This window comes from Bufo bufo, chromosome 6 (genome assembly GCF_905171765.1).
Source record: "Bufo bufo chromosome 6, aBufBuf1.1, whole genome shotgun sequence".
NCBI classification, from domain to species: domain Eukaryota; kingdom Metazoa; phylum Chordata; class Amphibia; order Anura; family Bufonidae; genus Bufo; species Bufo bufo.
Window position 1 is genome coordinate 359,617,395 of NC_053394.1, and position 122,929 is coordinate 359,740,323.

The 122,929-nt window shown below is 44.9% G+C and overlaps 4 protein-coding genes across 5 annotated transcripts; 1 reads left to right on the plus strand and 3 right to left on the minus strand.

The window, feature by feature from the left end:
* Positions 1-31,775: 31,775 nt before the first annotated feature.
* On the minus strand, positions 31,776-67,855 carry GGA3 (golgi associated, gamma adaptin ear containing, ARF binding protein 3). Its single transcript, XM_040435673.1, has 17 exons — positions 67,721-67,855; positions 66,299-66,383; positions 64,048-64,123; positions 62,932-63,030; positions 62,673-62,796; positions 61,899-62,002; positions 61,736-61,816; positions 60,630-60,767; positions 59,616-59,697; positions 58,070-58,186; positions 48,916-49,170; positions 48,588-48,655; positions 47,688-47,938; positions 47,357-47,577; positions 46,713-46,882; positions 46,374-46,484; positions 31,776-34,082 (listed from the first exon to the last, which is right to left on the minus strand). Exons 1-17 carry the CDS (start codon positions 67,758-67,760, stop codon positions 33,972-33,974), a joined length of 2,133 nt encoding a protein of 710 aa, XP_040291607.1. The 5' UTR covers positions 67,761-67,855; the 3' UTR covers positions 31,776-33,971.
* Positions 67,784-74,307, plus strand: MRPS7 (mitochondrial ribosomal protein S7). The gene is made up of 5 exons (XM_040435682.1): positions 67,784-67,936; positions 70,318-70,509; positions 71,487-71,550; positions 73,705-73,872; positions 73,961-74,307. The coding sequence occupies exons 1-5, from the start codon at positions 67,881-67,883 to the stop codon at positions 74,180-74,182; spliced, it is 702 nt and encodes a 233-aa protein (XP_040291616.1). The 5' UTR covers positions 67,784-67,880; the 3' UTR covers positions 74,183-74,307.
* A 1,403-nt stretch (positions 74,308-75,710) lies between these two features.
* On the minus strand, positions 75,711-94,369 carry MIF4GD (MIF4G domain containing). Of its 2 annotated transcripts, none has more exons than XM_040435687.1 (6): positions 94,254-94,365; positions 85,545-85,651; positions 85,139-85,248; positions 82,318-82,473; positions 82,101-82,193; positions 75,711-77,144 (listed from the first exon to the last, which is right to left on the minus strand). In XM_040435687.1, the coding sequence occupies exons 2-6, from the start codon at positions 85,612-85,614 to the stop codon at positions 76,917-76,919; spliced, it is 657 nt and encodes a 218-aa protein (XP_040291621.1). In that variant the 5' UTR covers positions 85,615-85,651; positions 94,254-94,365; the 3' UTR covers positions 75,711-76,916. The 2 variants fall into 2 exon arrangements, with proteins under 2 accessions (XP_040291621.1, XP_040291620.1); XM_040435686.1 differs by having other exon boundaries at positions 75,739-77,144; positions 94,239-94,369.
* An 11,477-nt stretch (positions 94,370-105,846) lies between these two features.
* SLC25A19 (solute carrier family 25 member 19) lies at positions 105,847-113,307 on the minus strand. The gene is made up of 8 exons (XM_040435680.1): positions 113,091-113,307; positions 112,855-112,996; positions 111,063-111,209; positions 110,790-110,960; positions 109,863-110,046; positions 108,985-109,115; positions 106,424-106,631; positions 105,847-106,376 (listed from the first exon to the last, which is right to left on the minus strand). The coding sequence occupies exons 2-7, from the start codon at positions 112,981-112,983 to the stop codon at positions 106,431-106,433; spliced, it is 963 nt and encodes a 320-aa protein (XP_040291614.1). The 5' UTR covers positions 112,984-112,996; positions 113,091-113,307; the 3' UTR covers positions 105,847-106,376; positions 106,424-106,430.
* Between the last annotated feature and the right edge of the window lie 9,622 nt (positions 113,308-122,929).

Below are 122,929 nucleotides of genomic sequence, written 5' to 3' on the forward strand. Positions count from 1 at the left end.
TGATATCACAATGTATAGTAATCAAATGATAGTATCCAGGATTACATTATGATGTCATAATGTATCCGGGATTCCATTATGATGTCACAATGTATAGTCTGCAGATAATAGTATCCAGGATTCCATTACGATGTCACAATGTATTGTCAGCATATAATAGTATCCAGGGTTCCATTATGATGTCACAATGTATGGTCAGCAGATAATAGTATTTAGGATTCCATTATGATGTCACAATGTATTGTCAGCAGGTGATAGTATCCAGGATTCCATTATGATGTCACAATGTAAGGTGACCAGATGATAGTATCCAGGATTCTATTATGATGTCACAATGTATGGTAAGCAGGTGATAGTATCTAGGATAACAGTATGATATCACAATGTATAGTAATTAGATGATAGTATCTAGGATTACATTATGATGTCATAATGTATCCGGGATTCCATTATGATATCACAATGTATATTAATTAGATGATAGTATCTAGGATTACATTATAATGTCATAATGTATCCGGGATTCCATTATGATGTCACAATGTATGGTCTGCAGATAATAGTATTCAGTATTCCATTATGATGTCACAAGGAATGGTCAGCAGAAAATAGTATCCAGGATTCCATTATGATGTCACAATGTATTGTCAGCAGATAATAGTATCCAGTATTCCATTATGATGTCACAATGTATTGTCAGCAGATAATAGGATCCCGGATTCCATTATGATGTCACAATGTATGGTCTGCAGATAATAGTATTCAGTATTCCATTATGATGTCACAAGGAATGGTCAGCAGAAAATAGTATCCAGGATTCCATTATGATGTCACAATGTATGGTCAGCAGATAATAGGATCCCGGATTCCATTATGATGTCACAATGTATGGTCAGCAGGTGATAGTATTCAGGAATCCATTATAATGTCACAATGTAAGGTGAGCAGATGTATGGTCAGTAGATGATTGTATCCAGGGTTCTATTATGATGTCAAAATGAATCGTCAGCAGGTGATAGTATCTAGAATTACATTATGATGTCACAATGTATGGTCAGCAAATAATAGTATCCAGGGTTCCATTATGATGTCACAAGGAATGGTCAGCAGAAAATAGTATCCAGGATTCCATTATGATGTCACAATGTATTGTCAGCAGATAATAGTATCCAGTATTCCATTAAGATGTCACAATGTATGGTCAGCAGATAATAGGATCCCGGATTCCATTATGATGTCACAATGTATGGTCAGCAGTTGATAGTATTCAGGAATCCATTATAATGTCACAATGTAAGGTGAGCAGATGTATGGTCAGTAGATGATTGTATCCAGGGTTCTATTATGATGTCAAAATGAATCGTCAGCAGGTGATAGTGTTCAGGATTCCATTATGACGTCATAATGTATGGTCAGCAGGTGATAGTATCTAGAATTACATTATGATGTCACAATGTATGGTCAGCAAATAATAGTATCCAGGGTTCCATTATGATGTCACAATGGATGGTCAGCAGATAATAGTGTTCAGGATTCCATTATGACGTCATAATGTATGGTCAGCAGGTGATAGTATCTAGGATTACATTATGATGTCACAATGTATAGTAATCACATGATAGTATCCAGGATTCCATTATGATGTCACAATGTATAGCAATAAGATAATAGTATCCAGGATTCCATTCTGATGTCACAATGTATGGTCAGCAGATAATAGTATCCAGGATTCCATTATGATGTCACAATGTATGGTCAGCAGATAATAGGATCCCGGATTCCATTATGATGTCACAATGTATGGTCAGCAGGTGATAGTATCCAGGAATCCATTATGATGTCACAATGTAAGGTGAGCAGATGATAGTATCCAGGATTCTATTATGATGTCACAATGTATGGTCAGCAGGTGATAGAATCCAGGATTCCATTATGATGTCACAATGTATGTTCATTAGATAATAGTCTCCAGGATTCCATTATGATGTCACAATGTATTGTCAGCATTTAATACTATCCAGGGTTCCATTATGATGTCACAATGGATAGTCAGCAGATAATAGTATTCAAGATTCCATTATGATGTCACAATGTATGATCAGCAGGTGATAGTATCCAGGGTTCCATTATGATGTCACAATGTATGGTCCGCAGATAATAGTATCCAGGATTCTATTATGATGTCACAATGTATGGTCTTCAGATGATGGTATCTAGCATTCCATTGTGATGTTGCAATGTATGGTCAGTACATAATACTATCCAGGATTCCGTTATGATGTCACAATGTATGGTAAGCAGATGATAGTATTCAGGATTCTATTATGATGTCACAATGTATGGTCAGCAGGTGATAGTATCTAGGATTACATTATGATATCACAATGTATAGTAATCAGATGATAGTATCTAGGATTACATTATGATGTCATAATGTTTCCGGGATTCCATTATGATGTCACAATGTATGGTCTGCAGATAATAGTATCCAGAATTCCATTATGATGTCACAATGTATTGTCAGCAGATAATATTATCCAGGGTTCCATTATGATGTCACAATGTATGGTCTTCAGTTTATGGTATCTAGCATTCCATTGTGATGTCGCAATGTATGGTCAGTACATAATACTATCCAGGATTCCGTTATGATGTCACAATGTATGGTAAGCAGATGATAGTATTCAGGATTCCATTATGATGTCACAATGTAAGTTGAGCAGATGATAGTATCCAGGATTCCATTATGATGTCACAATGTATGGTCCGCAGATAATAGTATCCAGGATTCCATTATGATGTCACAATGTATGGTCTTCAGATGATGGTATCTAGCATTCCATTGTGATGTCGCAATGTATGGTCAGTACATAATACTATCCAGGATTCCGTTATGATGTCACAATGTATGGTAAGCAGATGATAGTATTCAGGATTCCATTATGATGTCACAATGTATGGTCCGCAGATAATAGTATCCAGGATTCCATTATGATGTCACAATGTATGGTCAGCAGGTGATAGTATCCAGGATTCCATTATGATGTCACAATGTAAGGTGAGCAGATGATAGTATCCAGGATTCCATTATGATGTCACAAATGTATGGTCAGCAGATAATAGTATTCAGGATTCCATTATGATGTCACAATGTATGGTCCGCAGATAATAGTATCCAGGATTCCATTATGATGTCACAATGTATGGTCAGCAGGTGATAGTATCCAGGATTCCATTATGATGTCACAATGTAAGGTGAGCAGATAATAGTATCCAGGATTCCATTATGATGTCACAATGTATAGTAACAAGATGAAAGTATCCAGGATTCCATTATGATGTCACAATGTATTGTCAGCATTTAATAGTATCCAGGGTTCCATTATGATGTCACAATGGATGGCCAGCAGATAATAGTATTCAGGATTCCATTATGATGTCACAATATATGGTCAGCAGGTAATAGTATCCAGGATTCCATTATGATGTCACAATGTAAGGTGAGCAGATAATACTATCCAGGATTCCAAGATGATGTCACAATGTATAGTAATAAGATGATAGTATCCTTGATTCCATTATGATGTCACAATGTATGGTCAGCAGATGATGGTATCCAGGGTTCTATTATGATGTCACAATGTATGGTCAGCAGAAAATAGTATTGAGGATTCCATTATGATGTCACAATGTATTGTCAGCAGATAATAGTATCCAGGGTTCTATTATGAGGTCACAATGGATGGTCAGCAGATATTAGTATTCAGGATTCCATTATGATGTCACAATGTATGGTCAGCAGGTGATAGTATCTAGGATTAAATTATGATATCACAATGTATAGTAATCAGATGATAGTATCTAGGATTCCATTATCATGTCATAATGTTTCCGGGATTCCATTATGATGTCACAATGTATGGTCTGCAGATAATAGTATCCAGAATTCCCTTATGATGTCACAATGTATTGTCAGCAGATAATATTATCCAGGGTTCCATTATGATGTCACAATTTATGGTCAGCAGATAATAGTGTTCAGGATTACATTATGAAGTCACAATGTATTGTCAGCATATAATAGTATCCAGGGTTTCATTATGATGTCACAATTTATGGTCAGCAGATGATAGTATCCAGGATTCCATTATGATGTCACAATGTATGGCCTTCAGATGATAGTATCCAGGATTCCATTGTGATGTCACAATGTATGGTCAGTACATAATACTATCCAGGATTCCGTTATGATGTCACAATGTATGGTCCGCAGATAATAGTATCCAGGATTCCATTATGATGTCACAATGTATGGTCAGCAGGTGATAGTATTCAAGATTCCTTTATGATGTCACAATGTAAGGTGAGCAGATGATAGTATCCAGGATTCCATTATGATGTCACAATGTATGGTCAGCAGATAATAGTATTCAGGATTCCATTATGATGTCACAATGTATGGTCAGCAGATAATAGTATCCAGGATTCCATTATGATGTCACAATGTATAGTAACAAGATGATAGTATCCAGGATTCCATTATGATGTCACAATGTATTGTCAGCATTTAATAGTATCCAGGGTTCCATTATGATGTCACAATGGATGGCCAGCAGATAATAGTATTCAGGATTCCATTATGATGTCACAATATATGGTCAGCAGGTGATAGTATCCATGATTCCATTATGATGTCACAATGTAAGGTGAGCAGATAATACTATCCAGGATTCCATTATGATGTCACAATGTATAGTATTAAGATGATAGTATCCTTGATTCCATAATGATGTCACAATGTATGGTCAGCAGATTATGGTATCCAGGGTTCTATTATGATGTCACAATGTATGGTCAGCAGGTAATAGCATACAGGATTCCATTATCATATCACAATGTATTGTCAGCAGATAATAGTATTCAGGGTTCTATTATCATGACACAATGTATTGTCAGCAGGTGATAGTATCCAGGATTCCATTATGATGTCACAATGTATGGTCAGCAGGTGATAGTATCTAGGATTCCATTATGATGTCACAACGTATTGTCAGCATATAATAGTATCCAGGGTTCTATTATGATGTCACAATGGATGGTCAGCAGATAATAGTATTCAGGATTCCATTATGATGTCACAATGTATGATCAGCAGGTGATAGTATCCAGGGTTCCATTATGATGTCACAATGTATGGTCACCAGATAATAGTATCCAGGATTCCATTATGATGTCACAATGTATAGTAATACGATGATAGTATCCAGGATTCCATTATGATGTCACAATGTACGGTCAGCAGATGATGGTATCCAGGATTCCATTGTGATATCACAATGTATTGTCAGCATATAATAGTATCCAGGGTTCTATTATGATGTCACAATGGATGGTCAGCAGATAATAGTATTCAGGATTCCATTATGATGTCACAATGTATGATCAGCAGGTAATAGTATCCAGGGTACCATTATGATGTCACAATGTATGGTCACCAGTTAATAGTATCCAGGATTCTATTATGATGTCACAATGTATAGTAATAAGATGATAGTATCCAGGATTCCATTATGATGTCACAATGTACGGTCAGCAGCTGATGGTATCCAGTATTCCATTGTGATGTCACAATGTATGGTCAGTAGATAATACTATCCAGGATTCCGTTATGATGTCACAATGTATGATAAGCAGATGATAGTTTTCTGGTTTCCATTATGATGTCACAATGTATGGTCAGCAATTGATAGTATCTAGGATTACATTATGATATCACAATGTATAGTAATCAGATGATAGTTTTCAGGATTACATGATGATGTCATAATGTATCCGGGATTCCATTATGATGTCACAATATATGGTCTGCAGATAATAGTATCCAGGATTCCATTACGATGTCACAATATATTGTCAGCATATAATAGTATCCAGGGTTCCATTATGATGTCACAATGTATGGTCAGCAGATACTAGTATTTAGGATTCCATTATGATGTCACAATGTATTGACAGCAGGTGATAGTATCCAGGATTCCATTATGATGTCACAATGTACGGTCAGCAGATGATGGTTTCCAGGATTCCATTGTGATGTCACAATGTATGGTCAGTAGATAATACTATCCAGGATTCCGTTATGATGTCACAATGTATGGTAAGCAGATGATAGTTTTCTGGTTTCCATTATGATGTCACAATGTATAGTCAGCAGTTGATAGTATCCAGGATTCTATTATGATGTCACAATGTATGGTAAGCAGATAATAGTATTCAGGATTCCATTATGAAGTCACAATGTATGGTCAGCAGGTGACAGTATCTAGGAATACATTATGATATCACAATGTATAGTAATTAGATGATAGTATCTAGGATTACATTATGATGTCATAATGTATCCGGGATTCCATTATGATATCACAATGTATAGAAATTAGATGATAGTATCTAGGATTACATTATAATGTCATAATGTATCCGGGATTCCATTATGATGTCACAATGTATGGTCTGCAGATAATAGTATTCAGTATTCCATTATAATGTCACAAGGAATGGTCAGCAGAAAATAGTATCCAGGATTCCATTATGATGTCACAATGTATTGTCAGCAGATAATAGTATCCAGTATTCCATTATGATGTCACAATGTATGGTCAGCAGATAATAGGATCCCGGATTCCATTATGATGTCACAATGTATGGTCAGCAGGTGATAGTATTCAGGAATCTATTATAATGTCACAATGTAAGGTGAGCAGATGATAGTATCTAAGATTCCATTATGATGTTAGAATGTATGGTCAGCAGATGATTGTATCCAGGGTTCTATTATGATGTCAAAATGAATCGTCAGCAGGTGATAGTATCTAGAATTACATTATGATGTCACAATGTATGGTCAGCAGATAATAGTATCCAGGGATCCATTATGATGTCACAGTGTATTTTCAGCATATAATAGTATCCAGGGTTCCATTATGATGTCACAATGGATGGTCAGCAGATAATAGTGTTCAGGATTCCATTATGACGTCATAATGTATGGTCAGCAGGTGATAGTATCTAGGATTACATTATGATGTCACAATGTATAGTAATCAGATGATAGTATCCAGGATTCCATTATGATGTCACAATGTATGGTCAGCAGGTGATAGTATCCAGGATTCCATTATGATGTCACAATGTAAGGTGAGCAGATAATAGTATCCAGGATTCCATTATGATGTCAAAATGTATTGTCAGCAGATAATATTATCCAGGGTTCCCTTATGATGTCACAATGTATGGTCTTCAGATGATGGTATCTAGCATTCCATTGTAATGTCACAATGTATGGTCAGTACATAATACTATCCAGGATTCCGTTATGATGTCACAATGAATGGTAAGCAGATGATAGTATTCAGGATTCAATTATGATGTCACAATGTAAGTTGAGCAGATGATAGTATCCAGGATTCCATTATGATGTCACAATGTATGGTCTTCAGATGATGGTATCTAGCATTCCATTGTGATGTCGCAATGTATGGTCAGTACATAATACTATCCAGGATTCCGTTATGATGTCACAATGTATGGTAAGCAGATCATAGTATTCAGGATTCCATTATGATGTCACAATGTATGGTCAGCAGGTGATAGTATCTAGGATTCCATTATGATTTCATAATGTTTCCGGGATTCCATTATGATGTCACAATGTATGGTCTGCAGATAATAGTATCCAGAATTCCATTATGATGTCACAATGTATTGTCAGCAGATAATATTATCCAGGGTTCCATTATGATGTCACAATGGATGGTTAGCAGATAATAGTATTCAGGATTACATTATGAAGTCACAATGTATTGTCAGCATATAATAGTATCCAAAGTTTCATTATGATGTCACAATTTATGGTCAGCAGATAATAGTATCCAGGATTCCATTATGATGTCACAATGTATAGTAATAAGATGATAGCATACAGGATTCCATTATGATGTCACAATGTATGGTCTTCAGATGATGGTATCTAGCATTCCATTTTGATTTCACAATGTATGGTCAGTACATAATACTATCCTGGATTCCGTTATGATGTCACAATGTATGGTAAGCAGATGATAGTATTTAGGATTCCATTATGATGTCACAATGTATGGTCCGCAGATAATAGTATCTAGGATTCCATTATGATGTCACAATGTATGGTCAGCAGATAATAGTATCCAGGATTCCATTATGATGTCACAATGTATAGTAACAAGATGATAGTATCCAGGATTCCATTATGATGTCACAATGTATTGTCAGCATTCAATAGTATCCAGGGTTTCATTATGATATCACAATGGATGGCCAGCAGATAATAATATTCAGGATTCCATTATGATGTCACAATATATGGTCAGCAGGTGATAGTATCCAGGATTCCTTTATGATGTCACAATGTAAGGTGAGCAGATAATACTTTCCAGGATTCCATTATGATGTCACAATGTATAGTAATAAGATGATAGTATACTTGATTCCATTATGATGTCACAATGTATGGTCAGCAGATGATGATATCCAGGGTTCTATTATGATGTCACAATGTGTGGTCAGCAGAAAATAGTATTGAGGATTCCATTATGATGTCATAATGTATTGTCAGCAGATAATAGTATCCAGGGTTCTATTATGATGTCACAATGTATGGTCAGCAGGTAATAGCATACAGGATTCCATTATGATATCACAATGTATGGTCAGCAGATAATAGTATCCAGGGTTCTATTATAATGTCACAATGTATTGTCAGCAGGTGATAGTATCCAGGATTCCATTATGATGTCACAATGTATGGTCAGCAGGTGCAAGTATGTAGGATTCCATTATGATGTCAAAATGTATTGTCAGCATATAATAGTATCCAGGGTTCTATTATGATGTCACAATGGATGGTCAGCAGATAATAGTATTCAGGATTCCATTATGATGTCACAATGTATGATCAGCAGGTGATAGTATCCAGGGTTCCATTATGATGTCACAATGTATGGTCACCAGTTAATATTATCTAGGATTCCATTATGATGTCACAATGTATAGCAATAAGATGATAGTATCCAGGATTCCATTATGATGTCACAATGTACGGTCAGCAGATAATGGTATCCAGGATTCCATTGTAATCTCACAATGTATGGTTACCAGTTAATAGTATCCAGGATTCTATTATGATGTCACAATGTATAGTAATAAGATGATAGTATCCAGGATTCCATTATGATGTCACAATGTACGGTCAGCAGATGATGGTGTCCAGGATTCCATTGTGATGTCACAATGTATGGTCAGTAGATAATACTATCCAGGATTCCGTTATGATGTCACAATGTATGGTAAGCAGATGATAGTTTTCTGGTTTCCATAATGATGTCACAATGTATGGTCAGCAGTTGATACTATCTAGGATTAGTTTATGATATCACAATGTATAGTAATCAGATGATAGTATCCAGGATTCCATTATGCTGTCATAATGTATCCGGGAATCCATTATGATGTCACAATGTATAGTCTGCAGATAATAGTATCCAGGATTCCATTACGATGTCACAATGTATTGTCAGCATATAATAGTATCCAGGGTTCCATTATGATGTCACAATGTATGGTCAGCAGATAATAGTATTTAGGATTCCATTATGATGTCACAATGTATTGTCAGCAGGTGATAGTATCCAGGATTCCATTATGATGTCACAATGTAAGTTGACCAGATGATAGTATCCAGGATTCTATTATGATGTCACAATGTATGGTAAGCAGATAATAGTATTCAGGATTCCATTATGAAGTCACAATTTATGGTCAGCAGGTGATAGTATCTAGGATAACATTATGATATCACAATGTATAGTAATTAGATGATAGTATCTAGGATTACATTATGATGTCATAATGTATCCGGGATTCCATTATGATATCACAATGTATATTAATTAGATGATAGTATCTAGGATTACATTATAATGTCATAATGTATCCGGGATTCCATTATGATGTCACAATGTATGGTCTGCAGATAATAGTATTCAGTATTCCATTATGATGTCACAAGGAATGGTCAGCAGAAAATAGTATCCAGGATTCCATTATGATGTCACAATGTATTGTCAGCAGATAATAGTATCCAGTATTCCATTATGATGTCACAATGTATGGTCAGCAGATAATAGGATCCCGGATTCCATTATGATGTCACAATGTATGGTCAGCAGGTGATAGTTTTTAGGATTACATTATGATGTCACAATGTATAGTAATCACATGATAGTATCCAGGATTCCATTATGATGTCATAATGTATAGCAATAAGATAATAGTATCCAGGATTCCATTCTGATGTCACAATGTATGGTCAGCAGATAATAGTATCCAGGATTCCATTATGATGTCACAATGTATGGTCAGCAGATAATAGTATCCAGGATTCCATTATGATGTCACAATGTATAGTAACAAGATGATAGTATCCAGGATTCCATTATGATGTCACAATGTATTGTCAGCATTCAATAGTATCCAGGGTTTCATTATGATGTCACAATGGATGGCCAGCAGATAATAATATTCAGGATTCCATTATGATGTCACAATATATGGTCAGCAGGTGATAGTATCCAGGATTCCTTTATGATGTCACAATGTAAGGTGAGCAGATAATACTTTCCAGGATTCCATTATGATGTCACAATGTATAGTAATAAGATGATAGTATCCTTGATTCCATTATGATGTCACAATGTATGGTCAGCAGATGATGATATCCAGGATTCCATTATGATGTCACAATGTATTGTCAGCAGATAATAGTATCCAGTATTCCATTATGATGTCACAATGTATGGTCAGCAGATAATAGGATCCCGGATTCCATTATGATGTCACAATGTATGGTCAGCAGGTGATAGTTTTTAGGATTACATTATGATGTCACAATGTATAGTAATCACATGATAGTATCCAGGATTCCATTATGATGTCATAATGTATAGCAATAAGATAATAGTATCCAGGATTCCATTCTGATGTCACAATGTATGGTCAGCAGATAATAGTATCCAGGATTCCATTATGATGTCACAATGTATGGTCAGCAGATAATAGGATCCCGGATTCCATTATGATGTCACAATGTATGGTCAGCAGGTGATAGTATCCAGGATTCTATTATGATGTCACAATGTATTGTCAGCAGGTGATAGTATCCAGGATTCCATTATGATGTCACAATGTATGTTCATTAGATAATAGTATCCAGGATTCCATTATGATGTCACAATGTATTGTCAGCTTTTAATACTATCCAGGGTTCCATTATGATGTCACAATGGATAGTCAGCAGATAAGAGTATTCAAGATTCCATTATGATGTCACAATGTATGATCAGCAGGTGATAGTATCCAGGGTTCCATTATGATGTCACAATGTATGGTCCACAGATAATAGTATCCAGGATTCTATTATGATGTCACAATGTATGGTCTTCAGATGATGGTATCTAGCATTCATTGTGATGTCGCAATGTATGGTCAGTACATAATACTATCCAGGATTCCGTTATGATGTCACAATGTATGGTAAGCAGATGATAGTATTCAGGATTCCATTATGATGTCACAATGTATGGTCAGCAGGTGATAGTATCTAGGATTACATTATGATGTCATAATGTTTACGGGATTCCATTATGATGTCACAATGTATGGTCTGCAGATAATAGTATCCAGAATTCCATTATGATGTCACAATGTATTGTCAGCAGATAATATTATCCAGGGTTCCATTATGATGTCACAATGGATGGTTAGCAGATAATAGTATTCAGGATTACATTATGAAGTCACAATGTATTGTCATCATATAATAGTATCCAAAGTTTCATTATGATGTCACAATTTATGGTCAGCAGATAATAGTATCCAGGATTCCATTATGATGTCACAATGTATAGTAATAAGATGATAGCATACAGGATTCTATTATGATGTCACAATGTATGGTCTTCAGATGATGGTATCTAGCATTCCATTTTGATTTCACAATGTATGGTCAGTACATAATACTATCCTGGATTCCGTTATGATGTCACAATGTATGGTAAGCAGATGATAATATTTAGGATTCCATTATGATGTCACAATGTATGGTCCGCAGATAATAGTATCCAGGATTCCATTATGATGTCACAATGTATGGTCAGCAGATAATAGTATCCAGGATTCCATTATGATGTCACAATGTATAGTAACAAGATAATAGTATCCAGGATTCCATTATGATGTCACAATGTATTGTCAGCATTTAATAGTATCCAGGGTTTCATTATGATATCACAATGGATGGCCAGCAGATAATAATATTCTGGATTCCATTATGATGTCACAATATATGGTCAGCAGGTGATAGTATCCAGGATTCCTTTATGATGTCACAATGTAAGGTGAGCAGATAATAATTTCCAGGATTCCATTATGATGTCACAATGTATAGTAATAAGATGATAGTATCCTTGATTCCATTATGATGTCACAATGTATGGTCAGCAGATGATGATATCCAGGGTTCTATTATGATGTCACAATGTGTGGTCAGCAGAAAATAGTATTGAGGATTCCATTATGATGTCACAATGTATTGTCAGCAGATAATAGTATCCAGGGTTCTATTATGATGTCACAATGTATGGTCAGCAGGTAATAGCATACAGGATTCCATTATGATATCACAATGTATGGTCAGCAGATAATAGTATCCAGGGTTCTATTATGATGTCACAATGTATTGTCAGCAGGTGATAGTATCCAGGATTCCATTATGATGTCACAATGTATGGTCAGCAGGTGATAGTATGTAGGATTCCATTATGATGTCACAATGTATTGTCAGCATATAATAGTATCCAGGGTTCTATTATGATGTCACAATGGATGGTCAGCAGATAATAGTATTCAGGATTCCATTATGATGTCACAATGTATGATCAGCAGGTGATAGTATCCAGGGTTCCATTATGATGTCACAATGTATGGTCACCAGTTAATATTATCTAGGATTCCATTATGATGTCACAATGTATAGCAATAAGATGATAGTATCCAGGATTCCATTATGATGTCACAATGTACGGTCAGCAGATGATGGTATCCAGGATTCCATTGTAATGTCACAATGTATGGTCACCAGTTAATAGTATCCAGGATTCTATTATGATGTCACAATGTATAGTAATAAGATGATAGTATCCAGGATTCCATTATGATGTCACAATGTACGGTCAGCAGATGATGGTGTCCAGGATTCCATTGTGATGTCACAATGTATGGTCAGTAGATAATACTATCCAGGATTCCGTTATGATGTCACAATGTATGGTAAGCAGATGATAGTTTTCTGGTTTCCATTATGATGTCACAATGTATGGTCAGCAGTTGATACTATCTAGGATTACTTTATGATATCACAATGTATAGTAATCAGATGATAGTATCCAGGATTCCATTATGCTGTCATAATGTATCCGGGATTCCATTATGATGTCACAATGTATAGTCTGCAGATAATAGTATCCAGGATTCCATTACGATGTCACAATGTATTGTCAGCATATAATAGTATCCAGGGTTCCATTATGATGTCACAATGTATGGTCAGCAGATAATAGTATTTAGGATTCCATTATGATGTCACAATGTATTGTCAGCAGGTGATAGTATCCAGGATTCCATTATGATGTCACAATGTAAGTTGACCAGATGATAGTATCCAGGATTCTATTATGATGTCACAATGTATGGTAAGCAGATAATAGTATTCAGGATTCCATTATGAAGTCACAATGTATGGTCAGCAGGTGATAGTATCTAGGATAACATTATGATATCACAATGTATAGTAATTAGATGATAGTATCTAGGATTCCATTATGATGTCATAATGTATCCGGGATTCCATTATGATATCACAATGTATATTAATTAGATGATAGTATCTAGGATAACATTATGATATCACAATGTATAGTAATTAGATGAGAGTATCTAGGATTACATTATGATGTCATAATGTATCCAGGATTCCATTATGATGTCACAATGTATTGTCAGCAGATAATAGTATCCAGTATTCCATTATGATGTCACAATGTATGGTCAGCAGAAAATAGGATCCCGGATTCCATTATGATGTCACAATGTATGGTCAGCAGGTGATAGTTTTTAGGATTACATTATGATGTCACAATGTATAGTAATCACATGATAGTATCCAGGATTCCATTATGATGTCACAATGTATAGCAATAAGATAATAGTATCCAGGATTCCATTCTGATGTCACAATGTATGGTCAGCAGATAATAGTATCCAGGATTCCATTATGATGTCACAATGTATGGTCAGCAGATAATAGGATCCCGGATTCTATTATGATGTCACAATGTATGGTCAGCAGGTGATAGTATCCAGGAATCCATTATGATGTCACAATGTAAGGTGAGCAGATGATAGTATCTAAGATTCCATTATGATGTCACAATGTATGGTCAGCAGATAATAGTATCCAAGATTCCATTATGATTTCACAATGTATGGTCAGCAGATGATGGTATCTAGGATTCCATTGTGATGTCACAATGTATGGTCAGTAGATAATACTATTCAGGATTCCGTTATGATGTCACAATATATGGTAAGAAGATGATAGTATTCAGGATTCCATTATAATGTCACAATGTAAGTTGAGCAGATGATAGTATTCAGGATTCCATTATGATGTCACAATGTATGGTCAGCAGGTGATAGTATCTAGGATTAAATTATGATATCACAATGTATAGTAATCAGATGATAGTATCTAGGATTACATTATGATGTCATAATGTTTCCGGGATTCCATTATGATGTTACAATGTATGGTCTGCAGATAATAGTATCCAGAATTCCATTATGATGTCACAATGTATTGTCAGCAGATAATATTATCCAGGGTTCCATTATGATGTCACAATTTATGGTCAGCAGATAATAGTATCCAGGATTCCATTATGATGTCACAATGTATAGTAACAAGATGATAGTATCCAGGATTCCATTATGATGTCACAATGTATTGTCAGCATTTAATAGTATCCAGGGTTCCATTATGATGTCACAATGGATGGCCAGCAGATAATAGTATTCAGGATTCCATTATGATGTCACAATATATGGTCAGTTGGTGATAGTATCTAGGATTCCATTATGATGTCACAATGTAAGGTGAGCAGATGATAGTATCCAGGATTCCATTATGATGTCACAATGTATGGTCAGCAGATAATAGTATTCAGGATTCCATTATGATGTCACAATGTATGGTCAGCAGATAATAGTATCCAGGGTTCCATTATGATGTCACAATGTATAGTAACAAGATGATAGTATCCAGGATTCCATTATGATGTCACAATGTATTGTCAGCATTTAATAGTATCCAGGGTTCCATTATGATGTCACAATGGATGGCCAGCAGATAATAGTATTCAGGATTCCATTATGATGTCACAATATATGGTCAGCAGGTGATAGTATCCAGGATTCCATTATGATGTCACAATGTAAGGTGAGCAGATAATACTTTCCAGGATTCCATTATGATGTCACAATGTATGGTCTTTAGATGATGGTATCTAGCATTCCATTGTGATGTCGCAATGTATGGTCAGTACATAATACTATCCAGGATTCCGTTATGATGTCACAATGTATGGTAAGCAGATGATAGTATTCAGGATTCCATTATGATGTCACAATGTATGGTCCGCAGATAATAGTATCCAGGATTCCATTATGATGTCACAATGTATGGTCAGCAGGTGATAGTATCCAGGATTCCATTATGATGTCACATTGTAAGGTGAGCAGATGATAGTATCCAGGATTCCATTATGATGTCACAAATGTATGGTCAGCAGATAATAGTATTCAGGATTCCATTATGATGTCACAATGTATGGTCCGCAGATAATAGGATCCAGGATTCCATTATGATGTCACAATGTATGGTCAGCAGGTGATAGTATCCAGGATTCCATTATGATGTCACAATGTAAGGGGAGCAGATAATAGTATCCAGGATTCCATTATGATGTCACAATGTATAGTAACAAAATGATAGTATCCAGGATTTCATTATGATGTCACAATGTATTGTCAGCATTTAATAGTATCCAGGGTTCTATTATGATGTCACAATGGATAGCCAGCAGATAATAGTATTCAGGATTCCATTATGATGTCACAATATATGGTCAGCAGGTGATAGTATCCAGGATTCCATTATGATGTCACAATGTAAGGTGAGCAGATAATACTATCCAGGATTCCATTATGATGTCACAATGTATAGTAATAAGATGATAGTATCCTTGATTCCATTATGATGTCACATTGTATGGTCAGCAGATGATGGTATCCAGGGTTCTATTATGATGTCACAATGTATGGTCAGCAGAAAATAGTATTGAGGATTCCATTATTATGTCACAATGTATTGTCAGCAGATAATAGTATCCAGGGTTCTATTATGATGTCACAATGTATGGTCAGCAGATAATAGCATACAGGATTCCATTATGATATCATAATGTATGGTCAGCAGATAATAGTATCCAGGGTTCTATTATGAGGTCACAATGGATGTTCAGCAGATATTAGTATTCAGGATTCCATTATGATGTCACAATGTATGGTCAGCAGGTGATAGTATCCAGGATTCCATTATGATGTCACAATGTATTGTCAGCATATAATAGTATCCAGGGTTCTATTATGATGTCACAATGGATGGTCAGCAGATAATAGTATTCAGGATTCCATTATGATGTCACAATGTATGATCAGCAGGTGATAGTATCCAGGGTTCCATTATGATGTCACAATGTATGGTCAGCAGATAATAGTATCCAGGATTCCATTATGATGTCACAATGTATGGTCAGCAGATGATGGTATCTAGGATTCCATTGTGATGTCACAATGTATGGTCAGTAGATAATACTATTCAGGATTCCGTTATGATGTCACAATATATGGTAAGAAGATGATAGTATTCAGGATTCCATTATAATATCACAATGTAAGTTGAGCAGATGATAGTATTCAGGATTCCATTATGATGTCACAATGTATGGTCAGCAGGTGATAGTATCTAGGATTAAATTATGATATCACAATGTATATTAATCAGATGATAGTATCTAGGATTACATTATGATGTCATAATGTTTCCGGGATTTCATTATGATGTTACAATGTATGGTCTGCAGATATTAGTATCCAGAATTCCATTATGATGTCACAATGTATTGTCAGCAGATAATATTATCCAGGGTTCCATTATGATGTCACAATTTATGGTCAGCAGATAATAGTATCCAGGATTCCATTATGATGTCACAATGTATAGTAATAAGATGATAGTATCCAGGATTCCATTATGATGTCACAATGTATGGTCTTCAGATGATGGTATCTAGCATTCCATTGGGATGTCACAATGTATGGTCAGTACATAATACTATCCAGGATTCCGTTATGATGTCACAATGTATGGTAAGCAGATGATAGTATTCAGGATTCCATTATGATGTCACAATGTATGGTCCACAGATAATAGTATCCAGGATTCCATTATGATGTCACAATGTATGGTCAGCAGGTAATAGTATCCAGGATTGCATTATGATGTCACAATGTAAGGTGAGCAGATGATAGTATCCAGGATTCCATTATGATGTCACAATGTATGGTCAGCAGATAATAGTATTCAGGATTCCATTATGATGTCACAATGTATGGTCAGCAGATAATAGTATCCAGGATTCCATTATGATGTCACAATGTATAGTAACAAGATGATAGTATCCAGGATGCCATTATGATGTCACAATGTATTGTCAGCATTTAATAGTATCCAGGGTTCCATTATGATGTCACAATGGATGGCCAGCAGATAATAGTATTCAGGATTCCATTATGATGTCACAATATATGGTCAGCAGGTGATAGTATCCAGGATTCCATTATGATGTCACAATGTAAGGTGAGCAGATGATAGTATCCAGGATTCCATTATGATGTCACAATGTATGGTCAGCAGATAATATTATTCAGGATTCCATTATGATGTCACAATGTATGGTCAGCAGATAATAGTATCCATGGTTCCATTATGATGTCACAATGTATAGTAACAAGATGATAGTATCCAGGATTCCATTATGATGTCACAATGTATTGTCAGCATTTAATAGTATCCAGGATTCCATTGTGATGTCACAATGTATGGTCACCAGTTAATAGTATTCAGTATTCTATTATGATGTCACAATGTATAGTAATAAGATGATAGTATTCAGGATTCCATTATGATGTCACAATATATGGTCAGCAGGTGATAGTATCCAGAATTCCATTATGATGTCACAATGTAAGGTGAGCAGATAATACTTTCCAGGATTCCATTATGATGTCACAATGTATAGTAATAAGATGATAGTATCCTTGATTCCATTATGATGTCACAATGTATGGTCAGCAGATGATGGTATCCAGGGTTCTATTATGATGTCACAATGTATGGTCAGCAGAAAATAGTATTGAGGATTCCATTATGATGTCACAATGTATTGTCAGCAGATAATAGTATCCAGGGTTCTATTATGATGTCACAATGTATGGTCAGCAGGTAATAGCATACAGGATTCCATTATGATATCACAATGTATGGTCAGCAGATAATAGTATCCAGGGTTCTATTATGATGTCACAATGTGTTATCAGCAGGTGATAGTATCCAGGATTCCATTATGATGTCACAATGTATGGTCAGCAGGTGATAGTATCTAGGATTCCATTATGATTTCACAATGTATGGTCACCAGATAATAGTATCCAGGATTCCATTATGATGTCACAATGTATAGTAATAAGATGATAGTACCCAGGATTCCATTATGATGTCACAATGTACGGTCAGCAGATGATGGTATCCAGGATTCCATTGTGATGTCACAATGTATTGTCAGCATATAATAGTATCCAGGGTTCCATTATGATGTCACAATGTATGGTCAGCAGATTCTAGTATTTGGGATTTCATTATGATGTCACAATGTATTGACAGCAGGTGATAGTATCCAGGATTCCATTATGATGTCACAATGTACGGTCAGCAGATGATGGTATCCAGGATTCCATTGTGATGTCACAATGTATGGTCAGTAGATAATACTATCCAGGATTCCGTTATGATGTCACAATGTATGGTAAGCAGATGATAGTTTTCTGGTTTCTATTATGATGTCACAATGTATGGTCAGCAGTTGATAGTATCTATGATTACATTATGATATCACAATGTATAGTAATCAGATGATAGTATCCAGGATTACATTATTATGTCATAATGTATTTGGGATTCCATTATGATGTCACAATATATGGTCTGCAGATAATAGTATCCAGGATTCCATTACGATGTCACAATGTATTGTCAGCATATAATAGTATCCAGGGTTCCATTATGATGTCACAATGTATGGTCAGCAGATACTAGTATTTAGGATTCCATTATGATGTCACAATGTATTGACAGCAGGTGATAGTATCCAGGATTCCATTATGATGTCACAATGTAAGGTGACCAGATGATAGTATCCAGGATTCTATTATGATGTCACAATGTATGGTAAGCAGATAATAGTATTCAGGATTCCATTATGAAGTCACAATGTATGGTCAGCAGGTGATAGTATCTAGGATTACATTATGATATCACAATGTATAGTAATTAGATGATAGTATCTAGGATTACATTATGATGTCATAATGTATCCGGGATTCCATTATGATATCACAATGTATAGTAATTAGATGATAGTATCTAGGATTACATTATAATGTCATAATGTATCCGGGATTCCATTATGATGTCACAATGTATGGTCTGCAGATAATAGTATTCAGTATTCCATTATGATGTCACAAGGAATGGTCAGCAGAAAATAGTATCCAGGATTCCATTATGATGTCACAATGTATTGTCAGCAGATAATAGTATCCAGTATTCCATTATGATGTCACAATGTATGGTCAGCAGATAATAGGATCCCGGATTCTATTATGATGTCACAATGTATGGTCAGCAGGTGATAGTATTCAGGAATCCATTATAATGTCACAATGTAAGGTGAGCAGATGATAGTATCTAAGATTCCATTATGATGTTAGAATGTATGGTCAGCAGATGATTGTATCCAGGGTTCTATTATGATGTCAAAATGAATCGTCAGCAGGTGATAGTATCTAGAATTACATTATGATGTCACAATGTATGGTCAGCAGATAATAGTATCCAGGGATCCATTATGATGTCACAGTGTATTGTCAGCATATAATAGTATCCAGGGTTCCATTATGATGTCACAATGTATGGTCACCAGTTAATAGTATCCAGGATTCTATTATGATGTCACAATGTATAGCAATAAGATAATAGTATCCAGGATTCCATTCTGATGTCACAATGTATGGTCAGCAGATAATAGTATCCAGGATTCCATTATGATGTCACAATGTATGATCAGCAGATAATAGGATCCCGGATTCCATTATGATGTCACAATGTATGGTCAGCAGGTGATAGTATCCAGGAATCCATTATGATGTCACAATGTAAGGTGAGCAGATGATAGTATCTAAGATTCCATTATGATGTCACAATGTATGGTCAGCAGATAATAGTATCCAGGATTCTATTATGATGTCACAATGTAAGGTCAGCAGGTGATAGTATCCAGGATTCCATTATGATGTCACAATGTATGTTCATTAGATAATAGTATCCAGGATTCCATTATGATGTCACAATGTATTGTCAGCATTTAATACTATCCAGGGTTCCATTATGATGTCACAATGGATAGTCAGCAGATAATAGTATTCAGGATTCCATTATGATGTCACAATGTATGTTCAGCAGATAATAGTATTCAGGATTCCATTATGATGTCACAATGTATGGTCAGCAGATAATTGTATCCAGGATTCTATTATGATGTCGCAATGTATAGTAATAAGATGATAGTATCCAGGATTCCATTATGATGTCACAATGTATGGTCAGCAGATGATGGTATCTAGGATTCCATTGTGATGTCACAATGTATGATCAGTAGATAATACTATCCAGGATTCCGTTATGATGTCACGATGTATGGTAAGCAGATGATAGTATTCAGGATTCCATTATGATGTCCCAATGTAATTTGAGCATATGATAGTATCCAGGATTCCATTATGATGTCACAATGTATGGTCCGCAAACAATAGTATCCAGGATTCCATTATGATGTCAGAATGTATGGTCAGCAGGTGATAGTATCCAGGATTCCATTATGATGTCACAATGTAAGGTAAGCAGATGATAGTATCCAGGATTCCATTATGATGTCACATTGTATGGTCAGCAGATAATAGTATTCAGGATTCCATTATGATGTCACAATGTATGGTCAGCAGTTGATAGTATCTAGGATTACATTATGATGTCACAATGTTCAGGGGTACTCAACTAGTTTTATTAAAGGTCTACATACCTGGGTCTGCAGTCAGGTGAAGGTTCGAGCTGAACACCAACAGTAAAGATGCCATGCGATCATGTGATCCATGCGCGTGGGGCGCTCTGCCGTTATAGTGGAGTGCCCCGGGTAAGTCCCAGAATTAGTAATGGCCACATTAGTGCCCCAGTAAGAATAATGCCCCCAGTAAGAATAATGTCCCCATTAGTGCCCCCAGTAAGAGTAATGCCCCCATTACCTGGCTGCGGTGAACATTCGCTGCTTACTGCAAGCTCAGGACCGGTGCTCCAACGTGATGACGTCTTGTAGGTCCTGTCCTGAGCTTCTAGTCAGCAGGGAGTGTTCTCCACAGCGTAAGCAAATTGAGGTGGATGTACCGTAATATATATATTTTTTTTACTAGCACAAGTAGCGGTGGAGGTAAATGCTGTACTAATGGGCGTGCCATGATGGAAGCGCTCATTAGTAAGGGTACTTTCACACTTGCAGCAGAACGGATCCGACAGGCTTCTCTCCCTGTCAGTTCCATCTTGCCACTACTTCGCCGTGCCGCTGCACTGTGCCCATCGACTATAATGGGGATGGGGCAGAGCTACGGCTCAGCACGGTGAGAGGCCGCCAGACTAAAAGTACTACTTGTCCGACTTTTTCGTCTGGCGGCCTCACGCCGTGCACTGCCATGCTGCGCCGTAGCTCCACTCCCGCTATAGTCAATGGGGAGTGGCAGTCCGGCGATATAGCGGCAGGACGGATCTGACAGGGTGAACAGCCTGTCGGATCCGTCCTGCCGCAAGTGTGAAAGTACCTTAACAGTCCTTACAGGAAAATTCTGGCACCGGCAAGGGAACTAAAATACCAGCCTTGCTGGTGAACTACTGGCCGGGTGGCAACCCAAGCCACAGAACAGACATATGATAGTTTTGTTCCGCATCCAATTCCCATTATTGGGGGATTGGATGCGGACCCCTTAATTACAATGGGGCCACAAGAGATGCAGACAGCACACTGTGTGCTGTCTGCATCTTTTTCCGCTCCATTGAAACTAAGGGGTCTGCATCCAATGCCCCAATAATGGGAATTGGATGCGGAACAAAACTATCATGGTTTGATGGGGCTTAATCACTTTATTTAATCAGGTTACCTAAAGAAGATGGCCCAGGAGAGATGGGAACACGACACTGACTGGAGTCCTTTCCTGCAGTCAGTGACGTGTTCCCGCCTCTCAGTAGCCCTCCCTCTCCACACCCCCCTTCTTTCCCAAATGTGACATTTATTTCATTGGTGGCAGTGGTGATGTCCCTCCCCTCTCCAGCAGCACGTAAGTGTCCTTTGGAGCTTGAAGCTCCCTTATGTGCTGCCGATGCTGCAGGGGAGGAGGGACCTGTGAGCGCACTGAGGGAGAAAGCTCCCTCCACCTGCAGGTGCCGGATGAAATCGCTGGTGCCTGCATGTGGAGGGAGCCGTCTCTTTTTTTAAAATATTTATTTTATTTTAGAAACCACAAATTAGTACATAATCCAATATTGATCAAGTCAGTATACATAACACAACAATTATAAACATCATTATAGCTAACTTGTACCGATCAATATAAGTTTACACCCAATATAATAATAATTATGCTAATACCCACCCCCCTTCCCCCCCCCATATTGGCTGCCGTCCAATCCATTCCATCAGCTATAGAACAACTTTAAATATAACTAAGTGGTCTTGCGTGGCACCCCCTAATTTCTTGCAATATCCTCATATACTCTAATTTGTTGAAGGTATAAACTCCACTCGCTTACCGAGGGCGGGGAGACAGAGCCCCAATACTTAATCAACATAGCTTTGGCAACCATCAAACCCCTCATCCATTCCTCTCACTGCGCCCCTGGGAAGGAGGAAGTGCGCCGGTAAGCTCCTCCTCCTGCACGTACCAGAGTGTGCAGGAGAGGAGGAGCGCTACATGTCTCACTGCGCTCAGCGCTCTGGGAGTGGGACAGGAGGAAGTGCGCCGGTAAGCTCCTCCTCCTGCACGGTACAGTGTGCAGGAGAGGAGGAGCGCTCTAAAGGATGGCCGGGGTCCGGACAACTGGCGGCCGCGGTCCGTATTTGGACCGCGGTCCGCCAGTTGAGTACCCCTGTGCTAGATGGTACTAGACGCATAATAGATCTTATGTAGCAAGGGCAAATCAAGCGCCTTCTCTCCTCCTGTCTCTGGACGTGAAGAAGGCGTTCGATCGAGTATATTGGGGGTACTTGGAGGCAGTACTTTCGAAGTTTGGAATACTGGGACGATTTGCCAAAGCTATATGAGCACTGTACTCAAAACCCTCAGCTAAAGTCTTTATAAATGGAATGTTATCCAACCAGTTCCCAATTAATAACGGAACAAGACAGGGGTGCCCACTCTCTCCTATTATTTTTGCACTAATAATTGAACCTTTAGCGGAATGTATAAGGGCTCATTCACAGGTTACGGGTATAAAAATTGGCGATACAAATCACAAGTTTGGACTGTTTGCCGATGATATTATATTGGCAACTTACCAACCCAACAGTGTCCCTACCCATTGTGATGCAAATCTTAGTCATTCAGTTCAGTTTCCTTTTATAGTTTGAACGTAGCCAAATGCCAGGTCCTTAATCTTGGCCTGAAAGATTCAGACCCTACTTCATTGAAAGCAAATTTTCCTTTTAAATGGAACTCCGAATATATTACATATTTAGGAATCCAACTAACCCCATCAACCGCCAATCTCCTACCAGAAAACCTAAGAACTCTAAAGGAAAAAATAAAAAATGACCTGAATAAAATGAACAAAACATGAAATCTTGTGGATGGGAAGATCTCAGCCCTAAAAATGTTTTATTATTTCACAAATCCTTTATGTATTTCGCAACTTGCCAATCTCTATCCCTATAACACATTTAAAAGAAATACAAAGATCACTACTTAATTACATATGGCAGGATAAAAGACAGAGAGTCCAAGCAGATATACTCTATTTGCCTATTTCAAAGGGGGGTTTGGGTTGTCCATCCATTATTAGATACTATAGGGCTTGTATTTTTGAACAATTGAGATTTATGGGTGTGACTGACCCTCAGGTATTCTTCTACTCGAGATCCCTACAGAAGAACCCCTGTGCTCCTGAGGTTCCCCTTACAATCCAAGCTGCACTTGAAATATGGACCTTAATGTCAACTAAATTGAGCTTTATCAACATCTCCCTTTCCGAAATCCCTTTGGCGGTCGTGGGGAAATGCTTCTCAGATTTGAACATTCATAATTGGACTGACCTGGGAATCAAAAAACTGGGAGACCTTTTTACTAATGATACTTTGAACTCTTTTAAGAACTTATGCCTGAGATTCAAAATTCCTCAGAGGGAATTCTTTAAAGGGAACTCGTCACCGGGATTTTGTGTATAGAGCTGAGGACGTGGGTTGCTAGATGGCCACTAGCACATCCGCAATACCCAGTCCCCATAGCTCTGTGTGCTTTTATTGTGTAAAAAAAACGATTTGATACATATGCAAATTAACCTGAGATGAGTCCTGCACGTGAGATGAGTCAGGGACAGGACACATCTCAGGTTAATTTGCATATGTATCAAATCGTTTTTTTGACACAATAAAAGCACAGAGAGCTATGGGGACTGGGTATTGCGGATGTGCTAGCGGCCATCTAGCAACCCATGTCCTCAGGTCTATACCCAAAATCCAGACGACAGGTTCCCTTTAAAGAGGACCATTCACTCCTGACACGCCTGTTTTAATAGCTTCATGCATGTAATAATTCTGGAGCATCTATTCTTATGTATGTATGTTGTGCCATTCCTTTATTATTTCTACTAGACGTTATGATTTAATTGCTATTAGCCTTCAGTAAGGGTACAGAAAGGAGGTAACCAGTTGGGGGGGTGTACCTGCACAGTCTGAAAATGGCAGCACTGATTGGATAGAGTCAGTCTGTGCAGGTACACCCCCCCCAAATGGTTACCTCCCCTCTGTACCATTACTGAACACTCTCCCTACCACTGTCCCTGCCTTTGTCCCTTTCTCAGCCTCAGATCTGCACCCACACCTCCATAAGCCTCCTATCAGATCTCCCACCCTACATCAGCCTGAGATTTGACTCCCACCATCTTCCCAGCCTCAGATCAGATGCTCCCCAGCCTTAGATCAGACCCTCCATTAGCCTCAGATCACCCCTATCAGACCCCCCAGCATCCAGACCTCAGATCAGACGTTTAAAAAAATAAATAAATAAACAAACTTACCCTTCCTGGTCTTCTTCCCGCAGCGCTGTACTGTGACCTGACAGCGCACAGTGTCAGGTCATAGTGTGCATCTACGTGCACTACGTCCTGACACTGTACGTGTTAGGACACAGCGTGGGGCCGGAAGTAGACCAGGGAAGGTGAGTACAGCCAGTGAAGTACTGTTCTTATCTTTACTGTGCCTCCCACATGCTAATGACCTCTTCCATAATGGAAGCAGTCATTAGCATTTCTCGCTCGTATCATTGGGGGACAGAGAAGACCATGGGTATAGCGGTTGCCACTAGGAGGTGACACTAAGCAAAAAAGTGTTAGCTCCTCCTCTCAGCAATATTCCTCCTGCAGACACTGAGCTAATCAGTTTTAGCTTAGTGTCTGTAGGAGGCAGACATATTTTTCTGCAGGTCTGCCAAAGCTTTTTCCTTTTTTATTTTTCAGGTTCGGGCTGCAGGTGGGCTCTCGCCACCTGTTTTTTACCCACACTTGAGGGGGGAGACCAGTGGGTCCTCAAGCCCACTGCTTGTTCCCCACCACTGGAAGACAAGGAGGAACAGTGGATCTTAAATCCACTGGTACCCGCCAGCTACATTGTCACCTTATCTGCTACTTCTGGAAGTCCCCACTGTTACCAGTGTAGCCGCTCTCCCCAAGGGGCAGCACACTGAGGAAGGGTACACTGCTGGAATCAGGGTGGGCAGAAACCGTCTGGGTAAGTATATTACCTACCTTTCCCTGTGTTTGAGCCCCCCCTTCTCCTGTGTTCTCTAACTGAACAAAGAAATATAAGTTTTCTCAAAACCTGTAGCGGGTGACTCTGGGCATCGGTACGCCCGTTCCCGGCCTTCTTTGTTCCCCGTTGGCACTCCCGCTCCCTACCTGCGTTGCTGTCCCAACCAGAAGTTCTTCCGGTCAGCCCCGCCTGCACAGGAGGCCCCGACTCTGCGGCCTACTAGGCCGCATCTTCCAGAGTGTTTGAGGGAGGCGGGAACTATACTTTCAGAGCGTGAAAATTTTGTGACCATATCTTCGCCCCACCAGCTCCGCCCCTACCTACTGCTTAACCCTTTCCTTACTTCAGAACTCTGTGGCTGGGGAAAATTATTCCTGGGCTCTATGCTGAGTGGTTAGGGTACTGGTCATTAGTGCAGACGGCCGTGGGTTCCAATCCCCTAGTTCTGTTTTGATAGGATTGAGACTGTATGTAAAAAAAAATAAAAAATAAGTGTGTGTGTGTGTATATATATATATATATATATTTATTTATTAATTAACCCTTGGAGCTATCTGGTCCTAGTTCCCACCGCAATTCTGTAGGCAGAGTTTATTTGCCACTAAAGCTGGATACATACGTCCTGTAGCACTACCCTCCTTCCATAGGTGGAGTAGTTACACTACCACTGGATTCCGTAAGTGGCCACATTACCTTCCTTCGTTCGTCGGAATATGTGCATTTACCACATGTACATCGTGTAGCATTACCCTCCTTTCATAGACAGAGTAATGGCACTACCACTGGATACTGTACAGCCTGTAGCATTACCCTTCTTCCTTAGGCGGAGTACTTGCACTCACTGGATACTGTACAGCCTGTAGCATTATCCTCCTTTCATTGACAGAGTAAGGGCACTACCACTGGGTACTGTACATACTGTAGCATTATCCTCCTTTCATACGCAGAGTACTTGCACTATCACTGGATACTGTACAGCTGGTAGCATTATCCTCCTTTCATAGACAGAGTAATGGCACTACCACTGGGTACTGTACATCCTGTAGTATTATGTCAGGGTGGGGACTATTTCTAGTCCCTCAAATAGAGAAAGGGGATGAGACGACCTGTTCATCCCAGACACGGATGAACAGGAGTCTCACTGGCCTAGCTGCCAGGGAAGGGACAGACAGTGCACAGCTACTGGATCGGCAGATAAGAGCCCTGAACAACACGCACTTACCTGCCGCTGCAACCACGACGACTGGACCCCATGCAGATATACTGGAACCCGTTCATCTCACAGGACACAGCACAAAACACAAACACGGAATCCAGCAAACCAGACACTGCCTGGACCCCCATGCGGATAGGATGCATGGCGGCCCCAGCAGAGCTGCACACTGACTAGTGGTTCCCCCCTGGGGAACCCTGAGACCCCCTTCTGGAGGCACAGACAAACAAGGGGATGTCTAGCAACCATAGTGGGCATTACACCATACATACCAGACATAGAACACCAAACTAGAAATAACAAATCCCCAAAACAAACCCACACCAAACATAACAACAGGTAAGGTAGGGAACAAGGAGGAGAACAAAGGGAGACATTGCTAAAGACCTTGATGTTCCACAAATAGGCCCACATGGATAGGTGACACATCCAGAGAGGAGCAAAGCTCCTACAAATACAAAGGCAGACATACAACTGACCTCACGCTCACAACTCCAACATAAGAAGAGCCATGAGGCCACACCCAGCTCCACCTTGCACACACCTTAACCCCGTACACACTAAAATGGGAAGGAACACCAGACTAAAAGGGGAAGTGACCACACATGCTAAAGCAACACTACCACCAGACCATGACACAGCCGTGACACATTACCCTCCTTCCATAGGTGGAGTAGTTGCACTACCACTGGATCCTGTACTTCCGCTAGCATTGCCCTCCTTCCGTAGTAGGAGTATTTGCACTGTACATTCTGTAGCATTAATATAGGTTATTGCATTACCCTCCTTCCTAGGCGGAGTAATTACATTTCCACCGGATACCATATGTCCTGTCGCATTACCCCCTCCACAGGTGGAGCAATTGCACTAATACTGGATATCATCCGTCCTGTCGGATTTCCCCCTTCTATAGGTGGATTAGTTACAACACAATTGCATACTGTAGATCCTCTAGCCTTACCCTCCTTCCATTGGTGGAGTAGTTGCACAACCAGTAGTACTTGCACTACCAGTGGACCCAGTACATCTTGTCGGGTTCCCCTCTTTCCGTAGGTGGAGTAATTCCACTACCACTGGAAACTGTCCATCCTATTGCAATATCCGTCTTTCTCAGGTGGAGTAATGGCTTGAACATTGACTACTGCGTCTACTCTCACTTCTTCCTTGTCGCATTGCATCCCGTTCCATGGGAGGCCTATTTGCTAGACACGGTACCTACAATCGCCTTATCCCCCTTCATAGGTGGTCTTTTGGCACTACTGGATACTGTGACTACTTAACTCTATCCCCTTCCTCAGGTAGTGATTGTATGGATTGATGTCGGGCGCCTACGTGGCAGCCTCTGTCTTCCAGGTACGCCTATGGCTTACTGATGGGGTGTCTGGCTCTCATGCAGTATCCTAGGGTTTGAAACCCACTAATGAACAAGATATAAAAGTCCTTGGAATTTTGTAACTGGATGTTGGCACACCACATACCTTTACTCGTGCCTTGAGTCCCTGTGAGGAGCATTCTCATTTTGTTGATTGTTATTGGCACACTGAGTGTCCACACTCCTTCAGTAGCTGGAACATCTGCACTGATTGCCAGTTTTTCTTCCTTCTCAGGTGGAGTATTGCGCTAGCACCAGTTCATGGTGGCTACTGCTGTTTGACCTCATTTGCTGGTGGAGTCTCTCCTCTGGCTCTAGAGGCCATAGTTACTGGTATGCCCCCCCCCCCCCCCCCCCTATAAGGCAGTCTTTGCGCTCATAGACATTATGGCTACTCCTGTTAGTGGCTACTACTGTGTGACCCCTTCCCAGGGGGAGTGTTTGCGTTCATCCTTCAAATGGCGACAGTCACTGCGTTCTGGCTTACATGACGCATTGGCGGGGGGCACTGCATCTATAGTTTTTACCACATCCCCTTCCTCCATGTGGAATATCGGCCCTAGAATTTTGTGCAGTATCTACAAAGCATTCCTCCTTCTAGGGGTGCAACCTTCACGCGAGTTGTAGTTGTGCCTACATTTCCTTCTCCCACAGGTGGCACTGTGCTCATGTTCTGCCATCACTGAGTGCGATAGATGCACCAGGCATTGTATGTATGGTGTTCCTGATGCGCTGGCTAACAGGTACATTTATTCCTTATGGCGCTAGTCAACTGCCATACCATGGCATGCTGCAGCTTATGGGTTTGCTCACTTCTAAAGGGCATTAGTATGGTTTTCTGTACCTGGTATAACCTACCGATTTCTATAGCGCTGGCTTAGCGCCTTGTTCCCTTTACATGTAGTGCATTGCCTCTGCTACAGGGACAGCATCAGCGTTACCTCCTTGTGGAGTTTGGGTATGCACTTATTCAGTTTGCATATGTGAGTTGTCTGCATTGCTCCTCCACCCGGGTAGAGCGGTCGTACTGTCCTTGTTGTCACCCCTAAGTGCTGGTTCTCTACTAAGCCGCACCAGCCTCTTCTACTCCTCCCCTTCCGCAGGGCGAGTAATTGCACTTCACCCAGATACTGTTTCTGCCTGCTCGGCCAGTTTCTATAGCCATTGGGTTCTTGTATGCCCCCTTTTTGCTGTGGAGTGTCTGCTCGGGTGGTATTGGTTCTGTTACCATTTTTTTTCTGGGACTTTGTGGCATTCGGCATCCACATTCCTTTCTGGCGCAGTATTTATACCATCTCTGGTTCTTGTCTGGTTGTTTTGTGCATTCCTCTGATAACCCCACTCTCTTCTTCTTTAGGCGACGTTGTTCTGCAGTGGCGGTCGATAGTGTCGGATGGGTTTACACAACCTTCATATTTTTGTCCCTTTGGCCTAGGTGTTTTTTTCTTCAGCTGCTGGTTAGGTCTGCCAGTTCAGGCAGCCTTCACTGTAGAATCACACAGCTTCTCTCCTCTCTTGTTATGGAATTTAAGGTTCTCTACGTGCCTCTGCTTACTACATTGTCATTCTCCTTGGGGAACACTCTTATGAAGCAAACCCCTTGGCCGTAGGTCTAAAGGGGACGTTTTTGATCCCGGAGGACACTATTTTCCTACCAGGTTACTCCCAAATTTTTTTGTGGGTTTTGGGTCGGTTCCACTGCCTTGTTCCCATTGGGTTTCTTTACTTCCTCAATAATTTTTTCTTGTAGGCCATTGTCATGCCTGACATCCAGGTTCTCTAGCCCTGACTTGTTCGCCATGGTTCCACTGGAGTGTTCTTCTCTTCTGCAGCCTGGTATGGAGTTGGGGTTTTTGACTTCTGGCACCCCTACTTCTTCCCCCATGGGGGCCAAGCTTGTCACATCTGCAGTTCTCTGGCCCTTGATATCCAGACGCCATTTTTCCTTCTCAGGCCATGTGACTGTTGATGACTCTAGTTTTTTTTTTCTGGGGTTCTGATCCTTTGGTATCACCTTCCTTAGAAGTCTTCTGGGCTGCGGCTATGTTTCTCTCTCCTGTATCTTCCGCAGTCGCTCCGTTTGTTCTGGTGATTGACTTGCCTTCATTCTTGTCCATCTTGTGGATATTCTGTGTGCTCTCCACTTCTTCTGAAGTCTCCTAAGTCGTGACTTATATTCTCTGGGCTGTTCTTTCTTCTGCCCAGCCAGAGCCTCTGTGTATTCAGCCGCTCTCAGGCTGCCCTTTCTGGGAATGGTTTTTTCTGTCTCTTTTAAGGGTTCTTGGGGTGTCCTTTCCCTGCATTTCTGAGCAGGGCCTTATGACCAGCCTTGGATTCATTCTGTTTTTGTTCCCTCCCCTTGGTTTTGGCTAAAATCCCTGATGGAACTCACTGACCGAACACTGACTGTGTGAATAAAGCCTTAGTTGGATTAGTTTTGCCCCAGTGAGTGAAAACTTTGTACACCTCTACAGTGACCAGTCCCTTTATAACAATACAACCAATAGAAATGACAACTGGAGAACAAACAAGACGAAGGCTTTATTAAACATGCTAAAGTTAAACCAACAGTCACACTTTAGATTTGTACTTGGTGACATGTTCACACAACAAACATTACAGTACTTTTCAGTCTTACAACGGTTGGACTTCCAGAATTCACAGTCGGGAGCCTTGAGAAGACTTGGAGACGTCCATCTGCTTGATCCTCTACAGTAGAATTGTCCGGATAAAAATGAGTTTGCAAAATACAAGATTGCATTTCCTTTTCCTAAAAGACGACCTCAATGTTTTATTCCTTTATGGCACAGCACAGGGGGACTGGTTTCTCTCTTGAGAAATGGGTGTTGAAACAAATGTGACAGATGTCTCCTGGTCTCTAAATTGCCTTCATAAAATAAACTTCTAGGTCCCAAGGAAGAAAATACACTACTTACAAAGGAGTTTAAATCTGCATTTGTGACCTCACCCTGATACATTTCTTATATGGAGTGTTGACTACCACTGAATTTTGGTCAGTGCTTTATCGGTCTTTAACATAGAACAGAAGCAGTCTCCCCAGATATGAGACAGGTGGAGTGGTGAACATTATCTTAAGACATTGGGGGTTTACTATTGGTCTACACCAGTTTTCTGGCGTAGAAAAGTTGCAAATTTTGTCACAAGTGGCAGTTTGTGACTTTTTAGCTTTTTCCAACACCCTCGCCACTTTTCCAAAAAGTGAGCGGGACCTCCATACCCTGTCTCATTTAACATGTGCTCCAGAAATCTGCTGCACATTACACAAGGGATCTACGCCAGCTCCTGCCTACAGTAGATTCCAGTTTCTGGTGCAGATACAGCAGAAAAATGCAACAAATTTATTAACAGGCATGCGTCTCTTAATAAATCTGTCAGATCTCCTTCCAGCGGAGTTTTTAGTTTTAACGCTGGCCTCTTTATCTTAGGTATCACCTATGAAAAAGACAAGGCACAGTAGCACAACTTAAAATATAATTATATTTATTGAAGTCTCAATTAAAATACATAAATTGCATAAAATCAAGGGAGAGAAAATACACTGAAATTATTCCAAGTGTGGTAGGTATATGTCTATTGCTATTGTTACTCAGTTATACAATTCATGATACTTCTTCGACCAGTGTTCTATGCAATCCTTTGGTTTTTCACCATGGTTATTGATTCTTTATGTATGTGCCACTTGCTGTAGCACATTTTTTTTCTATATGCAATAGCGGTTAGATGGTATGCATTTTTGCACAATTACTGCATGCACTTAGTATTTTTACTATGACTTTCTAGCCCCATGACTCACTATAATGTACTATAATGGTAATTCTTGCGCAGTCATTTTATTTGATACCTGTACCACCTTGATGTTTGTCATTTCAGTGCATGTACTTCCCCTTGATTTTATGTATTTTAATTGAGAATTCAATAAATATATCTTGAGTTGTAGCAGCGTGCCTTGTTTCTTTGATAGGTGATATATACATTCAAGTCATTCTTATAAGTTTAATAAGAGCTTAGCTATAATGAGGGTTTATGAGTTCAGGAGATCAGAGATAAGGCTTCACATGAGCTGACGGAACTTAGGAGGGACAGTCTAGAAACAGACTGATTTATTTTAACTACATGTACTACATAAACTTCTGAAAATTTTTCAATAAAGACCAAATGAAAAAAATTATTTTTAGCCCAAAATGAGTAAAATGCAATCGTAAAAAAAAGTTGCCCCGAAGGTGTCCCTAACCTTTAAAGAAACCGTTTCAGGACTTAAAGGAACACTTTAAGCTAAAGCCAATCTTTAGCTCGTTTCTATGGCTGTTCATGTCGTATGTTTTTGAAGATGTACTATGAGCTGACTATTAAAGTAGGAGAGGTGGATCTAAATTTGATTTTGACATTTAATGATGCAGACTTGTTTCTATAATAAATAAGCATAATACTGTATACAGAAATAACAGGTCCATCTGAAAGTCTGGTCCCAAGTCTCTAGATAAGGTTTATACTGGGTGTCAGTGTAATGACGAGAGCAGCAAGAAGAGCCCTAATGGGTGATGAGAGTAAAGTGCTGAGAGGGTCCCTGTTACTTGCTGCCTCCGAGTCTAGTTATTCCACTGCCAGTGCCTATGGGTTCTGTAAACCACCTGAACTCAGAAGCAAGGTCACCGCACATTCAGTATCACAGTCTGAATTAGAAAATAGAAATCTCGGGTCATAGTTTTCCCCATTGATCAGTGTCCGGGAACTGGTCCACTTCCCCCACCTCAGTGCTGGATTCCTCTCCGAGTGCAAAGGACAGTTTATACCTAAGCCGCACTTTATCCTGCAGGAAGACATACAAGATGAAAGGTTTATATCTGACCAGTGTCCTTCACATACAAAATGAAAGGTTTATATCTGACCACAGTGTCCTCCACATACAAGATGAAAGGTTTATATCTGACCAGTGTCCTTCACATAGAAGATGAAAGGTTTCTATCTGACCACAGTGTCCTTCACATAGAAGATAAAAGGTTTCTATCTGACCACAGTGTCCTCCACATACACGATGGAAGGTTTCTATCTGACCACAGTGTCCTCCACATACACAATGAAAGGTTTCTATCTGACCACAGTGTCCTCCACACACAAGATGAAAGGTTTATATCTGACCAGTGTCCTTCACATAGAAGATGAAAGGTTTCTATCTGACCACAGTGTCCTTCACATAGAAGATAAAAGGTTTCTATCTGACCACAGTGTCCTCCACATACACGATGGAAGGTTTCTATCTGACCACAGTGTCCTCCACACACACAATGAAAGGTTTCTATCTGACCACAGTGTCCTCCACACACAAGATGAAAGGTTTATATCTGACCAGTGTCCTTCACAGTCATCAGAATTCTGGACATGTCTTCACAATGTTGCAGCTTCTTCACTGACATGTACGAGTGGCACATAAATGAGATGCAGTACCAGGCATGGGACACTTATGCCTATGCTGCATTTGGATAAACAATGAAAGTGCCATGGTTCTTTCATTTTGATGATTGGCTGGAACTCAACCAGTCACACTACTCTTAAGGATAGGCTATCAATTAAAAAGCCATGTTTAGACTCCTATTACATACACCCTGCCTACAAACAATCGCAGGTTCACTTTGCATTGTTTGAAATAAAAATATTACAATATTATGTTATTTATGCCACTTGGGCATATGATAATGCTGAGGCCAGTCATTGCCTGCAGCGGCGCAAGTAACCCCATCTGAAGCCTGGCTGCAAAAAGCCTGGGACCAGATCTCCAAATGCACACAGGACTGGATAGACAGAGACCAAGTGAGTTTGATTCCTGTATTAGGTCAAACATGGTAGGGCTAACAAAAAATCGAGGGAATCCTGGAAAACCCCTTAAGGAGTTAAATCCACAAATCCTAAGGGACCTTGTTCCGTATATAAGTACAAAACAATGGACTCTATTGGACACAGGTGGAGGAGTGCGACATCTATTGTCTGCCACTTACAAGGCTGCTTTAACACCTCTCTCAAGGCAGTTTAATCACACCTTATAGCTTCAGTCATGCAATCAACATCTTACCTCATGTTGATTATGATAAACAGATTATGCTGACTAAAGCATGAGTTACCAGTATTTAATACTGGAGATTTCTTGTACAAGTCGCTCTAATTGTGAAAGCCAGTCAGATGATTAGCAAAATGTCTTCAAGTGAAAATACAAGGAGTCCAGTTGTTCTGACTTATTACTAATGATATAATTGACACTTATGTACCTCCTTTTGATAACTGTAAAGCCTCATTGACACAAGTATTCTGCATTATATTTTTCTGTGCTTAGGATCCACTCCTGGTTTTGTCTTAATTTTTTATATTTTTTTCCCATCACATTATACACTGTTCATTTCGAGGGGTTACGACCACCCTGTGAACCAGCAGCGGTGGTCATGCTTGCACACTACAGGAAAAAGTGCCAGCCTCTCTTTTGGCCAGGAAAGTGAAAGTGTACATAGGCACACGTGCAGCAGCTCCCAGTGACCATAACCCCGGGAAACGAGCCGTGTATAATGTGATGGAAAAATGAATCCAGCCAGCAAAGGAGGCAATATGGACACTCACAATACATTAGTAATTGTCTTGTAGAAAGTTTGTCTACATGATAAATACATAATGAGAACCCCTTCAAGAAAAGAATGAAAAACTAGAATTTTGTACTTACCGTAAAATCTGTTTCTCTTCCGTTCATTGGGGGACACAGGCATTGACCATGGGTATAGCTGTTTCCGCTAGAAGGCGGACCCTGCTAGAAGGCGGACCCTAAGCACACAAAGTATAAGCTCCTCCCTCTTCAGCTATATCCCTTCGTGCAGGGACCAAGCTAATCAGTTTACTGCAAAAGCAGTAGGAGAAGCCATACATAAGCAAATCACATTATGTGCAAACCCAAAATCACACAGGCTCGAAAAGGCCCATAAACAAAAAACTGGGTGTGAGCCGTGTCCCCCAATGAACAGAATAGAGAAAGATTTTACGGTAAGTACAAAAATCTAGTTTTCTCATCCGTCTCATTGGGGGCACACAGGCATTGACCATGTGACATTCCAGAGCAGTCCCTGGTGGGCTTAACTTTAACCCCCCTGCCAATCAGAGAACCTATGTCTGCAAAACTCTACACCCCAAAGAAGCGTCAGAAGATGCAAAGGTGTGCACCCTGTAAAACTTAGAAAAAATATGCAAAGGCGACCAGATCGCCGCCCTGCACACCTGAAGGGCCGAAGCCCCGTGATGCACTTCCCAAAAGGCCCCCACTGCCCGAGCCGAATGAGCAGTCACCCGATCCTTAACACGGTACGCTTCCACAATAGCCAAACAAATCCATCGGGAAATGGAGGTCTTTGACGCTGCCAGCCCTTGTCTCGGCCCCTCTGGAATTACGAACAGGGAATCCGTCCGCCTGAAAGTAAAGTTTGTGACAGGATTTGAACTCACAGGTTCTGCATAATAGCCCAGAACTTTAACCACTACACTATATAGCTGCATGCACCAGATCCAGAGTATGGAGCGACTGTTCTCGAGGATGAGACAGGTCCGGACAAAATTAAGGAAGAATAACCTCCTCATTTAGATCGAATGTCAACACCACCTTCGGCAAGAAGGACTGCACAGGGCAAAGGATCACCTTATCCTGATGGAGGATCAGGAAAGGCGAACGACATGACAGAGCCACGAGTTCCAACACTCTGCGGATAGAAGTAATTGCAACCAAAAAAGCTACCTTATAAGAAAGGAAGCACAGCGACACCTGCTGCAAAGGCTGAAACGGAGTAGATTGCAGAACGTTGAGCACTAGATCCCAAGGATCCAATGGAGGACGGAAGGGGGGCGCAGCATGCGCAACCCCCTGCGGAAAAATCCGAACCTCCGAAAGCAAAGCTAAATTTTGCTGAAAAAGAATGGAGAGAGCAGACACTTGCCCTTTGAGGGAGCTGAGAGCCAGCCCCAAGTCCATGCCCGACTGCAGGAAAGCCAAAAGTCGCGGCAAAGAAAAAAGAACGGGAAACAGCTGTCTCCGCTTGCAGTAGGACTTCCAAGTCCGGTGGTTGATTCTGGACGACGACGACTTCCTGGCACGAATCATAGTCTGGGCCACTGCATCTGAAAAACCCAGAGCCTTCAGTACGGCGTCTTCAACCACCATGCCGTTAAATGTAGCGACCCTTGTGGCACGAATTTAGTAAAGGAAGGATGGGAGAATTTATCAAGCCGGGCCGCACCACGTCCCTACAGGACATTTTTAATAAACTACAGTTAGGATGTCCGACCCCCATTCAATGTTTGGACTTTACACACACATGTAATAGATTATGGAAAACAATATCTATGCCGTTGCCAGACGCGTCTTGGGTAGAAAACTTAACGTTGTTACCTGCTCCTCCAAAAAAGGCACTCTCTGTGGTTTACACGAACATGTTTAACGCGCAAAGTGTCTCTAAACCACATTATCTGTTACAATGGGAGAAAGAACTGGGAAAGAGTTTTACTGAGGCGGAATCAAACTATATTTTATCTAACGCTAATGGCTTTTCTAGGTGTATAGATGGTATAAAACCCCCCTTTTATTTTCACTCAATTGGTGTCTCACCCACTGATAGGTGCTGGAGGTGTCTAAAAGAGAAAGGCTCTATGCTCCATATTTGGTGGACGTGCCCTCCGATTTCAAAATTTTTGAAAGATGTTGAAAAATCCATAAATGCCATCTGTTCGCTGTCTATCACCCTTACCCCAGTACTAATACTTCTATGGCTGCCGCTTCAGACCTTTACGCCTTTCAAGCCGGACCTACCTACTCATATGACAGCAGCAGCTAAAATCCTCATCCCTACTAAATGGAGAGATACCTCACCTTCTACTTTGGAAATGTGGGTAGACAGGATGCAACAGTTAAACAGAATGGAGGAATTGGCAGCATGGGAAAATAAGAATAGATTGGGATACCTTAAAGTTTGGCTTCCATGGAGAGAATCCCAAAAACGTTCAGGAGAACAAGAAGTAGACACATAGCGGTTCAAGTGATAGGCGCGGGGTATAGAGGTGTTCCATAGGAGATGGGATCCAGGGATTAGATTTAGGCCACACAAATCATATGTAGGACACTAATTGTTTATCCGCCTGTCCAGGGCCGGCCTTTGGGGTGTGCGGGCTGTGCGGCCGCACAGGGCGCCATAGCAACAGGGGCTCTGGGCGGCCGACAGCTCGCAATGTAATATGCGGCAGGCGAGGCGGCACTTGTGTTCTCCCTCGGGGCGCCCCCTCCATCTCCCCCTCCCCTGTCTGACCTGCCTGCTGCCCTCGCCGCTGCCAATAAGAAGAGAGACGGGAGGAGGAGGGGAGGGGCTGTGGCCACTGCGCCACCAATGAAGATAACTGACCTGAAATACAAATACAGGAGGCGGGTGCCGGAATCAAATAGCCGGCACCCGACCTCTATAACAGGGAGCTGCGATCAGCGGCAGTTGAGTTAACCCTTCAGGTGCGGTACCTGAGGGGTTAACTGCCGCTGATCGCAGCTCCCTTTCACAGAGGTCGGGTGCCGGCTATTTGATTCCGGCACCCGCCTCCTGTATTTGTATAAGAAACGTTGGTGGCACAGTGCGCCCCCCCCTAGTATAAGAAAGTTGGTGGCACAGTGCGCCCCCCCTAGTATAAGAAACGTTGGTGGCACAGTGCGCCCCCCCTCCCCAGTATAAGAAACGTTGGTGGCACAGTGCGCCTCCCCCCCCCCCCTAGTATAAGAAACATTGGTGGCTCAGTGGGAAGTGCCAATGAGGGTTAAAAAATAATAAAAAAAATTAACTCACCTCCTCCAGTTGATCGCGTAGCTGGCAGTCTCCTGTACTTTCTTCAGGACCTGTGGTGACGTCACTGAGCTCATCACATGATCCATTACCATGGTAATGTATCATGTGATGAGCACAGTGATGTCACCACAGGTCCTTTGACAGGTAATGAAGAAAGAACAGAAGACGATCAATTGGAGGAGGTGAGTTAATTATTTTTTTAACCCTCATTGGCACTGCCCACTGCGCCACCAATGTTTATTATATTGAGGGGGGGCGCACTGCACCACCAATGTTTATTATATTGAGGGGGGGCGCACTGCGCCACCAATGTTTATTATACTGGGGTGTTGGGGGGGCGCACTGCACCACCAATGTTTATTATATTGAGGGGGGGCGCACTGCGCCACCAATGTTTATTATACTGGGGTGTTGGGGGGGCGCACTGCACCACCAATGTTTATTATATTGAGGGGGGGCGCACTGCGCCACCAATGTTTATTATACTGGGGTGTTGGGGGGGCGCACTGCGCCACCAATGTTTATTATACTGGGGTGTTGGGAGGTCGCACTGCGCCACCAATGTTTATTTTATTGAGGGGGGGCGCCCTGCGCCACCAATGTTTATTATACTGGGGTGTTGGGGGGGCGCACTGAGCCACCACTGTTTATTATACAGGGGTGTTGAGGGGGGGCGCACTGCGCCACCAATGTTTATTATATTGGGGGGGCACACTGCGCCACCAATGTTTATTTTATTGAGGGGGGGCGCCCTGCGCCACCAATGTTTATTATACTGGGGTGTTGGGGGGGGCGCACTGAGCCACCACTGTTTATTATACAGGGGTGTTGGGGGGGGCGCACTGCACCACCAATGTTTATTATATTGAGGGGGGGGTGCACTGCACCACCAATGTTTATTATACTGGGGTGTTGGGGGGGCGCACTGCGCCACCAATGTTTATTATACTGGGGTGTTGGGGGGGCGCACTGAGCCACCACTGTTTATTATACAGGGGTGTTGGGGGGGGGGCGCACTGCGCCACCAATGTTTATTATATTGGGGGGGCGCACTGCGCCAATGTTTATTATATTGGGGGGGCGCACTGCGCACAATGACGGGTTAGGGAAATTTCACAGCAGAGTGCGCATGCGCTGGGAGCCTCGCCGGCGGTTAGGGTAGGGAAAAATTATGGGCCAGTGCACAGGTGCGGTGATCGGATGGATGTTCTCAGCTGGACACCGGCCGACACTGCGCATGCGCTGGGAGCCTCACCAGCGGTTAGGGTAGGGAAAAAGCACTGGCCCGTACGTAATTTTTCCCTTCCCTAACCACTGGCGAGGCTCCTGGCGCAGTGTTGGCCGGTGTCCAGCTGAGAACATCCATCTGATCACTGCGCCTGCGCACTGGCCCATAGTTTTTTCCTATCCTAACCGCCGGCGAGGCTCCTGGCGCATGCGCACTCTGCTGTGAAACTTCCCTAACCTGATGTTGTGCGCCTGCGCGGCGCTGCACACCTCCTCACGTCATGTCCGGTGCGACCGGAAGTGACGAAGGTAGGGAAATCTCACGAAGTAGGGAAGTATAACATTACACCGGCCTTTGGGGTGTGTGGGCTGGTAACTACTTGGTTGGATAGTCAGCCAGCCTATGCCATGATGCCAGCAGCAAGCAGTGTTTTTTTTTTTTTTGGGGGGGGGGCGCCACAAGGTTAGCTCGCACAGGGCGCCTGAACACCTAAGGCCGGCCCTGCGCCTGTCAATAGCAAAACTTCAAAATCTAGAGATTTAAATATAGACTCCAATTTTGTTTTCCTTTTATTTCTTATCATTTATATTGGTTCACAACCGATGTTTGTTTCCCTTTGTTTTTGGAATACAGCACTCAAGACGTGTTAAACACTCTTCCTGAAATGCATCATACTCAATATTCATATGTCTGAATGTATGCACACTGTACATCTCATGTATCGTAAAATTATGCTGCATTTCCTTTATTACAATAAAAAGAGAATACAGAAAAAAAAAAATGTAGCGACCCTAAATTCGGGTGTAAGATTGGCCCCTGCGACAGCAAGTCCTCCCGAAGAGGAAGACGCCAAGGTTCATCGGCGAGAAGTGCAACTAGGGATGCGTGCCACACCCTGCGTGGCCACGAGAATGACGGGCAGTCCCTCGGACCTGATCTTCCTGAGAAGCCGCGGAAGAGGCGGGGACACGTAAGGAAACGTGAAACGACTCCACAGGATCACCAGTGCATCGCATGCCAGGGCCCTGGGGTCCCTGGACCGTGCGACGAAGTCCTCGAATTTGTTGTTGAAGCGTGAGGCCATGAGAGCCACATCCGGCTGACTGCACCTCTCGCAGATATCCTAAAAGACCTGCGGGTGAAGAGCCCACTCGCAGGGATCAAGACGCTCCCGGCTGAGAAAGTCAGCGATCCAGTTGTCTATGCCTGGAATGTGAATCGTCAACAGTGCCGAAACATGTTTCTGCGCCCAGCTGAGAATCAGCGCCGTCTCCTCCATAACTGTCAGGATCCGGGTGCCGCCCTGGTGATTGATGTATGCCACCACCGTGGAGTTGTCGAACTGCACCCGCACCGGACAACCCCTGAGATGGTCGGCCCAGTGTTGCAGAGAGAGCCGAATTGCCCTCAACTCCAGAACATTGATTGGAAGGGAGCGCTCCTCACATGACCATACCCCCTGGACCGAGAGTTTTTGCAACACTCCCCCCTCCAACCGCTGAGGCTTGTGTCAGTTGTTCACACCTCCAACGCAGAGGAAGAAACGAACGCTCCGATGTCAACATCGTAGAGGCCATCCACCATCTGAGGGCCGGGCGCACTGGGGCAAGGAGACACATTGGTCGATCCAAGGAGAGTCTGTGGAGCGACCCCAGCTGGACAGAATGGCTCGCTGAAGCGCTCTGGTATGGAACTGAGCATAGGGAACTGCTTCGAAGGCAGAAACCATGTGCCCCAGAGCCCACATGTGGCAACGAATGGGAACCGGAGCTGGCCGCAACAATGAGCGAATCTGAAGATGGAGAGCGGATAGTTTTTCCGGAGGCAAGAACACCTTGGCCTGACAAGTGTCCAGTACCATGCCCAGATAAGTCAATCGCTGCGATGGATAAAGACAAGACTTCTGTCTGTTCACGATCCATCCGAAGCGCTCCAGGGTTTCCAGGACTATGCTCAGGCTGTCTGACGTCCCTTGGAACGACGGACCCTTCACCAGGATGTCGTCTAAGTAAGGCATCGCCACGATCCACCTGGCATGGAGCAGGGCCATGACTGCCGCCAGAACCTTCTTAAAGACCCTGGAAGCCGTGGCCAGGCCGAACGGGAGGGCTACAAATTGGTAGTAAAATGGACCCACTGCGAACCGGAGAAACCTCTGATGACTGACGCATATGGGCACGTGAAGATAAGCGTCCTTGATGTCTATCGAGGACAGGTACTCCCCCAGTTCCATGGACGCAATGACCTCAGTGACTGAGGAAACGGTTGAGCACCTTGAGGTCTAGAACGGGACGGACTGTCCCCTCTTTTTTGGGAACCACAAAGAGATTGGAGTAAAACCCCTGAAAACGGTCTTGTGCAGGAACCGGAACAATCACACCTTGCTGCAGCAGCGTGCGAATTGCCATAAAAAAAGAATTTGCGGCTGCGGGAGATGCCGGAGGAGACGACCGAAAAAAACGGGACGGAGGAGAGGATTTGAAATCCAGTTGTAGCCCTAGTGCAATGACCTCCCTCACCCATGCATCTGAGACATGAGCCAGCCAAAAATGCCGAAACACATGAAGCCGGCCGCCCACCCAAACGGAGGGCGCCGGGAGCTGCCCGTCATGCAGCGGAGCTCTTAGGGTTAAAGGACTTGGAGCCCTGTTGACGGGAATGCGAGGAAGGCCGCGGCTTAAAGGAAGGCTTGCGCTTCTGGCCTGCGGCCGACTTATCGGACGCTCCCTTGGGGCCAGATTCCGCTTTTTTTACTTAGACCGCCTCCTGTTCTGTGGTAAATGGGTGCTCTTACCACCTGTAGCGTCCGAAACGTCTGCCGCCGGTAAAGGGGAGGGCCGTCAGGGTCCGCTTTTGAAGCATTATCTGCCGCCCAGCAGGAGAGCCATAGGGTATGGCGAATAGCCACCAATAGGGCTGATGAGCGAGCCATAAACCTGTCTGCGTCCAAATATGCTTCACAAATATATGCACTGGCATGCGAGAGCTGCAGGGCCACATCTGCAAGTTCCCCCGAGGGGACTCCCGAGTCGAAACCCTGACGTAAATTACTTGCCCACTCTCCCATAGCCTTGCTCACCCATGTAGAGGCAAACACCGGCTGCAGCGCTGTGCCCACTGCTTCAAAGGCAGATTTTGCAAACGCTTCCAGCTTCTTATCTTTGATATCAGAAAAAGAAGCCTCATTGCCATTGGCAAGGTAGTATGTTTAGCCAAGCGGGAAACTGGCGGGTCCACTAGCGTATTGGCAACATGCAATGTTTATGAGGTAAATTCCCCTCCTTGGAGAGAGAGGAATCAAACTCCTGGTGGCTGGGGAAACACTTCTGCGAATGGCGGGACTTCTTAAAAGAAACACCCGCGCTGGCAGGTGACGGAGCTGGATCCTCAACCTGCAACGTCTCAATAACTGCCGTAATTAAATTGTCCACCATGGAGAATAGTTTGGGCGACTGACCCTCCGTTGAGACAACATCCTCATCTGACCCTCTCTCCTGAGAATATGCATCTTCAGCTGAAGACACGTTGAAGTGAGACTCTCTAGTAGGAGGAGGAGAGTCCGAGGAAACGGGAGACACAGACACCCTTTGGGGGGGGATGTTCTGGCCCGTTTTGTGGGACGGCTGCGATGGGCATGCCCCATGATCTCCAGAGTCGGACCGGTCAGAGGACTGCCTCGAAGTCTTCTGCCCCCCTAGCTCCAGCCGGATCATCACCTTCGGTGTGCGGCCCCTTGGTGAGGGACACTACACCGGAACAGAAGGGACTTTCGCTGGGGGGGCCGTGGTGATGCAATTGCTGGTGGGAGACAGAGGTTTTTACGGGAACCTCTGGTTCTCCTTTTATTCCGGAGAGCGGGAACGAGCAGGGGGTTTGGGTGACCCCCGGTCTCCCGTCTTCTGCCGACAAACACCCAATATATCCACAATAGCTTTGTTGGTATTGGAGACCTCCTATACCACCCTAAACAGGGAACGCGCCCATTCTGGTTCTTCCGTAGGTTGGGCAGCGGGAAGCAATGGGTCTGGAGCCGAGCCACTTGATGGCGGCGCAGCACACAAAGCAGAGGGAGTCTGACTGAGGGAATGGAAATTTTGCGCGACATGATGCGCAGGCAAAATGACACACCAAAGGGACCGCCTACTTTGGGACCTGGGTTCAGACATAATGACACCCCTGTCACCCCAATGAGGCAAATGGGAAGGTTAGGCCCTGCCAGAAGGGACAAACAACACTTACCCAGCCTGTGTCCAAGCAGCCAACACCATCAGCGTCCCGCCAGGTGCTTTAAATCCTGGAAGTGGGCAGAGCCCACTCTCCCTCTGCCGCTGGTGTGTGGGCGGGGCAAACAAGCCCCACCCCAAAAAATGATGCAGGATCTCAGCCCCTGTCAGGCCACGCCCCCTCACTCTCAGGCCTCCCCTGCAGCAGTAGGCCGCACAGAAGCCGGGGCCTCAATTAATAATGGCCCTGGTAATTGGTAAATTGAGGCCCTAGTGGCCCTGTGGAAGCGGCGATGAGGACGACTACGCCGGACCAAGGAAGCACCACTCCTGCGACCACACTGCAGGAGCAGCCCCCTGAGCCCTGCACCAGGTACCATTTAAACATTTACCGGGCTCCCATTAGCGCCCATAGTACAGGGCAACCACATGGGGACCATCACATGGGGGGAGGAGAGGGTAGTGGAGGGGGGGCATTGTGGGCAGTCTCCTACTCACCTGTCCTAAGTCTTCTGCCCCCCCTGGCTCCAGCCGGATCACTACCTTCGGTGTGCGGCCCCTTGGTGAGGGACGCTACACCGGAAACAGGGGGGACTTTTGCTGGGGCGGCCGTGGTGATGCGATTGCTGGCGGGAGACAGAGGTTTTTACAGGGACCTCAGGTCTTCCTTTTATTCTAGAGAGCCGGAACGAGCAGGGGGTTTGGGTGACCCCCTGGTATCCCGTCTCCTGGGTGGGAGTGCAGGCAATTTTTACCCGGACTGCCTGAAGCTTGACGCTAGAAAAAAAGAGAGACAAATTTAGTAAATCAGCAGACCTGCAACGCAGGAAGGTCTGCCTCCTACAGACACTAAGCTAAAACTGATTAGCTTGGTCCCTGCAGGATGGGATATAGCTGAAGAGGGAGGAGCTTACACTTTGTGTGCTTAGGGTCGCCTCCTAGCGGCAACAGCTATACCCATGGTCAAGGCCTATGTCCCCCAATGAGACGGATGAGAAAATCTGGTTTCAGGAGGAAACCGGACAACACATGCAATCTACCTGTAATAAAGAATATATTGTTACTTACCTCACAGATCAAGCACTGCTGCTCTGGTTCTCCTGGTGCAGCGCTTTTTACTTAGCTGCAGCGGTGATATTACATCAAATACATGTGACTGCTGCAGCCAATCGCAACCGAAGAGGCCAGTGATTGGTTGATGTTTTCAATGTGAAATCAGCACTGCAGCCGGGTAAACAAAGCCCTGTCGGGAAACTGAAACAAAAGCACAGAATCTCGCGGGTAAGGCCAGTTTCCGATTTGGAGATCCGGCAGAGTATCTCAAAACTGGACCAAAACAGTTCCGGATGCATCCATTCCGTTAGGATGCGGTTGTGTTACATCGAAAAGGAACAAACAGGATCCGGCACTAAAATCACTGTAAGTCAATCTGAAAAAAAAAAAACGATCTGTCATCATTAACTTACATTGATTTTGTTGCCGGATACGGTTTGTTCCATTTCGCAGACCAGACACACAACCGCAGCTTGCAGCAGCTTTGTGTCTGGTCAGAAAACGCTGCAAAACAGAATGGAATGCATCCTGATCAGTTTTGTCCCCATTGACAATGAATGGGGGCAAAACGGAACCGTCATGGCTATTTTAAAGATAATAAAACCGGATCCGTTCATGATGGATGCATGCGGTTGTAACAGAAGCGTTTTTGCAGATCCATGAAGGATCCGCAAAAAACACTAGTGTGAGAGTAGCCTTAAAAAAAAAAAAAAAAGAAAAAAAAAAAAAAAACGCTCTATTTATAATGCACTTACCTTCAGAGGGTTTGCCAGTAGCATGACTTGTGTAATAGATGCTGGGGGCAGGATAGGATTGAACGCTGCCAAGTCTGTCCCGGATGCCGGCTGCAACTTCACCTTCATTGTCTAAGTTCAAAAGTTTAAGAAGTTCTTTAATTACACCCCTCCTTTCCCTATAATTCATTCGCTGAAATCTGGTTTTTGACCTTTCATTTAACAGTGTTGCAATCTTAATACTTTATAATAATATAGATGCATTACACAAGTACATGAATGACGGTAATGGCAGTGTTAGTCGCTCTCTGACCTTGTTCTATTTTTTTCTATGTGCACAATGTAACTGCACTTGCTCACCTTCGGAACCGCTGCCTGAAAGAGAATATTTCGGATTGGCAGTGGGGCGGTATTAATCATCGAGATGATGACCACCAGGACATCGGGACGATCTGGAGGGCAATCCTTAGCAAAGTGCAGCAGTATACGAAAGCCATTCTTGTCATAAGCAGTGAGAGGGAGGAGGGAACCTGAAACACAATGGTAGAGCTCATCTGTCTGTCACGTAGCTTTATACTTTACCAGCAGACGTAGTCACCAGTGAGTGCCCAGAGTGAAGAGGGACAGTCACGCATGTACGTCACAGCTCCATTCACATGTGCGGCAAGTCACATGATTCACTCTGGGGACTCCGGCACCTCATTCCTGTTCTTATGGTGGGACAAGCCCTTTAAAAGGGAGAGCAAATGCCAACAATTATTAATTTGCTAGGGTTCAACTCCCAAGACTCTGAGAGATCCCCAGGATGATGGGACCTCAGCGCTAATTTAGCTTTTCCTAGCACAGCGCCATTCCCAGCCACCGGCTTCAACGTGTCCCTGTGGTGGTCTGAGAGGTTGGATCAGCACCAACCATCATGTCATGGCACATCTAACGATATGTGTAACACTGCATTTACTGGCATGTGACGGGAGTACGCCTTTACTGGTTAATAGACAACTTACTGGGTCTAATGGATTCCAAAGGTACAGTCACATTGGAGAGGGATATATAGGAGCCTTTCTGAGGACTTTCCTGCTGATGCGATAGGAAAAGTGGACTACTAGGAGCAACAGGCAAGGAGCCAAGTGACGGTGCAGAAACCATAGCTCCAACAGCATTTGGAGGCTGCACTGTCGGTATTGTGCTGGGAACGGTAGCAGAAGCTGAAGCCTTACTTGATGCTCTAAAATGGAGATAAGAATAAAATAAGATTAGATATCTTGGCATTTGCTCATTTGCTAATCAGCAAATACTATAACCCTTTATATGGATATGTATTTTTGCAAACCTTACCCCTTTGCTTCCTCCAAAAGTTGCTGCCCAAGCACTTCAAGCTCATGTAGTTTGATGCCACCTATAAGTGGGGCAGTTGAGGGCACTTCTATAGTAGTAGTAGTACTAAATACAGTAGTATAGGTAGTAGGTGAGGAGTAGGAATTAACCGATCCCATGGGTATTACTGGTTGTGCCAATAATGGGGTAGAGGTTGAGGTAAGTGGATCAAGTGACGGCCTTGTGAAAAAATCTATTTCTTTGCAGTCCACCTGAAAAAAAAGAAAGAAAAGCAGCCGGAGCTCAGGTTAAGCCATCCCTAAATATAGTCAGGCTTCATTCAGACAGTCGTGGTCAGTGCATTTTAGTGTCTGTATTATGGCCACAAATCCCAGCCTGACTGCAGTTCAAGTGATCTGAACTGACAGCCTCATAGATCCCTGGGTCATCCTGTAATACGGATGCTAAAATGTGTCCACATTTGTGACTTTGGGGTCCTTGTACAGAGGATCTGGCAGATTATCAGTATGAACACTCGTTCCTAATAATTTGCTTGTGTGACAGATGTCGGCAATCACCAGATAAACAAGCAAATGTTTCTTCATCAGGAGATCGATCGTTCTGCCGGCACAAAAAAAATCATAATTCCAGAGCAGCAGATTTTACTGCGCAACCAACAATCTGCTGAGCAGGAAAGATTCTCTACGGGGATAAGCGATCTCTATATCGACCACTGTTCTGTTCGCATCATTTGCACCCCCACTGAAGTGAATGGGTCCGCATCCGACCTGCAAAAAATGCGGATGGAATGCGGACCAAAAATGTTTGTGCGCATTAGCCCTTATTGAGAGCATCTGCTTCCTTCACGATAATCTTTCAAAACTTTAAAATCTTTAGATTTTACAAGAATAATGGAAATACCTGGAATATGTCCAACTTGGAGCTGGAAGATGATTCTATTGCTGCACTTGATGGTGGATCATCAATACCTTACAAAAGAGATTAAGAACGTTAGGAAGACCCAATGCTTTTTCATTTAATCCTCACCATGGATTATAAAGTAGATTTTATTAGCTGGTACATCACACACAAGAGAAAAAACTGAAAATATCTGGATAAAATATTCCCTTCTATAATAGTTGATTAATTTATATCCCATAATAATAACAGTAACATCACTCGCATCAGAATCTGGGGACAAGACAACTTGTAATCCACAAGAGTGGTCTTTCCAGCAGTAATGTATTACCTAGATGTAGAAGCTCTTCATCGAGTAAGCATAGGGAGTTGGACGCACTGTTCATGGTAGTAAGAAGGTGATCCAGAGAAGGGTGAGGAGGTCTGGACTGTGTGGGTACAAGTGGAGGAGGAGGGAGGATGGGGATCAATGCAGATGGCTGTTCTGCCGCATTTGGAAGTGGCTTTGGGTCTTCAGGTGGACTTGTGGACTCAAATCCTGCCAGATCGATTAGAGTGGGTAGACTGGTGCTTGACTCCGTCAATTCTGGTTGGAGAAAAAATAAATAAAAAATAGTCAAGAAGACAAGAAATATCCAGTAAAGTTTGTAAAGGGGTTATCCAAAAATGTTATACTGATGGCCTATCCTCAGGATAAGACATCAATATCTCATCAGTGTGGCTCTGGGGCCCGGAACTACACGGCTCGTCCATTGTGTAGAGTTACCACTCCTATACACTTAAGTGCAGTAACCGGCTCCGTCCATTACACAACAGACAAAAACGCCAGAGCTACTTAGGAACAGCGGATCGGCGTGGGTGTAGGCTGATGGACCCCCGCCAATGAGATATTGATGCCCTATCTTGAGGATGGGCCATCAATATAAAGGTCATATGCATAAGATGAACATAGGCCTAACCAATATAATGTGTATGGGGTGTCTTGACTCTCCACCCGAGGCAGATGTCAGGAGAATGAAGGATAAAATAAGTATGAATATGTGAAGCTGCTTTTGCTGGTTCCACCTTCCATCTACCTAATGGGGGTTCATCCAGGCCGTCTGTTGGACTCCCTTCTGTTCTCTCAGTCTTCTACATAGGGTTTGTAATTCACTTAGATTACACCTTTCATTAAAGGGGTTTTCCAGGCGTTTTACAAAACCCAGTCCTTTTCTTCTGCTCGATGGAAGATAGTTTTGTTAATACTTACCCCTCCATGGCGCCGCCAATGCTGCTGTATTCTCTGCGTTCTCTCACACCAGCTGCGGGCACTTCCTCTTGGGTCTCGACCACGTGTGTTCCTTTCTCTTCCTGTTCTTATGGAGCAGCACAGGAAGAGAAGGGCACATATCCAGCTGGGACCCGAGTGGAAGAGCCCGCAGCCTGTGTGAGTACACCAGAGACGGTGGCGCGATGGACGGGTAAGTCTTAACCAAGCGATCTTTCTTCCACAGGGCAGAAGTAAGGACGGTTGTTGTAAAAAGTTCAGACAACCACTTTTGAGGAATTTTATTAATAATATTTTGCAAAAATTTGAAAATGAACAGAACGTGCAATACTTACCTTTGTAACCTCTGCTGTTCCCACCGTGCTTTCTGCTTATCTTTCTCATGCAATGAAGTGACTTCCATGAGATGCCACGTGATCATGCCATGCGGCAATAACCTTTTTTCCGATCCTGACTCCACAAGCTTGAAGGGGTAAACCACTCTGAGCAGTGCTCCCACCACTTCATTTTTACCCTTTAGGGTAAATGCACATGATCAGGATTGCGTGCGGAAAAAATAGATTTTTGTACTTACCGTAAAATCCGTTTCTCTTCCATTCATTGGGAGACATAATCTTGACCTTGGGTACAGCTATTGCCAATAGGAGGCGACACTAATAAAAAAAAAAGTGCTAGCTCCTCCTCTCAGCTATATCCCTCCTGCAGACACTGAGCTAATCAGTTTGTACAAAAGAAGTAGGAGCAGCCAGGAGAAGCCAACAGCAAATAATAAAAAGGAAGAAAACCAGAGATGGGTCATCCTGAAGAACCAGAAGAACCCATCTAGGAGAATAGTACAGGGTGGGAGCTGTGTCCCCCAATGAACGGAAGAGAAACAGATTCTACGGTAAGTACAAAAATCTAGTTTTCTCATCCGCATGATTGGGGGACACAGTCTTGACCTTGGGACGTTCCAGAGCAGTCCCCAGGATGGGTCATAAACGAAGAAGCCATCCGGCCAATCCGAGGACCGCCGTCTGCAAAACTCTACGCCCCAGAGAAGCGTCAGAAGATGCAAAGGTGTGCACTCTGTAAAACCTGGAAAAGTGTACCCTGACGAGTAAAATGAGCAGTAACCCGGAAGGGTGGAGCTCGGCCACTGATGCGGTACGCTACCACCATGGCCAAACAAATCCATAAAAAAAATTTGATTTTTTGTACTCACCGTAAAATCCTTTTCTCGTAGTAGGCATTGGGGGACACAGCACCATGGTATATGCCCAGCTGCCACTAGGAGGCTGACACTAGAAACAAAAAAAGGGTTGGCTCCGCCCAGGTGGGCTATACCCCTCTGCAAGAGCCGAGATACACCAGTCGGTATAAAAGCAGTAGGAACGCCACACCTGAACAAACAGAAACTGAACGCCAACAAGTCTTCAACTGGGGAGACCCAACGACCACAAATCGCCGGGACCACAAACGAGAAGAAAACAAAACAATGGGCGGGACCTGTGTCCCCCAATGCCTACTACGAGAAAAGGATTTTACGGTGAGTACAAAAAATCCAATTTTCTCGTGCATGGCATTGGGGGACACAGCACCATGGGACGTCCCAAAGCAGTCCCTGAGGGAGGGAAGAAGAATGCCATGTCGCCAGTCTAAAGCACAGCTGCTTGCAGAACCTTGCGCCCCAGGCTAGCGTCAGCGGAAGCCAGGGAATGAATATGGTAAAACTTACAAAAAGTGTGAACTGACGACCAGGTGGCGGCCCGGCAGACCTGGGAAGCAGAAGCCTGATGACGCACCGCCCAGGAAGCCCCAACTGCCCTAGTAGAATGAGCGGTCAACCTGGAAGGAGGAGCACGGCCCTTTGCGATATAGGCCTCCTTGACAGCCGACCGAACCCAGCGAGAGATGGTGGCCTTGGAGGCAGGCAAACCCTTACGAGGACCCGCCGGGACCACGAAAAGGGAATCCGAACGACGGAAAGGTTCCGTGAGACGAAGGTACAGGCGGAGAGCCCGAACAACGTCAAGGGGATGGAGGGATCTCTCCCTAGGGTGAGAAGGATTAGGGCAGAAAGAGGGAAGGACGATCTCTTCATTGATATGAAAAGAGGAAACCACCTTTGGAAGGAAAGAGGGAACGGGCCGCAACACCACCTTGTCCTGATGAAAAACCAGGAAAGGTGAACGGCAAGAAAGCGCCGCCAGTTCGGAAACCCGGCGGATGGAGGTGACCGCCACTAAGAAGGCCACCTTGAACGAGAGAAACGACAGAGAAACCTCTGCCAGAGGCTCGAAGGGAGAAGACTGAAGGGCGTCAAGGACGAGATTCAGGACCCACAGCTCCACAGGAAAACGAAAGGGAGGGGCTCGGCGAGCGACACCCTGGAGAAAAGTCCTAACCTGAGCCCGTGAAGCCACGGGACGCTGGAAAAGGACTGAGAGAGCCGAAACGAAGCTGAGGTAAATTCGGGTGGGACAGAGGGCCCTGTGAAAGGAGATCGTGGCGCAGGGGAAGCCGCCACGGAACGTCGGCGAGCAGAAACACCAGATCTGCGTACCACGCCCTGCGGGGCCAATCCGGAGCCACCAGGATTGCCGGAACCCGGGCTGCCTTGAGACGCTTGAGCACTCGGGGCAGGAGAGGAATGGGGGGAAACAGGTACGGGAGGCTGAACTGAGACCAAGGCAGAACTAGGGCGTCTACCGCGAAAGCCTGGGGGTCCCTGGACCGCGCGACATAGCGCGGGACCTTGTGGTTGAGACGTGACGCGAAAAGATCCACGTCCGGAGTTCCCCATCGGTGACACAGTTGGAGGAACACCTCTGGGTGTAGAGACTATTCGCCCGGGTTGACTAGCTGACGACTGAGGAAGTCTGCCGCCCAATTGTCGACCCCGGGAATGTGCACTGCGGAGAGGACGGGAACGTGGCTCTCCGCCCAGCGCAGGATGTGGGAGGCTTCCTGCAAGGCCATCACGCTCCTGGTGCCCCCCTGGTGGTTCAGATAAGCCACGGCGGTGGAATTGTCCGTTTGAACCCGGACAGGGAGACCGCGAAGACGTGGGGTCCAGTGAGACAGTGCCAGGAAAATCGCCCTGAGCTCGAGCACATTTATCTGCAGGGAGGACTCCTGAGCAGACCAAAGACCCTGGACTGAGAGAGAGTCGAGGACCGCTCCCCAACCCGAGAGGCTTGCGTCCGTCGTGACCACCTGCCAACTGGGGGGAAGGAAGGAACGGCCCAGGGACACCGTCCGAGGAAGCAGCCACCAGGCAAGGTCCTGGCGAAGCTGAAGAGGGAGACGAACCAGGCGATCGAGGCCAGCTTGGGACTTGTCCCACCTGGATAGGAGGAACAACTGAAGGTCCCAGGAGTGGAATTGGGAATAGGGAATGGCCTCGAAGGAAGCCACCATCCTCCCCAGGACGCGCATACACGTCCTGATAGTCAGAGAAGACGGGCCGCGGAGAAGTGTCACCCCCGCCTGAAGGGAGGCGATCTTCTCTGGGGGGAGAAACACCCGCCCGAGGCGAGTGTCGAAAATCATGCCCAGGAAAGGCATCCTCTGGCATGGGACAAGGGAGGACTTGGAGTGGTTGACAAGCCACCCGAACTGAGCAAGAGCTGAGAGGGTGATGTGCAGGCTGGACAGGTTGTCCTCCAATGACGGGGCCCGAATCAGAAGGTCGTCCAGGTAAGGTATCAAGGCGACCCCCCTGGCACGAAGAAGGGCCATGAGAGGCGCTAACACCTTGGTGAAAACCCTCGGAGCAGAGGCCAGGCCGAAGGGCAGGGCCACGAATTGGAAATGAAGAGAACCTACCGCGAAGCGAAGGAACCTTTGGTGGGAGGGGGCAATGGGGACGTGGAGATAGGCGTCCTGAATGTCGATGGACGACAGGAACTCGTCCGACTCCAAGGAGGCGATCACCAACCGGAGGGATTCCATACGAAAATGACGGACCCGGACAAAGCGGTTTAACGCCTTTAGGTCCAGGATAGGACGGAGTGAACCGTCCTTCTTGGGGACCGTAAACAGATTCGAATAGAACCCCCGGAAGCGTTCCGACTCTGGAACCGGAACGATGACCCCTAGAGAGCGAAGGGAACGAATGGCCTGAAAAAAAAATTCTGCCCCGGAGGGGGACCTGGGAGGCGACGTCAGGAAGAACCGACCTGGCGGAAGATCGGAGAATTCGATCCTGTATCCGGAGGAAACTACCTCCAGAACCCAAGCGTCTTCCACACTTGCTTGCCAGACGTTCTGAAAGGCGAGCAGACGCCCTCCCACCTTGACCGAGTCATGCAGAAGGGGGCTTAGTGGACTGGGGGCGAGCAGGCTTGGGCTTGGCCTTAAAGGAAGGCCCAGAGGCCTTCTTGTCAGATCGGGCAGGGGGGGCCCGAAAGGACTGCGCCCAAGAGGACGACCCAGGGAAGCGACGGCGGCGAGGCTGATTCTGGGGAAGAAGAGAGCTCTTACCACCAGTGGCCTCCGAGATGAGTTCTTCCAGACGCTTTCCAAAGAGCTTCCCACCGAGAAAGGGAAGGGAAATCAGAGCCTTCTTGGAGGCGGAATCTGCCGCCCAAGAACGAAGCCAGATGGTGCGGCGGATGGCCACAGAGTTAGCGGCCGCACGGCCCGATCGGCGGGCCGATTCCATAGAGGCATCGCAAAGAAATTTGGACGCCTGGTAAATTTGAGAGGCAAGCACCGCCAGTTCCCCCTGGTCCGAGTCTGGGGGAAGAGCGCGGACAAGTTGTTTTGCCCAGATAGCGCAGGCCTTAGCCACCGAGGAGGCGGCAAACGCAGGGCGGATAGCGGCACCCGCTGCAACGAAAACGGACTTGGCTAAGGAGTCGACCCGTTTGTCAGCGGGGTCCGACAAGGAAGCCGCGTCAGCCAGGGGAAGGGTAGTAGCCTTAGCCAGGCGAGCAACCTGAGGATCTACCTGAGGAGGAACCGTCCAGGTATTTACAGATTCCTCAGAAAAAGGATAGGGGACGTCAGAAGCCTTAGTAAGATGAAGGCGCCGATCAGGATGACGCCACTCCTTAGCCAGAAGCGCGTCCAGATCCTCGTGATTCGGGAAGACCACAGTGGAGCGCCTAGACCGGCGGAAGGACACCGACTCCAGGGAGGAGGAAGAAGGAACGTCCTGCACATGGAGCGCATCATGGACGGCCTTGATGAGGTCCTGAACGGCCGCAGACATCGCCGAACACCGCTCTGATTCTGAATCAGAAGCGGAGGAGTCCCCAGGAACGGCGGAAGCGGCTGAAGAAGAAATTTCGCCCGACTCAGACCTAACCGGGGAGTGATCCGGGGTAGCTGAGGAAGAATGGGACCCGGCCGAGGCAGCGCGAGGTCGCTTGCTGGACCTCGTACCAGAGCGGGAACGGACATCCCCGGCGGGGGGATCCCTGCCCGAGGCGGCCGCAATCTGAGCGGGCAGACGGTCCAAGGACTGTGCTAGGGATTGGGAGAGGCTGGCAAGGTTACCTATGGCCTGGGATAGGGTGGCAGCCCATTCTGGAAGGACCGACAAAGAGGGGGCCGCAGGGGCGGACTGGGTGGGCCTGGAGGGAAGGCACTGCACGCAGAGAGAGGAAGACTGACCGCATAGAAACTTCCTATTACACACTGAACAGGCGTAATGAGTGGAAATGGCGGCAGGGGGAGAGGGGGCCCGACCAGAAGAAGACATGAGGGCGATGGAGGAGCCTGCAAAGCAAAAAAGGAGTCAGCCAGAGGCCGCCTACCAGACCCAAGGTGCTGTGTCCCACAGAAACACGTCCTGAGAGCCGAGACGCAGGAGAAGCCGTAGAAGCGACAGCTGCAGGCAGGACAGGAGCCGGTAGTAGAGGAAGACACACCCCCCAGCAGCCCGCGCTGGCGCTGGATTGGAAGGAAAAACGCGCCTCCCAGGGCGCCACCCACAGAGGGGAGGGAGAAGCGAAAAGCCCGGGAAGGCAGAAGGCGGAGACGGAGCTCCGCCCTACGTGACCTGCGGCCTAGGCTGGGGAAAAAAGCCGGGGCCTCGAGTAGAAAAAACGCCGCCGGAGACGTACGCCTGCGGTCGCGGTAACGCCCGGAGGCAGCAGCAGAAGCGGGGACGCAGTGAAGGCTAGGTAGGAGTAGGAGGAAACCCGTAAGTACGGGAAGGAGCCGACAGAAAGAATCGGCCGTCTTAAAGGGCCAGGCCCTAAAAAAAAAGGGAGCCCCAAAAGAAAAAAAAATTTCCACGAAAAAAGGATGCCCAGCAAGCGTGCAGTGCCCCCTGCTAACTAAAAAGGGGGACCAGAACAAGAGGGGACACAGGGGGGATCACCTGAACATGGGGGGGAGGGGTGAGTACAGGATACTGCCATACTCACCTTCCGACGTTTTCAGGCGCAGCAATGACCACCCCCTCGGCGGACTCAACACGGGAGCCGTGGGTCCGCCGGAATTCCACTGCGGAAGCAGATAAGTGGGGACTGGGTGGTTGCCGGGTACCTGAGTACGCGCCCGCAGGGGGGCAACTAAAGTGGATCACGATGGAGCCACCCCTGCATCAGGAAGAACCCTGTAGAAAAAAAGAGAAAAAATAAAAAATAAAATTAGCAGGATGACCTGCAAAACAGGTCATGTCTGCCTCCTACGGACACTAGAACTAGACTGGTGTATCTCGGCTCTTGCAGAGGGGTATAGCCCACCTGGGCGGAGCCAACCCTTTTTTTGTTTCTAGTGTCAGCCTCCTAGTGGCAGCTGGGCATATACCATGGTGCTGTGTCCCCCAATGCCATGCATGAGAAATGGAAACTTTGGACACAGCCAGCCCTCGTCTCGGTCCCACTGGAATGTCGAATAATGACTTAGTTCGTCGCAAAGAGGACGTCTAAAACCGATAGATGCGAACGGCCCGAACCAAAACCAGAGTGTGGAACGACTGTTCCCAAGGAGGAGACGTGGCCGGACAAAAGGAAGGGAGAATGAACCCTACATTTAGATGGAATGCCGACACAACCTTCGGAAGGAAGGACTAGACCGGACGAAGGACTACAATGTCCTGATGGAGGATGAGGAAGGGCGACATGAAAGAGCTGCTAGTATCGACACCCTATGGATGGAAATGACTGCCACCAAAAAGGCCACCTTGTAAGACAGGAAGCAAAGAGACACCTGCTGCAAAGGCTCAAACGGAGAGAACTGTAGAACGCTGAGCCCCAGATTAAGTCCCAGGGATTCAACGGAAGTTGGTAAGGGGGCGTAGCGTGTGTGCCACCTCCTTCAGAAATGTCTGAACCGCAGCAAGGGAAACCAAATTCCGTTGAAAAAGAATGTTGTCTGGATCTCAAGGGCCAAAGAACTGCAGCTGTGAGAAACTTGCCCCCCATGGGGGAAGAAGTAGGAATGCCCGAAGGCAAAGGCCCCACACACCATACCGAACTGCCAGAAGCGGTAAGCCACAGGAAGGCTCCTTCGGTGTGTAGCCCCTTGATGAGGGGCGCTACACCGGAACAGAGGGGAGTTGCGGAATCGAGGGCTGTGGTGACCCGAATGCTGGCGGGAGACAGAGGTTTTTACCAGAACCTCTGGTCCTCCTTTTCTTCTGGAGCATGGAAGGAGCAGGAGGTTTGGGTGACCCCCTGGTCTTCTGTCTCCTGGTTGGGAGTGCAGGCAGTTTTACAGACTGCCTGAAACTCCTGCTAAAAAAGGAAAGAAGATAAAACAAAAAATCTGCAGACCTGCAGAGCAGGGAGGTCTGCCTCCTACGGACACTAAGCTAAAACTGATTAGCTCAGTGTCTGCAGGAGGGATATAGCTGAGAGGAGGAGCTAACACTGTTTTTGCTTAGTGTCGCCTCCTAGTGGCAATACCCAAGGTCAAGACTGTGTCCTCAATGATACGGATGAGAAATCCACACTGTAGGTCATGTGCATTGTATTCTAGGAAAATTTGAAATACTCATGCACACGATGCAGATTTTTTCAGTGCGGATTTTGACCTACGGTGCGGATTTTAAAATACGCAGCATGTCAATTTATTTTATTTTCCCTGACCGGATTTTCTCCATTCACTTCAATGGGGAGAGTAAAATCTGCATGCAAATCCGCACGTAAATCCGCACCAATTGATGGATTTCCCTGTGAATACCTGCTGATTTCAGTGCGGATTGTCCACACTTAAATCCTGAACGTGTGAATGTACCCTTAAAGATAAGGGAGCTTAGTGATCAGATGGCACTGACCGTTATTGTTCGTTATCTCTGGAAGTTCCAGATCACCATTGATGTCTTGGCCTTCTACAAGCTTCTTGTACATATTGATGGCACGAGACAGGTTGTCACTGGCTTGGAGAATGTCGACTGTAGAAATAAAAAAGAGAAGAAAGCCGTCACTGAAATGAGAAGGTTATTTTACAGCATAACCTCACATAGTGCACAAAGTGCCGGCGATGTGCATGGTGACCGATTACAGTCCGGCTTCCATATTAACATCACAGGCGAAAACTGCAACAGACAACATGGGCACTTTTTGTCTACTATAGTTTTTATAAATGACACTCATCATTGTCTGCCAAAGCCAAATAACACTTACATCCTTAAAAGATTTGTCTGGGTTCAGAGCTGAATCCGGACATATCTCCATCTTCACCCCTCCGGCCCGCGATATGAGCATTAGACCATTTCATGCTCCGATGCTCTCCTTTGCCCTGCGCTGATTTGCGCAGGGCAAAGGCATTTTTTGGACATCCGGTGATGTACTAAGCTCTCCATGGGGACTGCTATGCAGAGGCTTCCGCCTAGCAGTGAGCCCGGTGATGTCACCGGCTAGGCGTAAGCTTCCGCCTAGCAGTGTGCCAACGTAAACAAAAAAGCTCTTGCCCTGCGCAATAAAGTGCAGGGCAAGGGAGAGCATCAGAGCATGAAGTAAAGATGGGGATACGTCCGGGTTCAGCTCTGAACCTGGACAACGTCTTTAAAAGATGCCGTGTTATATACCTGTGTTCTGCACTGAAAAATACCTCTGCTAATCCTCCTGGAAAAGTACGAATAAACTGACAACTGGGTGTTACTATTTCCCTTTTCAATAGGGTGTGTCCCTAAATCACACTGACACTGTCTACTCACTGACAAGAGGGTCACAGTGTTTAAGAACCCCACTGACGAGTGGAATGTGAACATCTAGTTACCAATTTGTTCATACGTTTCCAGGAGGAACGGTACAATGCAGAGGCCTACGATAAGACATTTAAAAATATTTTTTTTTTATGGTGGATGGAAATATTTAGTAAAAAATAGGTCCTTTTTCCCTGACATGTCTCTTTAGTATATATTTGCATTCCCCATGTAATAACCCTTCTGGAGCATCTGTTGTTATTACTCTTTGTTGTGCCATTCTATCATTAGTCTTTCTAGAAGTTATTAGCAGTGAATTGATAGCAGTTTGCACTAAAGATCCACATGGGTGTTACCAGTTGGAGATGTGTCACTTCACAGTCTGACGGCACTGATTGGATAGTGTCAGACTGTGCAGGGACACAACCCCAACTGGTAACACCCAGCTGGACCTTCATTGCAAACTGCTAGTAATTCATTCGTAACTTCTAGCAGGAATAATAAAGGAATGGCACAACATAGAGCAATAAGAATAGATGCTACAGGATTGTTATTACATGGGGGATACAAGTAGCTACTAAAACAGACATGTCAAGAGAGGGGACGGGTTGTCGTTAAGACTTTAAGACACCACACAAGAAAATAAAATAGCAATACAGAGATTATAATCTCCTACCAAGGCTGCTGTCATTATCCTCCGTCTCGCTGGCCATTTTGAACAGGGTGAGTCTCTTGCTCTCGCATCTTTCAAACAACTCCTACAAAAAGCAGAGTGTTAAGATACAACTGTGTGCATACAGAACAGACCTCAGGCAGACTGACAAGCATATTGTTATCGAACGGGTATTCCCATCTTATAAAGTGATGGTATACTACTAGGATATGCCACCACTTTATGATCAGTGGGGGTCTGCCCCCCCCCCCTCCGATCCCCGATCCATAGAATGAAGAGGTTGCAGCGCTGATAAATGCAATCCCTTTAAAACTGAAAAAGTCTGAGAAGCCAGAAGGTGCTCCCAAATGAACCCCCCTAGTCAGTAAGAAGTGCCACCCTGCTGACTGGCGGATCATCGGGCCATTTAGTGGATACCCTCTAATCTTACAGAAATCCTAAAATAAAGAGCTCTGTCTGGTGACAGACACCATTTACGTAGGCTGGAAAACGTACAATTGCCCTGGGCTATAAGCAGCCACTCACAGCGTGGACTGGGCTGTAGACTGGGAATATGGAAAGGCAATGGACCCATGTCCCTCTTTATGCCAGAATCTTGTACCACTGAGATTGATATCATGTATGGGGTCTGCTACATGAAAGGGGTTTCCCATAATGGAAAGTTATTACCTATGCAAAGGATATAGTGATAAAGTATTAGATCACTCGGGGCCCCACCAATCACTAGTATGGGGGTCCCAAGTCCCCATTCCTCACCAGTGCAACTGCAGTGAGAAGGGGCATTTTCAGTCAACTGTTTCCAAACCTAGCAGGATCGACAGAGGTCTGGGTGCTGAGATGGAATGAAAGGGCAGGAGCATCCCCCCCCCACGGCAGATTTTAAGGGGAAAGAAGGGTCGTATACTGGATTTCAACATGTCCGATGCCTTTTCTTCTCACTGGAGATAATCTCTCGGCGAAGGTACCTGGCTAAAAGATCACTCTCCTGTCCCCATCACCAACGTGTTATGATCGTACCTTCATAAGCTCCTTGTCCCCCTCGGAGGACTCGTCTTTGCTGTAATGCGTCAGCATTTCCTGCAGCAGCTTCACGTTGTTCTCCACTTCTTCCAGGGTGTGGACTCTCTTACTCACCCTCTGCATTCTCACCTCGTCCTGAGGATTACAGGATCGGAAGACACAAGGAGAAAAGCAGATGAGACTCTAGTCCAAGATTGATCCCACCCGTACACTAGATCCAAACTCCTTCCGAGCTGCTGACCTAAAAGAGTCATCCCACCCATACACTACATCCAAACTCCTTCCTCAGCTGGTGCTCTGAGAAATGAGTATCATATCAACACCTCAAGGCTTTTATGATCATCCATGGTCCAGACAGCTAGGATTGCAGTGAGGCGTGGATGATGATGGTCTATTGCTGGGATCATGACGGGTCATGCTTTGCCAGACACCCGAGCTCTATCCCTTGTTTCACTAACTAGTGGTCTGAAAGGTGCAAGATCAAATCTACTTTATTCATTTGCTCATGATTTTAATAGCTCTGTTTGCTGTCAGTGAATGGAGACTTTCATGTTGCTGTTTCATGTTGCTGCCTGTCGAGGGCAGTGGCAATTTGACATATAGAACCAAGATGGCAGCAATAAGAAAGTCATAGGAGCTGAGCTTCAGTAAACTACACTCTGCGCGGAGCCTTTTGCTGCTTTCATTGCTAATTTCCAGCGCCTTGGGTGCCTAAAACAGCTAACCAGTGGGGGATGCTGGACCCCCACCAATCTGAAACTGACGACCTAGATTGGGGATAGGTCATCAATAGTATTTGCGATCATTGTGGTGGGGGATCTGACAACTGTGATACTCACTGATTTCTAAAAAGAAGCAGCAGCGGTGTAAGGGAAGTAGGGGTGGGATGTCTCCTGTGCACTAGGCTTCTTTCAGAGGCCAGATGATGGTCCATGGCCATGTTGCCTCTGAAAACGCCGTGCAGAGCTGCCAATTTCCAAATGGATAAGATGCTTTCCTGGCTGTGCTTTATTCTAGTGGTCAGCCGGGGTCACACAGATGAGACCCCACCGATCAGGTAATAGGACGGGCAATATAGCAATATGCTATAGGGACACGCTCACCTCCTTCACCATGGATTTAATCAGCTGGTTTGCTTCCTGGAGATCATCTGGGTTTTTACTTTTCAACAGCCGGGCTAACAGCTGAAATATAATGTGAGAAGACAAGACATCATTTATAATGAGGGTGCGACCAACGAGCACGGGCACACGACCCTCTTCTTACCTTAGACCTCTCTTCATCGTCAAAAATTGGATTTTTGGGTCGCACTGGAGGTGACGGGATCAATGTTCGATCCGCTGGGATCACAGGATCAGCAAGCACAATTCCTGGGAAAGAGATTTACAGGGAGGTTACAGATAATCTACACGAACTGATTTCTTTCACAACATGATGACACGTCAGCGACAGTGCCAGGGGGAAGCACAGAGTAGCGCCCCTGGGTAAATCACTGACAGAATTCTACCCTTTTATTAGGCTCTGTGGGGGCATACACTAGTAAATGGCAGCCGCTCATCCAAACAGACTCTTGTGGCTGGTATTGTAAGCTCAGTCCCATTCACTAAAGGTGCAGTTGCCTCTATGTGCTGATGATTGGCAGGGGTCCCGGGTCAGGCACCCACTGACCAAATATTGGCAGCCTATAATAAGGGTAGATGGCCAGCGTTTAGAAGGTATAGAGCAGTGATGGTGAACCTTTTAGAGACCCAGTGCCCAAACTGCAACCCAAAACCCACTTACTTATCGCAAAGTGCCAACACGGCAATTTAACCTGAATGCCAATATACTGTAGTATCTCTTCCATGTACTATAATAGCCTGCCTACATTCAATGCGCCGCCTGTACTGTTCATAGTGCGCCCTGCGCTGATGAATGTCAGGAAAAGTCTAAGGCATATTGGTACACCATAGACCTTTTCCAGGGTGCGGGTGCCCACAGAGAGGGCTCTGAGTACCCCATGCCATAGCTTCGCCACCACTGGTATAGAGGAAACCGTACCTTGTCTCTTCAGCATCTGGTACGCATCCTTTATTTTACTCTCCTCGGGAAGAGCCACCGTCCAGCTGTATAACAGGCCTACAACCTTGCTCTTCACCTTCTCGGACACCCTGTCTCCCAGGTACTGTGAAAAATAATGGTGATGATATCCTGACTACATTACATATATTTTACTATATCAGTGACGAATGTACAGTGACAACCAATGACTGCACTCTCGTATGTCACGCAGACCTCCTGAGGTCAGGTTCACACTCACCTTTGGAGATACGACCTTAATCAGCTCATTCAAAAAGCGAAATTTGCCAACCTCGCTGTGAAACCTTCTCCCGCAGTTCTTCATGCAGGCTTCCAAAACCTGTAAGGGGAGCACAGCCGTAAACACCCTGCACCCCACATCCAGGTCGTGCTGCCAACTTTATCATGCAGTTTGGTCTTTTAGAAAATTGCAACTGCTCGATCCTATGGTCAGGGGAGAGTCTGAAGGCTCCTATACACATGAGATGGTCGTGGGTGCTGCCAAAATAGATTGGTTTGACCTTCATTTCTCTAACATGCATGGCCAGCCTTGCCCATTTGTACTAGTCTCTAGGACTGCTGCCTTTGTTTTGTCCCCTTTATCCTTATAAGTCCTGTCCCTTTAAGACTCTTAAAGGAAATGTGTCATCACAGCTTTGGATGCTTCATCCGAAGTCACTTCGTTCATAACTTTGGAATAATACTGTACGGAGATCTGTCTCTGTACAGTAGTAGAATGTATGGGCTCTGATGAGCCGAAGTTAGTTATTGGCGAAGTCGCGCGTGACTTTGTTGAAGAACTTTGGTAGTTGATTTTTAAAGTGGAAAACCAGTTTAAAACTTGAAACCGAACTCGGCTTCGGTTCCAACTAGTACTTCGGAACCGAAGCCGAGTTCGGTTTTTACGTTTTAAAGTAGTTTTCCACTTTAAAAATCAACTACTAAAGTTATTCAACGAAGTCACGCGTAAGTTCGCGAATAACTGACTTCAGCTCATCGGCGCCCATACATTCTACTACTGTACAGAGGCGGATCTCCGTACAGTATCATTCCAAAGTTTTGAACAAAGTGACTTCGGATAAAGCATCTAAAGCTCGCTTCACTCAACACTAATCAGAAATTGACCTATTTTTTGCATCATGTTTTTACGTTAAACATATTAAGAATTTTACACACAATAGGTGATATCACAGCTTTTCTACTCCCTCCTGACCTCTGCACAGGTCACAGGTCACGCCTACAAGATAATTACGAGAAAACACATTTGTCTTGTTCATCACTTTTTCTGATGAAGAATTAGAATCTGCTGGTACGCTGCACCCCAGAAGACTGGGACCAGGGAGGGTGAGGTACTCACGGTGAGGGCCTGCAGTGCTTCCCATTCCTGCGGGGACTGGATCTTATGAGCCAAGAGTCTGACTGAGATCTGTGGACTGAGAAGACAACAGAAATATGACGAGACTTCATCCGTGAGGAAAGAAGGAAAGCACCAGCTAATGCATGGCTGGACATTCCCAGGGGCAGGAGTCAAAACACTGCCCAGGTTAACTGGGTTGTCAGAGTTAGGCCTCGACCACATTTCCATTTTTCACTGACGTGTGCTGTCCTAATTTTTCACGGACAGCACATGTACCCATTGATTTAAATGTGTCTGTTCGCATTTCAGTTTTTTTTTTACTGACCGTGGGTCAGTAATCAATAAATCAATCAATCAATAAAATCAAATCATGGAGACATGCACTACTTTGATCCATGATGCGGACCAAGCAATGCGGACCATGATGCGGATGGTATCTATGGTGCGTCCGTTTTTCACTGAAGACTGATTAATTAAATATAAATTAATTTTCAGCTGAGCAACGTCACTGAATTACGGATGACACATGGATGGTAAAAACGGACACACGGACCAACTACGGATGAAACACGTACGCTTTTTTTCACGGACGTGTCACTGACACGGATTTGTGGACGAGGATGAATATGATGAAAGGCAAGGAAAGTGTTAAGATAACCGAAGAATGAACTCCTTCCCTTCCAGCGCCAGCACTGTGATCCTCCTCGCTGCTCCAGATGAGATGTCATCATCTTGGCGGCAGCGATGACTGCAGCAGCCACTCACTGGCCTCAGCAGTATACGCTATCAGATACCGAACACCTATCCTGAGGAAAGGTCATCAATATTCTACACCTGGAAAACCCCTTTAACCCCTCAACAGTCTCATTAACATTGGAAAAACCCTCCTAAAAATGACACTTTTTTTTTATTGTAGACTTTGAATTTATGTCTGAAGTAAATCTAGTTGGCGCACAACTCAGGGGACACAAGTGCGTTTTAACCCCTTAGTGACATGACTAAGTTTAGCCTTAAGGTCCAAGAACATTTCTGTGTTCCAGAGTTTTCTAACTTCTTAATTTTTTCTTCGGTTTAGCTTTATGAGACCTTGAGTTTTGTGAGACAAGTTGTAGTGTATTAAATAACTTTTATTATTTTATTTTTAGGGGGAAGATAAAAAAAAAATGCAATTTGAACATTATTTTGTGGGATATATTTTTAGGGTGTACACTGTGTGGTATAAATAACATGATAACTTCAATTTGTGGGTCAGTACGATTATGATGTTGACAAATTTTTATATATATTTTTTTGTTTTTTTACATTTTTCTCTCCTTTACTGCAGGCTGTCAGCAACCCCACTGCTCCCCCTTCTCCAGGCTGGCTGAGATAACAGCCAGCTGAAGGGGAGAGTGCGGCTTTAAATCTTCATATCTTAGTCTTATTTGAAAGCTCGCAGTCTAGGCTTTAAAAGACGACCAGAATGGCAGCATGATCTCCTCTACATCGGGAGATATAGTTGTTAGAAATCAGGTCGGGAGTGAAAGCAGACGAAACTTGCCTTCAGTTTCAGCTGCTATCACTCATGACATTTCTAACAGCTATATCTCCTGATGTAAAGAAGACCATGCCTTTCTGATCTTGTTTTATACATCAGACTGTCAGTTTGCAAACAAGACCATATCCCATATCTCTAGCTGTTACCAAGCCTGAGATATGAATGGTTAAAGCGGTTATCCAAGTTTGAATAACCCCCTCTAGGATGACGAGCCCTGCGACCCTGCACATACTAACCTGATCCTCAACGCCGGTTTCCTCCAGGATCGCTCCATGCCCGTGGCTGCATCTCCCCTCCCGGCAGAAATCAATGTTTATCAACCCGGGGGTGGGTTGCAGCCAACAGCAGGCCGCTATCCTGAAGGAAACCGTCGTCGAGGACCAGGTAAGTATGTGCAGGGTTGCGGGCCGGGCATCCTAGAGGGGGTTATTCAAACTTGGAGAAACCCTTTAAGGCAGGCCCCCCCTTGCTGCTTGAGCTCTGCTTGGGCTGAAATATTAGTTTCTCAAAGCAAAATGGGGTTAAGGGGGCTGTCCAGGAATAGAAAAACATGGCTGCTGTAAAAAAAAATAACACCACCTGGGGGGGCACCGTTTCTGGAAGACATTGGCCATGTTTATCTAATCCTAGACCACCCCTTTAAGCATTTTGCAAATGTCTCAGAAAACAAGTTATACATGACGCTTCCAATAATAACATTTCCCCCCGACTTACCCTTCGAGCTCCTTGTTGATCTGGTCGCAGAAGCTAATAATATACTCCCAGTCCTCCTGGCGGTTACAGGGATTTGTGGCTTTATCTGCGGCAAGAAAAGTAAATCTATGGGATCCATTCATTTACAGGCAAATACACAGCTGAAAGGCGCTGACCAAGTGCCATCAGGCCTGTTTATGAAGGCTACACGGCCATCTTGGCCATGACACCTATCACACGACTAGAGATCTCTGCAGAGCAATGCAGCCACTGAACTGAATAGGGTCGCAGCGAGAATCGCAAGTAACCATGACCTAAGAATAAAAAATATAAAAAAATCTAACAATGCTTTACTGTGTAGCCCCAGCCTTAGCCTCCAGGAAATGATGGAGTACAGCCCCCATCCTGCAGAGACCAGGGGAGCTGTATACAAAGCTTTATCTGAGTATACAGTGTTGTGGTCTTGCTTTATCCAGGCCTCCAGCAGTACAGCAGAGGCATCATTTCTATGGCCACCCTCTAATGATGACATGACTCTGCTCATTCTGTCCCAGGACGTACAGCAAAGCTGACAAGTGACCTATAGAGAACTGGAATCCTCGGCCTATTCTGACTGATCTTGTGCCCAATGGAAAAACTGGAACATATAAAGATTTTTAATATAGTAGAATAAAAAAAATGCAAAAATTGAAAACAACGCCCCCGCTCATTTGCATATATTAAAACATCATTTTCTCAGCAATGTGGCCACATATGGACATGGGACCAACACAGACGCCTTCAGCTGCCAACAGGTCAGCCAGTGTCATAGGCACAAGTCTGTGGACAGACGCCCTTTAAAGGGACTGTCCATTTCTTTATAATAAAAAAGGCACAATGACTCTGCCCTCTTCAATCCCCAGCCAATCCAGTGCAGATGCTCTGGCAGTTCCTCAAGTTGCCAGGTGACCGCTGACCACCTGGTGATGCCGGCCTGGCAACTGGTCATCGCTGGCAAAAGATGGCTGGAGCATCTGGCACTGATAAGGTGAGTAGTTCAGTAGTGCAGCCACGAGTGGGCGGAGCATGACACAGAATGGGATTCCAAGAAGGGCCCCCAGTGTCATGCTCCACCCCCTGAGGTCCTGCACCACACACAACACAATGTATCAGTTTTGTTCTTTAATTTTCACATCCTGGATGGAGCATGCATGTGTAATGTGGCAGGCTGATGCCAGTGTATGCAGTGTAACACGGTCCCAGGCTGCAGTCACGTCCACAAGACATGCCAGTATCAGTGCTGTCACCCGGTCATGTAGATGAGACGCCCCCTTGCACTGGCACGCCCGGCCGGGTCCCTCCCCACCCAGTGCGCGTGCGCGGCGGGAAGGCAGCGACTAAGGCGCGTCAGCTATGAAGGCTGACAGGTGGTGACCCGGCGGGTGTCGCTTGTCTGTCACTCACTCAGCCAGGACTCCAGGGTCTCCCCGTCACTGTCCGCCATGATGCCAGCGGAGACCCCGCCCCTCTCCCGCGGAGACTTCCAGGGACCCTGTACTGATCACAGTTCTCGCGAGATTCCGCCTGCGGAAGGGGCCGGGATTTCGTGACGGCTCCATCCAAGATGGCGGCTCCCAGCTGCAAGCTGCTCGTGCAGCGGATAAAGGCCGGCTTACCGAGGTGGGTGCTGTAGAGGCCCAGCCGGGTGGTGGATGTGAGGGAGGGGGCAGAACAGGGACTGGTGTCGTGGTCAGGGCTGTGGGTGCAGGAAGTGGGTGGACGGGCAGAGGACACTGGGTGAAGGGCAGGAGACAGGAGGGGTGGTTAACATGGCAGTGTGTACGTGCACTTCTCCTGTGTCAGGTCAGTCATAAGTGCAATGGTGATTTGGATGCCCAATATGTACCCCATGGGGGGGGGGGTAGCTCCATATCATCCATAAATAGTGCAAAGTGAGGATGGTGCAGCTGGCAGGGCTTTCCTTAAAGGGGTTGTCCTGGGATGCCCCACCTGACACAGAGCATGGAGGGGCACAGCTGCACTCTGGGCGGTCAGGTTGCCAAGGCAACCATAGGGCACCCAGCGGGTGTTGTGCATGGGTCCATGCTCAGTGCTTCCTGGGTGCTGGGCAGTTGGTTTGGCAAACGGACCACCCAGAATGCAGATCTGGTGGGAGCGTAAAGGGGTCTGACTGGTGGGGCCCCTGCTGATCACAATATCAGTGGCCCCGGGTTCCGCCATTTGACTGGAGTAGCGGTCACACGTTCACACTGCCTGTCAATGGGACTGCTGGGGATAGACTGCAAGCGTTTGGCTATCTCTGACATTCCTATAGAGTTAAACAGAGTAGCAGCATGTGACTGCTGCTCCATTCACATGGGGCCCCTGTTCTTGGCATTGGTGGGGCCCCCAGCAGTCACACCCCCACCCATCAGACTCTTATTCCCTATTCTGTAAATAAGGGATAATTGTATTTTGAGTTCTGCATCTAAAGTTCGGGTTATCGAAGAATCCCGTTTTGGATTCTAAATTCCGTTACGGTCCGTGGTAGCGGAATCCATAACTCAATTCTTCGATGACGCTGAACTTAAAACACAAGTTCGCTCGACACTAGTCTTGACCAATGGATTCGGGGCATGTGATGGCTCCTAGTCTCTGGCTACATGAGGTCAGATTTAGGCCGCCTGTCGATTCGCAGCACAACCTTCATATTGGGCACGATGTAGTGGTGCCACATTGCCACATTATGTCACACAACAAAGTTACTTTGAAGCCCCCACCATGTAAATTTTATTTTAAAAAAAAATCTTTAAGAAGTAATAAGGTTGGGAATAATGAAGAACTAAATATAAAAAAACTAAAATTAAAACATTTGGAGAACATTTTTATGGAGCAATTTTTAAATTATTAGCCTTTTGTGTGAACAGTGTCCAGTGCTTTTTATTAAAGCAGGGGTTTTTTTGCACTAAAGAGAACCTGTCACCGGGATTTTGGGTATAGAGCTGAGGACATGGGTTGCTAGATGGCCGCTAGCACATCCACAATACCCAGTCCCCATAGCTCTGTGTGCTTTTATTGTGTAAAAAAAACAACGATTTGATACATATGCAAATTACCTAAGATGAGTCCTGTGCGTGAGATGAGTCAGGGACAGGACTCTTCTCAGGATAATTTGCATATGTATCAAATCTTTTTTTTTTTTACACAATAAAAGCACACAGAGCTATGGGGACTGGATATTGCGGATGCGCTAGCAACCCATGTCCTCAGCTCTATACACAAAATCCTGGTGACAGGTTCCCTTTAAAGGAATTGTCCCCAAAAATGTAATCTGCCGGTCCAGATAGCGGCACATCTCCTTTTTTTCTAATTGATTACAGATGTATTTATTCTGTTTTCTGAACATGGTTATGGGGGCGGCCATCTTGCCTGAGCTGTTCTGAACAGCATTAAGGAAATTGCTTTATGGCCACATGCTCCATAAATACAATGGTAAGGAGGGGACCTCAGTGACTTCTATGGGACAGTTTTCTGGCCATGCTCTGACCTGTGCAGAGGTCATTGTACAAGGAAAGGATAGATAAGCTCTGACAATCACCTATTGTGAATGGTGGATCCTGCCTTACCTGTACACAGAGGTGATATCATTACAGGCAGGATTAGAATGACAGAAAAGCAGATAACTGTAGTAAAGTGATCTGTACAGACCAAGAAGTGGCGCCTATTCTTAGGCTTAGTGGCCAGGGGCGAAAACTGCGGGATTATATGGGTTTTGATTAAATATAGATATTGACATGGAAAATTAAAAAGATCCCAAATTCTTTAAAAAATATGTTAAACATGAAAACGTGATTCAAACAATAGGTAATTTTCTGATGACACATTCCCTTAAAAGGGGTTGTCTCACCTGAGGTGGCATATTGCAAGGACCAATGTCAGATAGGTGAAGGTCCCACCTCTGAGACCTGCACCTATCTCTAGAACAGAGCGCACCACCCTCCATTCATTTCTATGGGAGTGGCAAAAAATAGCAGCAATTGAGGAGATCTTTGCCTGTTCAGTTTTATCCAGGTGCGATGGAGCCGGTACAACCCTCAGTTCTTGGACCCTGTCCCTGATAAGGAGAAGTATAGGCTTCCCATAGAGGAGCTCAGCAAAGAAGAACGGGAGGAATGGGAACTTAAGGCTGTCAGGCCCATCAAGGCATGTCCACCCGGACTGAGCAGCTCCGTCTTCAGTGACCCGGCCATAAGGTACTTACCGGTAGGACTTGTGTCTTGGAAGAAATGATGCGTGGGCTTTATCTTCACTGGGATATTTCATTTTCCTAATGTCAGTGGGACTGAAGAGCCCTTAGGGCTGTATTACACCGACAGATTATCTGACCAATCACTGGTGAGATGGCCATTTACACACAGTGATCTCGTTATACACACCAACTATAGGTCTGATTGGACAGATATTGGTCAGATAATCTGTATAATACAGCCCTAAGCCAGGGATCGGCAACCTCCGGCGCTCCAGCTGTTGTGAAACTACCACTTCCAACATACGCATTTACTCAGCTGTTCTTGGAATGTCCATTGAAGTAAACAGCGCACGCTGAGAGTTGTAGTTTCACCACAGCTGGTGTGCCGGAGGTTGCTGGCCCCTGGTCTGAGCTATTATTTTGTCATTTGAATTATAAGGTGCATGCTTCACTCGGCATACAGAGCATGTGTCCTCGCTGGGGGGAGGGGAATAAGCTTCTGTATTGCAACTCTTGAGAACAAAGAATCAGGCATACTAAAATCCAATATGCCCGATCCCTTTTTTTTTTTTTTTTTTTAATAGGTGTAATGTAAGTATATTGGAAAATTGCTTATAATGCAATCCCTTATAGAAGGCGAACAGTTTGCAATTTGTCCTTTTTAGGCCGTTGTTTGGTCCGCAATTGAGCCGTGTTTTTTTTTATGGCTCAGATGCTGACCTTTTCACTTCAATGGGGCCACAAAAGATACGGACGGCACTGCGTGTGATGTCCGCATCCTTTGCTCTGTTCCGTGGCCACGGAAAAAAAAAAACTATAACATGTACTATTCTTGTCCGCAAAACAGGCATTTCTATAATGGGCGGCCCATTCTATTACTCAAATTGCAGAACGCGTACAGGCGGCATCCGTGTTTTGCAGACCACAACGCGGTGTGTAGCCTTATCCTGTATTTTACGTGACTGTCTCTGTTGTTGACAGCAAATTCACCAACATGATGATGAAGGGCGGTGAGAAGATTTTGGCACGACAAATCATGAACAAGGTGAGTGATACTGTGCGTGTTCCTACACATTACACAACGGTTCTGTTTCCAGATCTCCCATAGAGTGGTATGGAAAGAGCATGTGCACATTCACCGTCACCTTTCCAATCACTCTGAGCCTGGTCAGGGGACCCCCATTCTCCACACAGATGCAGGACCCACACCTATTAATCATTTCTGATAGATTCTGGCCCATGCACAGGATTTGTCAGCAGCGACCTCCCTATAAAGCTGTTTGTATAGACACATAGCTGTGGTTCACCTGATGGCGTTTTTCTTTTGTTGGTTGGAGGCTCCATTCCCAATTATACTTTTTCTTAATATACAAATTAGGGATTTGTTGCAATGAGCTCGTCACCATTGCTCGTGTTGCAGCCACCTTTACACATTTGTGTTCAGCCTGTCCCTAGTGCTTTGATCGACAGGGCCAGACAGTGGCAAAGCAGCGAGGGAGGTTCTGGTCACAGAAAGGAGTGGAGCTGGGGTGTAACGAGAGCAATGCTGATGCCCTTATTACACCAAAATTTGCATATTAAGAAAAAAAAGCATCATAACCCGGGAACGGAGTCTCCAACCAGCAAAAGAAAACGAGATTTTTGTGGCCAGGAAGGGTTAAAAAAAAAAAAAGGACTTTAAGCCCAGGGGCGGTGCTGATGGGGACAGCAGCAGCTAGGCGGGAAGAATTCGTGCCAGCCCGCCTCCCTCCCCCTCACATACTTGGGATGGGTTGCGGCCTAGTAGGCAGCGAAGCCAGGGCCTAAAGTTCCGATGCTCGGCCAACCGGGACCCTCCCCCTCTGTACTGTAAGTCAGCCGGAGGGTAGAGGGACCCGGAGCGGTGCGCGACATACACATTCCAGCCGGAGGTGTCGCCCCGCGACCGGGATGACGACAGGGGAAGAAAGAACCTGTAGGCCGGGGCCTAAATTTTTTTTTGCGACGCCCGGATGTTCACCCCACAGCCAGGAACTCGTGACAGCTGGAGTCGAATACCCTGTGCTCCCATGCAAAGTAAGTGCCTCGTGGCGCGAGACTCCCGCAAGGGCTCAGGCGTCCGCGATCGGTCAGAGGCATTAACCCTTTCGGAGCGGCGCGCTTGGCGCCGGCTCCCGAAAGAGGAGGAATATGGAGGACACTGCCATCTGAAATAGCTGGGAGTGGGAGTCGCCCTGCGCTCCAGTCTTTCGCTGGAGGTGCCCGGGGAGAAGATACATTAACCCTCTGAGCCGGAAAGCCGTCGGCCTAGAGGGGAAGTGAGAGAGGGGGAGCCACGTGTCGTTGGTGGCGCTTGGCTCCGCCGGATTAACCCCTTCTCTCTTTAGGGGTCTAGTTTCTTAGCTAAATAAAGTCCCCTGGCCATTAACCCTTGATATGTCCTTAGGGCGACCCAGATCTTCAAGGGGGAAGAGGGCTTCATACTTACCTAGTCCCGTGTACTCATCTTCATCCTCTTCACCCTCCCTAAGTGGGCTTATAAGGTCACCTTCTCCAGCAGGGTCACCTCCTCAGCAGCTGGCACCGGAGTGGCAGGAGTCTGGTATGGCGGGAGGGTCTTTTCTTTGGTGAACCTAGGTGACCCCTTGGCTGGTGGGATGCAGGGGAGCGAGGCTGCCCTGGTCCACCTTGTCTTCTGTGGGGGAGGCAGCAGTGCAGGTGACCGGCACTGGCGCAACTCGCCCCCGGGAGAACAGGGAGGCGAGGCGTCCACTGTTTTCCCATCTGAAAAAGGGGAAAAAAATTAACTAAAATAAAAAATCTTCAGGAGATCCCTGCAGAGCAGGGAGGTCTTGCCTCCTATTGACACTAAAACTGAAGCTCTCTCTCCAGGCTGGAGGGGGTATAGCTGCCAGGGGAGGAGCTAACAGCTTTTACTAGTGTCAACGCCTCCTAGAGGACATAGCTGTACCCACGGTTCCTGTGTCCCCCAATGAATATGGGCGAGAAAGACTGTTTTAATCAGGTGAACCACAGCTATATGTCTATGCAAACAGTTGGATAGGGAGGTCACGGGTGAGATTCCCTTTAGGTTCAGAGCCCACTTTAATATCTGTTCCATATGGATTGACTTTTCAAAGTCTGATGAATTTCTGAAATCCCTTTTGTTGCTGACTCAATAAAATAAGGCTATCTTCTTACTTTTGCATATTTGTTACAGACATTGGAGAAAATAAAGAGAATACAGTTGGAGAAGTATTACAAGGCCAGCCCAGAGGAGAGGGAGAACATCGAGTGCAACCCTTACGTCATATTCAATCAGGCTGTGGAGCAATGCACACCCATCATTGGCCTCACGAGTATCCTGAAAGGAGGGAAATCCTATCAGGTATTAAAAAATGTGAACCTAGGGATGAGGGCTGTGTATGAGGCTATTTATTTAATAGTAAAAAAATTTATTTTATTTTTTTGTGCAGGTCCCCGTACCGCTCACTGACCAAAAGCGTCGATTTATGGCAATGAAGTGGATCATCACTGAAGGCAGAGAGAAGAAAGCTCGCCGCACCTTTATGTATGACAGGCTTGCAGATATACTGCTGGAAGCCTGGCGTGGGGAGGGCAATATTGTTAAAAGGAAGCATGACCTCCATAAAATGGCAGAGGCAAACCGAGCCTTTGCTCACTTCCGGTGGTGGTAGACATGGAACCTGTATGACAGCAGAGGACTGATACTCCAGGAGGAGCTTGATGTATATAAATTGTCGTTGAAGTGTGCAGTGTAAATATGTTTTCATTATTAAAGAGGTAAAATTGTATTTATAGGTGAGAGTTGAATAGTTTGTCCAGGACTTTCTTCTAGAGGAACTTGTAGTATAGCTCTTTCCAGTGTATGCCACAGTGTCTGACTGCTGGGACCCCCACAGCTAACAAGAGCAGGATTCCATGTCTGCATCAAACAGCTGCCACTCCATTCAAATTCTGTGGGATTGCCATATTCACATTCTGCTATCTTCAGCAGGCCTATAGAGTTTGAATGGAGCAGGAGTGTGCATGCTTGACCACCACTCCATTGATACTGGGGGAAGCAGAACCCCTGTTCTTGTGAGTGGTGGAAGTCCCAGTGGTCAGATGATCCAAGTGTAGGTTCACATTGACAGTTTGACCACGTTAAAATCCGCCACCTATCCTACAGCCAAAACCGTTGTAATGTCTGCCATGGTTTTTCATCTTGAACGCTGTGGTCCTGCTCTTGGTTTAGCTCCATTGGATAGGACATAACTTGTTCCTACTGGAATACCCCTTTTTAAAGGGTTTGTTCTCTCTCGGATCTTATCAGAAAATATAAAGGTTGTGGTAAGTCCTGTTCCATTTGTCACATGAACGGACATTGATTTGAATGACGGCATGTAATAAATATTACGTCTCCTTCGTAGTGGTTGCTGCAGTGGAAATGAGCAAACAGCAACTTCCTTCTGTAAAATGACACTTTGCCTGTGGTCTCAGATGCTGGACCCACAACGGCTCTTATTCAGGGGTCTGTAATGAGACAACCCCTTTAAAAACTCAAATTATGGGGGTATATATTTGAAGAAAAAGGCAAAAGGTTTTTTCTTTTTTTCAACCTAGTAATGCAATGCAAAAACATAATGAACAGATGCTTAGGTTAAGGGTCCATTCACACGTCCGTAGTTCTGCAATTTTGTGGAACGGGTGTGAACCCGTTCATTGCAATGGTGTGGGGCTGCAAAAGATGCAGACAGCACATCTTGTGCTGTCCCGCATCCGTAGTTCCGTTCTGAGGCCCCTCCAAAAAAAAGATAGAGCATGTCCTATTCTGGTCCGCAATCGCAGACAAGAACATGCATTTCTATCATAGGGCCGGCCATGTGCGGTCCGCAAAAGGTGGAATGCACATGGCCGGTATCCGTGTTTTGCAGATCCGCAATTTGCAGACCATAAAACACTGACTGACATGTGAATGGACACAAAGAGCTAAGGATGGGAAAACTTTCCTCATCTCCAAGGCAAGATATACACTCCAAAGTGCCCTAACATAGCCGTTTACTCATTTGGCATAACACTATTAGAGTCCCAATGCGACCCTATCTATTTCTATGCTAGTATAAGAACATTGGGCGTGACCAAGATCGCTGTGTATCCAAACCCTAATGAAGGTCCTCAGTACCAAGGTACTTCAATCAATTCAGCATTATACTACAGAAAAGAGGGGCTCTAAAGTGCCTATAACAGTTACATACAGAAATAACACAATCTATGTTAAAAGCCATTTTAATGAAAATTCATAAAAGCACCCTCGGCCTGTATTATTGGAGTAATAAAGGTTATGCAGCAAAGTATACGAGATACAAAAAAAAGCTATGAAGACATCAGAAGTTTACAAAAAGTCAAAATGGCAGAATTGTCAGATGTTACTGTGCTTATCTGTATAGAAATATCAGATTTCTCTCTAAAATGACAATGCAGAGCAGATTAATTATTCATTGACACAGCACGCACTCCAGAAAGATCCAGTACAAGAGGAAAAACCGTGAGAGCCGGGGAAGAAATGTCCATCCCAGGGTCTACCAGCCATCAGGGTTAGGCTAGGGCTACATCCTACATAGCGGCAATGTGTGTCCTGCAAGTCTCAGACCAAGAACACTTGCAATATGGATGTGGGAAAAAAACTGAGATCGCATGTGACTTGCATTGAGGTCTATAATGGCCTTGTGATCAATAAGGGATGGACTTTTTGCAGCTTGTCAAGTCACAACACAGCACCAAGTACATCATCAAATGTAACACTGCAGTATTCCTGACGTGTCACCATGTAGCCCTAGTCTGAGGCCAGGTCCAGACAAATGTCAAAGTCCGACTGGGAGTTTACAGAACTCACAGCATCCTAGGGGTTGAGGATGCTGTGAGTTCAGGTCAGTTAAACCCGTAGTTGTCCCAGTTGACACATGATACACGTGTGTGGAGTTGGCCTCACTAGGAAGTTCTCGATTTAGGAGGAAACCGACTGGTAGATTTGTTTCAGGTCAAGACAAATATCAATAATTGTGCAGTCTCCTTCCAAGTAGTAAGGGTTTCTGAATGTTCCTGGGCTCCTCTTGAACGCTGTAGAAAGGCTTCTAAAACATAATTCTTGCACCACCAGATTAAAAGGCAAAAGGGAACCAGTCACCCTGCTCTACCTCCATGGAAAACACTGCAATCAGAGGTAAAGGATTCAGGTCACATAAAACCCTGACTGCCCGAGGAGTCAGTAATAAATACACTAAAAAAGTGGAAAATCCATAGGAAATACAAACTTCTCAGATATGGAATGATCGATCATTGACATATACAAATGAGTCATAGGGTTGAATTATTGCAATGCATTCCTAACTCTATTGGTAGTGTCCCCTCAGAAGATGCAGTCCACTGGTATCAGTCCGACACCTCGCTGTAGTAATACTTCTGCGCGGCATCCGTCATTTTCCAGCCTGCTGCTCGATATTCTATCATTTCGAGCAGCAGAAGTTGGGCCAGTGATCCCAGTCCACCCTGGACCAGGAAGCTATCTCGCAAATGAGAAAAAAGCTCATCCATTCTTTGGGCGTTCATCTTCTCCAGCTGTTCCCCAACCTTGTGCAATTGTAGAACCAAACAGTCCACCTGTCGAGAAATATATAGCTTGGTGAAGGTGTACATGAATGGGTGTCCTGCAACTAACAGGCACCTTGGCCTACACTATGGTACCTTAGCTTCTGCAATACAGAAATGTAGCGCCTTCGGCTCAGTTCACACATGTCTTGGCTTACATTCATAATGGCAATCAAGATGCTGCACAAGATCCCTCATAGGATGAGCCTCAGTGATGCCCACTTGCCTCCACTGACTTGTAACGTGGTCCATCAGCCGCAGGGTTCTGTCTTTCTTTAGACAGCAAGCATTGAGTTCCATGCCTGCATTATTCTTAATGCCAAATCTGACAGAACTGCTGACAGATGAGAAGTGCGACTCTTTTTGGAATCATAGAAAAGTAGATTCCCTATTAGGTTGCAAGTTTGGGTCAGTCAGACCTGCAGTCAGGCTATGACATACGCAAAAAATATGGATGGTTAGATTGCCACGGTTAGACAACTGGGTCAGAGCATCTCCAAAATGGCAGGTCTTCTGGATGTTCTCAGTATGCAGTGATTAGTACATACCTAAAGTGATCCAAGGAAGGACAACTGGTGTATAACTCATGGCTCGCTGATGCACAAGACTATCCTGTCTTGCCCAATTCCAAGCAAAAACTGCTGGAACCTCTAAGGGTTTGGTGCCAACGCCTTGGTGGCTGCTACCACAAGACACCATCAAGAGGGCTTGTGAATTCCATTTCTAGATAGGTAGGAGCTGTGGGGGCCTACACAATGTTAAAGGGGTTGTCCAAGTTTGGGGAACAACCCCCCCCAACTTTGCTGGATCTGTGAAGGGAAACCTACTTACCTGCCGCCCAGGTCCTTGTCCTCCTAGCCTTGGCTACTACAATACGCTCCCTCACTGTAAACATCCTGTTTCATGCCACCTGCAGCCAATCGCAGGGCGCAGTGGTGACCTCTCTTTGTGTCATGTGACCACTTGTCATGACGTAAGGGGAGCAGCCATGGGGAAGAGAAGGAGCGGGAAGCCAGCGCTGGGAAGCAGGTAAGTAGGCTTTCCCTTCACAGGTCTGGGCAAGAAAGGGTGGGGGAGGGCTCTGGTTTCACCAAACCCCCACCCAAACTTGCACAACCCCTTTAGGCTGGTTTCACACTAGCGAGTTTCACGCTCAGGACTCGCAGGGCGAGTATGCGGCAGCCCCCGTCCTGACCTCCCTAGCACTGCCGGGGTCGCATAGCATAAGGCTACATTCAAATGTCCGTATGTGTTTTGCGGATCCGCAAAACACGGACACCGGCAATGTGCTTTCCGCACATCGCCGACACTTTCATAGAAAATGCCTTTTCTTGTCCGCAATTGCAGACAAGAATATGACATGTTCTATTTTTTGTGCGGATGCGGACAGCACATTCCGACTCATTGAAAATGAATGGGTCTGCACCTGTTATGCAAAATTGCGGAACGGGTGCGGACCCATTTTGTGGCTGTGTGAATGGACCCTTATATTGATTTATAATCTATGTACCCCTTAGAGGTCTGGAATGTATTGTATTGCAGTGACAGCTTTATGTCAGTGTTATACATTCCAGACCTCTAAGGGTTACATAGCATCATAAATCAGAAACTCGCTCATGTGAAACCAGCCTTAAAGGAGTATTCCCATCACAGTTTAATATGTTAATAGGGTGCCAATGATCATTTTTGTAAATATATTGTATAAGCAAATTCCCACCCTTCTTGATCAAATGCTTTCCCTCCTACCTCATTGTTGTCCTTTGGTCTCCCATAGTTACGGCCACAGCTGCCTGACAACTCCATGGGCCGCGCCTGCGCAGATGAACCACATCCATCCAGTGGCCGGCCTCTCAATTCATTCATGAACGAGCATGTCTGAAACAGAGCCGCGCATGCTCTGTTTGCAGGGCAGACTTCAGAGACTCTGTAAGGACCTTCTGACGTCACAATATCACGTGACATCCCTAGGTCACGTGGGTCGGCAGCCGGAGCGCTCTGTTATCACAGGCACTGAGAGGGGAGAGCGTCTGACAGTGCTGGAGAGGTGGATGTAACTACTAGGGAGGGGTTGAGAATTGTATGGAGGGGGCTGTGTGAGATTATATACTGGGGGGCTGCTGTGTGAGATTATATACTGAGGGGGGTGGATGTGTGGGATTGTATGCTGGGGGGGCTGCTGTGTGAATGTACCCTTACCCATAGTAAACTAACTACACAGATCGGATGCACAGAAATCCAGCATTTTATTAATATGCAAATAAGTCTCAGCATACAATCCCACACACAACGACCCCCCTTCAGTATAATTCCACAAGACACCACCCTTCATACAATCTCACACAGCAGCCCCCCCTCCATACAATACCACACATTTTAGCACCCCAGAAGCGGTTCAGGGAAGATAGATGTAGCAGAGCTATATATGAAGCGGTTCACAGAAGACAGATGTAGCAGAGCTGTATTTGAAGTGATTGAAACTCAGTGCTGGTAGTGGAGGGGAAGACAGATGTAGCAGAGCTGTATATGAAGCTTTTCAGGGAAGACAGATGTAGCAGAGCTGTATATGAAGCGGTTCAGGGAAGACAGATGTAGCAGAGCTGTATATGAAGCGGTTCAGGGAAGACAAATGTAGCAGAGCTGTATATGAAGCGGTTCAGGGAAGACAGATGTAGCAAAGCTGTATTTGAAGTGATTCAAACAAAGTGCTGGTAGTGGAGAGGTAGACAGATGTAGCAGAGCTGTATAAGAAGCAGTTTAGGAAAGACAGATGTAGCAGAGCTGTATATAAAGCGATTCAGGGAAGACTGGTGTAGCAGAGTTGTATATAAAGCGATTCAGGGAAGACTGGTGTAGCAGAGCTGTATAGGAGGTGGTTCAGGCACAGTGGTGGTGGGAGAGAGAAATAGACAGATGTAGCAGAGCTGTACATTAAGCAGTTCAGCCACAATGCTAGTGGGGGAGGAAAAGACAGATGTAGCAGAGATGTATATAAAGCGATTCAGGGAAGACTAGTGTAGCAGAGCTGTATAGGAGGAGGTTCAGGCACAGTGGTGGTGGGAGAAAGACAGATGTAGCAGAGCTGTAAGAGAAGAGATTCAGGGAAGACAGAGCAGAGCTGCATATGCATATACAAAGAAAAAAGGTCTAAGGTTTACACATAACTGTAGTAGAGCTGTACTGGATAAAAATCTGCGTCAGTGGGGGATAGTCATGTTTTATGGGCGTCAAAAGCACAGATCATACGGCTACTGGCTGACATTCTTTTGAGCTAATGTATAGTAGTGAATTATTGTTTAGCTGCACAGAATAGGTTTGTAAAAGATAAGACAGGTTCTGTGTGTAAAACTGTATTAGCGTCCATTCACACGTCTGTAAGTGTTTTGCGGATCCGCAAACCGCACATCACAGACACTATAATAGAAAATGCCTTTTCTGGTCTGCAATTGAGGACAAGAATAGGACATGTTCTATTTTTTTCAGGAACGGAATTGCGGATCCCGAAAAAACTGATGCAGATCCTGGAAATGCGGATTCGCATCTGTTCCAGCCCCATTGAAAGTGAATGGGTCTGCAAATTGCGGAACGAATGCAGACCCAAATTACAGACGTGTGAATGGACCCTTAGACTGCAGGACAGAACATGTTACTGTCTACTGAGGTCACTGACCATAGCTCTGAGTTATTATTCCCCAGCAGGGGGAGGGGCCGCACAGACACTGCAGGCTGCCAGACTGATGACTCATACTCTTCACATGAACTAGCACGCAAAGACTAAGTTCTCAGTGTGATGTCATAAGGAGGTGTGGCCGGCCTTCACTCAAACCGCCTAAGGCCTCTTTCACACTTGCGTTGTCCGGATCCGGCGTGCACTCCACTTGCCGGAATTAGACTCCGGATCCGGAAAAACGCAAGTGTACTGAAAGCATTTGAAGACGGAACAGTCTTCAAAATGCTTTCAGTGTTACTATGGCACCCAGGACGCTATTAAAGTCCTGGTTGCCATAGTAGGAGCGGGGAGCGGGGGAGCGGTATACTTACCGTCCGTGCGGCTCCCGGGGCGCTCCAGAGTGACGTCAGAGCGCCCCATGCGCATGGATGACGTGTCCAATGCGATCACATGATCCATGCGCTTGGGGCGCCCTGACGTCACTCTGGAGCGCCCGGGGAGCCGCACGGACGGTAAGTACACTGCTCCCCCGCTCCCCACTACACTTTACCATGGCTGCCAGGACTTTAGCGTCCCGGCAGCCATGGTAACCATTCAGAAAAAGCTAAATGTCGGCTCCGGCAATGCGCCGAAACGACGTTTAGCTTAAGGCCGGATCCGGATCAATGCCTTTCAATGGGCATTAATTCCGGATCCGGCCTTGCGGCAAGTGTTCCGGATTTTTGGCCGGAGCAAAAAGCGCAGCATGCTGCGGTATTTTCTCCGGCCAAAAAACGTTCCGTTCCGGAACTGAAGACATCCTGATGCATCCTGAACGGATTTCACTCCATTCAGAATGCATTGGGATAATCCTGATCAGGATTCTTCCGGCATAGAGCCCCGGCGACGGAACTCTATGCCGGAAGACAAGAACGCAGGTGTGAAAGAGCCCTAAGCCCGCCTAGCCTTAGCAGCAGAAAACCAGGAAGTGAACAGCTAGCTGGCAGCAGGTGAGGATGAAAGAGCAAGATGGGAATACCCCTTTAATCAGGAGGTTTTATTGCTATGACTAATCTGTGTATAACAAGAAATGGGCTAAAGCAAATGGCACAGATCCTGCATAGAGTACCTACCCATCCATATTACAGACTGGCGCGGCCCAACAGATTCTTACCTGCTGTAACCTTTATTTGCACAATGATAATTTGACTAATGATTCTCTACTTACCGGCAAGTGCCTCGCACCTCCACCTGCATCATTAGGAATAGCGCCAACAGTGAATCTATAAATTAACTCTAAAGTGAATTATTTCAGGTCATACCTCCTCCTCTCTCTGCAAGCTGTCAGGCTGTGTCAGCTGGAAGAGGCAGTCGTATACAGGGTTAACCAAGGCTAGCATTGGCATGTTATTGATCTGAAGAGAGACGGATATACCGGGTTAGTTATACTTTCTCCAGCAAATTACATATTAATAAATAACATATGAAGCAGAAAATGTAGACGATAGTCACACGTGAACAGGACTGTGCGATACTTACTCTCAAATAGTCAAAAATATTGCAGATAAAGCTGACGTAGCACACCCATTCCTGCACGGAGCGAGCCCTTATCTCCTCCCGGTTCCGATATTCAGTTTGTAGTCTGTTCAAGAGTGCTGATCGGAAGACGTTGCGACCCGACTCTTTACTCTCAGCCTACAAGAATAGGAGGACACAACTATACAGTAAGGCAAGGGTTACACTGCGATTTGTAGTTGTGCAACTTTACTACTACATCTCACGTAATGATCATGAAGGTAGTTGTGCTGCGAAATCCAACCCAGCTGGGTCACTGCACAACCACATTCACAATGATAAGCAGTGATAGGAAGTGCGACACTTACAATCTTAATGTCGCACGCCCACAAGTCTTTGTGTAAGGCCTCTTTCACACATCTGTGACAATGATGACATCCATGACAAGACGGTCAGTAGTTCATTCTTCTGTAAAGATGTCTGTGAAGGACCAATGTTTGGTTCGTGTGTCCGTTTTTTGCCCTCCGTGCGTCATCCATTTTCCATGGACACTGCTAGGCTGAAAATAATTTTTCAGAGCATCTCCGAGCAACGCTCCGTGAAAATCACGGACCAAACATGGATCCCATCTGTGTTGTGTTTGTGGTTTTCCCGGACGCACAGACAAAAATAAGACATGCTTCAGTGATGTTACCATGGACCCACGGTCTGTGGAAAATCACTGATGTATGAATACCCACACTAAGTGCCCATTCACACGACCATATAGTCGCATTGACTTGAATGGGACGGTGATCCACGAAAGATAGGACATGGGAACAGAGAGCCCACAGAAGGGTTTCGGAGGGCTTCCAATACGGGGGTCCGCACCGCAAAAGATAGGACATGTCCTATCTTTTGTAATATCTTGAGGATCGCAGACCCATTTAAGTCAAAGGATCCGCACCGCAGCAGGGCGTCCACATGGCCGATGCCTTTGTATTGCGGACCTGCTGTTTGGTCTGCAACACCGGCCCGGTGGCCATTCGGTTGTGTGAATGGACCCTAAAGTCAATGGATAGGTGAACGGTCCACGGAAACCACCAAAAGCATACATCCATGATTCACTGATGTGTGAAATGGGCCTTAGAGAACACGGAAGGATGAAATTGGTATAGAGGTCAGTGAGCTGCTCGCTGAAGGAACATCCAGCACTACCTCTAGGCATGCATAGAGTGCCTACAGGTCCATAATACAGTCTTGTGGGTGTACAGGGACATACACTCAGCTTTACCATGACCAGTAACCGCGATTGCCTTTACTCATTAATGAGGAGGATGGAAGGGTGGACTCGGATAGTGAGACCTTTTGAATTATATGTGTGCATCCTCAGACTTTACAGGTGGAGAATTAGGTAATCAGCACATGTGTAGGGGCCGGGACCTGAGGACAACCTCATTCAGAAGGCCGTAATCAGTTTTCCAGGCGCAAATCCTGGCCCAACCGCATATCTAGTAATGACCCAAACTAACATCACAGGGAATGGCTGAACTAGGATTTGTGCCGGTAATACAGATACTAAAACGTGCCCATATTACCGCTGTCTGAATGAGGCCTTAAACTACATCTTTTGTTAATTATTGCTTTGAATACAGTCACCGATGAGAATATAAGGCTTTGACTATAGCAACTTAGTTGTGTGTTTTTCTCAAACTACATGAACCTAACCGCCATGTGCAGGCAGAGTAGACACCTACCTAAATGGTTGTAGCTAGCTGGTAAGCACAGAAAAGGTCCTTTTAGAATTGCAATCACTTGCAAAACTGGGTGTTTCACCTCTAGAAGTTGGTAGTAAATAAAACTCTAATTCTCAGAGTAAGGCCTCATGCACACGACCGCAGATCCGCAAAACACAGATGGCGTCCGTGTGCTTTCTGCAATTTGCGGAATGGCATGGACAGCCATTGATATAACTGCCTATTCTTGTCCGCAAAACGGACAAGAATAGGACAGGTTATATTTTTTTTGAGGACCACAGAACAGAGCAATGGATGCAGACAGCACACGGAGTGCTGTCCACATCTTTTGCGGCCCTTTTGAAGTAAATGGGTCCGTATCCGAGCCGCCAAAACTGCGGCTCGGATGCGGACCAAAACAACGGTCGTGTGCATGAGGCCTAAGGGTGCCGGCACATGATGCGGAAAACGCAGTGTAATACAGTACCAGCAAAGTGTATGAGACTAGACAAATCTCATGTACACTTTGCTTTTTTCTTAGGTGCTGCGTGGATTTTGAAATCTTCAGCATGTCAATTGTTGTTGCGTTTCTCTTGTGAGGATTTCACTGTTTTCAATAGAACGGGGAGATACGTGGAAAATCCTCAGGAAAAAAAAAATAAACACACTAAAAACGAGATAAATAGTGTGGATTTATGTGCAGATTTCTTGCAGATTTTCTGCACATAAAATGTGCACCGTGTTCTGCTGCCCTAAGACTCCATTTTTGCATTACGTTAAAAGGGGTTATCCCACATTCAGAACTGATCACCTATCCACAGGATAGGTGGAACCCCTACTTATTTCAAAAATGGGGTCCCACAGTCCCCGGAGTGAATGAAGCGTGGTCACACATGCACACTGCCACTCTATAAAAGCTGTTTCCATTCAGTAGTCCCATAGGGTCGAATGGAACTGAAGCATGTATGTGTGACCGTTGCTTCGGGGGACTCCGGTCTTGTTATGGGGGAGAAGGTCCCAGTGTTCAGTCCTCCCCAATCAAATACTTATCACCTACCCTACGGAAAATGAGATCTCAGAGCAGAAGATCTGTGTATTCTATTCTTAGCTGCTGCTAAAAGGCGACTTACCTGAATGATAGTGTAGCACATCTTCCCGGCCTCTTTGCTGAACGTGGCATCTCTAAGAGACTGTTCTACGATCACACTAGCCACCTTCTCCAGATCTACATTGGACGGCTCTGAGAAAGGATAAAACAGATCACCATGATGACGGTAAATCCCCGGTATGGAAATATAACACAGGATAGGGTGGTTTAACTTCACATTTTTGCCATTTGTTTAATGTATACAAAAAACATATCCGTGGCATCCATTCACCATAGGAGTTCCATTGTAAAAAACACGCATACTTTTTTTTTTTTTTTTACCAGACTCTGCAGGATACAAAAGCGTGGCCTGCAGCACTTTTGTATCCTTAAACGGGTAGCAAAAACGTAATGTAAACCCACCCTTATAGGCATCCAGTAGCCCCAACCTTTTAAAGCAGTCTTGAGAAGATTTTGGGTTTCAGCATCAAAGGCTTGGATCTTGTACTCTTCCCCCATAGTCCTGAGCCAGGAAAGCGCGTCCGTAAGAAAAATCCTAGCAAGTAAAATGACAGATCAGAACAGCCACAACCTGCAGGGCACTTATGTCATAATCAGAGTAAAAACTCAATGTACACATAATGTCACAGCACAATGTACAGTCTACGGCTGCCACCATCATAGGCTTACTGATTGTCAATGAGTCCTCAAGAAGGCCATTTTTACTTCTATCTTAAAGGGGCTATGTCATCAGGACAACCCCAGTCATATGTCTATTAAAGGGGTTGTGCCAAGTTTTGAAGTTATCCTCTAGCCACAGCATAACTAACGGATCCAAACAATAGGACGCCCACCAATCCAGAGACCAGGAGGTTTCATTCCCCCGATCTTCTGGAGCAGTAAGTCGTACACGAGCCCTGCCCCTTCATTCATTCTGTATGGGGCTCTTTGAGACAGCGGAGTACAGTACTCCGCTATTTCTGGCTCCCTCAGATCGGGAGAATGGGACCTCCATTCTCTGGATTGGTGGGGGTCTCGGCAGTCGGACGCGCACCAATCAGTTAGTTATCCCCATCTTGTGAATAAGTTAAAGGGGTATTCTGGTAGTTATCTTCTACCCATTGTATAGGGGATAACTGCAAGATAGGTGGAGGTCTGACCACTGGGACCCCCATCCATCCCAAAAACGGCGGGCCCCAAGTCACTCAATTGAATTTAGCACTAGTTGAGAACGTGCCCTGCCCCCCCTCCCAAAAGTCTCCAGGACTGATGGAGATAGATCAGCAAAAAAAAAAAAAAAAAAAAAAGGCAATCTATGGGAGATTGCTGCAATTTACAAAAGGAAAAAAAAAAAAAAACGCACCTAAAAAGGGTGAAAAAAGTGTCACTAGAAAAAAATTAGGATTACTCACCGGTAATTGGATTTTCCAGAGCCCATGACAGCACCCCGGGAGAGAGGATCTGCCCCCACAGACAGAAAAACTGCAGAATAAAAAGGTTGGACACTTCTCCCAATTCAGTGAGATATCCAAGCATCGGAGGAAGTCCGCCCACATAATGTTTAGATAACCGACAATAATATTCAACTTTATATACATATGATTCTTTAATTTTTTTTATCCTGCACCCATGTGAGACTAAGAGAACAGTCACTGCGCCTGCGCCGAATACAGAAGCACACGGTGCAGACGCGAGAATTCGGCCGAGATGGAGAGAAGTAGGCTGTCAATCTAGAGTAGAGGGGCGGGCTGGCGCGGGCTGGAGCGCTGGGCGGCAGAAATGGTGAGTGGACGGAGCCTCTAGGTGCTAAAAAGACGCCCCCATAGCACCTAGAGGCTCATTTGCATACCAATAAAACTACGTTTTTTAGGGTAACCGCTGCAGAGAAAGGAATTACAATAGCATGGTTAGGTACAGCAGACACTAGCAGATCGCTAGTGTCTGACAGCTAATTAGGTCAAAATGTGGTGGTAGAAACCCTTTAAGAAGAGTAGAGATGAAGGCGTCAGAAAATCCCTTCCTACCTAGCAAGTACCTTTCAAGTTCCAGGCAGTCAGATGGAGATTTTTTATGCCGGGGTGAAATATTGGACCCTGGTTCAATAGGTTCCGAATCTCTGGAAGTACGCAAGGGTCCGAGACCGACATGATCCGAAGCCACGTGAATCATGATCTCCTCGGCCAAAACGGGGCTATGAGGATAACCCTTCCCTGATTCTTCTTAGAACTCTTGGAATCAATGGAAGCGGAGGAAAGGTGTAGGCTAGGGGAGAAAGGCATCTATCCCACAAGGGGATCCCACTGGGTCTAGGGAAAAGAAATTCTGAACTTTCCTGTTCTTGAAAGAGGCAAAAAGATCTATTACTGGATGACCCCAGAGAACCGTTATTTTCTCAAAAATGGACTGGTTCAGACGCCATTAACTCTGAGATAGTAAATGGCGACTCAGAAAGTCTGCCTGTTCAATTTCCAGCCCCTTGATATGTACTGCTGAAATTAAGGCACACTATTTTTCTGCTAACAAGAGGATTTTCTGAGCTTCCTACATCAGAGTTTTGCATTTTGTACCCTCTTGTCTGTTCAGATAAGAGACCACCGTTTTGTTGTCCATCATAATTCTGAGACTCTTCCCTCTTATTCTCGGAAGGACCGACCTCATTGCCAGATCTACTGCTGTCAGTTCTTTTAGGTTGGAGGAGCTCCCTTTTTGGTCGTCCACCCAAAGACCTTGTAGGGAGATTCCCTAAATGTTAGCCCCCCCACCCCCAGGGACTTCCATCCGTGGTTAGAAATACCAGGTCTTCTAACTTCCATGGAACTCCTTGAATTACATTTTTTCTTTCTGACCACCATCCTGAGCTCAGGAGTGTTTGGTCCGAGATTCTTATTTTTCATTCTAGGGAGTTGTTCTTTTCCCAGAAAGAAAGGATTTCCCACTGGAGAACCCTTGAGTGAAGCTGTGTCCATCTTACCGCCGGAATACATGAGGTGAGGGATGCCAAGATAGATATTCCTTTCCTCATAGAAACTACTGGGTTTCTGGTCAGATCTCTGATTATTTCTGAATATGTCTGACCTTTTCTTCTGGCAACATACATTTCTGGGAGGATGAGTTCAGGTCAGGATCAATCCCAAAAAAGTCTAAGTTCTGGTAGGAAGAGGCCTTGACTTTTCTAGGTTTAAGACCCAGCCTAACCTGTCTACAATTTCTGATACTCCTGAAACTGCTCTTCCACAGGCCTCCTCTGTTTTTCCTACTATTCAAAAATCATCCAGGTATGGTATTAAAAGAATATATTTTTCTCTTATATGAGCAGCCACCTCTGCTATTATTTTCATGAATACCCTTGGAGCCATGGGAAGGCCTGGAACTGAAGATGTTGTAGCTGCCCTCCTATTTTTACCGCGACTCTCACAAACTTTTGATGTCCCTGGAAGACTGGAACGTGATAGCATGCATTCCCGAGATCGAGTACTGCCATGAAACAGTCAGGAGGAAGAAGGTTTATTACTGATCTTATAGTTTCCATTTTGATTTTCTTTTATCTGTAGGAACCGATTTAACTTTTTTTAAGTTTATTATCGTTCTGAAAGAACCATCCATTATTTTTTTTTTTACTAGAAATAGGGGAGAGTAAAACCCCTCGCCTTCTTCTCCTTTTGGAACAAGAACTAAATCAGATTTTTTGATTAATCTTAGTACTTCTTCTTCCATAGTTGATTTTCCTTGAGCCTAAGGGCTCATGCACACGACCGTATGCCCTCCGAGACATATGGTCTGTGAGCGGGCCATATGTCCTTGAAGCGGCATACATCGTAGCATCATAGATTACTATGATATTGAGTGAGGGACAATAGCCCCGCGGCGGCCCAATGCGCACAGCATCATAGTAACCTATGATGCTGTGCGCTCCCGTGCGATCGATGTATGCCGCTCCGGAAAATAAGGCCTGCTCACAGACCATATGTCTCGGAGGGCATACGGTCGTGTGCATGAGCCCTAAGTATGAGCTTTTGTCACTAGGAATCTTACAGGAGGGACCATACGAAATTCTAGTTTTAGTCCGATATGAATAGTGTCTAGAATCCACGAGTTGCAAGAAATCTGAGACCAGGCGGGGAAAAATAGTTTTAATCTGCCTCCTACCTGACCTCTGGCGTCATTGCTGATCTTGTTTCTTTTTGTCTGCAAAGGGTTGGTTGAAAAAATTATTTCTTCCTTTTCTTTGGGTTCTAAATCTATCCTCCCTTGATTTTTTGTCTCCTTCTCTGTTGTTCCTAAAGGGACGAAAAGGACGACTAAATCTATTCCTCGCGGAGAAGTAACCCTGAAACTTTTTATCTGCAGCTTTGTCTAGTAGGTCATCTAGAGCCGGCCCAAAAAGGTATTCCCCTTCACATGGAACACCACATAGCTTCTAGCCGCCAATCTTACTGAATCAGCCGAAGCATCGGCCAAGAAATCTGCCGCTTTTTTCATAGTGGGCAAGGACGCTAGTATTTCTTCTCTGGGACATTTATTTTTTAATTGATTTTCTAGCTCAGAGAGCCAGACCATAAGGGAACAGGCTGTACATGTGGTAGCGATACTTGGTCTGATGGAGGAGGTTGACACCTCCCAGGCTTTTTTTAAAAAAAAATCCTCCGCTAAGTACCCCCATATCATCAAAGGGAAGGGCAGTTTCCCTAGAGACTTTAGATATAGCTACATCTATTCTCAGCGCTTTATCCCAAGTAGCACAGTCCTCTTCTTTAAAGGGATATTTTCGTTTAAGGTTTTTAGAAATATAAACTTTTCTGTTAGGTTTCTTCCACTCCCCTTTAATTAAGGCTGATACATTCTTATGTACCGGGAAGGCGCTGTGGTGTCTGGATTCTAGACCCCCAAACATGACATCCTGAATGGACTTTGCTTCTTTTATCTCTTCTGTGCCCATTGTGGATCTTACAGCTTTTAAAAGTCAATCCGTCTCTTCTTTTGGAAAACATGGTTTGCCACTTATCTCGCCTTCCTCAGAAGAAGATAGGGACGAATTTTCAGAATGCCAACATAAGGTGGAGTGCATTTCATCTTCTTCAGAATCAGATGAAATAAACTCCTGTGTGGTATCTAATCGCCTCAACTTTGGATCTCTTGTACCGGCCGCTCTTTTTGAAGATAGAGAGGAATTGACTTCTGATCCGACCAACGTCTGAAGACACTTATAAAATGACAGCGATTCCTCAGCCACTGTTCTATCAATACAACTCTGACATCCTCTTCTCCCACTCAGGCGGTAAAACAGATTTACAAAGACCACACTCTTTATTCTTCTTTTTAGAAACCACCTTCCTAGGCTTTGCCTGAAATCACATTTAGGTATAAGGGCATCAGAAGAGAAGCAGGACTCAATATGCCCCAGAGCACTCACACCTCCGCGGTACCAGGGCTGGAGGGACTCCAGACTCTACTGTGTGTTTCTCCTTCTCCATGATTTCCACCGGACCGCCAAGCCAGAACTCTGATCAGGACGCCATCCTCCTGCTTACAGAGCGCTCTTCTCATTGGCGCCCTGTGATGACGTCATCGCGTCCTGCACTGTACGCCGTTCTGCGTGCTCCACATGCTTTCCTTGTCCTATCTCCTTGCCGGAAGCTCCTTCTCCTCCCCCTGTGGCCAGGAAGTCTGTGCCTCTAGCGCATCAACGATGCCGCCAGGCACACCGCGCTCCAGCACCCAAGACGCTCTCTCCGGAGGCTTGCTGTGCCTATGCCCGTCCCCACCAGTGCATCAAATGATGGTGCTTCTTACCCCCGTGGAATGCAGGTATGCCCAAGGGAAAAAAAAAAAAACAATGCTCCAGCCTAGAAACTGGGGCCAGCATAGGAGCACCACCAGGGGGAAGGTACTTGAAAGAAAATTGCAGGCTTCCCCAGATACAGGAAACCACACTGTATTGGGAGGAGAGCGTCCGCCCATTTATTCTGCCGGATCCTCTCTCGTGGTGCTGTCGTGAGTGAAGGGAAAAACTGCTGTTCGTCCTACATTTAAAGGGATTGTCCTGCCATATGTACAGTATTAATGAGCTATCGTCAGGACAGGTCATCAATATCAGATCGGCAGGGGTTCCCCAACACCCCCCGAGACGACACGCAGTGTAATGAACATAAGCAGCACTCGCATAGAGCTCCGCCTCCACTTCAAATAGCTTATTGGGAGCGGTGCCGGGTGTTAGACCCCCCCCCCCCCCCGCGCGCCGATCAGATATTGATGACTAGCCCTGAGCGAAGTGAGCTTCGGATGTTACATCTGAAGTCGCTTTGTTCAAAACTTCGGATTAATACTGTACGGAGATTCGTCTCAGATGTGTGCGTGACTTCATTGAATAACTTCGGTAATTGATTTTTAAAGTGTAAACCTGAGTTCCATTTCAAATTTTAAAGCGGTGCGACACTTTAAATATGAAGTACCGAAATGATTCAATAAAGTCACGTGTGACTTTGCGAATAACTGACTTCAGCTTATCGGAGCCCATGCATTTTAATACTGTACGGAGACAGATTTCCGTACAGCATTACTCCTAAGTTCTGAATGAAGTGACTTCAGATGTAACATCCGAAACTCGCTTCGCTCAACACTATTGATGACCTATCCTGAGGATAAATCATCAATATATATGGCAGGACAACCCCTTTAACATTTCCCACGGACTTCAGGTAACATCTGGAGCTGTAATTTTTTTCCTAAAAACCACTGAAAAAAAAAAAAATAATAACCTAGGCTTGACGCCTGTCTAAAAGCAGTAAAGTACAAGTCCTACAACTGTGATGAAATATTATCTGTTCAGCGATGCGCACACCTGCCAGACACCGTATTATATAGAAATATGAGCTGATATTCTGTTTGGAGTTTAAAAATAAAAAATAAAAAAATAACTGCACAAAATCTGCACTGGCCTGTTAAAAACCGTAATAATACTAAATGGGAACTTGCCAGGAGGATACAATACCAGAGGTGGACAAATACAAAGGGGTCAGACATCCCCAAACTACTAGGGGGCAGTTCACACTATAGCTGGTTACTTGCAGTATCTGCAGGCCGTTATGTCCAGTCCCTCCTCGGAGCTGGTAATGGAAGAAGCTGAAGTTGGTTTCTTAGGCCTCATGCACACGAACGCCTTTTGTTTCCGTGTCCGTTCTGTTTTTTTTTTTGCGTTTCGGGGTACATGGGACCCCTTTATCAATTCTGCTGTGTACGATGCTCCAGATGAGAGGAACACCGCTTGCTGCCGGTGCAGAGCAGGGCAGGCATAAACCACGTGCAGCGTCTGGAGAGCTGCTGTCTGCTCCACACCCCCCGAAACGCGTTGTCATTGTGAATACTGCCAATACAAATATTTTCATCCACATGCTTCAGGTCGTGAATTGGCGCCAGTGAGCTCTCATCTGAAAGGGGAACCCAACAAGTCCAAGCTTTGTTCTTCAGCTGCATTCCTTCACTCCCGTGGTGGGCCGGCACCCACCCTGGAGTCCAACATAGCATCGGCTGCAGCTACATGTGTTGCGCGACACTTTTCGTAATGGCGTTGCATTGTGACATGCGAATGTGACAGTTGCACCAAAATCCATGCAAGTTGGATTTTTGTCCGACTGTCGCGTCGCCGTATGTCACACTGCGACACCATTTACCATTACAAAAAAGTTGTACGTCATTGCTGCGACAAATATCGTCATGTAGCCATAGCCTAACTTACTCCCATGGGGGATACATCTGTACTTATTTACCCTATGAGCGACTTTTTTGGTTGGCATCTCTTGCGTCATTGCTGTCGACATTGCCGTGTCCACACTTGAATGGGACAGAGAAGCTTTAATTACACTGCATGGCCTATTTTAATTTGCGGATGACATCTCTGTGCTGTCCGCTTTTTTGCAGCCCCATCGAAATGAATGGGTCCGCATAAGATCCACAAAAAGCGCAGAGAGGTCGATGCCCCACATCGAATTTATGCCCAGTTGACCCCAACTGAACTTCACAGAGCCATCACTCATTGTATGTTGGCAGTGTGAGATCAGCAGCCCAAATTCATTTTTTTTTTTTTTTTATAGTTGACCCCCCAACCCCCTCATGTGATTGAGCACTTTAAAGGGATTGTCCCATCTTGCTAATTCGTCCTCACCTGCTATTCACTTCCTGGATTCATGCTTCTAGGGCCTCCTGCACATGAACGTGTGCGCCCCGTGGCCGTATTGCGGACCGCATTTGTAGATCCGCAATACACGGGCGCCGTTCCGTAGGCACTCTGCATCACGGATGCGGACCCATTCACTTCAATGGGTCCGCAAATCCGGAGATGTGGAATGGTGCAGAACGGAAGCACGGAACGGAAACACCTGCACATGGAGACAACCTCAGGCACTGACTGCTCACTGCGCAGGTACAACCCACAGACATTGGGCGTTGTACCCGGGCTAGTGTCACGTGCCTGACGTACGGCATGTGATCCAGGAGGTGCCCGCAACCCAATTATGTCGGGGAGCGCAGCGCTGGCCCGGCAGGGATATTTTCAGCATTATCACGGTCAATGCGCTTAATCACATGAAAGGGAGGACCATTAAAAATAAATATATTTAAATGCAGATATCCCCTTTAACCCTTTCAAAACAGTCACTACTTCGAATCTGTAAACAGTAGTCGTGTGCCCACTTTGATGCCAGTTCTTGTTCTCCGGGCCAGGCTGAACTCCACTGGATATGACGCGGGGCATCACCCCCTGTACATTGGCAGCGTGAAGCCAGTGGTCCATAGTTATTTAACCCTTTAAACCACACTTATGCCCACTTTGATGCCCCCTTGTGTGCCAGTCCCTTCCGTTTCCAGCTGATTTGCCCCCATATATTACTGAGACATGGACTCATAACCCATTCCAGTACCATAAAACCCCAAACACATGTGACTAAGGAACCACCTTCAGCGTCGTTGGTCACGGGGACCTACAGCTGCTGTGGTAAGTGGCTCCCCGCCAGCATACACCGTCATGGTATATGTGCAGCCATATTACCAGGAAACATGTCACAGCCGTCACTGTAATCCCCAATCTGTCACTAATAAATCATCCCGGCTGGGATAGGACAGCGTCGGTCATGCACGTACGGCACACTCACCTACTAGCCACGCACCGCCATGTTACCTGCACCCGACGCTGATACCTCTTTATAGGGATGGAGGCTCAGGCTAGGCCCCGGCTGCGGTACGAAGTACTACGAACAGGCCGCGGTCATCTATGCGCACAGCGACCCCTAACGGGGACCTGGAAATACAGCGCCACCTGGGAGGACAAGTGGAAATAGCGACACCTAGTGGACGAATGTGAAAACGCTCTTACAGATGGGAGTTTATTCGGTGTCATTTGTGTGGCCTTATTTTTTTTTTTTTTTTTCAGTGATAAAAAATATTCTAGAAGGATGTAGGGGCCTAAAGAACTAGTGGACTAGTGTATGGTCACTAATTCAGAAGTTACAGGTTTACAAGTTAAACATTTTTCCAGTGGTTTGTGCACACCGATCAACCATAACATTAAATGGGGTATTCCCAGCCAATAAAAATGGCCCATGGCATGCAAGTGGTTAAAAAAAGATAGGTTATGCTTACCTCAAAAAAATCCTGTGCTGTTATGACAGTGCCCAGGTCCCTGCTGCAATCCAGTTCCTGCCAATGTCTCGACCCTGCAAGAAGTTCTAGAAATGCCCCTCAGTCAGGAGCTCTAGGGGGTGCAGAGGTAGCAGTCTCTACCGGGCCCCGGAGCGCAAAGACCCTTGTGCCGCACAAGAAGACACCGGTATTATAGAAAGTGCATGCTGGTCAAGTTACACCTCTGGCTAGAGGGAAAGGGTTAAGTCATGAATTTGGCTTGGGGTGGGGGTAGACTATGTCCCTGCCCCTGGCCACAAAGCACTGAGGGAAGGGGGGCCCAAGCTGAACTCTTGCACCAGGGCCTATGAGCCTTTAGCTACGCCAATTTGCAGGCCATCTTTTTTTAATTGGGTTGGGATACCCCTTTAAAACAACCAGCCTCATATAGTGTAGGACCCCTCGTGCTGCCAAAATAGTTCTGAACCGTTGAGGCATGGACTCCACAAGACCTCTGAAGGTGTCCTGTGGCATCTGCCACCAAGATGTTAACTGTAGGTCCCACATACACACTGGTGCTCCATTCAGAGAGGGGACTCCTCATTCTCAGGATCCCACAATTATCATCTATCCTGTGGGTAGGTAATAATTTACATGGGACACTCTTTTATTAACAGTCCTCGGCAGTGTGTGGTACCTGTTGGGAAAAAAAATCCACATTCTTCTCCCCTAGCTCCGTTCAGCGGTCTTCCGGCCCCCAGTCTGTGTGCAGTACCCCATAACAGAGGGCAGGGGTTCAGACTGACTCACAGGGGGACAGGTGAATCCACCAATGGGCCCCTAATCTCCCTGCACAGATAGATAGGCAGTGTACAGCATCTCAACAAACCTATATTCATATAAAAAACTGGGTTTATTATAGATGCATGAGATGGCTGTGATGACTTCTAGGTATCATCTTTCATCATGGACTCTCTACCATCATGTCTCTCTACCGATCTGATATTGATGACCAATGTTGAGGATAGCTCATTAATATAAAAAAAAGCGGACAACCACTTTAAGTCAGTCTAGAATGGAGTTTGGGGAGAGAGGAAGCTGTAACTTATGCTCCCTCTTCTTTAAAAGGGTGATCCGGTTAGATTAAGCGATCCCCTATCCACAGGATAGGGGATAGCTATTAGATTGGGGGGGGGAGGGGTCCTACAGTTGGGTCCCCACCAATCATGAGAATGGGGGCCCCGTACCACCTGCAGCCCACCTGAAATGAATGGAGCAGTCAGTCACACATGTGCATGGCTGCACGATTCATTTCTATGGGAGTTATGTAGATAGCAGAGTACAGCACTCAGCTATTTCCAGAATTCCCATAGAAATGAATGGAGCAGCCGCATTCATGCCTGACCGGCCGCTCTGTTCATTTCAGGCGGCTGCAGGAGGTAAGGGGACCACTAATAGTTATCCTCTATTCTGTAGATTGGGGATAACTTCATATAACCGGAATTCCCCTTTAACCTACGGAGACTCACAGATCTCTGCATGATCTGCAGAAAGAAAAAAACTAAGGAGAGAACTAAATAACAGCAAAGAAAACGGCTCCAGTCCCAGAAAAACCGATTTAAAATGAAATTCTCATGACGCAGAATCCTGCCGTGTAAAGGTGACATGATTGTGATGCATCTGCAAAAAAAGGGGGTTAGTCAGTACCTCCCAGTGCGCAGGTGCACGCTGCCATGGCAAAGACCTAGAGGAAAAAAAGAGACAATGCGGCAGCACTCTGCAAATCAGACAAAGTACAACAATGCTTACAAAAATTATGGTGCTAATACTACGCTTATTTATAAAAGCGAGATGCTTGGACAATGCATTTTGTACAAAACCATCTAAGCCCGTCTGCCGAACGTCAAGGCGATCTCTGTTACACGGGTCCTAACACTAAATACTACCTGTTATGCGCCATAATGACCGCCATAAAATTCAGGGAGTGTTGGACCCACATGCTCCCTGAATTTTATGGCGGTCATTATGGCGCATAACAGGTAGTATTTAGTGTTAGGACCCGTCTAACAGAGATCGCCTTGACGTTCGGCAGACGGGCTTAGATGGTTTTGTACAAAATGCATTGTCCAAGCATCTCACTTTTATAAATAAGCGTAGTATTAGCACCATAATTTTTGTAAGCATGGTTGTACTTTGTCTGATTTGCAGAGTGCTGCTGCATTGTCTCCTTTTTTCCTCTATGATTGTGATGCAGTGATTGGCCCAGCAAGAATTTCCTGTTTGTCGATTCTGGACAAATTTTGGAAAAGGAGCGGAGAGGGATTGGTGAGGGTATTGCTTCTTTTATTTTTTAACCCACTCGAAGACCTTTCACAACCATTTTACCCCTCTGAACAACCCCTTTAATTTCAGAAACTGTGGCAAGTTCATGCTATGAAATAGAGGGCCTCATGCACACGACCGTATTTTGTTTCCGTGTCTGATCCGTTTTTTTTGCGGATAGGATGCGGACCCATTCATTTCAATGGGTCCGCAAAAAACGCGGACAGAACACCGTGTGCTGTCCGCATCAGTATGTCCGTTCCGTTGCTCTGCAAAAAAAAATAGTTCATGTCCTATTTTTTTCTAGTTTGCGGACAAGGATAGGCATTATTACAATGGATCCGCAAAAAAAAAAACGGATGCCATACGGACCGTCATCCGTTTTTTTTGCGGATCCGCAATTTGTGGACCGCAAAACACATACGGTCGTGTGCATGTATCTTTTCCCTGCATGTCCCCAGTAGCCATAGACAATGTTATAACAGTACAGCTGAAATAAAAAAACAAAACAAAAAAAAACTTGAGCATGTGTGACATTTTTTTTATCGTCTGGCCTCCAGTTTTCACATTTTGTCCTCAGTGTAACTTGATGGAAATTTTTAATTTTTTTTAAAATCAAAGTTAAAAAATGAAGCATTTTTCAGAAACTTTATTCAGTCAGTGGCGTATAGGGGCCCCAATGGCAGCTCACAGAGCACCCATGGCTCACTGATCGGCCACATGCATAAGCCCTAAACTGTAAAATCATATACATTTTTTTTTCTCCGTCTCATAAGTTGAGTAATGTTGCGAGAAATAAGACTTGTAGAATAAAAATATGCCAAGACCAGGGTCAGACTGGTCCACCAGAGGATTCTCTCATGGGCCCAGTCTCTGAAGCCATAGTGGGCCCCTGATGTCCAGGAGGAAAATCCCTTGGAGCCAATCACTTTCAACTACCCCTCTCTTCTGCCATTCTGTTGCAGATTGACTTGCCTTATTTTATTTTTCTACTTTTTTTCATCATTTTTATTGTTTTTGTACATTTTCTATTTTTCTAGATAGATTTAATTTTATTGTAGCGGATATACAGTATGCTTCCTGTTTAGATGCATAAAAGTGGAATAGGTGTTGGAGTGTAATAACGCACAATGTGTATCCTCTCCCAGTCGATAGGAACAAAATTGCCAAATATGAATCGGTCCAGATTTTATCATGAACTCTAATGCGCTTAAATATTGAGCGATAGGTCCCTACAATATACATTATTTGTTACCACTGAGGAAGGAATGTCTGTTCCGAAACGCGTCTGGTAGAACGGCTTGCTGAACATTGATGGTGTAGATCAATATCTGAAGATGTCTGATGATACAACACTATCCGAGTTGGCACTGGCGTCCCGCTACTCTTACAACGCATGCGCGGCATACAGCAGAGCGGACGGCTGACTGTGAGGTGAAGGGAGGACCACAACACAGCAGGATTTGTGAATAATGACCTCCCCAATCACCACAAGGATAAGTACAAATCTATTAAATCCACCAGGAACAGTAGACTAATGAATTGGTGATTTTTCAAACCAGCCTGCATTGGAGTGCATCTCCCGTAGTACTACAAGTTCCAGGTTAAGCGCAGGAGCGCTAGTATATAGAATATCACTATATGGACATTGCTGGATGCTACTTTTCACTTGAAATAAGGCATAATTAACTGTGCAGTGTGTACACCAATACAACCAATTATAAGCATAACCAAGCCGTATTTTCAGTATGTATAAACTTTTATGGGAGCGCTCCGCATTTTAAAATTTAAAGGGACCGTGATCATATTTTTTCATTCCTATTTGTATTTCAGTATTATTAAGACTATTTAGTGTATCACATCAGTAAAGTGAAATAGGTTAGGTTGTGATGGCTCACCTAATTGTTGTATATGGAGTGGGTGCTCCAACCAGTATAAACACACCCAGTCTATAAAGTAGAAAGTGGATAAAAAAATGCAAAATGGTTGTGCACGCCTCATATGGAGTATACAGGGAGTGCAGAATTATTAGGCAAGTTGTATTTTTGAGGATTAATTTTATTATTGAACAACAACCATGTTCTCAATGAACCCAAAAAACTCATTAATATCAAAGCTGAATATTTTTGGAAGTAGTTTTTAGTTTTAGCTATTTTAGGGGGATATCTGTGTGTGCAGGTGACTATTACTGTGCATAATTATTAGGCAACTTAACAAAAAACAAATATATACCCATTTCAATTATTTATTTTTACCAGTGAAACCAATATAACATCTCAACATTCACAAATATACATTTTTGACATTCAAAAACAAAACAAAAACAAATCAGTGACCAATATAGCCACCTTTCTTTGCAAGGACACTCAAAAGCCTGCCATCCATGGATTCGGTCAGTGTTTTGATCTGTTCACCATCAACATTGCGTGCAGCAGCAACCACAGCCTCCCAGACACTGTTCAGAGAGGTGTACTGTTTTCCCTCCTTGTAAATCTCCCATTTGATGATGGACCACAGGTTCTCAATGGGTTCAGATCAGGTAAACAAGGAGGCCATGTCATTAGATTTTCTTCTTTTATACCCTTTCTTGCCAGCCACGCTGTGGAGTACTTGGACGCGTGTGATGGAGCATTGTCCTGCATGAAAATCATGTTTTTCTTGAAGGATGCAGACTTCTTCCTGTACCACTGCTTGAAGAAGGTGTCTTCCAGAAACTGGCAGTAGGACTGGGAGTTGAGCTTGACTCCATCCTCAACCTGAAAAGGCCCCACAAGCTCATCTTTGATGATACCAGCCCAAACCAGTACTCCACCTCCACCTTGCTGGCGTCTGAGTCGGACTGGAGCTCTCTGCCCTTTACCAATCCAGCCACGGTCCCATCCATCTGGCCAATCAAGACTCACTCTCATTTCATCAGTCCATAAAACCTTAGAAAAATCAGTCTTGAGATATTTCTTGGCCCAGTCTTGACGTTTCAGCTTGTGTGTCTTGTTCAGTGGTGGTCGTCTTTCAGCCTTTCTTACCTTGGCCATGTCTCTGAGTGTTGCACACCTTGTGCTTTTGGGCACTCCAGTGATGTTGCAGCTCTGAAATATGGCCAAACTGGTGGCAAGTGGCATCTTGGCAGCTGCACGCTTGACTTTTCTCAGTTCATGGGCAGTTATTTTGCGCCTTGGTTTTTCCACACGCTTCTTGCGACCCTGTTGACTATTTTGAATGAAACGCTTGATTGTTCGATGATCACGCTTCAGAAGCTTTGCAATTTTAAGAGTGCTGCATCCCTCTGCAAGATATCTCACTATTTTTGACTTTTCTGAGCCTGTCAAGTCCTTCTTTTGACCCATTTTGCTAAAGGAAAGGAAGTTGCCTAATAATTATGCACACCTAATATAGGGTGTTGATGTCATTAGACCACACCCCTTCTCATTACAGAGATGCACATCACCTAATATGCTTAATTGGTAGTAGGCTTTCGAGCCTATACAGCTTGGAGTAAGACAACATGCATAAAGAGGATGATGTGGTCAAAATACTCATTTGCCTAATAATTCTGCACTCCCTGTATATACAGAAGCTTCCTTTACTATAGTAATAACAGATGTTTTATTTGTACATATAAATATATAGGGATGTATAAAAAACTATATAGTGTAATAAAAATAAAAATTAATTGTGTAAAATCACTAATATCCAAGATGTTGAACAGTAGGGGTCTTAGTACATGGTGACCGTGGTGTGATGGAGACCTTGATGTGGTTCGGTCCCTGTAGTGAATATCTCAAATAAAAATAGCAATAATGCGACTAGATCGAAAATAATAATAATAATCTGTGCCAAAAAGCTATAACTAATATATCACAGTTTCAGTGCAAACATTAGTCCACCTATAGTGCAGGTAATCTATCAGGTGCAGGAGTGTAGAAAAAACATCCACGATGGGACCTCCTAGATTTAAAGTGCAGGATAAAAAAGGATATAAGAATTAGGGTAAAAAAACATTCAGTTGATGCACAATAAAATCGCAATATACAGTAAAACCGCAATGTAGTAAAGCTGCAATATAGTAAAACCGCAATGCGTTAAAGTGCAAGAGTTATAGTTCATACAGCAAAACAGCAATAGTAAAACTGCACTGTAGTGTGCAAGAGTTGTATTTTATCCAGCAAATAGTTTGTCTTTAGTAAGGTCACAATGTCTATTGAAGTTTGGAAAGGAGTGTAAGTACTCCAAAATGTGTTACCATGTGTCGGGTTTCTCCAGATGAAATATCATCTAGATATACAGTACAGACCAAAAGTTTGGACACACCTTCTCATTCAAAGAGTTTTCTTTATTTTCATGACTATGAAAATTGTAGATTCACACTGAAGGCATCAAAACTATGAATTAACACATGTGGAATTATATACATAACTAACAAGTGTGAAACAACTGAAAATATGTCATATTCTAGGTTCTTCAAAGTAGCCACCTTTTGCTTTGATTGCTGCTTTGCACACTCTTGGCATTCTCTTGATGAGCTTCAAGAAGTAGTCCCCTGGAATGGTTTTCACTTCACAGGTGTGCCCTGTCAGGTTTAATAAGTGGGATTTCTTGCCTTATAAATGGGGTTGGGACCATCAGTGGCGTTGAGGAGAAGTCAGGTGGATACACAGCTGATAGTCCTACTGAATAGACTGTTAGAATTTGTATTATGGCAAGAAAAAAGCAGCTAAGTAAAGAAAAACGAGTGGCCATCATTACTTTAAGAAATGAAGGTCAGTCAGTCAGACGAAAAAATTGGGAAAACTTTGAAAGTAAGGGCTATTTGACCATGAAGGAGAGTGATGGGGTGCTGCGCCAGATGACCTGGCCTCCACAGTCACCGGACCTGAACCCAATCGAGATGGTTTGGGGTGAGTTGGACCGCAGAGTGAAGGCAAAAGGGCCAACAAGTGCCAAGTATCTCTGGGAACTCCTTCAAGACTGTTGGAAGACCATTTCAGGGGACTACCTCTGGAAGCTCATCAAGAGAATGCCAAGAGTGTGCAAAGCAGTAATCAAAGCAAAAGGTGGCTACTTTGAAGAACCTAGAATATGACATATTTTCAGTTGTTTCATACTTGTTTGTTATGTATATAATTCCACATGTGTTAATTCATAGTTTTGATGCCTTCATAGTCATGAAAATAAAGAAAACTCTTTGAATGAGAAGGTGTGTCCAAACTTTTGGTCTGTACTGTACATAACAAGCCGGTCTATGGATTGAAATCGTAAGACTGCATGACGGAACCCGCGTTCTCATATATATATCTATATGATATTTCATCTGGAGAAATCCGACACATCTATATATTGTTACATGTTATTCCATCTGGAGAAACGACACATGGTAACACATTTGGGAGTACTTACACTCCTTTCCAAACTTCAATAGACATTGTGACCTTACTAAAGACAAACTATTTGCTGGATAAAATACAACTCTTGCACTTTAACGCATTGCAGTTTTACTATATTGCGGTTTTACTGTATATTGCGATTTTATCGTGCATCAACTGAATGTTTTTTTACCCTAAGGCCTCTTTCACACGGGCGTTGCGGGAAAAGGTGCGGGTCCGTTGCGGGAACATGCGCGATTTTTCCATTGTAATGCGTTTTGCACTCGCGTGAGAAAAATCTGCATGTTTGGTACCCAAACCCGAACTTCTTCACAGAAGTTCGGGCTTGGGATTGGTGTTCTGTAGATTGTATTATTTTCCCTTATAACATGGTTATAAAGGGAAAATAATAGCATTCTGAATACAGAATGCATAGTAAAATAGCGCTGGAGGGGTTAAAAAATAATAATAATTAAACTCACCTTAATCCACTTACTCGCGCAGCCCGGCTTCTGTCTCCTTCTTTGCTGTTTGCAGGAAAAGGACCTGTGGTGACGTCACTCCGGTGACATGATCCATCACCATGGTAAAAGATCACGTGACGGACCATGTGATGACCGGAGTGACATCACCACCGGTCTTTTTCCTGCACACAGCAAAAAAGAAGACAGAAGAGAAGCCGGGCTGCGCGAGAAAGTGGATTAAGGTGAGTTTAATTATTTTTTATTTATTTTTTTAACCCCTCCAGCGCTATTTTACTATGCATTCTGTATTCAGAATGCTATTATTTTCCCTTATAACCATGTTATAAGGGAAAATAATAATGATCGGGTCTCCATCCCGATCGTCACTTTTTCACGCAACCCCATTCATTTCTATGGGGCCTGCGTTACGTGAAAAACGCACAAAGAGGAGCATGCTGCGATTTTCACGCAATGCACAAGTGATGCGTGAAAATCACCGCTCGTGTGCACAGCCCCATAGAAATGAATGGGTCCGGATTCAGTGCGGGTGCAATGCGTTCAACTCACGCATCGCATCCGCGCGGAATACTCGCCCATGTGAAAGGGGCCTAATTCATATATCCTTTTTTATCCTGCACTTTAAATCTAGGAGGTCCCATCGTGGATGTTTTTTCTACACTCCTGCACCTGATAGATTACCTGCACTATAGGTGGACTAATGTTTGCACTGAAACTGTGATATATTAGTTATAGCTTTCTGGCACAGATTATTATTATTTTCGATCTAGTCGCATTATTGCTATTTTTATTTGAGATATTCACTACAGGGACCGAACCACATCAAGGTCTCCATCACACCACAGTCACCATATACCAAGACCCCTACTGTTCAACATCTTGGATATTAGTGATTTTACACAATTAATTTTTATTACACTATATAGTTTTGTATACATCCCTATATATTTATATGTACAAATAAAACATCTGTTATTACTATACTAAAGGAAGCTTCTGTATATATACTCCATATGAGGTGTGCACAACCATTTTGCATTTTAAATCAGTAAAGTATATGCAAATTAACTGTGCGCTAGCCATTTTTCTTCTTAGCTTTGTATGTTTTAATCACTAATTGGTAGTTAGTGGGCCGTGCTCCAGTTTAGTATTTTAGTTTATCACTTTCCACTAGGGTCTATTTCTTCGATTCAAAACCTATTAGACTTTATTGATGTTATAGAGGTCGGGCCCCCGAGAATAATTTCCTCTGGTGGGCCCCAAGGAACCGCAGTCAGACACTGGTCAAGACCATTTAGATATTAAAGGTAAATGCTACGTTAAAGGGGTTTTGCCAGGAGTAGAAAATAGATGACCTTTCAAGTTGCACGTACAGGCAGTAATCCACATGCTTTTACCACGGCTTGTCGCAACGTGTACAGGCGACCTAAGGCACACAGACACACACAGAGAAACCTCCTTAGGTAAAATCCTTCCATTTAATGGCGATAAATAAAAACAGCGAAAAGCTACAAAGATAAATAATTTTCCTTTAGAAAAATAACTAATCGGTGCAAATTGACCTATATATGTAAAAGCAAGATATTATCCAGGATATACAGTACTTTATGCAAGGTTGTGTTCGAGGACTGGCTGTACAACCCCAGCGCTCCTCCTAACTTGTGCCCCATAAAAAAAAACACACACTCACCTGTTTGCAGTCCCATGGCGCTGCCCCGTTCCTGGTCAAGGCTGCTGAGTGTTTTTATTTTTCAATGGGGCACAGGTTAGATTTAAATTCTGGATATATACAGTCCAAGTGTCAAAGACCACATCAAGGTGTATGTGGGCGTCAGGTCTATTCATCTGAATGGGATTACTTTGGCAGCAAACCACATTCAAAGGAAGGAGGCCTGTCACACAACACGAATGTGAATATACCCCAACACGGTCTATATACTAATACCTAGGATATACCCATGTGCTAGTTGTAGTGTATGAGGGAGGTCCAGATAATACAGTCCATAACATGACAGACAGGTGGCCATGCAGCAGTTTTACATCATGGCCTGGAAGGAACCCACAGTAGGTTGCAGCTTCTTCCTAAGGAGCCTTACAGTCTCTGCTGCATGCATGAGCACTTAGGGTGAATTCACACTTGGCAGATTGCGCATGGATTTCTGCAGTCCTCAGTCCAATGAATGGGACCGTCTGCACAGTTTTCCTTCTGCTCACTACCGCATTAGTTTTTGTGGTCCGCAAAACACGGATACCAGCTATGTGCTGTGCATTCCGCATTTTGCAATCTTTTAGAAATGCCTATTCTTGTCCGCAATATGGACAAGAATAGGACATGTTCTGTTTTTTTTTGTGGGGGCGCATAATGGATATACAGATATGGACACCGCATGGTGTTCTATCCACATCTTTTGCGGACCCGTAAAAATGAAAGGGTTTGCATCCATTCTGCAAAAAACTGCGGCTCAGATGCGGACCAAAACTACGGTCATGTGCATGAGGCCCAAGTTTGATTTTTTACCTGCAACTTCACATCCACCTTTGAACTCCTGTCCGATCCTATTGTGTACTCCAGAAATAGGCAATGGTTGTCTTTTAGGTGCGGGTCCTGCACCTATAATCGGGAAAGGAGGCCTGGGCCACACTGTGACTCTTTGCAGCACTACTCAATGATTTTAAAGGACGTTTCCAGGACCTAGGTATTGATGGCCTATCCTATGGATATGTCATCAATGTCAGATCGGTGTGGGTCCGACACCAGGCACCACCACTGATCAGCCGCTGGGGGTTGGAAACTATACTGTGGATGGAGCCGGAAGCAGAAGGTCTGGTTTACAGTGTACCGTAAGGGGTACTACAGCTCAGCTCCCATTGAACTGCGTGGCAGCTGAGCCGCAGTACGTCGGCATGGCCACTACACGGTGGACATAACTTTGCGCTTCTGGCTCCATCCACTCCATAGCTTCCAGCACCGGCAGCTGATCAGTGGTGGTACCAGGTGTCAGCCCCCCACCAATCTGACATTGATGACCTATCCTTAGGACAGGACATCAATATCTTATTTGTGGAAAACCACTTTAACTATCGAGCCACTGCTGGCATCCAAACATTCCTTAGGTTTGGATTTTTGGGAGTGCCCTAACGTGACTACACTGACAATCATTAGATGTGATGTCGAGGCAATTCATGTCGCACAATGTTGCCCAAGCCTTATTGTTAGGGCAGAGAATTGGCACCCACTGTAATAAATACCTGAAATAGTACTGAAGACCACACATAAATATAAAACTATGTTATATACTATAGTATACCTAATAATAATGTCATAATGTACATACATAACACAATGGTTTTCTTTCCTCCTTTTAGTAAAAGACTAGAATCAAGACCTGCTTTGTACAAACTTTTCCTCTCAACGGAGTTACCTGAATGAGGTGCATCTGGTTGTCCATGGATAAAATAAAAAATAACAGCACATGAGGTACATGGCGGAGTGAGTGTGTGGTGGGGGAGAGAGATAAGACTGCGGCTGTCATGACTGCCATTTTTAAGGCTTACTTATCCCCTAGATTGGCCTTTTTAGATTATCTTTTGTCTTTTTCATGCTCCTGAACATACTGCAGAACATCTCGTAGCTGAAGAAGGTGAGTCCGGTTGAGACAGCAGCTTTCAACAAACTTGGAGACAGTCCCTTATAAAAGCCTCTAAGACCTTCTTCTTTCTGGATACGGCAAGCACAGTCCACAAGCCCTTGGTAGGTCCTGACCTGTAGGAACAGGCGCAAAACAGAAAAAGGTACAATGAGATCAGTATATCTAAAACGCCGCTCTGGATGTGAATTGAGACGAGAACATGCTGCCGCACAGATCAGTGTAAATAATGCAAAGTGATTAAATAGTTAATTTGGAGGGGGGGGGGGTGATATTGTGTTATGCATAGTGCAGGGTCTTGAAACATACCTGTAGCTAGTGGAGACTAGCTGCTATGATGTCTCCCGTACACTGCACACACAGAGAACGGGAGATCCTGCTCCTTGTGTTTCTGTAGCACACCATCAGAAATAGCAGCAGCATGGAGGACATTATACAGCGGTGCTTAGCAGTGTAGCTGTGAATCCAGCACTGGGGCGTGATAGAAAATGTACTAGAGCCAGCAGCAGAGGTGTCTGTGTGCATGTCTCTCTTTGTAATTGCTCCATTCTCCCCTTCCCCTCTCCACAGACTAATATCAGCAGCAGCTGTAACCTGATCTCTCAGTGAGAGGATAATCCACCAACCTCTCTGCCTTTCTCAAGTTGTCTTTTTCCCAGTGAACTTAGAGTAAGTGACGAAGCCCTTTCCTGGCAAAACGCGCGTTGAGGTATAGTCCTGTCCAGACATCCGGTGCTTCCACAAGTTATGGGTAATTAGTGCATTCCTATTTTTATCTATAGTATTTTCATGTGGTTGTTATATTGTTGATATGCTACCTCTGCCGTGTCCTCTCCCAGTTTACACTTTATACTTATGACTTAGCCTTCTTTTTATCATTTGCAGGCTGGCCCCTCTTTAATTTTTTGGGCTGTCAGACACAGCACGGGTGGCAGCTTATATGATATCAACTTAGAACATGCATTTTTGCTATATGTTACTCTGGTTAATTTTATATGATCTACCATTGTGTGGTATAACACTTTGGATGTTCTGGTTTGTTCCCCTGTCAGTACGGTACATGTGAGGGTGGGGAACCGTTGCTCCGATACACGGGCAGTCCTTTCCTTCCATGACCAGGTGCCTTATGTTACTGTATAATTATCTCATGTATTAATAAAGCTACATATATTTTATATGTGTGTCTTCCTCCTTTTTTGTGGGGTTATTGGTTTGGTCTCTTTTTGGTTGCAACTTAGAGGAAGTGATACATGGAGGAGGAGAAAAAGTATGATAATGAAGAAAAGGGCCTTTTTCTGTAATAAAGTATATTACAAACTTTATGGAACAAAACTGAAAAGATAGTTACCCTTTAAGGCTGAAATCACACATGCAGTTTTTGAGCCAGAAGTGGATTTTAGATGATTTGGGATCATAATACGGGCAGCACGGAGGCTCAGTGATTAGCACTGGTGCCTTGCATCGCTGGGGCCCTAGGTTCGAATCCGACCAAGGACAAAATCTGCATGGAGTTTGTATGTTCTCCCCGTGTTTGCGTGGGTTTCCTCTGGTTTCCTCCCACACTACAAAGACATACTGATAGGGAACTTAGATTGTGAGACCCATTGGGGACAGTTGGATGCTAATGTCTGTAAAGCGTTGCAGAATATAGTAGCGCTATATAAGTGCATAAAAAATAAAAAATAAATAATAAAGGAAAGACTTGTACTTCTTCCTGTTGGATCCACTTCTGGCTTTGGCTAAAAAAAAAACCTGCATGTGTGTCCGAAGCCTGACACAGATTCTCTCCTTTTTAGTATTTTTGAACCCTTGTCATGCTCCATCCTCTCTAACCTTGCACCAAGCATAAGGGCATGTTCACAAGACGGATTTTGAAATGCGTTTGCGTTTTTTTTTAACCATTGGGTATACAAAACTGCACTTTCAGCTTGTGGTTTTTGGCATCAATCCACAGACACTTACTGAGCGTTTTTTTTTGTCACTTTCCATTTATTTAAATGGAAAATTCAGCATGGATTCTGCCCCAAGATATGGCACGCTGCTTCTTTTTTTCCACAAAAAAAAAAGAAGCAAGTCCTGCTTCCCATTGAAATGAATAGGAGGCTGTTTTGAGGCGGAAAAGTGCCAAAATCAGCACCAAAAAAACTCAGTTTGAACTGGCCCTATAACAGTTCAGACCAACTACAGGATGCCCAAAAATGATCAAGTTCAGGGATGCTCAACCTGCGGCCCTCCAGCTGTTGTAAAACTACAACTCCCACCATGCCCTGCTGTAGGCTGTCCAGGCATGCTGAGAGTTGTAGTTTTGCAACACCTGAAGGGCCGCAGGTTGGGCTAGTTCATAGCTGCATTATGTCCTTGGGATTTTTATAAAATTACAGTCAGTTCCACAAGAAGCCCTATGTACCCGGGAGCCTGGCCTTGTATAATACTGACCACCACAACCTGCGGACATTAGTCATTACTTACCTCCCCAAAGGCCGCTCTCGCCTGCTCAAAACCTCCGACCTGAAGTCTTTTCTTGAAGAGATCAAGTGGATACGTAACGGTTTTACTGATCACTCCGGCTCCGCTGCCGCACAGGAGGCTCTTTAGCTTGTCTTCAAGGGAAAACAAAAAAACAAACAAACCATGAAATAATTTTTATAATGAGATTAATTTTATTCTTAGCTTAAAATGCAAGTTGGAAAACCCCTTTAAGGCCTTACTCTGATGTCTGTAAATGGGGCCACATTTTAGCGTCCGTAGTACAGCCTCATAGTGATATGATGGGGTCAGGATTTGCATAAATGTGGCTTCATTACAGCTCTATGATTAAAGTTTTGTTTTTGACACTGGAGAGGTCATCAGTATCTGATCGGTGGGGGTCCGATACCCGGGACCCCCGCCGATCAGCTGCAGCCTTCTAGTAGCTTAGTCAAGGCCGGTGACATCACATTCATCGGTCACATGGCCTAGGGGCAGCAAAGCCCCAAGCATTGCGCTATACTATGCATGGAAAGCTGAGAGATGGCATGGCGCTCACAGGAGCATAGGTCATCAGTTAAAGAGAGTCGGAGAACCCCTTTAAACTAAACGTTCCCTTTAATTATGGCTTGTAGCTCATCCCTTCTTCTACAAACTCCTGATGCCCTCTGCCTAAGAATTTTTTTTATCCAGTTCATGGCCGATGCTAGGAGGATTTATACATATACAGATCTTCTCAAGATTAATAAGGAGGTTCACTTTAAGGAAGGTCTTCAGGTGGAGCTTCACTTTAAATCTGCAGATTCCCAATAGTTAATCATCTATCCGACCAGTGATCTGGATATTACACTTAATTAAAATCACGTTTCACTTTTATTTACCTCTTTTATCCCGGTTGCTAAGTAGCAGCCAATTCCAGATTCTCTGTAATAAATTGTAGGAGGAGAACTGAAGACCGGCATACGGGAAAACAGCCAGCAAGGTGGGAAAGAGGCCACGGTAGAAGGTGAATACTCCTTCTGTCCTGTACATAGTGACGACGGCATAGCGCAAGGTCCTATACACCTGTGGAACAGACAGAACTCCGCTTCAACCATATTCTCGCCTGTAATTATAAGATGGCTATAACACACAAGGTTGTCAGGGACACGGGCTGCTAGAGCATGATGACATCACAGGGATGATGATGTCATAATAGGTGGTACGAGTGACAGTATGACCTGTTGTGCAGTGATGTCACAAAGGGTTCTGGGGTCCTATAAATTGAGCAACAGCACCCACAGAAGGCAGACAGCCACGTGGTGTGCCCTCCATAAGACTCCACAGGGTGATGTCATCGGAGCCGACATTATCTGGAGGTCGTCAGTAACGTGCCCTATATGGCAAGAATGTATGTGATGATATCACAAGGGGTGATGATGTCATTATGGGCAATGCCTATGATGCCATAAAACTGCCAGAAAGCTGCAGTGGCTCCCATGGACTGCAGCAGCCATTCTATAGTCAAAATTAACACAACAGAGCGTTTCGGTGGAGCCCGATTTGGATGTTGGTAAGCCATCAGACTGCTCTGGCAGCCACGTGTCGAGGAACTGGACTGCAGCGGGTAATTATAGGAATGAGCCGGCTAAGCCAGAACCTCTTCAGAACAGTGTACAATGTACTAGAGACTCGTGCAATACTTAGCACAATAACAAAAGCCTAACCTGCTTGTTGACAGTTTCCGGAATGCATTTTGTTTTTCAAAAATAAAAATACTCCCAGAAAAATAGAAAAGGGTAAAGTGATTCTACTAATGAGATTCATACCTTGGGCTCTCCTTGGGCTGCAAAACGTGTCCTCAGGGTGTCCAAAGGCTGGACGGTCAGGGTCGCTGAGCAGGCGGCCAGCCCGCCACAAAAAAAGTGCACTACTGGAGCACGGGCATCAAGAGAGGTGGAAGTGTGAATTGTTTTAGTTAACACCTCAAAGGTTGCAAACTGCGGGGAGAAAAGACAAGAGATATCCGATATTATCCTACATGACCAGGAGGGCATTGCCCGATGCGATTTATGGGGGGGGGGCGTGACCACAACACTCGCCTGTACGGCCCCGTAACACACAGACAAGAGCTGAGCCGGGACATGTCCCTTCCAGAATCCAGGTAAGCCTTCCTCCTTCAGGATCACCCTGACAGCATGGAGAATGCCCCTGTACTTGCCCCGGCCTCTCAGATCTTCAATTTGAAGCTGAAATAAAGGAGGAGGAAACAAGCACATTCAGGGGGTCAACAAAGTCGCTCATTTATTAGTGAATCCGAAGTTACAGTTCAGTTCGCCATTTTTAATTTTTTTTGTGGCTGTCAGAGATGAGCGAATTTCATGTTATGAAATTCGTTGACGCTTCGTTTGGCGGTAAAAGCAGAATTGCGTTATGGATTCAGTTACCACGGACCATAAACCATAACGCAATTCTATGACGGAATGCATAACGGAATGCCTTCAGAGGCATTCCGTCATAATAGAAGTCTATGGGCTGCAAAATGGATCAGTCCCCGTTTCCGTTATGCAGGAGAGGACTCCCCTGCATAACGGCCACAGGACGGATCAGTTTTGCAGCCCATGGACTTCTATTATGACGGAATTATGCATTCCGTCATAGAATTGCGTCATGGTCCGTGGTAACGGAATCCATAACGCAATTCTGCTTTTACCGCCAAACGAAGCGTCAACGAATTTCATAACATGAACTTTGCTCATCTCTAGCGGTCATGCTTATAATACATGTACTGGACAAATGGAGCCCTAAAAAGAACATTTGTTTTAAATATCAACCCCATATTAAAGGGGATGCGCAGCTTTAGAGAAACATGGCAGCTTTTCTTTCAAACACAGCGCCACTCCTGTCCGCAGGTTCTGTCTGGTATGACAGCTAAGCCTCATTTACGTTACTGCAGTCGAGATGCAAAACCAGTTAGAAACCATAGACAGGTGTGACAGTGTTTTTATAAGAGGGCAGTAAGGTTTTGGTTTTTTTATAATCCCGGAAACCCCTTTAAAAGCTAAGAACCAGGGCAATTTTTTTCCTCCACTCAAACATCTTCATCTACAGAGCTGTATAAGGGCTTGTTTTCTGTGTGGGCGAGCTGTAGTGTTTATTGGTGCCCTATGACTTTTTGCGAGGTGACCAAAATTCATCGATTCGACCACTACTTTTAGATTTTAATCGTTCTGACTTTTCTGGACACTGCAATACCAATTATGTTCCTTTTATATGTAAATGTGGGAAGGAGGGAGGGTTTGAATTTTTAAAGGGGGTTCGTTATGCTAAAGGTACTTTCACACTAGCGTTATTCTTTTCCGGTTTTGAAATCCGGTAAAGGGTCTCATTACTGGCCACAGAAAATATTCTTATTTTTCATCTCAACCTTCTGGAACTATTAAACTTTTTTAAAGTAATACTTATTTTGGGGTTTGTATATTTTGGAGCTTAATTTTTATTACAGGGGTAGATAAGTTTTCTGATATTGATGACCTATCCCCAGAATAGGCCTTCAATGTTAGATCGGTGAGGGTCCGACTTCCAGCACCCCCACCGATCAGCTATTTGAAGAGGCCGCAGCACTCACTACACTCACAAAATAAGTATGTACGTTTATAGTACATGCTGTTCTAAATTTATGAACTAGAAAGAGCGCCACCCTTGACCACAGGCTATAGGTGCTACTGCAGCTTATCCTCATGCACTACATTGGACAAGCGTGGTCCTGCTCCTGGATAGAAAGCAGACCACTTTGTCTAATCCTGGACAACCCCTTTAATTTTGGAAGGTGAAATCTATTGTCGTATTGCCACATCTGGAGATAATGATGTGCAATTGAAAAGAGGAACATACCTGGAAGCGAATTTTAATGACATCCAGGGGGCTTATGGCCGCCCTTGTGAACAGTCCAGAAAGAGAACCTGCGGCCGCCACTTCAGTCGTAGAAAGAAGACCCTCTGAGCCAGGGTCATATCCCACCATTCTTCAAGGAGACCTGGAGGTGAAGCATATGCAAAAAGTGAGATGTCGCAAGAAAAGTAAAACGTTTTTTTGCAAAAGGCTCAAAAAATAAAAGGCGCCATACTCACGGATCCCCTATCAGTCCTATTCCAACGCTTTACTGTGATTGGCCGAGTGACCATTTCCTTTTTATTAAGAGGAGGTAGAGACTGGTGGGAGACCTGAGATCTTGTGGTCCACTCCATTCAGTGTCTATGGGGCCAACAGAACCAGCCAAGCATTGTACTGCCACCATCAGCCCCATCACCTCTAAAGGGAGCGGCGGGGTCCGTGCTTGAGCACTGCTTCATCAAACTCCAGCTGATGTATGCCCAAATCCAAGCTGAACTGTGATTGGCGCATAAATGATCTTAGAAGTCCTTTCAGCAGAGAGGGCCTGGAGACCGCCCACAAACTCGCAGACAGATTTATCACAGGACGGCTTCCTGCAGCATGCTAGATCGCTGCAGGAAGCCTATTACAAACAGAGATTAAATTTTTTTGTTCGAAGTTCATGTAAAGCAATAAAAAAAAAGAAACAAAAAAAAAAAGGGCGGTCCGAAAGGCGTTGAAAAGGGAATGTCCCATCTCGATAGGATATGCCATAAATGTCAGATTAGGTCTGGGTCTCACCTCTGGGATCCGCTCCCATTTCCAGAAGAGGGCACAGAAAGTGAAGGGAGTGCACACCGCGCATGCGCAGCCTCCTGTACATTCAGTGCTAGGGGACATCCGAAAATACCTGAGCCAGCGCGCGCATCTATTTTAAGAAGTCACAAAGCAGTGAATGAAGAGTAGTGGTGAGTTCACATCAGGGTTAAGAATTCCGTTATTACGGAAAATAACGGAATTGTAAGATGGAATTCAAAACGGAAACCTTTAGAGGCTTTCCATTTTGAGAGGTCTATGGGCAAGCAGAACGGATCCGTCTGCTTTCTGTTATCCAGAACAGAAAATAAAGTCTTGTTGACGGGACTTTCTTTTCCGTCCTGCATAACGGAAACCAGACGGTTTGGAATTCCGTCTCACAATTCCGTTATTTTCCGTTATAACAGAAAGCAATAAAGGAATTCGTAACGATGATGTGAACCCGCCCTTAGCTGCAGGTTCCAGTCTGGAGATAGGCGAGGATCCCTAGGGTGGGACCTGCACCTATCTGACATTGATGGCTAACCTCCGGCTCTCCAACTGTGGTGAAACTACGACTCCCAGCATGCTCCATTCATTTCTATGGAGTTCTGCAAGTGTACATCTTGGGAGTTGTAGTTTTACCACAGCTGGAGAGCCGGAGGTTAGCCATCACTTGCCTAGAGTATCAGCAGGGGAGTATAGGGGGTGCAGAGGTGGTAGCAGCAGTCACTATCGGGCATTTTTTTTTTTTTTTTTTTTTTTTTTTTTTTTACACCCGCAGTTTTGGTGCTTATTTTTTGGTTTTGATAAAAATGTTAGCTCCGGATATTAGGAGGAGGTATATAGGAAATATAGAATGTGGAACGCATGAGCATTTTTTTTTTTTTTGGTCTCTTGAAGCTTTTGCTATTTTTAAATTTTTCACTATAGGAAAAAAAACCTGCTGAAAATAAACCACCATAAGAACAGCATGCAGTATGGAAAAGAAATAGTGAGCGGTCTTTATGGGTTTCCCCCCCCCCCCGTGAATTTTTGTATAGGGGCTGATGCGAAGAAAAGCACCAACATGACGGAGCGCGTGTCCGGAACTCACTACTTGCCTGTTCAGAAAGCCTGTATACACAGAACGAGACAGTGGCAGGGCGCTGTAACAATGGCTGGTAAATGGTCGCAGTACTAGCGAGTATTCTTAGAAATGCAGCTTCCGGAGCAGCACCACAAGAAAACCGCAACGTGTGCACGCTGGTAAAAGAGGATGGTACTGCAACTAGAACCGTACACAGCACATACATGCACCACAGGAAACCTTACTCATATACTGACAGTGAATGGTCTCTCATTAAAAAGGTTCTGCAGCAGCTGCAGCGTGCATTACATCTAGGACCATGCTCAGTGCTAGTAATGTACAGTAATGGTGACATTCTGGCATATACCCTGGCTGCAGCCAGCAGCACACCACCGCCCTATACGCAGCCTCCTACACACTCACCTTCTCCTCCTGCACACTTCCTCTACAGCCTCTGCCTGCAGGACACGCCCTCCAGTCTAACCAATGGGAGGTGACTGCTGGGCCAGGCCTCCTTCATCCACCAATGAGCGCTCGGTAGATGCTTTGTCCTGCGAGCAGCTTTGAGGACATCATGGTCATGTGATCAGTCACGTGTGTGAGAGGGGCGGGCTCTAGGCTGTGCTGTCACCAGGAGCTAGGTGGCTGTGCAGAATGTGCAGGGCGGTGTGTGAGTGCACATCACCGTTATGGATATAACGGAACCATTCATTTCAATGGATCTGCAAAAAAAACAACTGAAGGTACTCCGTATGCCTTCCGTTTCCGTATTTCTGTTCAAAGATAGAACATGTCCAATTAGGGTCCATTCACACGTCCGTAGAATGGGTCCGGATCCGTTCTGCAAAGTTGCGGAACGGACCCGGACCCATTCATTCTCTATGGGGCCGGAAGACAGTGTGCTATCCGCATTTCCGGTCCGCGGCTCCCGAAAAAAATAGAACATGCCCTATTCTTGTCCGCAATAGCGGATAAAAATAGGCAGTTCTATGGGGGTGCCGGCCAGGTGTATTGCAGATCCGCAATACACTACGGACATGTGAATGGACCCTTATTGTCCGCATTACGGACAAGGGTAGTACTGTTGTATCAGGAATGCACACGGACGTCATCTGTATTTTTGCGGATCCGTTTTTTTTTTGTGGACCGCAAAATACTGAAAAAGCCATACGGTCGTGTCCAAGAGGCCTGATCCGTTATGCGGACAATAATAGGACACGTTCTATCTTTCAACGGAACGTAAACGGAAGGCATACGGAGTACCTTCCGTTTTGTTTTTTTTGCGGATCCATTGAAATGAATGGTGCTGAATGGTTCCGTATACGGAACGCAAAAAACGGAATGTAAACCGAAAAAGAAAAACGTTTGTGTGCAAGAGGCCTTAATATGCCCTCCGAGATATACGGTCCATATGTTCCGGAGCGGCAGTGATCGTGCGCACGGGAGCATGATTTTATCAGTGCGGGACAATAGCCCCGCGGGCGGCCCGACGTCCACAGCATTATTGTAATCTATGATGCTGTGCGCTCCCGTGCGCACGATCAATGCCGCTCCGGGACCCATGGCCCGCTCACGGACCGTATATCTCGGAGGGCGTATGGTCGTGTGCAAGAGGCCTTAGAGGCATTCCGTTTTGATCCGTCATAATAGAAGTCTATGGGAATCATAACGGATCTGTCTGTCAACAGGACTTTTTTTTTCCGTTCTGCATAACTGAAACCAGGCGGATGGATCCATTATACTTGCCCATAGACTTTTATAATGCCTGGTTTCCGTTATGAAGGACTGGACTCCTGCATAAATGGAAACCAGGACGGATCCGTTATGCTGCCCATAGACTTGTATTATGAAGGATCAAAACGGAATGCCTCAGGGCATGAACGGAAAACAATAACGGAATCCATAACCGTGATGTGAACTCACACCAGCATTTTTACTGGGTCAATGCTTCCGTCATGATAATACAGCCGCCTGCATCCGTTACGAACGGATCCGGTTGTATGGCTTTCCGTTCTTCTGATGCTTTAGAGAGAGAGAAAAAAAACGGCTCCTGTTGCATCAGTTATGCGTAGGATTGCCATGGGATCAGTTTTTTTTTTACAAGATCCATTAAAAAAAACGGATACTGTTGCATCAGTTGTCATCCATTTGAGCCATTTCCGTCTGAGGTCCGTTTTTTTTAGGCTACTTTCACATTAACGTTTTTGCGGATTCGTCATGGATCTGCAAAAACGCTTCTGTTACAATAATACAACCGCATGAATCTGTCATGAACGGATCCGGTTGTATGATGTCTTCTATAGCCATGACGGATCCGTCTTGAACACCATTGAAAGTCAATGGAGGACGGATCTGTTTTCTATTGTGTCAGAGAAAACGGATCCGTCCCCATTTACTTACATTGTGTGCCAGGACGGATCCGTCTTGCTCCGCACCACATCGCGGACAGAAAAACGCTGCTTGCAGCAATGGGAGCGCAACCAAACGGAACGGAATGCGTTCTGGTGCACTCTGTTTTGTTTTGTCCCCATTGACAACGAATGGGGACAAAACGGAAGCGTTTTCTTCCGCCATTGAGATCCTATGACGGATCTCTATAGCGGAATTAAAAAGGCTAATGTGAAAGTAGTGATGACGGATCTCAATAGCAGAATTAAAATTGCTAATGTTACAATTAGTCATGACGGATCCGTCTTGCTCTGCTTCCCAGGACACACACAAAAACGCTGGTGCAGCGCTTTTATGTGCGTCATGAGAACGCAATACATTCTGGTGAAACTCTGTTCCCATCAGTTCAGTTTTGTCCCCATTGACCAGGAATGAATAAGGCGTTTTCCCGCGCTATTGGGATCCTATGACGGATCTCAATAGCGGAAAGGAAAGCGCAGATGTGAAAGTAGAAGTCTATGGGCAAGCATAACGGATACGTCTGGTTTCCGCTATCCAGGACCGAAAGCAAAGTCCTGTCGACTTTGTTTTTCGTCCTGACTCTAAAGGCTTCTGTTTTGCATTCCGTCCAGGAATTCCGTTATAAACTTAACCTATAACGGAATACCCTGACGCAAGTGCGAACCCGACCTCATGCACACGACCGTTGTTGTGTTCCGTGTCCGTTGTTCCGTGATTTTCTGCGGACCCATTGACTTTCAATGGGTCCGTTGAAAACTCGGATAATGCACCGTTTGTCATCCGCGTCCGTGATCCGTGTTTCCAGTCCGTCAAAAAATATGACCTGTCCTATTTTTTTCACGGACAACGGTTCGCGGACCCATTCAAGTCAATGGGTCCGTGAAAAAACACGGAGGCACACAAGATTGTCATCCGCGTCCGAGTCCGTTTTTTTTCCTATCATTTGCAAGGCAAACTTGACTTAGATATTTTTTTCACTTTTCATGTCTGGTGATCCTCCAAAAATCAAGGAAGACACACGGAAACAAAAACGGAAACGGATCACGGAACAACGGAACAGCTTTTTGTTGACCGCAAAAAAATACTGTCGTGTGCATGAGGCCTAACTCAGGTGAAATTCAGCTTTTTTCAGAGTATATTCAGACGGCTCAAATCCGCCCTGTAAATGAGCAGTTTTCCGCTGCGTATTCCTCCGCCGTGAACAGTTTCCCATTGATTTCATTTTTTTTTTATTTTGTAGGCAGCGGTTTTTAGTGTATATTTTATTGAAATCATCATTTTTTTCTGGTTCCCCAATAAAGGTATCGCTGCGGGAATACTTCTCTCCATTTTGATGCAAATTTAATTTAACATCCCTATTAGGCCTCTTTAACACGACCGTATGGCTTTTTCAGTCTTTTGCGGTCCGTTTTTCACGGATCCATTTTTTGGCTCCTGTTGTGCTTCCGTTCCGTTTTTCCGTATGGCATATACAGTATACAGTAATTACATAGAAAAAAATTGGGCTGGGCATAACGGTTTCAATAGATGGTTCGGCAAAAACGGAACGGATACGGAAGACATACGGATGCATTTACGTATGTGTTCCTTTTTTTGCGGACCCATTGACTTGAAGGGAGCCACGGAACGTGATTTGCGGGCAATAATAGGACATGTTCTATCTATGAATGGAACGGAAACGGAAATACGGAAACGGAATGCATACGGAGTACATTCAGTTTTTTTGCGGAAACATTGAAATAAATGGTTCCGTATACGGACCGTATAAGGAACGCAAAAAAAACAGCCCATAAACGGGAAAAAAAACGGTTGTGTGAAAGAGGCCTTAGGCTTATTGCACACGAACGTGTGCGCTCCATGGCCGTATTGTGGACCGCATTTGCGGATCCGCAATACACAGGCACCGTTCCATGTGCATTCCGCATCACGGTTGCCGACCCATTCACTTCAATGGGTCCGGAGATGCGGAATGGTGCGAAACGGAACCCTACGGAAGCACTTACGCAGCACGGCCACGAGGCGCACATGTTCGTGTGCAAGAGGCCTAAGGCTTATTGCACACGAACGTGTGCGCTCCGTGGCCATATTGTGGACCGCATTTGTGGATCCACAATACACGGGCGCCGTTCCGTGGGCATTCCGCATCACGGCTGCGGATCCATTCATTTGAGTGCTTCCGTGGGGTTTCGTCCTATTTTTTTGCGAAACGCGGACCACTTAAAGTGAATGGGTCAGCGATCCGCTGTGGCTGCCCCACGGTTGGTGTTCGTGCATTGCGGCCCGCAATTTGTGGGCCGCAGCACGGCCACAGGGCGCACACGTTCGTGTGCAAGAGACCTTAGGATTATTGCACACGAACGTGTGCGCTCCGTGGCCATATTGCGGACCCGCAATACACGGGTGCCGTTCCGTGGGCATTCTGCATCACGCATGTGGACCCATTCCGTGGGGTTTCGTCCCGTACTTCCGTTCCGCAAAAAAATAGAACATGTCCTATGTTTTTGCGGAACGGGCGGATCGCGGACCTATTAAAGTGAATGGCTCCGCAATCCGCTGCGGCTGCCCCATGGTTGGTGTTTGTGCATTGCGGCCGCAGCAAGGCCACGAGGCGCATACGTTTGTGTGCAAGAGGCCTTAGGGTCACTGCACACGGGTGCAGGTGAATGTGCAGAAGATCCACATGAATTTATGCGCGTTTCTGCTTCAGATCCGCACCAAAATCTCCAATTTAAAGGTTTTTGGTGCGGTTTTGCCACAGATCTCAACTTTCCAATGAAAAGGGTGAAATCCGCAGCTAAAACCGCAAACACAACTGACACGCTGCAGATTTAGAAATCCGCGGGTCAGATCAATTTGCGCACAGAAAAAATCTGCGATGCGTGAATTCTGACCCATTCATTTCTATGGGTCCGTTTTTCATGCATCATTTCATCTTCTGCATTTTTCATGTCCTGGCTCCTTAGAAGTGAATGGGGCTTCAGTGAAAAACGGATCGCATCCGGATGTACTGCGTTTTTCACTGATGGGTGCTGGAGATGTAGATTGTTATTGTTAAGGTTTTTTCACGTGCGTGAAAAACACATCAAAAACTGATTGCACCCGCGCGGAAAAATTTAAACGCTGAACGCAATCGCGGACAAAACAGTTTTTCCTGAACAGACCCTGAGAGAATCTGTAAACGCTCGTGTGAAAGAGGCCTAAGGCTACTTTCACACTAGCGTTAAAGTTTTCCGGTATTGAGTTCCGTCCTAGGGGCTCAATACCGGAAAAAAACGCTTCAGTTTTGTCCCAATGCATTCTGAACGGAAAGCAATCCGTTCAGGATGCATCAGGATGTCTTCAGTTCAATCCCTTTTACGGTATTTGGCCGGAGAAAATACAGCAGCATGCTTCGGTATTTTCTCCGGCCAAAATTCTGGAACACTTGCCGGATCCGGCATTCATTTCCATTTAAATATATTGATGCCGGATTCGGGACCAAGGGTTTCGGAAAAATGCATCTGGATTCCCAGTCTGCGCATGCGCAGACCTTTAAGGCCTCTTTCACACGAGCGTGTCCGGATAAGGTCCGGATACGTTGCGGCAAACCCTCCAGCCCTATTGTACACTGCTCAAAAAAATAAAGGGAACACAAAAATAACACATCCTAGATCTGAATTAATTAAATATTCTTCTGAAATACTTTGTTCTTTACATAGTTGAATGTGCTGAAAACAAAATCACACAAAAATAAAAAAATGGAAATCAAATTTTTTAACCCATGGAGGTCTGGATTTGGAGCCACACTCAATATTAAAGTGGAAAAACACACTACAGGCTGATCCAACTTTGATGTAATGTCCTTAAAACAAGTCAAAATGAGGCTCAGTAGTGTGTGTGGCCTCCACGTGCCTGTATGACCTCCCTACAACGCCTGTGCATGCTCCTGATGAGGTGGCGGACGGTCTCCTGAGGGATCTCCTCCCAGACCTGGACTAAAGCATCTGCCAACTCCTGGACAGTCTGTTGGTGGATAGAGCGAGACATGATGTCCCAGATGTGCTCAATTGGATTCAGGTCTGGGGAACGGGCGGGCCAGTCCATAGCATCAATGCCTTCGTCTTGCAGGAACTGCTGACACACTCCAGCCACATGAGGTCTAGCATTGTCTTGCATTAGGAGGAACCCAGGGCCAACCGCACCAGCATATGGTCTCACAAGGGGTCTGAGGATCTCATCTCGGTACCTAATGGCAGTCAGGCTACCTCTGGCGAGCACATGGAGGGCTGTGTGGCCCTCCAAAGAAATGCCACCCCACACCATTACTGACCCAATGCCAAACCGGTTATGCTGGAGGATGTTGCAGGCAGCAGAACGTTCTCCACGGCGTCTCCAGACTCTGTCACATGTGCTCAGTGTGAACCTGCTTTCATCTGTGAGGAGCACAGGGCGCCAGTGGCGAATTTGCCAATCTTGGTGTTCTCTGGCAAATGCCAAACGTCCTGCACGGTGTTGGGCTGTAAGCACAACCCCCACTTGTGGACATCGGGCCCTCATATCACCCTCATGGAGTCTGTTTCTGACCGTTTGAGCAGACACATGCACATTTGTGGCCTGCTGGAGGTCATTTTGCAGGTCTCTGGCAGTGCTCCTCCTGTTCCTCCTTGCACAAAGGCGGAGGTAGCGGTCCTGCTGCTGGGTTGTTGCCCTCCTACGGCCTCCTCCACGTCTCCTGATGTACTGGCCTGTCTCCTGGTAGCGCCTCCATGCTCTGGACACTACGCTGACAGACACAGCAAACCTTCTTGCCACAGCTCGCATTGATGTGCCATCCTGGATAAGCTGCACTACCTGAGCCACTTGTGTGGGTTGTAGACTCCGTCTCATGCTACCACTAGAGTGAAAGCACCGCCAGCATTCAAAAGTGACCAAAACATCAGCCAGGAAGCATAGGAACTGAGAAATGGTCTGTGGTCACCACCTGCAGAACCACTCCTTTATTGGGGGTGTCTTGCTAATTGCCTATAATTTCTACCTGTTGTCTATCCCATTTGCACAACAGCATGTGAAATTGATTGTCACTCAGTGTTGCTTCCTAAGTGGACAGTTTGATTTCACAGAAGTGTGATTGACTTGGAGTTACATTGTGTTGTTTAAGTGTTCCCTTTATTTTTTTGAGCAGTGTACTATGCATTCTGTATTCAGAATGCTATTATTTTCCCTTATAACCATGTTATAAGGGGAAATAATAATGATCGGGTCCCCATCCCGATCGTCTCCTAGCAACCGTGAGTGAAAATCGCACCGCATCCGCACTTGCTTGTGGATGCTTGCGATTTTCACGCCGCCTTATTCACTTCTACGGGGCCTGCGTTGCGTGAAAAACGCACAATATAGAACATGCTGCGATTTTCACGTAACGCAAAAGTGATGCGTGAAAATCAACGCTCATGTGCACAGCCCCATAGAAATGAATGGGTCTGGATTCAGTGCGGGTGCAATGCGTTCACCTCACGCATTGCACCCGCGCGGAAATCTCGCCCGTGTGAAAGAGGCCTAAATCTGTGAAAAAGATAAATATCGGATCCGTTTTTCTGGATGACACCGGAGAGGCGGATCTGGAATTTCAATGCATTTGTCAGACGGATCCGGAAACAAATGATATCTGTTTGCATACGGTCTGTAGTGTGTTTCGTAATTTCTTATTGCCTGATGGTGTTTTGTGAAACCCCCCCCACCTCAAATAAAAAGTTCCCCCCAAAAAAGCAAAAAAAGAGAGTAGTGTAAAAAAAAAAAAAAAAAAAGCAAAGAAAAAACCCTGAGGCTACGTTCCCATCTCCAGTG

Excerpts from the sequence above, each read along its gene's own strand:
- MRPS7 (XM_040435682.1), top strand. The coding sequence starts at position 67,881 with ATGGCGGCTCCCAGCTGCAAGCTGCTCGTGCAGCGGATAAAGGCCGGC. Across the intron at positions 67,937-70,317 it reads ATAAAGGCCGGCTTACCGAG|TTTTATCCAGGTGCGATGGA; the intron begins GTGGGTGCTGTA and ends TTGCCTGTTCAG. Across the intron at positions 71,551-73,704 it reads CACGACAAATCATGAACAAG|ACATTGGAGAAAATAAAGAG; the intron begins GTGAGTGATACT and ends TATTTGTTACAG.
- SLC25A19 (XM_040435680.1), bottom strand. The coding sequence starts at position 112,983 with ATGGTGGGATATGACCCTGGCTCAGAGGGTCTTCTTTCTACGACTGAA. Across the intron at positions 111,210-112,854 it reads TCATTAAAATTCGCTTCCAG|CTTCAAATTGAAGATCTGAG; the intron begins GTATGTTCCTCT and ends CCTTTATTTCAG. Across the intron at positions 110,047-110,789 it reads CAGCCCAAGGAGAGCCCAAG|GTGTATAGGACCTTGCGCTA; the intron begins GTATGAATCTCA and ends TCTGTTCCACAG.
- MIF4GD (XM_040435687.1), bottom strand. The coding sequence starts at position 85,614 with ATGGGGGAAGAGTACAAGATCCAAGCCTTTGATGCTGAAACCCAAAAT. Across the intron at positions 82,474-85,138 it reads TGTGCTACACTATCATTCAG|GCTGAGAGTAAAGAGTCGGG; the intron begins GTAAGTCGCCTT and ends CTATTCTTGTAG. Across the intron at positions 77,145-82,100 it reads GCTTGCAGAGAGAGGAGGAG|GTGGACTGTTTGGTTCTACA; the intron begins GTATGACCTGAA and ends ATTTCTCGACAG.
- GGA3 (XM_040435673.1), bottom strand. The coding sequence starts at position 67,760 with ATGGCGGACAGTGACGGGGAGACCCTGGAGTCCTGGCTGA. Across the intron at positions 66,384-67,720 it reads GACCCTGGAGTCCTGGCTGA|ATAAAGCCACAAATCCCTGT; the intron begins GTGAGTGACAGA and ends TTCTTGCCGCAG. Across the intron at positions 48,656-48,915 it reads TGAAGAGCTTCTACATCTAG|GTATTGATGATCCACCATCA; the intron begins GTAATACATTAC and ends CTCTTTTGTAAG.